Here is a 144,179-nt window from a genome sequence, read left to right on the forward strand (position 1 = left end):
TATTAATTGCATTCCTTTCTCTAGATTAGTTCTGCATACCATCTCCATGTATGATATCATGATATGTCATTTGATTTTCTCTAAGCATGCATGCGCGCGTCTATCTCGTGATTTTCTTTTCGAACTGATGATGGGTCTCTGTGCTCGTTGTCTCAAGATTTCGTTTGGCAAGCAGCTTTGGCTGTTTGGCAGACATGCTGCTATGCGAGACTATGATCACCTCTTCTCCTGGTATCGCTATTGGGCTCTCGAGGAGTTGGATCGTGCTTATACCATTCAACTGTATGAGCACTCTTTAGTGGATATCTTTCCTTATTTCCGATCTTCTATGACAGTTGAAAGATGATGCATGCCTTGGTGTTCCCCTTCTACCCCGAGATAGCCAACGGCCTCAAGTTTATAAGCTGAATCTTTTGAGCAATGTTTATAAAGTAAGCTATTTTGCAAGAATGGGAGTCCTTATTAGTTACACAAAATCCAACTTCACAAACCCAAAAATTCAGTCTAGTGTGTACAATGGACCTTTTACGAGGTGTACAATGGACCTTTTACGTGGCCCTCTTATTTCAACTCTTCAGCATTGCTTTTTGTAGCTATCTAGGGGCAGAGTCCTCCAATCTACGTGACCTGATTTACGTGGCCCTCTTATTTCAACTCTTCAGCATTGCTTTTTGTCCTCCAATCTACGTGACCTGATTGCTACAATGCAATAGAGAGGGTGATGCAAGTGTGTTATCTTTACAGTCATCTCATGCTCCCTGACCAAATGCTAATTCAATTGTGCTTGGTACAGCTTCTTCTATAGTATTCTCAATGCTGTATGTAGTCTGCTTCACTTGGGCATCAGCCTACCTTATATTACGCTGAAATTGAATGAATAGAGGTATATTGTCCTGCCTTAGTCCAACATGAGCAGTTGAATAGATTTTCCTTTAAAACAAGGATACATTTCAAATGTAAGCACTAATATGACTCGATCGTTGAAGTGTATCATCAAGTCAGAAACTATTTTATGGAAACCTGAAAACAGGTGCTTTTCTCTCAGGGTGGACTTGCAATTTGTTCATATAGAAATGATATGACATACTCCTGCGAAAGCGACAGCGAGATCCCCAGGACGATGGTGAGAGCATAACCAAAGATAACACACTCACACCCAAGCCCCGCCTCCAACTCCAACCAGAGAGAGAGAGAGAGAGAGGTCAGAATAACTGGACAGGTAGGAACATTGGCTCCCATAGCCAAGTATTTTATGAACAATATACAAAATCAATGACACGCCAGAGAGGATGACAACAGTGAGTACTACAAATTGTATTACTTGTACATAGTTATTATTCTCAGGCTTACAAAAAATAGAGGACTTTTTACAGTCTCCTTTGATCCCTTTTATGACTCAACTGCTTGCACTCAGCAAGCCGCCACAAATTCAATGGCTCCTTACAGATGCAAAAATGTTCAGGGACTGAATAGGTGGCTTTCTATATTATACAGCCAGTGTTACAGATCTTTAAAAGCTCCAAGTAACATATTCAACTCAAATCTCTTCTACTGTACAGAATCCTCCGTCGCCGCCTCAGCCTTCGCTTTGACCTGTCACACAAGAAAAACTATAGAAGAGTAAGTTGCAACTCCAATTCTTGCATCCGCTTTTCAGATGAAGATTGATATGTTCAAGGGAATAAAACCTCCTTAGACAGCACCAACAAGAAGAACCAAGCAATATGGGAAGTTTATTACAAAGGCAAGGTCTAGATCTTCGGTGAATTACACACGAGTGCATATGCACAAATGCCTCAAAAGCAACCTCCCCACCCCCTTTCCCCCCACACACACACCCACCCCGCAAAAATGTGCCCCGGGGGGGGGGGGGGGGGGGGGGGAGGAACCCCCACACACACGTACGCACACACGCATGTAGACACCCAACCCATACAGTCACATTCCCACACTTGAGTGCTCATACTGATAAAAACATGCATGTCAGCAAGAATGAAAGTTAATATAGCTCATGCAACCATGACATTGTCAACCTTTGGATCCGGGAAAAGAAGAACATGGCTGATAGCCATTACAATCGCACACTCTACACAAGCTAAACAAATAACAAATTCACCTAAAAATGTTTCTCCCTGACAAGCTCTCTCTTTCTCTCTCTCTGTCTCTCTCCCCCCCCCCCCTTCCCCCCCCCCCCGCACGTCAAGGGGCTGGCAGGCAGCATGGGGGCTGAGAGCAGCCCTGCTGTATGTGCAAGGGGGAGGGGTCCTGGAGAACTATCCCGCGCTGGTGCGGTTCAGGCAGCAGGCCATGCTGTGGCGTGGTTGAGGCAGTGAAGCTCACGGGGGGGCCTCCATGGCCAGGCACAGGTGGTGCAGTTCCCGATGCAGCAGCAGCTCCCGGCACAGGTGGTGCAGCTCGCAATGCAGCAGCAGCAGATCCCGATGCAGCAGCAGCAGTAGGGAGGGAGGGAGGGGGCTTGGGGCCTCTTGAAAGAGACTATGATATCATCCCCATGTAGTATACCGGGAATCTACGCATTAAATGCTCCTTTGTCTCCACCTCCCCCAATGTGCATAGTCTGTATATCCTCTGCTTTCTTGGTATGCTTGCTACACTCCTTGCCTCAATGGGACAATACCTGCAATTTTCCAATGACAATTGTTATTGCATGTAGGTCACCTCGATCCTCCAAGTATCTAGGCTGGACAATGACTCCATCTCTGATACCCTCAGAGAGTGATCTTGATAGAGCTGGAGCTTTTGGGGGGGGGGGGGGGGAGAACTCCTTGTTCCCTCCCAAATCCATGTCGAATGAAGCTGGACGAGATCTACCCATATGATACCATTGATCTCATCTTGTGGTATCTCGGGAGAGGGAGCATCTAGATTGTATTAAAAAGGTAGAAGTCAGGTTATCCTGATACCCTGGCTAAAGACCCTTTGTGATACATGTACATACCAAGCCATATGGACGACTCTATCCCCTAGTCTCATAGATGACTCCAATCTCGGTAGTCTCCAACTAGGCATAGCTCATACTCGGTGCAAATACATCAATACCTGAAAGATGGCCTCTGTCTGAAGTGGCATCATAGAAAACTCAGCTTGTACTATCGAATGAGGGACTGCTTACTCTGAATCATCATGGATCCCATAATCACCTGTAGCCTTTCAAATCTCCTCCACTCAGTTGCCGAGAGATCACTGCCCCAGAAAGGTGCTGCATACATGGCTGTCGGTCTCAGCAGGCAGGTATCAAATAGCCACCCCTTTGTTGTTAGATCTTGAAAATGTGCATGAAAGCACTTACAACTGCCTCTCTAGTTATGCTAGAGCTCCTTGGACCCTTGTGAATTGTGTCCTGGTTGTATGAAGCATCATAAATATTGGCGTGGTAAAAACTGCCCCCACAGATTTGGACTTTAGTTCAAATGTTTGCAATCTCCAAACGTTTGATTGTAACTATGCTAGCATATTGCAAGGGTCTTGTTGTATCTTGTACCAGCCCATGATGGCCTGTACTTGTATCAACTTTTACATGTATTTTTTTGTCTTAGCCAACAATCATCCCTTTTAATTTTAGCCAACCTGCAGAGTTGGTCCCCTAGACATAAATAGGTTCCGTACGTACATAGATTCTATCACTCAGATGGTCAGATGACCGATATCCCCACTGATGGGAGGCTTCCTCCCCTTCCTATGGTTATGTTTTGGTTTGGTTTTTTGGTTCTTACATGGACAGTCCTATGTGTATTCTCCCGTAGAGACAGTGCGGACATTCTCGTCCCACACATCACTATTGGGTGTGGAAACTAGATGGACAGTCCTATGTGTATTCTCCCGTAGAGATAGTGGACATTTTCGTCCCAAACATCACCTTTGGGTGTGGAATCTAAATGCTTGCTTTGGTGGCCCCATCCCTTAGCGCCCTCTCTCTCTCTCTCTCTCTCTCTCTTATTATTTATTTATTTATTTATTTTTGTATAATAGGCCCATGAGCCAGTCCTCTCCATTGACGCCCATCTGCTCCCTCCGTCCACCCCCACCCACACCCGTCAGCCCCTATCCTACTCCCCCTAGCCCCACGCGTGCAATGCCCCTCAAGCCCGCGGGCTACTGTTGCGCTTCTAGGCTCCTAGCCCCGCGTGGGCGGTTTTTGCTGTCGCGCGGCCCTCAAGCCCGTGGGCTTCCCCCTAGCCCCCCCATGGGCTGTTCTGCTGATACCAGGCCGTCGGGACTGCGCCAACTACGGCGCCTGGCCCACGAAGGATCTGCACAGGCCACAAATGACCAACACAGGGCCACACGGGCCTGCACCTCACCTCCCTAGACCGGGTGGGCTGTGACACCATCCCGGTGCTACTCCAAGCTCACCACCGAACCAAGAGGTGGCCATCAGCCCCCTTTGCACCCCGACTCCAGCCAGCCAGCTCCAGACCTGCAAAACAATCAATAAAAGACAAGTACCGAATCAAGGAAGTGCAGAAGGTAAGACCCCGACAGCAAATCCACACAATGCAACACTTTTAAAAAAACAGAAGGACAGGGAAGAATCACCAACATGCTTGAAGATCACCCAGGGCAGTAAACATGTGAGGAATCTCTTTATTTCTGCGCTTTTACAGTTCTTCAAACATACAGGGACAAATAGTGATTTTGCACAATGCCTACACGAGCATGTGTAGAGGACATTTGGGGAAAGGAAGCACTTGAAAATGCCATGACAGCTTACGCAGCAGGGACAACTCCAAATACTACATCTAGTGTCCTCACCAGCCTCCAAAAGATATGTCTTGCACTAATTGACAAAATCAACAACTTAGAGTCTACAAATGTAGCCCTCTTTTTGCGGAGAAGACACATGTAGACAAGACACTAGCTGATGTAAAAAAACATGGAGGGAAAATGCAAGAGTGGAGAAAAGAAAATACCCAAAAAAAAGAATGGGAAAAGGAAAAGGCTGAATTAATATCTGAAAAAAACAAGCTCCAAGACAGAGTAAATGCATTGGAGTTTGAAGTACAGCAAATGAGAGATATGAAAATGACCCCGGAAGGCACCTGCAAAGAAATGGAAGAGCTAAAAACAGAGAATGTGTCTCTCAAGAAGGAGATTGCAGCCACGCAAGAAACAATGCAAGGCACACAAGCTGAACTGAAGCAACAAATCAGCAAAGGGGAAGCCAAGATGTTGGAATGGAAGGATGTGGTCAAAAACGGCACAACAGCCCCAAAGAAAGAATTATCTCAGAGGCACTTGAGGAAAAAAAGAGAAGGGCCAGCAAGGTATTAAATGTCCTGGTGAGGGGTTTACCATTGGGCAACACACCGATGGCAGATGCCCAGGTACTCTTCACAAAAATGGGGATCAATCTCACATGCAAGACAGCCTGGAGGGTAGGCAAACCTGAAGCACCTACAAAGCCACTAGTGTTGAGGTTCAGGACAGCCATGGACAGGAAGACTTTCATGAGCACAAGAGCGACTCTGAAAGGGACCAGAATCTATCCAGATGATGACCTCACCCTCCTACAACAAGTTACAAGAGCATCAAAGGGAAGGCATGGTACGAGTAATGGCAGCAAGAGAAGCAGGGAAAAGGGCAAGAGAAACAGGGATGGTAGAGTGATCATCCAAGAGAGAGGACATAAGGAAGAGAAGGAAGAGGGAGATTAATATGACGGTGTCGAGCCCATGGGATGAGTACACACTGGAGTGACAATAGCTGTAGGGAATTGTAATGGCACATTATGGTCCGATCCAGGAGGCTTCCTGGAAACATACAGTGATAGGGACATTATCTTTTACACTAGGATGCATGAGAACCCAGAAAGAGGGCTGCCCACGGTGACATGATATACATGGGAGTCAGCTCATAGGAGGGAGTTGAGGAGAGAGAGTGGAGTGCGAGGCTCTAGGGGTTAGCTGTCCTCTTCAAATCACACCTGAGGCCACTCATATCTATAGTACAACGAGAGTAGCATGCACGACACATGTGGATACGCTTTCAGCTCTCGGATGCCCAACCTATCTTTATGGCAATATGCTACTTTCCTCCAAATACGTCTTCCTATGCATGAGAAGGCCGCAAAGGGACACATCCCATATGAGACGATCCATGATGACATCACAGAGTTCTCTAGACAAGGAGACACCTTCCTGATAGGAGGCTTCAATGCACGGACAAGAGACAAGCAAGTGGTTCTGCTTGACCTCACAGATGACAGAGATCCCCACATAGTCCTAGAGCTAGATGCAACTGAACTAGGGGTACCGAGACACTTTGTAGATGCCCCAAAGGTGACAGGTAATGGGCAACATCTACTTGATGTGGGGGTAGTCCATGACTTGATCATCTATAATGGTCTTTAGAGATGGCCATTGTCTAGAGGACTAACCTGTTTGAGCTAGGGATACTGAGACACTTTGCAGATGCCCCATAGGTGACAGGTAATGGGCGACATCTACTTGATGTGGGGGCAGTCCATGACTTGATCATCTATAATGGTCTTCAGAGATGGCCATTGTCTGGAGGACTAACCTGTTTCCCACATGGCGGTGGGCAAGTACCATGGACTACCTACTAGGCCCCTAGCCTTTGTCTCACGAACACACGATTTCATTGTACCCCCGCCCCCACTCAGAGCTGACAACTAATACCTGGCCTTCCATGTCTCTGCTACTATGCCACCCACAGGGAGAGCCCTCATCACACTTGCACGTGTCTAGATCCACTTTGACCATGCCCTCAACCCAGTGTACGTGAGTCACTTAGCTAGAGCACTCCCAGCCCTACTTGACGATGACATAGACCTCGCACGTGCCTCGGACGCCCTTGTCTCAGTGGTACATCACGCTACCACCAGATCCTTTCCAACAACCAGATCCACGCGAGTCCGAGATGGGGAGATGCCTCAAATCCTTTGGTTGGATACGGAGTCCAAAGAGGCGAGAGCCTATCTCATACGGGAGCAAACCTTAGCACATCAGATATGCCCAGGCCCACCACTTGTCACTTGTTTACCACACACAATGTGCGGGCTGCACTTCGTCGAAAAGCACAGGATCATGGGGGTCTACGAACTGAGCACTTTGTGCATGGGCAAGAGGTCTTAGCTCAAGTCCTAGCACACATGTTCAACCAGATGGCTTCCACCCGCTTGGAGCACCACCACTATTGTACCGATACACAAAGCTGGTGACCCTATGGAGACTGGGAATTACCGCACCCTCATGATGGCTCATACTCTGGCCAAGATCTAAGGATCGCTTCTAGAGAGGGAGCTCCGTAGTCATACAGAGGCTCGGGTGCAACAAGAACTACAACAGGCAGGATTCCGGAGGCAACATTCTACCTTAGATCACATATTCACTCTGAGAGCTATCATTGAGGAGGCGAGATCCAGACACCAGAAGTCTACACATGCTTTGTAAACTTTTGCAAGGTGACACGGTCCCGCGTTCCCCATGATCACGAGACTACAGGGGATGCATATCCCAGAGACGCTAATTTGGGGTGTGGTGAGCTAATATGAGCCAGTCAGAGGTAGAGTACGTACCCCAGGCGGTCTATCGGACTAGGTCGAGAGCACGATTGGAATGAAGCACGGCTGTCCACTCTCACCGACCCTCTTCAAACTCTACATTGATAAGAAAACATCTTTCATAGTTCGCCTAGGAGGCGAGGGCTCCCTACTAGGTGACCTCATGATACAGATATTGCTTTACGCTGATGACATGGTCCTCATGTGCTGATGACATGGTCCTCATGTCATCCTCAGCAGAAGGGCTGCAGAGACATCTGGAGTTCTTAGAGGTGTTTTGCAGAGAGAGAGACTTGAAAATCAACCTTGGGAAGACCAAGCTTATGATCTTCAAACCTCACATGCAGTGACTCATCGACTCAATTTCACCTATCGTGATGAGCCAGTGGAGATAGTGCAGTCCTACACATATTTGGGAGTAATCTTCACAGGACCCTTTTTCACGAAGACCCATGCAACCCACCCACGACCCACACGAGGACATGGTGCTTTCGCCCAACTACAGAGACAGTGCTTCCACGCCACAGTTACGTTGAAACGTGTTTCAGAGCCCAGCCAGGCCTGAAATGCCGTTTCAGAAAAGCCCCGTTTCCTGAAACGCGTTTCAGGACCCTGAAACGGCTGGCTGAAACGTTTCAGCCAGTCTGAAACGCGTTTCAGAGCCCTGAAACGCGACGTTTCAGACAAGACAGGCTGCTAGGTCTCCAAAATCACGCGAAATCCGCCGCCAGCCCCGTTTTTTGTCTTTTTGCTTTCGATTTTGGCCTCCTTCCACTCCTTCAGCCTCATAGTACATGCTCTCTCCATCCTCAAGGTTTTCCAGCCCTCCTTCAGCCCCATTCACTCCTTTCCTCTCCTTTCCCTTCTGCAGCCTGCTTCAGCCCTCCATTATCATCTACTCCCCTCCAGCCCTCCTTCAGCCCCCTCTTTCAGCCTTCTGTTCCCTCCTCTTTCAGGCCCCACTTTCAAGTTTCAGCCCTCTCTTTCAACCCTTGGCTCTCTTTGCAGTTTCAGCCCCCCTTTCAAGCAACAAGCTTCCATGGCTTCAAGACACCCTACCCCTGAGTCTCATTCCGAGGTAGAATTCACCCAATCAGATTTTTGGTGGAGTCAAGTCGATCTCCTGGGTGCCTACGACTCCAAGAAAGGAGGCACTCGCAAGTTCATGTGCAGGCTTTGTGGATTGAAAAGAGGTGGGATTCCTAATAGGGTGAAGGCCCATCTTCTTGGCATCAAGGGAGAGGGGATTACAATATGCAATGAAATATCCGAGTAAGAGAAAGCAAGGTTGGCACGAGAGGTCGAGGCATTTCCTTCCACGAAGAATGGTAGGACTATTGCATCCACCGGTGGAGGAACTACTTCAGGTGCTCATATGGCTACTGCAAAAAGGAGTCCTCTTCCCTCTATTGCTGCTACTACAATTTCATCTTCTGGGAGTGCACATGTTCTTGGAGCTACAGGTTCTACTCCTACTGCATCTCCTTCACCTCTCCCACCTACACGAAGGCAAAGCACCCTTTATACTGCATGGCATACACAAAGGAAGGCACAGGTAGATATACCTAGATGAATCCAGGAACATTCCCAAACTCATCCTCTAAAAACACAACATAGTGCAGTTTCAATCTCATGAGAGTCACTCACAAGGTTGAAAACCATAAACTCCATCATGCATAGCAGGGACTAGCTACTATGACATCCCCACTGACGTCATCAGCGCCCAACAGTGTGTGTAGACCATAGTATAAAAATATGCTCTCACACATACAAATCCACACACCCACACATACTTGAGCATCCATTTATACAAAGTCTTCGTACTGAGTTTCTGTCGGCACTCCGGAGGTGAAGGGCAGACTCAGCCATGATGAAGGCTAGCACTAAAGGAGAAGGCTAATCAAAAGGTAGTCCAAAATCTCTTCATTCAAGCTACAACTGCTTGTGAAGTCTAAACATTTTCATTTTAGTCTCTCCTCAACGAGCATCTAAATCTAAATCTAGCTGATAGGGCAACACACCATTTAAGATAGAAAGAATTATCACAATACCAGCAGGCCGCAACTTGGACGAAAACTTCACAAGGTGAAATTTGCATGTCCGCTAATACGGCAGAAGCATATACCTAGATGAATCCAGGAACATTCCCAAACTCATCCTCTAAAAACACAACATAGTGCAGTTTCAATCTCATGAGAGTCACTCACAAGGTTGAAAACCATAAACTCCATCATGCATAGCAGGGACTAGCTACTATGACATCCCCACTGACGTCATCAGCGCCCAACAGTGGGTGTAGACCATAGTATAAAAATACGCTCTCACACATACAAATCCACACACCCACACATACTTGAGCATCCATTTATACAAAGTCTTCGTACTGAGTTTCTGTCGGCACTCCGGAGGTGAAGGGCAGACTCAGCCATGATGAAGGCTAGCACTAAAGGAGAAGGCTAATCAAAAGGTAGTCCAAAATCTCTTCATTCAAGCTACAACTGCTTGTGAAGTCTAAACATTTTCATTTTAGTCTCTCCTCAACGAGCATCTAAATCTAAATCTAGCTGATAGGGCAACGCACCATTTAAGATAGAAAGAATTATCACAATACCAGCAGGCCGCAACTTGGACGAAAACTTCACAAGGAGAAGGCTAATCAAAAGGCACAGGTAGATGCAGCCTTGGCCCGTTTCTTTTACTCGAATGGGATTAGTTTCAATGTGGCACGGTCTAATTATTTCAAGGAGATGATGACTGAAATTACAGCCTTTGGGCCCACATACACCCCTCCCACTTTTGATGCATTGAGGGGAAAGCTTCTAGAGGATGAGGTGAAGGCAGTTAATGAGGCCATTCAGCCTGTTAAGGAGAAATGGCATAAGTATGGGGTCACTTTGGAAGCAGATGGCTGGAGTGATGTACGTAGTCGATCACTAGAGGGTATTTTGGCATATTGCACTACTAAAGCTGCATCTATTGGAGGCTATCATTATTTTATCACTTTTATTGATGACTACAGCAGAAGAAGAATGACATCATGATTGGAAAATTGTAGCAAGGCAATTATGCATCCTCTAGTAGACAAGGTGATGACAAAAATGGCCAGTGTAGTTGCAGATATTGATATCTGGCATAAACGCATTGGTCATGTTAATGTACGACTTCTTAAATTAATGCAAGCCCAAAATATTGTTGTAGGATTCCCTAAGTTCAAGGTTGCAGAAATGCATAAGGTATGTGAAGCCTGTCAATTTGGAAAACACTCCATAGAGTGCAGAGTACAACAAAAAACAGCAAATGTTTTGATGCAGATGTGGGCAGATGCAGTGGAGTATGTGGGCCCGTCTAATGTTGTGCAGTTGGTTTCAAATGGTGAAAATACCAATAGGGTTGCAGGTGCATTATTGAAACAAAGGTACCCCCATATTCAATGGAGTTCTTGTGTTGCCCATTGTTTGAATAATTTGTTGAAAGACATTGGCAAATTACCTTGGGTAAAAATTGTAATTGATAATGAAAGAGAGATAGTTGGGTTCATTACACGCCATCATTTTTCTCTCTCTTTGTATCGCACCTATGCAAGGAAGGAGCTTTTGAAGTATGCAGAGACAAGGTTTGCATACAATTATATGATGCTTCACAGACTCATTGAAATGAGACCTGCTCTTAAGCAGGTTGTGGCAAGCCCACAGTGGGATGCATGGCCCACTTCAAAGCATGCTCTTGGGATATTGGTGTACGATTTGTGCATAGGCAGCGATGAATTTTGGGCTGATGCATTACACTTGTATGACTTGTGTAAGCCGATTGTCTTGTTTTGATGGAGACATGTCTTTTATTGGCAAGGTATATGAGGGGATGGATCGTATGATAGAAAATATCAGAGTGTTAGAGAAAGATCCCCACAGGTTGAAAGAGCTGGAGGACTTGGCTGTGACTAGGTGGAATCAGTACTACTCTCCCATTCATGCGGCTCCATTTGTGTTGGACCCAGAGTTTCAACACAAGGCAACTACACAACAAAGTGATGCAGAGGTGGTCCATGGTTGGAACCTCACTCTTCAGAAGATGGTGCAAATGCCAGAGGCTCGCCGGACAGTGAAGGACCAGCTCACCAATTACTGCAATAAGGAGGGCATATTTGGATGGCCAAATGCCCAGCATGACAGGTAATCCTAACTCATTTAAATTCTTAAATTTTACTATTTAATGATTCATAATTTTCAGATTTCATGAGCTTTGCCATATATCTGAATTTTATGATCTTTCAAATTTCAGATTTCGAGTTGGGTCTGTTACATGGTGGGAGGATTATGGAGCTGATTCCCCACAGCTGCAATCGCTTGCCATTTGGATTCTCAGCCAGGGTTGTAGCTCCTCCTCTTGTGAGCGCATGTGGAGCAGCTTTGCCCACATCCATACAAAGAAGAGGAACCGTCTCAAAGCACACAAGGCGAACGATCTTGTCTTTGTTAATGCAAACTTGCGTTTGCTTAACAGGGTGAGACAGGAGTACACTCATGACAAGTTCATTGGTTTTCATAAGCCTGATGACACCCTCACTGATGATGATGAGGAGGGGGAGGACGATGACGACGACGATGAGGAGATGGCAGTGGAGGAGGAGGAGTAGGAGGACTCTTGAGCAGCTGAGCTATCTAGATTCTAGAAGGATCATATCATCAGTGATGTAGCGGTTGGCCTTAAGGCTTAGAGCCTAGGCTTTTGGGAATCTGAATTTTGTACTTTTGACTCTTGAGTCTTGAGTCTTGACTCTTGACAATGAGACATAATACATATATGAATCATATATTATATTGCCTTTGGCATTTTGTAACTTGTCAATCTTCAGCTTTTCTCATTGATTTCAGATTTGTCATTTATATTATATTTGTAATATGTATTGCTCACTGCTAAGTTAACTTCTAAGCTCCAAGTTCTAAGTTAAAATTTGTAACTTGTTCTAACTTCTAAGTGGCATTGTGCCATGTGGTAAGTATTATGCACTATATTTTAAGTTACAGGTAGGCTGTAGGCTGTAGCATTCTAAATGTGTGTGTTCTCATCTCAAAACTCCCTTTTCTAAACCTCCCTTGCTGACGTGGCATTTCCCCGTTTCAGCCCTCCCAGAAATCCCGAAACGTTCTGTTCCCCGTTTCCGTTTCCCCTAACTATGTTCCAGGCACACTTTCAAGACCCACCAACAAAGAGCTGGCTCTTCGACACACTAATGCAAACGACGGCCATGTATGCAGCACCCTTCTAGGGGTGTGACTAACTGACGATCAAATGGAGGAAATTTGAGCGCCTACAGGTGACCATGGGGTCTAGGATGATTCGGAGTAAGCCCTCAGTTCCACATGAGACTGTACCAGACAAAGTTTACCATGACTCCCCTACAGATTGATCCCATCTTTCAGACAGTGACTTTTCATCCACAAAGTTTGGGACTTGCCTCGATGGAGACTACCGAGACTGGCCTTGGAGCCATCCAGGCGACCAACAAAGAGTGGAGCAGACACATGGTATGCATGGATATCCACATGGTTTACCAAGCACGGTATTCAGATGGACAAGCTCCCCCCTTCTCAGCACAGCATGGTTGGACCCCCTGAATCGATCCCACGAGATGAGATCAATCGTATCATACCCTTAGATCTCCTTCAGCTCCATATGTCTCGAGCTTGGGGGGGACCAGGAGCTCCCCACCAAGTCCCAGTTCTACCGCGACCACTTCCTGAGAGTATCGGAGGAGGGAGTTGTCATCAAACCGCAGTATCTCGAGGACAGGGGAGGCTCACATGCAATGAAGATTGCCATTGGCCAGATGCGCGTTTCATCTCATCAGTGGAGGATCGAGACAAGGGGGAGCATCAAGCATACCCAAGGAGCAATGGATATGCATGCTTTGCACAGTAGGAGTGACTGAGCAGAGGAACAATTCCTATGTGCCTGCCCAGCGTATTACGAGATCAGGGGACGATACCATTGCCTCCACCAGGAGGGGAGCGGCTTCGATCCACTCTAGCGATTGATCCACTTCCAAGACCAGGTCTGCATTGGCCTATATCTACTTGAGATGCGCGACACAAGGAGACCCTACCACAATAGATTAGAGAGCAGCAGGAGTGTTGGAACTATCGAAGTCCTAGTGTGTGTGGTCCTAGAGTCCTAGGAGTGTCCTACAGTTGTGTGAGTGTGAAGAGTCTTGAGGCCACTTGTGCCACCTCATGTGGTAGGTGTGATTCCTCCCCTAGATTATAGGATCTAGATTCTCTTGTGTGTGACCTCATCTATGAGGTGTCAGTGTGGGAAGATAAGGCTTGCCCAGCCTATAAATGAGGCCATGTATTTGCTATGATTACACAATCTATCAACATCAATTCGTGCCTCAGCTCTTGTCTCTAACATGTGATTGTGTGTCTCTCACCCTCTCCCCATTTTCAACAGTTGGTAACAGAGGAGGTCTTCCCTGGCTGAGCCTTGCCTCATCACGCACAATTCCTAGCCTTCCATCTTCCTTCCCTATACCCTCATGCCGTTCGCCCTGTTTTGCTCTGTGTTCTTCTTGAAGACTGCGCACTACTCTGTGAAGATCACGCAGCTATTCTTCTAGTTTTGCCCATCATGCTACACAATTTTCCTGCCATGTCTCTACGATAACATTGCCGTATGTCTCTGCCACGCCCTGCATGAGCTTCTAATCCTGATGTCACCATTGTTGCCGGCACCTACAGAGGCGAACTACTTCAGACATCGACTGCTAGAGAGGTAGTCGACAACAATGAATGCATGGCCTATTGCGTAAAGCCTTGTCCACCGCTCGTCAAGCTGTAAGAGAAAGGTGCATAGATCCGGAGACGTGTCTTGGATAAGCGACAAAAAGTCACACGGCGAGCATGAAGCTGGCCGTGGCCATCGACTCGCACGTCGCCATCTCCACGTTGCTGTCTAGCAGGCCGTTCCAGTTCTGCCCGCAGTCTCTATCCCAAGATTCCTGATGGCCACTTCAGTTCTGCCCATTGCTGCAGCCGCCTCTCAGCTCTCCTCCTTCCGCCCCTGATCTGCGCAATCTTTTGCAGCAGCATTCTGCCCCAATGCCCTGACTGCTCGAGCTGAAGTCAGGCCGTTTTACTGCTGCTGTTGTTCGTGATCAAATGTCTGCTCCACCTTCATGCCCACGATTTGCTCTCACAGTTCGTGGGTTCACTCTTGCGGTCTAGATCTTGCTACAACCGGTACTATTCTGCAACAAATTGGGGCTTTTCTGTTTGTACTATCTATCGTTCGCAAACATACATTGATTTTACTCTGCTTTAGTGTAGTATGATATGGTATTTGGGGCTTTTTTTGCAAAATTTGAGTAAACATTGTAAGGGATTTAGACACTTGCTGTAATAACAGCTAAGACCTTCCCACCAATGGATAGCATAAAAAACTCCTCGTTCATCGAGAAATTCTCAGGGAGCAATTTTCCAACTTGGCAGACGAAACTCCGGCTTCTTCTTATGCGAGAAGGCATATGGAATATCACCAATGGCAAGGAGCCAAAACCCCAAAGTGATGATGCTAGAATCAGTTGGTGGGAGAACCAAAATGATAAAGCAATGGCTATCATTGGCCTAGCTTTAGCTGACAACCTTATCCACCATGTGGATTTTGATAAGACTGCAAATGACGTTTGGGAAAAATTAGAGAATTTGTTTGGAAATAAGATCAATTTCCAAAGTCTTTCTCAAACAAAAACTCTTCAAGCTCGAGATGAAGGAAACTGAAACCCTCAATGAACACTTGAGCAATCTTGGGTCAATTCTCCAACAATTATCTGCCATCCGAGCCATTGTTGAAGATGATGATCAAGTTGCTGTACTTCTCTCAAGTAATGAAGACATTTCCAAGTACAATGAGATCCTTACTGTCCTAAGAGTCAGCCGCAATATGAGCTTTAAGGATATGGTAGCTCATCTCATTGATGAGGACCGTAGGCTTACGGAGAAAGCAGAATCTTCCTTTGAATCTAGCAAAGCATTCTTTCTCAAGAATAAGCCCAAGAAGAAAGGAAAACCTCTTAAATGTAATTACTGTCAGAAGCTTGGCCATCCAGAGGATCGTTGCTTCAAGAAGATGGCAAAGGTACAAGCCAAAGAACATGCCAATCTGGTTGCGGAGCAGAGCGAGGACGAAGACGATGAAGCTACACCTTCTGGACCTGAGAAACAAGCCTGCACTGTTGCTCTTTCTGGTCTACCCCTCCATGAGGTGATAGATGAAGAGTGGGCTTTCTAGAGTCATGTGTGTTAGGTACTCTGCCTTGGGTAGTCCCCCCTAAAATGATGTAATAATTTGTCATTTTGTGTGCCTTGTCCTATAAAAGGCTCCACTTATTTCCATGTACCCAGTTAGGAGACAAAGGGGTTGTTATGTCTTTTATCAGGCCTGGCCGAGTTCCAAGATGTTGGTGTACTCCCTAGACCTATGAGTTGGTCATGCATCCATGCTTAGATTTGAGTCTCTAATCACGTTGACACCTAAGCCATGAGAGTGCTTGGTTCAACCTCTGAATTATGCTCAGCTATTAGCCTCTGAGATTGCCTGGGATGCACAGTCTGGATGATGTCATTAGTTTCTCACCCTAGCTCCAAAGGGGGGTTTGTTGGAACTATCGGAGTCCTAGTGTGTGTGGTCCTAGAGTCCTAGGAGTGTCCTGCAGTGTGTGAGTGTGAAGAGTCTTGAGGCCACTTGTGCCACCTCATGTGGTAGGTGTGATTCCTCCCCTAGATTATAGGATCTAGATTCTCTTGTGTGTGACCTCATCTATGAGGTGTCAGTGTGGGAAGATAAGGCTTGCCCAGCCTATAAATGAGGCCATGTACTTGCTATGATTACACAATCTATCAACATCAGTTCGTGCCTCAGCTCTTGTTTCTAACCTGTGATTGAGTGTCTCTCACCCTCTCCCCATTTTCAACAAGGAGGTGATCAAACCGCAGGACAGATAGGCTCATAGAGCGCAGCGACGCGTCACAGCTATGCATTTGAGTCAGCTCCAGGACAAATCGGAATGAAGGTGGAGGAGATAGCTGACTTGCAGGCAGCCTGGATTACTAAGAGAGGGACGCGGAGACCACCTGCAGCATAGAGAGTGACACGAGCACACTCTTTTGAGGTCCGTCCTATCACAGCTTTCCTCAACGGAGACCGCCCAAGGCGAGAGGTCACTCTGAACATAGCCCAACGGGTTCAGAGATGGAGGAGACCACATCCCCTCCCCTCCGCCACACCACAGCATGATACAGCCCGGCAAACGCAGATCCGAGACATTTTCGCCACTCGCAGATGACCCACTGGGGCTTTGGCTTCTGAGCCCGAGTCTTAGCTCTCAGACAATTGCTAGTCTCTGGGTTATATCTTGTTTAGATTTTGCTCGAGCTATTGAGCTCTGCAAAGTTATTAGTTTATCAGTCTTAGCACTCAGCAAGGCCTTAGCGCGCCCTTTGCTCCAGCCCATTGGGGCCTGTATGAGATCATCCTTTTTGGTGTACTTTGTACCTTGTCCCACCCATAGGCCCGCGAAGTCTTCAGTGTTCATTAATACATCTCTCTCTCTCTCTCTCTCTCTCTCTCTCTCTCTCTCTCTCTCGACGTTATTGTTTCTAGGCACATTTCCAAGAACCCCGACAAAGAAATGGCTATTTTACACTGGTGAGACCGACAACCATGTACACAGCACCTTTCCAAGGGAGTGACATATCAGCTACTAAGAGGGAGCATTTCGAGAGGCTATAGTTGATTATGGGACCAAGAATGATTCGGAGTAAGCCCTCAGTCCCCCGCCATTCATACATGCAGAGTTCACCATGACTCCAATTCAAATTGATGCCATCTTCCAGACGGTCACTTATCTTTACAGGGTCTGGGCCTTACCTAGAGGGATAGTTGAGAGTGGGTTCACATGCCCTGGTACACATCCATATCCAGATGGTTTGACAGCCAGGGTGTTCAGATGGACCATCTCCACCTCCCTTTTAGTACAGCTTGGATGCCCTTGACTCCTTGGTCCCACAGGATGAGATGAAACGTATTATTCGGTTGGATCTACTCTAGCTCCATACGTCACAGACTCTTTTTTCTTTTCTTTCCTTTTCTTTTTTTTTTTGTGGGTTGGGGGGGGGGACCAAGAGTTCCCCACCAAGATCATGTTCTACCCCACAACTACTTCTTGAGCGTATCGACAGATAAAATGATTATCAAACCCTAGTAGCCGGAGGGCAAGCGAGTCTCACATGCCTTGAGGAATGCCATTGAAAAGAAGCGGGTCTTGTTCCATCAACTGAGGATAGAGGGAGGGAGAGCCACAGGTACGCCTACAGAGCAGCGGATCTGCACAATATGCACGTTGGGGGAGGTAGCGAAAGAGCAGCATTTCCGAGGATGATACCACTCTCTCTTTCAAGAGGGGCATGGTCACGATAGGTATGTGTTGGCCTCTATCTGATGGAGATGGGATTGCGTCAGATCAGACAGCAGGAGGGGACAATACCACACTAGACAGAGATGGATCAAGGTCAGCAACACATCACAAATTTCTACACATTTGAGACTGCCCCTGGACATAGCAGAGTAGAGGAGGAGGAGATAGACGATATGAGGAAAACATGGGCTGAGATGGACCAAGGCATGTACGATGGAGGTTCAACTATCACAGCTCTACTCAAAGGGTATCGCTCGAGCAAAGGCATCACTCTCAACGTGGCCCCCCATATACAAATATCGCAGAGACCACGTCCCCCCGGAAGACCAGATACGAGATATTTTGGCAGCTCATAGGAGAGCCACCTTGGCACCAGGTTTATGGGTTTTGAAGATTGAGTACTAGTTTTTGAGTTTTGAGTTTTGAGCTTAGTTTAGGTTAGTACTCAGCAAAGAGCCTTAGCCAGCCCTCTACTTCAGCCCATAATGGCTTGTATGAGTTACTCTGTGATTGTACTTTGTCTTGAAGGCCGAAGATGGTAATACATCTCCCCCCCCCCCCCCCCCCTCTCTCTCTCTCTTTCTCTCTCTCTCTCTCTCTCTCTCTCCGCGCGGCAACTTGTAGAGTGTAAGGAAAGGGCTTACGAACACTTACCACAAGCAGAACCAGTACATACTTCAGCAGCAGCAGTTTAGAAGGAGAGCTTTAACAATGAGATGAATGCATGCAACCTTGTATACGATGGCACTTGTAATAAGTTTTGAAAGGTTCATAGTTAGCATCCCAGCATTCGCTTTACGAGATGTTCCAGAACCTTGTGGCCATGTCTATAATTAATCCAGTTCATTTAAGATGGATTTTCCGATTACAATTCTTGAAATGACAACTGGCTCCCCAAATCGCTCGATAATTGCAAAATCCCACGCATTTGGAGATAAGGATTTTCCAACAGCTTCTCATTATTGCTCTGCATAACACATCCAATTATCAGGAATCACGATGTGAAAGTTACATGCCGTACACCAAAGGGAGATACCAAAGCAAAGTGAGCATTAAACAGGATCGATTCCAAACCTGCTGAGCTCTGAAAACTAGATTGTGAAGCACGCGCTGATATCTCTCAGGTTCTTCAGTCATCATTCTCTGTTCATGCATTTACAAGTTACGGACACAACTTACGGACAGAAATATGACAAGGTAACAGGTTAGAAGGACCCCTAGGCTGATCCCCTAGGCTGATCCGCGTAGACACAACTTTGAAAACTTGAAAGGAAGCATAGACCCCTGCGACTGAACGAGCCAAAAGGGAAAAGGAAGGGGTAGAGAGGAAGCGCAGTCATAGGTAGCCTGTAAGGATGTGCAGTGTCACAAACCTTCAAAAGAAAGGAAGCAGCGTAGTAAGCAACCCGAGCATCTAAATCATCCAGCAGGGACCTGACATAAAGAAGCATTCTCAGAAGTCACCATATTTCCAGTTTAAAAGGTAAACCATACGACTTGCAATCAGCAATCAGCAATCATCCATGTTGACAGTAGAAACTCCCATAATTACCTAATATGATATTATTCATGCTACATAATAAACAAGCATTCGACAGCCAACACAAACATTTGCTATGGGAGGGCAATAAGTTTGCTTTCATAAGCACAGATACACCAATAGCTTTCATATCCATGAATCTGTCCAGGGCCTTAAAAGTTGGAAAAAGGAAGAACTTTGGGATGCCTAATGCTCTTTTGAGCCACAAGCATACTGCAAATGCATGCAGTTACTGAATCAAGAGTTGTTGAAAGCCACAACCACAGCATCATATCAGAAGACCATCCTCATCATTGAAATCCTTAATATGAACAAGGCACACGAAAGCTTCATTTTTATCTATAGCAATTACACACCTGAAAAACTCTTCTCCACCGACTTCCTCAAATGCTGTCTTCTGGACTGAGCATTTCCCAATGAGGAGAATCAAAAGAGCTGCTCTTACATCAGAAGTACCACCAGGTGTACGGCCCCTGCCTCGGCTACCAACTGCCACACCTAATGCCATATCCTCGGCAGCTGCTCCAGCTAGCTGCAACAAAGGCCAATACAAGAGATCTGTAGGCATACTGCCAACCAGAACCTTAGGGGCTGCAGCTTGTCCTTTCAATAGCATTGCTGCCACAGAGCTTGATTTGGTAATCTGGTTCCAAGCACTACCTGGTGTAAAGGTTCTAATTCTTGTTTCATTCTCAGACTGCCTGTTGTCCCTCCTTTCAGAGTCCAAAAAAGAAGAAAATAGCCTTCCATTTGAGTCGAAATTACTTCCTAATCTATTGAATACCATTGTGTCCCTCAGATAAGGAGTTGAAGAAATTGACGTCCTTGCTGATGAAGGAAGCGTAACACAGAGATGAGAGAACATTACATTACACATCTGCAACACCATGCATTGAGTCATCAGTAAAACAAATGTTTTCGTTCTGAGGTCGCTTCATCAAATACAACACAACAACTTTGCTTGAGTGCCATAAGGAGCTAAGTTTTATCCATGATAGCAAGATAAACTCTATACATCGCTGATTAAGCTTTACTTCATTGAGCATCTTAGGAAAATAGAAATGAATGCTCAACTTCAATACACAACACAAACGATGTACATACAGGAATAAATCTCAGCCAAGCTTCACAGATTCAAACCATCTGAAAATGATATCTTCGAAAAAAATGGGGAACAAAAAATGGACATTCCCCCTGGCTCCAAAAAAGGGGACAAGGGGTGCCGGGAAGACAATGGTTGTTGGAGAGCCAGGGCTGCTCAGGGCTACATGAGAAATAGATTATTAGCACAAAGCATACCAATAGAAGCACAAAACTCCTGGACAGATTTCCTCTCGCAAAAGATCACAAGTAGACTTTGGGGCTGCACATTTATTTCGTGATGCCTAGGAGTTTCTATATGTCACGTTTGCAGCACAGTATAGCTTTAGCAAAGGTTCCATTGTTTTTGAGAAGTAAACCTTCAAACCTGCCATGGTGGTGCAGACAGATGACAAAAAAGGGTACAGAATAGAGTCATATGACGAGAAGAAAAGAACCTTGTTACAGTGTCCAAGGTCTTTCCTAATCCTTCTTGGTTTTTGTCGGATGTTTGGGGGGGTAGAATATATTTTTTGTGTTTCCCTGACTGAAGAGGAAAATAAAATAACAAAGCAGAGGGATTAGACAAGATATTATTATATGAATCGGGCCAACATTCTTCAAAGGAATTGAGAATCTTCAAATGGACGTATGCTTCGCTACAAATGTGCAACGTATTCAGACAATTTTAGCCATGAAAGGACGAGGATGATAAGTAGCTTGATGACTACAGTCTTTGGTATCGTTTGAAGTGTATCACAGTTGCACTCTCTCCCACCACCTATAAACAATAAGCTTGAATGTCATATTACACAAACGGGTCCAATCAGTGGAATAAGCTCTGTATATATGCTGTGGTCTCACTTACACAGGACATGGATTACCCTGAAAATAAGCTAAATAAACTTAAACAATTCCACAGCAGATTGAGCTGGTGATACATGAGGATTGGAGCTAAGTAATGAGATTAAGTTGGAGGTACAGAAGGTTACAACAAAGTAATGACTAAAGGAACTAACGCCAAAGAGTCTTTTGATGGAAAAAGTAACAACTACAGGAACTAACACCAAAGCACTGACTACAGGACAAAATTTTCCCTATTTGCAAATAGATACTTCGGCCCAGAATCTCTGGATGACAGCAGATCAAAATCTTTCATGGACTAAAGGGATTTGGCATAACCAATACACTTTCTACGACACCAAATGAGAAAAAATGTACATACCGATACATTCGAAAAAGGCTTGTGTTATTTGTTAACTTGGCTCCAGCCACTTGTTCTCTATCACAGCCAGTGTTCAGGACAGGTGTGACAGAAACTCGCAGAATGGAGAGTCAGTCCCAAAAAGTCCCTGTTGAAAGTAAGAAAATGTCTATCCAATTTTGTGGGAAAGGCAGGTATGCTTCCTACAGTTAGTAAAGCCAAGGAGATCTGCCAATTTACTCACGATATGAGTCTCTACACATATCTCGTCATTAACCACACAGTCCTACTCAAATTGATTATATTGATAAGCAATTGACCTGCATGTGGCCTGTGTACCATTAAACTGAGTATCTTCTTTCATATAGCCTAGGTACCCCAAAGAATTGCATACTACCCTCTTTCACAGATTATCTCCCAATGGCCTACAGATAATTTTTGAAGAGAGACATCCATAACTTAAGACGGATGCGACATTAAGCCATCAGCTATGTACTTAGCCACAAAAATTCAGAAAAAGAGAAGTCTTTGCTGAAGATATCCTGAACATCATAATAAAATTTCATCCACATTGTACATTAATGAGCTACATTCTGTGATCAAACTGCGTATTGGTGAATGAATGTCAACTGGCAAGAGGTGATGGACATTACCAATAATGGCAAGAAGTGAAATTTCAGACGAAGACAGGGTAAGAGCAGCTGATAGAATGAAGAGGGGAAAAGCACACGACGGTGCACTTGCAGAGACATGCAACCACGCATCAGTCAAAGGCACTCTATGTAAAAATGTGCATGGATGTGTACTGTCAGAAAGGTTACCTCCAGAATGTCTATGCGATCTTTATCATTAGCAGAAACAATTTGCCAAAATGCCCCATTCATTAAAGCAATAATTATATTTTCCCACTTTTCTGCTCCTGTATTCCTGTCTCCATCATGTCTTCGATCCCTTTCATACAAAGTATAACGTGCTGAATCACTGTCTATCGCTGTCTGCTGGCATTTCACTAGCAGCCGTTCCAGCACAAATATGAATCCCCTCCGGACAAAGGAATGCTTTGACTTCAATATCCCACATAGCAGCTGAACAGCTGAGCAGATGCTTGATGAGCTCGTGTCCTTGCTTTTTTCGGAGTCACTGCTTTCCCCACTTCTGAATAAACCAAACTGATATTGCAATGATTTAGCATCAGAGCTGTTGCTTTTTCTCATGCCACCCTGCATCACCTCTGCAGACAATAAGTCTGCCAACCACGAATAGCCCTGTATTCGGTACAATATTCTAGGAGAATGCAGAAGTGCATGCAAGGTCGCCCAAGCTTGTGAGACACTGTTTACATCCACAAACCTCGCCTGACGAGGAGAGCTACTCTGTACAGTAGCCATAGCTTCGTTGGCCATTGTCAAAGATATCAGATCTGTAAACTCTTCATCCGGATGTATAGAGGCAGCTACCAAAGCATCAATCATACCCGTCATCTCTTCCAGTAACTACACACAGAAAGACAAAATCCTTTGAGATCATTCACGACAAATATCCAAGAAAGAAACAGCAACATATGATGACATTTAGAACAAAAAAGTAGCATCACAAGTTTTGTAAGCGTACACCACCTGTGATCAAGGTAGTTACAAAAGAGAGAGAAAAGGGTGAAACAGAAAAGGGAAGGTTTTTGTGCCTACAAAGTACATTCAGGTACACGAAAGTCCCAAGTAGGTGTCACCTTTCCCATATAGAGACAAGAGGAACGGATCTAAGACAGGTACAGAGAGTAGGCACAAAAAATTACTTTGAGATTCCCAATCGCGGGCTGGACTAGGGCAACCACTACAAGCAGAAAGCAAACCATACTAGCAAGCATCTTCCCACATGTTAAAACAGTTCGTATAATGTCATTGTGTCTGTCAGTGATCCACAAAGTTTTAAACAGTTTGTATGATGTCATTGTGTCTGCCAATAGGCCATGAAAAGTTTATCAGGAATAAATCGAGATTTAAAGAAGTCATAACTTGAAATCATAGTATGTGTCATTGTGTAAACGCATCCTCACATACACACATACATTGATAGAGCGAAAACATACATTATGCATATCTGTACCATGACTATATGTATGTTTGTTTCCTCTGTGTATGTACCTCATACATATTAAATATACATATGTGTACATATAAGCACGTACATGCACATGTATGCATCCGTAGGTCCATATACACATAGCCATACACTTATTTGCAAATACACGCAAGCATGCATACAAAGAACAAACACAAAGTAAGCACATGCATTATATATCTGCATGCATAGAGGCCTCTATGTGTGTGTGTGTGCGCGCGCGCGTGCGCACCTACAGGATGGGTTCGGACCCATTTCTAGCCTCTTGTCTTACCCAAATCAGCCGTACAACACAAAGACCATCTGCTCAAGGCACATAGACGAGATCAAAATGCTCAGTCAAATTCCACCCAGAGTGTGATCATTAGCTATATAGCAGGGACTAGCAAACCCTAGGGGGGCAATGTAGCCGAGGCTCAAAGTGAGAGACACGACAGACTCGTCAACAGGTTGATGTACAGATTAGACTCAAGGATCTTCCGACGACACTAGCACTTGTTTGACACAAGGCCACAGATAGGAGACCACAACGGACCACACAATAATCATTGCCAACGCTCTAACACGGGTTTTATGCCACTGCAGCCTCATACATCATTGGGATCTTTGTGGACTAGTTCCCTCCGCCAACACCCGGAGGACCACCAAACTGATGCCACCCCACACCTTCCATCCTCTTTTTCGTACTAGTGTTTCTATGTTTATGTTGCACTTGTCTTGGATGTAGATGCCTGTTAGAGGCTCCGCCCATTCAGCTCATTGTATCTTGTTTTTTCAATCTCATAGATGTTAGAAACATGGTGAGAGTGAGAGAGAGATAGGCTAGGGAGTGAAGAAGTGATACTCAAATGAAGAGACGATAGAAAGGCTTTCATTCATTCATCAAGTATGACATGACAAGTGCATATGGGATAATACCATAGTGACACGTGGCACTCACTCATGAACAGGTACTAGATCTCCTAGTACTACACACCAACACATCACATCTCACACACACTCTTTTGGCTATGATATCTCCAACACCCCCCTTTAGAGCACAGAGTGTGAGACCCAACACGCAAGGAGGAGACCGGTCCCCCCTCCACCGCAATACTGCAAAGAGCAAGTCCGACTATCCAACACCTCCTGTGTGATAGTGACTTCTCAGTCAACTTCCGACTGGCAAGGGTAAACCATCACTCCCCATTACTCTCAATTGGGTGGTCAATACCATCATACCAAAGTAAAAAACAATACATTCATTTTTGGGCGACAACCCAAGGCTGAGTACCTCTTATTGACTCCAAATACATTGAATTTAGTGGGACAACTCAAGGCTAAGAACCTTTACTGACCACAACACAAAAACACATAGAACTAAGCATCATCTACCACCTCAAAGAGGGATATCTTGCTGTTCAAGTCCAGTAGATATGGCACAAATATTCTCGAGCTTGTCCATGGTCTCTCCTTGGCTGAAGTAGTGAGGTCAAGTTGATGAAGCAGTTTGTTAGCCAACCTCACACAAATAAGTGCCACTGCTTTGTCATTCTGTTCATGCCTAGCTGAGAGTGGTGCTGATGTGTCTTCACCACGAGAACGAGGCTCCATAGTATCAAACTGAGGTAATAAAACCAGCAAGCTGAAATGGATAACCAGCAAATGAAGAGGCTGGTCTAGGGCTCTGAAATGGATCAGCACCTTGAGAAATGCTGGAATAAACGTGTCCAGCAGTTAATGGAAACCTCGGAGACACCAAAATGCAAACCCTAATGGAAAAGCTGCAAGAATACGCCTCGAAATGCAGAACTGAATGAACCCGAATCAAAGAGTAGCAAGTAGATGCCTTAATGGGCTGCCACGTGGCATGCCCATGCAAAACGTTTTTGGAAAGGATTACCTTGGAAAGACCTCGGTTGGCTGACGCGCGACAGGGGCACAGGGTCACGGGCTGGCTGGGGTCAACAAAACGTACGGCAAAGCATGCAATAGCTGACGGGCTTGGCGAAGGGATCTCACGGGGGTTTCTCGAAGCCTACAACGATGGATACCAGCAATCGTACGGCTATACAGGGGTGTTCATGATGGTTGACGAACGGCTGTATGGAGCATTGGAGTCCTTGGTGGTATGGCCTAGTACAGTTGCTGGTACGGAAAGCACATTTGGGTGGTACGGATTACCAGAACGAGCAGCTAGCACCTGTACAGGACTGTTTGGAACAGTCCGTACAAGCGTACGGGACTGTACGTAGCAGTTCATATAGGTGCACAGATGCAAGTATTGCAGGCTAATACAACAGCTGGTACGATCAGATCACTCCCTTTGATCCACGTTGGCGTAGCTTTGTACGGCTGAATACAATTACCGTCAGCTGCTATGTACGGATGACGTACACTTGTGGAAGGGACAAGGAGTTGTACGTAGACCGGTGACCAGATAGGTGTATGGGATGCTTGTAGTTGCCTTAGGCTGTGTGCATGGGCAAGTGAGTCAAGTTGGTACACATTGTTACCTATGTGGCAGCGTGGATGGAAAGCTTCCCGAGTGTATGCTTTAGCTCCTGAATGAGCTTGGTTAAGCTCCTAGCTGGTAAAGGGTTCACCCATCCCTTCTCGTGAATTGCCCGTGAGAATTGGGCCGTGTTTTTTAAGAGACTTGCTTGGCAGGACGATTACAATGAATGCTTTCAGAGGTCGTTTATGCTTCTGAGCACCGTGGGCAGTTCAATTATGCTTACACCCGTTGTTTGGGTATTCCAGTGAGTCAGGGGCACTTGTGATTTGTCTGGGGAGCGTGTGGCCTTGTGTGGGAAACACTGTCGGGTTAAATGCATGTGTTTGCACTGACAATGGATGCCTATGGTCACATGGGTGTGAGAGCAGAGCCCCGCAGGGCTAATGTGTAAAGGTATTGATGCCTACCGAGAAAGGGAAGGGTGCTAAATGCAAGCGGCCTCAAATTCATTGTGTATCCTCTTTGCTGGCTTTGGCTAGTAATATGTTCCGTGTGTGAATATGTTTTTGGTTTCTCCAGGAGATGGGTCACATGCAAGAAAGGGTTACTAGGCAGACGGCACATCTTTCGTACAGCCTCATTGCTGAGTAGGCAAGGGTCGGGAATCCATGCTTGGAATGGGAAGTGTCCCTGAAACCCGAAGAGGGATAGTACAAGTGTGACTACCATAGGGTTTGGTGTATTGTGATGCTAGATCTCTTTGGGAAACAAGTTATTGTATCAGGATATGTGCGACCCATAGAGTGAGAGACTATTGGTCAGGGCAGTCCTGGACAGTGAAGAAAGCTTGTGTATACTTTCTTTCCATGCTTTGAGCAAAGGGATGGCTAATTGGGCACTAGTGACAGCTGTGGGGAACTGAGTGGCTGAGTGGGCTGCTAGTAACAGTTCCAGGCTGATTGCAGTCAATCTGAAATAGAGATGGATTCTTATTGCCAGGTTTAGTGAGAACGGTGAGCAGTCAGGGCTATGCAGGGATGTGGATGCCCATTGGGATGAGGAATGCCCCAATTGTAAGAAAGAGTGTATCCTTTATGTAGCCTGGATTTCAGGGCCTCTCACTTAATTAAAGAAATACCGAAAGGGGCGCCAAGGTTTGGGGCCAATCTGTGTCTTTGTCTTGGTGCGGGAGCACTCTAGCTGCCAATCTGCTGGTAATACTTTTGCTGAATTGTTGATGTAACAGTGTTGACTGGTTACTTGTTAGTTTTACTGCCCTTTGATTTATTTAAGGCCGGTTTCATGGTTCCGTAGCCGGGACATCACCAACTTTCAAGGGGGTGAGTCCGTGGTTGCTTTGGTGAGGAGACATCACAGTCTTCTTTAAGGAGGTGAGGCTGTGGTTGTCTCTGGTTCAAGCAAGACATCACCGTCTTCTTGAAGGAGGTGAGGCTGTGGTTGTCTCTGGTTCAAGCATTGCTTGCTGTATTTTGAATTGCAGCAAGGAGAATTCAGCAAGTATGTCACACAATGATGAGGATTGGGATTGGGATAGCGGACAGGAGTCCTCCCAAGATGGGCAATCTTTGTTTGAGGGAGTTTCTCTTGATGATGATCAGAATGCCGATAGGCAGCCTTATGGACCTATGCCATTGAATGGACAGCCCCCTCTCACCAACTCTCTTTGGTCTCTTTATCGATGAATTGAAAGATTGGATGAGAAAGCACAGCAAAGAAGGAGTCTCAATTGCAGGGTATGCCCTATTACTACTCATTTATGCAAATGATGTAATCTTCTTCACAAAAAGCAAAAGGGACAGGCAAAAACACCTGGAGACACTAAGAAATTTATGCAAATACTCAAGTATGCAGGTCAACATAGCCAAGACAAGATCTCTCTCACTGTGGTGTGGAGGTTGTAGTCTCCTTGACCTCACTATGGATTAGTAAGGAGAGAAGACGTGACACTGTTGTGCAAGGGATGCAAAGACCACACGCGACATTGTGGATTAGTAGGGAGAGAAGACGCAACACTGTTGTGCAAGGGATGCAAAGACCACACGCAACACCGAGAGTGACCAGAGCACACCCTATCAAGGTCCGGTCTATCTCAGCTCCCCTTAGAGAAGGCCGCTAGAGACGAGGTGTCACTCTTGACATAGCCCATCAGATACAGCCCTCATGTCAACTATCTCCTCTTCCCCAGCTCCACTATGTCCTGAACCTGACTCACATGCATAGACTCTATGCAAAAACCAGAAAATGTACTTTTATGGCAGAAGAGGTCGAATACTTGGGCACATTGTGAGCACAAATGGCATTTGAGTGGAACCCGCAAAGGTGAAATGTGTGACTCGTGAGAATGGCCACAGCCACAAAATGCCACCCAGCTGTACGGTTTTTTTTGGTCTTGCCTCCTCCTACAGATGATTTATGTGGAAATTTGCCAAAAGGGTAGATCCTCTTCCGGACCTCTTAAAGGAGGATGTCTTTTTGTGGTGAAAAGAAGTGCAACTCAGTTTTGAAGACCTGACATTTGCACGCACTCATGCCCCTGTGGTAGTATGCCCTGATTTCGAGGCAAATGCTAGTGGCAAAGGCTTGGGAGCTGGGGTTCTGAGGCAAGAGCTTGGAGTAATAGCTTTTGAAAGCAAAAAAATTAATGCCAAATAGCTCACCTACCATGTTCATAGGCAAGAAGATCAGAGAGGCGACATGCATTTTTCTCAACACCAGCTACCTATACTGTGAGTTGGAACGAAGCAAATTTTGTTCTGTAACCACAACCACCCATTATGGCAAGATGATAATTGGCATGAGCTCCTGCAATTCTGAAACGATGGCTGCTTCTTTAAATTCTGCATGTACTCTTCTTGAATGCCATGTATCCAATCCTGGTAAATGGTAGAAACTGCAGACAATGTGCAAGTCCACATTCTGGACAAGGCATCTACAACCACATTTTCTTTCCCCTTGTTGTACTCAATGTAAAAATCATAGGACTGCACTAAAGCCAACCATCCTTTTTGATTGGCTGGCAATTTGGGCTATGTGAGGAAACATTGAGTGTTCTTTGATCAGTTTTGACTTTGATTTTGCTCTCATACAATAGTGATGCCACTTTTGGAAGGCATGTAGGATGCCCAACGTTCCCTGGTCCAGTGCCATAGGAGTTCGTAGAGGAGGAGGCAGTGGAGGCTTTGAAGAGGGTGATAGCCTAAGTATGATGACGACGGCAACACATTTAGGGAGGGAGATTTTGGGTATTCTAAGTTCTTCATGATCCAATAGTTACTCTTAGATGAAGGTGGTGATGAGGATGAGGAAGAAAATGGCTTGATCATGATCACGATCTAGAGACCAGTACATGGTGAGGATTGAGCATCATGATTCATGGGTCATGGCACATGCATGTATTCCTACAATCTATTTAGGAGGAGATCATATATTATATGTAATGTGCATGCAGCATGATGCAATTTAAACTTTATTATTATGACTAGTATTGTCTTATAAGTCATGGAGTAAACTGTACATGTACATGTCATTGGATTCATGAACCTATGATACTTTTTAAGTTGATTTCCCCTCCCCGTGAAAACAAAATATAATGCCTCTTACACCTCTAAAATTTAAGGGTCTTTAGAGTCTCGCACTGTACGTACCTCACACCTAATGCCTCTTATGCCTCTTTCCACTATGGGCTTATGGCTTACAAGCTCCATGTTAAGCATATTCGGGATTGATGAGCACTTTAAAGCAAAGGATTTATATCTACCCTAGGTGGTTAAGGCCATAAAGATGTGAATCGAATACAAAAATCGATGTGCTAGACTAAGAATTTGCAATACCCCCTCTTGTAGAAACACTCAAAGAAATGGTTCATGAGCTCTAACCTTCTAGTAAAAGGTGACAAAATATGAAGAGGGGAGAGGAGAAGAGAAGTGATGAGAAGAGAGGGCACAGCTAGAGAGCATGTTGGAGATATCATAGCCAAAGAGTGTGTTGGTGTGAAGTGTTGGTGTGTACTACTAGGTAATCTAGTACTAGTCTATGTGTGTGAGTCTTGTGTGAGTGCCACGTGTCATCATGAGTCTTATCCCATATGCACTAGGTGCTAGTGTGTGCCACAGCCTGCCGCCGCCTCCTTCACAGCTGCTGCCTTCCTTCGAGCCATTTCGGAGCACTAGGCAGTCTATTCCTTGCAAGTCGGCACAGTTTTCAAGGCCTGACAGCACGTGTGAAGGTTTTCGTCACCAAAAATCAGCCTTTCTGAGTTGCTGCAGCAAAGCCGACCACTTGTGCACATCGTTTGCAGAAGTTCGAGGTCATTGAAGGCACTTTCAAGCCATTCCGAGGCTGCTGCTGCATAGCCGCCTCTATTCAGGTCTGTTAGGAGCAGCACGTGGTGGAAATTTGAGCCATTTCAGAGCATCTTCATCCCCGTTTTAGGGTTTCCAAACTACTGTAGCAGAGAGCAGCCCATCCACGCGCGCTGGTTGCAGATTTTCAAGCTGTTTGGAGGCGTAATTCTTAGCCAATGCTTGACCCGATTGATTATCACAGTACACTGTAGTTGGCTTTGATTCATCAAAGTAGTCTGTTTCTAACAAAAGTCTTTTGAGCCATATAACCTCACATGTACCTGTAGTGAGTGCTCTATATATTGCTTTTTCTACTAGCTAATATCCTCTGGATTTGTCTCTGATCGTGCATTCATCTCCATCAAAGATAACTCAATAGTTCTATTCCGTCATTCGACCAACTGATAAGAGGTTCTTGCTGAGTTTCAGAACATAGAGTACATCTTTCACCAATACTTTCGTACCTAGTGGAAGGTCGCATAATTCCCAAGTGTTATTCTCATATAAAGCTTCCAATTCTTCATTTCCGTCATTTGACCAATTGATAAGAGATTCTTGCTAAGTTTCGGAACATAGAGTACATCTTTCACCAATCCTTTCGTACCAATGAAATTGTTCATAGGGACAATACATTTTCCTTGAACTGGATTCGATGTGTTAGCTGCTGTGTAGATAACATTCTTCTATTCTTCTAATGATTTCATCTCTGTGAACCATTCCTGATGCTTTGCTCATATGAGATGATGCACCGCTGTCGGTGTACCAAGGATCCTGATCTGGTTGATCGACTTAATAATTGAATTCTCCTTTTGAATTGCAATCTATGTCAAGACACACTGTTTCAATCTTTTGCATATCCTCCATGTACCAAGGATCTAATCTGGTTGATCGACTTGATAACTGAATTTCTCTTTTGAATTGCAATCTATATCAAGATACATTGTTTCAATCTTCTACAGAACCAAGTTCTCAGATTCATTATTGCTGATTGACCGCCTTGGTCATACTGCTTCTTGCGGCAATCTCTTTCATAGTGTCCAAACTTATGACAGTAGTTGCACTGAATGTTTGACACGGTGGATGCATTTCCTCGTCCTTGGAATCTTCCTCGATTAGAATGATTTTCTCTTTGCTGATGCTGATGCTGATGTTGCTAAGGATGATATTGATGCTGATTCTAACTTTGATGCTGACTTTGTTGATGATGACCACTTCGCTGGAATGATCTGTCTCTGTCTCTGTCTCTGTCTCTGCCTCTGCCTCTGCTTCTATCTAAAGCTGTGAATGCTTGATCATTGGAATGACCTTTGCATGCGTGAATGGCTTGCGTCCTAAGTTCTTCACCAACTAAAACTGACTAGATTTCCTCCAATGCTGAAATATGGCATTGGATGGCAATAATCTAAACTAGATTCTCATATCCTTCTCCTAGTCCATTCAGGATGACATGAACCATTTCTTCCGAATTCATAGTCTCTCCTGCTGCGAGTTGATTGTTGTAATCTTTGATCCTCAATACGTAAGCATGATCGGTTTCACTGCTGTTATGGAAACTCTAGTTTATCTGGTTTCTTAGTGTGAGAATCCTGGAAGTGTTCTTAGACTCATAGAGAGCTGTGAACATATCCCATGCTTCTTTTAATGTCTTGACTGTGTTCAGCTGTCCTAGCATGACATCTTGCACATTTTGCTTGATCAGACGATATGCATACTTGTCTTTCTTATCCCATTCTGCATGTGCTTGTGCAATGGCAAGATCTGCTCAAGTGCGAGTACTGTTGGAGTAGCTGTAGATCCTGCTGCTGGTGCTATGACAACAGGTGGAGTAGACCTACTGCTGGTTGGATCGTCCAATGGTCTCGGTGTAGATCCATCGACATACTCCCATTTGTCTTGAAGTACAAGAATGGTCTCCATTCAATATTTCCATGTGCCGTAATTGGAGTTGTCTAGCTTAGCAAATGCCTCCAAATTGAGGTTACTAGTCGTAGACATGATAAAAGAAATGTACTCAAAGTGTCTGTGAAATCATTGTTTGAATCAACTGCAAAACACTGACTGTATCAAGTGAAATATGAACTGTCGGTGAAAATAGATTTGCAATATATAATCAAATCTGTTACAAGGCTTGTGGCAAATGATGCCGGGAATAGCCAAGAGGCCTTACAAGGCTTGAAATAATGTGCACAATGCCGAAAAATAGCCAAATAGGCTTTACAATGATGGGCATGTGTGTGAAAAATCAAATCATGTGCCATCTGCCCACTGAACAATTGGTCAATGTCTCCGAAGTCTAGTCACTGAACTGTGGAACGTCCGGTTTCAGGTAATGTGATGATGTGAAACCACATGTGAGCATTGGGACTGATTCCGAGTAGAACTATTTACTAAATTGTCACCTAAACTAATAGAAAGAACAGAAATATACAGGGGTAGGGTTAGAAACACTCTCACAAGAGAGGGCATGGACTTGCAGCTCCATGGGCTGGCTAGCCATTGCTAGGGAAAATCCTTCTTGGGATTGGATCAATCACCAAAGAGAGCAAACGCCAATTTGTATTATGATCAAAAGGTACTTGAAAGTACAGCTAAAGCCCCTTTCATATTATGGGAAAGTGGGCCGGTAACAATAGATGCTTATGGGATAACTCCCAAGAGCCGTCACGTGGCATTACCTGATTTAAAGTAGCATTTACAAAAGAAAGTAGTAGTTTTCCTCTAAAATAGAGCTAACTACTAAGCTGGAAGTAACTATTGTTACAATCCCCTCCTGCTTACAGAAATTTTTCCCTAAAAATGAATACAAATGGTGCAACTGAAAATGAAAAGAAGGGTAGGAATATTCCAGCCTGGTACGAGCAAGTAGGCATAAACTCAATTCATGAGATGTGGATGCTCCTACAAAATGTTTATTTCTGAGTACCTTGTCTCTATAGCCCAAGATCTTTTCTGGAATATACTCAATTTGGCCTGATTCATCCATGGGAGGTAAATCTGCTGCAAGTGGAATGGATGGGCCCACATACCTCTTGAGTAGAGAAACATGAAATACATTATGAATCTTGGCTCTGGCTGGCAAGCTGAGTTTATAGGCTAAGTCTCCGACCTTCTTAAGGATCTGAAATGGGCCGTAGAACCTGTGAGCTAACTTAGTGTTAGTGTTGCCCCTTAAAGAAGCATATCTATGAGGGTGCAGCCTGAGATAAACCCAATCTCCCTCCTCAAATTCCACATGCCTCCTCTTCTTATCTGCATTTTCCTTCATCCTAGCTTGTGCTTTGAGAAGGTTATCCTTGGCCAGCTGTAGGGTGGCTTGCATTCTATCCACTTCATCCTTTGCATGCTCATTTAACAAAATCTGATCTTTGATGGTGGAGGATAACTGAACTTGGCACCCATGTATCGGTAACTGTGGTTACCTTGGTACCGGCCATGGTATCATCATATATGCGTGCATATGTCATGGCCTCCTGCAACGTTGTGCACTTGTTGTTCTTTATCTGCAACTTGTAGGAGTCTGGCAAACCATCCACGAAGAAACCTAACAAGGTCACTGGATCCATTTTAGTGGCCCTGGTTTGCAGATCCCTAAATCTTTGAAGATAAACTTCAAAGGTCAAGTTTAATTTTGGCATATCGAGGGCCTTGAGCTTGCCAACGATATCGTAATCATCCTCCTTCTTCAAGAACTCCTTCCTGAAGATCCCCTCAAAATCTGTCCAAGTATCAGGCTTAGGCTGGAGTTCTTTCCACCATAGCAAGGCTTTACCTGACATAAACCCTGTTGCAAGCTGGATCTTTTTCTCATCTGGATAGGGGTGGAATTGGAAGTGTACCTGCCACTTGTGCAACCAAGTGTCAACTACCTCCTTTGTTCTTGACTTTTGGTCACCCGGGAAAGGATCTGGAGTTATATTCGGGCCTAGCACTGAAGCCATAGCATCCACATGCGTGAGTGCTTGTACAGTGCTAGCCAGAAGAGTGAGAGTTGCTTGTATCCCCTGGAGTTGCTGTGTCAACCCCGATTGATTAGCATTGACCTGCTCGAATTTGCCATCAAGAGCAGTCATAAATTCACTGAAGGCCTTTTTGGTTATCAGGTCGTCATAGAGACCCTGATCCTCCTCTCCCACAGGAGTGTAATCCAAGTCTTGCTCTCCCATGGTGAACTCGGGATTTGGAGCATCAGACATGGCTGAAATTCGATTGAATACGAACTGAGAGAAATAACTGGCTGAAACGAAGTACAGAAGAGAATGGAGCAGAAGAAAACCGTCCCGAAAGATGCTGACGGAAGGAGATGCTGGAACCTGGCGAATCGAAAGCCCACGAATCCCGAGACCTCTCCGAACCCGCAACCAAATGCACGCGCTGCTGAAGTGGCTGTACGGTCTGCTGACGCAGGCCGTACGGTCTGCTGACGTGGCTGTACGACTGCTGACGCAGGCCATACAGTGCTGACGGAGGCCGTACAGTGCTGACGTGGCTGTACGGCGTCCGTACAGTCTGCAGGTACAGGTGCTCAGACAGGGTTCGCAGCAGCAGATGCAGGGCTGACGCAGGTATTCCGTACAGTCCGTACGGTGCTGATGCAGAGCCTTCGATGGCTGTCGCAGGCTGACGCTGGCAGGGTACGGATGCTACAGACTGCTCGATGCAGGGCAGCGCTGGCGCAGGCAGGGTCGGATGAGGCAGGCTGGCACTGAAATCGAGGTGCTGCCTCGAAGCTGTAGGCTGGCTTGTGGGTAGGCTGGTACCCTGCCCCCCACCTATATAGGGTGCAGGGCAGCCTTATTTGGAAGCTGTGCTTCCAAAAAAGGCCAAGCCCCCCTAGCTTTGGAGGGGTGCTTTTTCGAAAAAAGCACCCCCTGCGCAGGCTGCACGCAGCCTTCTGCGCAGGCTCACAAGCCTCTCTTTGCCCCCAGCCTATTCCGTACCATCCCAGGCGCCTCTTCCACGCCTCCCTTGCTGCTCTTTTCCGCCCCTCTCTCCTGCTTTTCTGCTCTCTCTCCCCTTCCTCTAGCCTTCTCTCACAGGCCTTCAGAGATCTCGATTTTTCTCTCTCCTTTTCTTCTTCCTTTTCCCAGATATCTCTCCACCCCTTCTATCCCAGGTATCCAGCAAAAAACGCAGCAACGGATTTCGAAATTTAGGGCATCAAAAGTTCTCGCATCAGAAGTTCCTACCTCAGGAGTTGGCTCTGATACCAACTGACACGTCCCAGCACTCCTGAAACCCCTGATCTGCAAAACAACCACACACAACATCAGATCTGAGCAGGCTGGTCACCACCCAACCATGACATCTACGGGATGTGATCCCCAATCAGAAGATGTCCCCTCCGAGCCACGAGCTGAGCTACTGGCACGAACTCCCAATCAGATCCAAACCAGCCTGGTGTCCCATACCACCAGGTGGCGCTGTGAGGCCCTGGATCTGACACTGGGCCTTGGGCTATGCTAAGATGCAAGCGCGCATCCGCGACTCAATCCAGGATCAGACCTAGCACCTGGGAACGAGACTTGCTCCCAACTGCACACTGAGAACTGAACCCCCTGGGCCTCTTTTATAGACTCGGGCCCCGGCGCCAAAAATAGTGAAGACCTATAAATAGTTCGTACCCTTGCCACTCAACCCGAGAATCAAGCTTGCCTAGCTCTAAGCCTCCCCAGGCTAACCTGAGCTAGTTCTGTGTACCTAGTACACGTCAAATACCAATCCGTGCACATGACAATGACCCTGTTTTAGAACAGCCCCTATGTCCCTGCCACTAGCATCAGCCTCAATAAAGAAAGGCTTTGAATAATCTGGGCATATCAAGATAGGTGCTGAAGTGAGAGCTTCCTTGAGATCATTGAAAGCTGCTTGGGCAGATGGACTCCATGAGAAGGCTCCCTTCTTGAGCAAATCTGTTAAAACTGCAGCTCTCTTGGCATAGTGCCTAATAAATCTTCTGTAGAAAGAAGTCTGACCAAGAAAACCCCTTAACTGAGTGAGATTTGAGGGTGTTAGCCATTGCTTAATCACCTGCACTTTTGCTAGATCCACTAAGATACCCTCATGTGAGATGATGTGACCCAAGTACTCCAGCCTTTGCACCATGAAAGAGCACTTAGAAGGTTTGGCATCTAGCTGGTGCAGCTTGAGAGCCTTAGCAACATGCTGCAAATGCTCTTCCTTACTCTTGTTGTATATGAATATATCATCAAAGAACACAAGATAATGATGGAAGCAAGGAGCGGAGATGGAGAAAGGTGAGAGAGCAAAAGAGAGAACACAAGTTTGTGGGAAGCAAAAATCTTCGATGTGACTTCCCTTATTGCCTTTTATACAAAGAATAGATAAGGTGATGACGTGGCATTATAAGTACCACTTATACAAGGGATAGCACATTATGCCTTTATCCCCAACAATCTCCCACTTAAAGGCAATGTGCACAAAAAGAGGAAGAAGTGTACATAGAAAACATATACACAAAATACAAGAGAATCTCAATCATGAGAAACTCAGCCAACACCCATCTGTACTCTGCAATGTGCAAAGCGTTGCGGGTTAAGACTCAAAAGAGGAAGAAGTGTACATAGAAAACATATACACAAAATACAAGAGAATCTCAATCATGAGAAACTCAGCCAACACCCATCTGTACTCTGCAATGTGCAAAGCGTTGCGGGTTAAGACTCTTGGTTAAAAGATCTGCAGGATTGTCATCAATGTGCACTTTGACAAGCTGAATACGCTTATCCTCAAGCACCTCTGATAAAATAATATTTCACCTCGATGTGTTTCGTTTTGGCATGAAACACAGGATTACGTGCTAGCTGAATAGCACTCTGACTATCACAATGCGAAATAGGAGCCTCTCCTGATAAACCAATATCTCCCACTAGACGAGATAACCATATGGCTTCTTTGCACGCCTCTATGGCTGCAACATATTCTGCCTCTGCAGTAGATAAAGCAATGCATTTCTGCAACCGAGAGATCCATGAAATAGCACCACCACCTAAGGTGAAAACATATCCTGTAGTAGACTTTCTTTGGTCTACACATCCTGCAAAATCTGAGTCTGTGAACCCATGAAGAACCAAGTCTTTCTTCCCAAAGCAAATGCACACATGCATTGTGCCCTTAAGATATCTCATGATACCTTTCACGGCTTCCCAATGCTTCTTGCCAAGTGTTGCCATGTATCTACTGACAACTCCCACTGCAAAGGCAATATCTGGACGTGTAGCCACCATTGCATACATGAGACTACCAACCGCGGATGCATAAGGAATCTTGGCCATTTCAACCCTCTCATCATCTGACTGTGGGCTGTCTTTCTGACTGAAATTCACATATGGAGGCAATGGAGTACCAAGAATATTTCCTCCCTCCATATTGAAACGCTGCAAAACCTTGCCAATGTATGCATTCTGAGACAAATAGAGCAATTTCTGATTTCTGTCCCGTATGATGCGCATCCCTAAAATGTGATTTGCATCACCAAGATCCTTCATATCAAATGTCTTATGCAGTCCCATCTTCAATGCATCGATCTCATACCGAGATTTGCCTGCAGTAAGCATGTCATCAACATAAATGATGAGCAAAATAAGGCTACCATCCTTTGCTTTCTTGGTATAGAGACAGTGATCAACATCACTTCTCCTAAACCCTTGAGATTGCATGAAAGTATGGAATTTGAAGTACCACTCCCTTAGAGCCTGCTTCAACCCATATAAGCTCTTTTTCAGCTTGCATACCAACTTTTCTTTGCCTTCACTGACAAACCCTTCTGGCTGTACCATATAAATCTCCTCATGAAGATCACCATGGAGAAATGCATTCTTGACATCCATCTGACACAAGTCCATATCCTCATGTGCAACCAATGCCAAAACAGCCCTCAATGTTGTCATTTTCACCACAGGTGAAAAAATTTCATCAAAGTCAATGCCCTTCTGTTGCTTGAACCCCTTGGCAACCAATCTTGCCTTGTATTTGTTCTCAACATTAGGAGTGACCTTGATCTTATAAACCCATTTGCATGGTAAGGCATTCTTTCTAGTTGGTAGTTTCACCAAATCCCATGTTTTATTTTTGACAAGAGAATCCATTAGAGAATGCATGGTCTTCTCCCACTTTCTCTTATCATACCTTCTCATTGCTTCCTGATAGCATGAAGGCTCACCACAATCTGTCAACATGACAAAATCAGCCACATAGTTCTGTCCTGGAACAAACCTATCAGGAGGTTTAGAGACTCTGGTGGATCTTCTTACCCAATCATCTTGATTGGCTGGCTGTTCAGCCTGCATATCTGCCATATTATGTGGCTGTACCACCTCCTCTGGCTGTCCTACATCACCCAGATGTGGCTCTATCTGTGGCATATCAAAGGCAATTTGATTGGGCTGATTCTGAGCCTCTATTCCCTGCGCATTAGGGACATTTGCAGCAGCACCTTGCTGCATATTATTGGGCATATTTTGCTGTCTATTCACAATGATTTCTTCAAAGACAACCTTCCTATTTTCTGATTTTTGAGTGGGCTGCCTGTGCATGCTTTCCTCATGAAAAATCACATCATTGCTGCGTATAATCTTCCTTCCAACGGGATCCCACAATCTATACCCCATTTCACCATTGTCACCATATCCATTAAAGATGCATCTATTTGACTTTGGTTGGAGTTTGTTGCACTGCTCTTTTCGTACGTGCACATACGCATCACAGCCAAACACTCTCAAGTGTTTATATGAGGGTGGCTTGCCATACCGCTGTTCCTCAGGTACTTTACCATCCAACCGATTATTCGGTGACTTGTTGATGACATGAATGGCTGTTTGAACAGCCTCTGCCCAAAAACCATGGGGTAAGGCAGCATGAGACAACATACTACGGACTCTATCTTGAATAATCCGATTTGTTCGCTCTGCAACTCCATTCTGTGGAGGATTATGAGGGCTTGTGAGTTCCCTCTTTATCCCTTTCATGTCACAAAATTCCTGAAATATTTTGGAGACATATTCTCCTCCATTATCAGAGCGTAAGCATTTCAACTTCTTGCCTGTCTGATTTTCAACCAAGGCAACAAACTTTTGAAATGCACCAAAAACTTCATCCTTCCTCTTGATGAAATAGACCCACACTTTCCTTGTGGCATCATCTATAAATGTAACAAAGTATTCATGACCACCCATAGACAACTGAGGCATTTGACATACATCACTATGTACCAAATCTAAGGGTGTCAATCTTTGTTGCAATGTCACTTTATGTGGTGACTGTGAATGCTTACCAAAAATGCAATGCTCACAATGCTTAAATTCCAAAAATTTCAGAGACGGTAAATAACCCAATTGAGATAGTACTTGCATTCCTTTAACACTCATGTGTCCTAACCGGCCATGCCACAATGAAACCTTTGGCACCTCAGTTACGGCAACCACATGATTCTTTACATCAAAAACATGCAAAGTATACAAAGTATCACACTTATACCCCTTTGCAATGACTCTGGCTCCCTTGGTTATCTTCCACCTACTATTACCAAACACAGTGTAGTAGCCTTGATCATCCAATTTACCAGTACTAACCAAGTTCTTTTTCAGCTTTGGCACATGCCTAACATCATGAAGTATAAAATGTGTGCCATCAGAAAATGCAAGTTTTACATCTCCAATCCCTGCAATAGAGCATGCATAATTGTTTCCAAGATGCACAACACCCTGTAAACCACCATTATATGAGCAAAACCACTCCCTGTGTGGTGTCACATGAAAGGAAGCACCTGAATCAATGATCCAAGTGGTCATGTCACCGTCTTCTTCTGTGACCAAAGCATGTGCATCAAGTGATGAAACAAACAAAATGTCATCCTCACTCTCATGAGTGACTGCATTTACCTCTTCAATCTTCACACCACTATTACAACTCTCTACTTGTTGCTTGCCTTTATCATATTTGGTATCCTGACTGTTGTTGTTGCTCTTTTTCTGCTCCCTTTTCAGCTTAAAGCAATCTTTCTTCATGTGCCCCTTTTTGCCACAGTGAAAGCATTCAATATCCTTCTTAGGACGTGACTTACTGCGGGATCTGTTCCTTTGGCTGTCATTGCCTCTATTCTGAGGTCTTCCTCTTGTGTTAAGGGTAGTGGAAGACTTACTTGAAGAATTGTTCTTCTTGTTCATATCCTCCATGAGAAGCTGTCAAACTTTGACTACCACAAATGTGCACAATCCAAGCATAAAGGAAATCAGTACCACTTTTGCAACAATGTCAATGCATCCAAGTGCTCCAAGCACTACTTCACAAATGCATAACCTCTGGCATCAAGCTCAAGCAATATTCTTGGAATATTTCGAATTCTTTGAGATTCCCTCTTCCAATGTGTCCCAAACTGAAAATTTCTTGCTTCAATGTGCAAGAGCAAGCCTTCCAATGCATAAAATTGCAAAAGCCCCAAATTTCTGTGCCTTATCCACTGCCACGTGTCACTTTCTGACAGGCTGAACCCTAAAAGTGATGATAACTCAGCACCACAAATGCGAAATTCAACCAAACTTGGCAGACAGTGTCCCTTCAAGTAGGCGACCACTTTTATGATGTCAAATCAGCAGTAGAATGTGCGAAATCCACAGATCTGCAACTTGCCCTGTGGCTGGAAACTGAAAATCAGCAAGAACTTCGCAACGGGCAGTCAAAATCCAACCAAACTTGGCAAGATTCCTCTACAGGTGTACGCGACCAGATTTAGTGCAAAAACTGGAGGAAAAACCCCAAATGACAGACGAAATTCAGCTCCTGTGTGGCTGAAAACTGTCGCCCAGCATAAACAGCACCAGATCTGACCAAATGTGATCCAAATGTAGTCGCCCTACTGTAGGAGGTGTAGCAATACCAAAAGCTCCAACCGGAAAGTGTCCTTGTCCACTTTCTCGCTGTATTTCGCTTGCTACAGCCCAAAAAACCAGTCAAAAATGCTGAAAAACAGCAAGTACACTCACCCAAAAGATGTCTCCAGCTAGGAGCACGAGAATAGAAGTGATTCCCGCGATGAAACTCCACGAAACAGCTGGAGAATGGCTGGACTGCGTGGGCAGCAAGAACAAGTGACTTCTTGCGATGGAAAGGTCAACAGTGCGAGGGGAGGCTAGGGAACGAGGAGAAGCTGGTGGGTAGGGAGGCTCTGATACCAATTGATGGGAGCAAGGAGCGGAAGCAAGAGGGAGATGGAGAAAGGTGAGAGAGCAAAAGAGAGAACACAAGTTTGTGGGAAGCAAAAATCTTCGATGTGACTTCCCTTATTGCCTTTTATACAAAGAATAGATAAGGTGATGAAGTGGCATTATAAGTACCACACTTATACAAGGGATAGCACAGTATGCCTTTATCCCCAACAAATAAGGACCCAAGATTTGGTTCATCAAGTACTAAAAGGTAGCCAGGGCATTAGTGAGCCCAAAGGGCATCACTTTGAACTCATAATGTCCTCTTTCAGTTCTAAAGGCAGTTTTACTCTCATCTCCCCCCTTGATCCTTATCTGGTGGTACCGTGACCTGAGGTCTATCTTTGAGAAGCATTTGGCTCCCTTAAGCTCATCCAATAGGTCATCCACTCTAGGGATAGGAAACCTGTTTTTAATTGTCATTTTGTTAACTCCCTATAGTCAATGCACATTCAGAAAGTCTCATCTTTCTTCTTAACCAATAGAACAGGAGAAGCAAATGGGGATTAACTATGGGTAATAAAGCCCTTATCCATGAATTCTTGAATTTGTTTAACCGCTTCATCTTTTTTTGCCCTTGACAGCCTATAGGGAGCTTTCTTGACAGGTTTAGCCCCCTCCTCCAAATAAATGGCATGATCCACTTCCCTTTTGAAGTCCTTGCTTGAGTGCTTTCAGCTTCAAGCTTAAGTGCAAATAGACTCACTTCTTTCTTCAAGAGTCTTCTAAGCTGTTTAGCAGTGACCAACTGTTAATTTATGAGGATGAATTCCAAATAAACAAACTTCCTTATCCTCATTTGAAAAGTCATGGTCATCCCTTTGAGATCCATGGTGAACATACCTAGTGTTCCAAGCCAATCACAGCCAAGAACGATGTCTATAGGACCACGATTTAATGCAAATAAATCCACAATACAAGAGTATTCTGAAGAGAGCTTAATATCCACATCTTTGCAAATCCTTTGGTTGGTAGTGTAGGCTCCATCAGCCACTTCCACCTTCAAGCTGTGAGGTAATTCACCACTTGGGAGCTTAAGTGATAGAATAGACCTGGAATTTAAGAAGCTATGGGTACTTCCTGTGTCCACAAGTACACAGACATCTCTACTCTTAACTTGCCCTTTGACTCTAAAAGTAGTAGGTCCACTTATCCCACTTAGAGCATTGCTGGAAATGACATACAATTCTGACCGAGTATCTCATGCCACTTCTTCATCACTAACAATTCCATTGCCTTCAGCTTCTCTGCTGGGTTCACAGCAAGCAAGAGAATCCGCGAGATGATGATAGGACTTGTGCCCCTTTCTTGCTGTGGTTGCATTTGAAACTGACTGAGCAGCAAATGGAAGTAAATTCCATGTCCTAGAGCTCAGCATGACTCTCAACTCACCATGATTGAGACCCCCATGATTGAAGACGAAGTTCTCATCCTCTATCTCATCATCCCTTGGAGCTTCTTGACCACAATCATGGTACTCTTCAGGCTCCTCACACTCCTCCTCAGATTCTGAGGTTTACTTGAGGCTGACTTTGCCTTGCATGATTTGTTGTGATCAACACTCCACTTTTCTCCACACGTAAAGCATAGTCCTTTCTTTCTCCTCTCATCCATTAGTGATTGGGGAAACGGTTCTTGAACCTCACTCCTGCCCTTGTCAAGGTCTAGATATCTTCCATCAGCTTTGGACTCTTTGGCAAATCCCTCTCACAAACAGGGAAAGCTTCCAAAACTGTTTTATATAGTGCCTAACTGATCCATTTTGAACCAAATCATACCATTGACACAAGTATTGATCTATAACTAAAGGAGAAAGAAAGGTGACAACCATTTCCTGTTTGTACTCCTCCCATGTGGCCATAGGTAGTCTAAGTCCCCCTTCCACTTCTTGTAGGTAGTGCCTCCACCATGTGTGGGCATAGTCCTCTATATGTAGGACTGCAACTTGGAGTTTGGCAGCATCAGTTATAGGGCTCAACTTGAAGTAATCTTCCAACTTGCTTAGCCACTCATAAAGCTCATTTGGTGAGGTGGACTATCCCTTAAATTTCTGCAGCACTATTTTGTCCTTGTAGTCCTTGCCCATACTAGAACCTTGTTCCATTTCTTTTTTAATATCAACCTAAGTAGTCTTCACAAACTGAGTGAAAGACATAGCCTCTTTAACATCTGAATCTAACTGATTATAAGACATCAACTGTTGTGTCAAAATTTCACCTCTCTTAATTGACACTTGGTACACTTTGGATGAACTGGTTCACCTTCTGGAATCGGCACCACATGAGCTGGACTTGTTTCTGTAGCACCTGACAGAATTGCATTCAGAATTGCATTCCATAGGGGCACATGATAGGAAGGTTGTTGTGGATAAGATCTTCTAGCCTCTGCCATAAATCCGCCTTTTCCTGAGTTCAAACCACCCTGATTTGGTTCCATAACCTGCTTGGGCACATCCTCCCTTAGGATTTCCTTCCCTCTAGGTTCAGCTCTATTCCTCACCTGATTCACATCACTCCTCATATTTCTTAGCTGAGAGAAAGCATAGTCAAACTTAGTCTTGGATTCTCTTTCCACATCATCAAATTTCAGCTCCAACATTACATTGAGCTGCCCAACTTGACTAGATAGCTTTTGCTCCTGATCCATAAGATGCTGCATCATTTTATTTTGCTTGAGAGGTGATTGGGAGGTAGACCTTCTTGCCAATGCCTCATCTGCTGGCTCTTTCTCACTAATATGAACTTCATCCCCAAGTTAAGGGCTCCAACATGCTCTTCTGGCTAGCTCATTAACTGAGCTTCATCATACTCCATCTCAGATCTTAGATCTTGAGATATTTTCCCCTTTCTGGAATTAGATGTGAATTTCATTGGTGCCATAAGATTTCTTTGGCTAGGCAAGATAGAATAGAGTAGATTGTCCTACGAAATCAGAAAGCCCCAAAATTTTCAAAATATCTGATGGGAGAATACAACTACGCCACCTGTGAGCTGAATTTCGAGCAGATTTCAAGGTAAATGATCTTCAATGGACTCCAAACCTAGTTCATATGCTCCAGAGGCTGAGGCCACTCCTTAGAAGCAGAGGTATCATTATTTGCAGCAGGGAAACCCTAATTCGAAGCAAAAATGTAGGTACAGCCAGTCGAAAACGCTAATGTCTACCAAACCTTAGGAGCAACCTATAGAGCCTATCGCGACCAGTTTGGTGTAAGAAGTACCAAAATCGGAGCAGTAATCAGCTAGATCGCTATTTAGGTCGAATTCGCATTCGCCAGTCAGATTTTTGAGCAATTTCTAGGTCATACCTGCACCATTTCGTGTTTCTTGCACATAGGAATGATCAAGGGAGCAAGATCTATCCAATGATGCAAAAAGCCCCAAGTTCTGAGCACTCTGGAAATTAGGATCTCTGACAGTCCCACATGTGGCAGCAGCTGACTGGGGCACCTGATCGCAATAAATTTTGCACAGAGATAGGGATAAGCCTCAAGATGCCATGCTCCGATTTTCAGCAAGTTTGGACATGATTTACCCACAATTTCCCATTAAAAGGTCTCTGATACCAAATGTAACAAGGGCAACTACTAGACTACTGAACTGTCACCTAAACTAATAGAAAGAACAGAAATATAGAGGGGTAGGGTTAGAAACACTCTCACAAGAGAGGGCATGGACTTGCAGCTCCATGGGTTGGCTAGCCATTGCTAGGGAAAATCCTTCTTGGGATTGGATCAATCACCAAAGAGAGTAAACTCCAATTTGTATTATGATCAAAAGGTACTTGGAAGTACAGCTGAAGCCCCTTTTATATTATGAGAAAGTGGGCCAGCAACAATAAATGCTTATGGGATAACTCCCAAGAGCTGCCACGTGGCATTACTTGATTTAAAGTAGCATTTACAAAAGAAAGTAGTAGTTTCCTACTATAATAGAGCTAACTACTAAGCAGGAGGAACTATTGTTACATTCGGCATGGCTTCGATTGGTTGCTTTGGAGATCTATTGTACTTTGAACTAGATCTAGACCAACCGTTGGGCGATGAAAAAGCAGCAAATACTTCATTTTCTTTGTTCATTTTAGGTGCTAGGATAGATGCGTCAATGTAGAGGCTGATGTGCGTGCAAGAAGTGGATTTGTCGCCGAGGCTCAAAAGTGTGTAATACTTGCGCCGAAATGTAAGTGTGATGTAACGAGCCCGTAGAGCACAAAAAATCGCGCTTGGCAAGGGGTCACAATGCTAAGCAGACACAAGACGACGTGGTAGCTGAGGTGTCAATGATGACGTTGAGGTGGACAGGAGATAATGACGTGAATGCCACGTGTCAACTGAGGTGGCTGATAAGACTGACGTGGCACGTGAATAAGGTCTTGGCATGTGGCATATCCTTAACCAAGCCAGCTAACCAATGGTTAACTTTATCTAACCTTACTTAGATGCTATCTGCCACATGTCATGCAACATGACCACAAGGCTGACCAAACTTGTAGTAGCCTAACTGAACCAAGGCTGACCAAATCTTTGTTTGGTAACCCTTTGGAGATAATCTGCCACGTGTCAGAATTTCAATATGTGTTTGTGGCACCTCTGTAGGAGTGCCTGGTCGAGAGCCCATGGCCATCTGTGGAAGGAGCTTGTTTGTAGAATCGTGTGCAGCTCGCGTGAAGCTCGCGTGAAGGCTGGTTGGATGGCGGTTGAAGCTTGTCAGCTCTAGAAGCTGGAAGGAGCTATGGCGCAGGAAGGCCGAGAGCCCAGATGCTAGGTGGTTGATGCTAGAGCCGGCTAGGACGCTCTGAGGCGGCCGAGAAGACGGGCTGGAGTTGGAGCTCTATGTGTCATCCGCCGTTTGGCAGGTGCTCATTTGGTAGTGCAAAACCGTGGAGGCTGGAACGGAGTTGGCTGTAGGCAGTCATGCAGCTCATTGGAGTTGAGGCCGCTATCGGAGTTGGTCGTCACTATGTGGAATCTTGATCGTGGAGGCTTGTGGATGATTAGAGACAGCCTGTGTGCTGCAGAGTCGTATAAAGATGGAGTAGTTATAGGAGCCACAGGTCATAGGAGCTGCTCGATGGATGCAAACTGTGAAAGGCGTAGAAGGTAGTAGCTCTACACGTAGAAGGCTTGGTCACGGGCTGCCAAGGTCGTTTGGTGTCCTGAGTGCAGCTGTGGGAAGCCTGACTGCTGAAACCGGCCTTCGATAAAGGGCAGTGATCGTCTTCTACTCATTCATAAACTTCATAAATGACCACAATGCAAGCTTCACTCACTTCAATCACTTAGCACAATTAGAAATAAACTTCAACAACAACAAAGGTGAGGCTAGAATGCCCCTGCTCAATGAAAACAGTACACAGTGCACCCACTGGCCCCAAATGCCTTGGCACCCTTATGGTATTTATTTAATGCTTCTGAATGAAAATGCTTTACAACAGGGGTTCAACCATGTACCGTTCCTCTGTGCAAATCCTCTACTTGTCTTTAGGCATCTAATCCAAGTGCACCACTAGAATTCCCACTGGCTAGGCATACTCAAGCATCCATACCTCTGACAAACTGAGCTCAAAGCAGCCTCAAGGCTATCACATGCATCCACACTGTCCCTAGGCCTTCCACAGGATCACCCTTACCTCTGGGTGCTTGCTAGAACCTGTAGGAGTTCTGAAAGGACTGCAAACAACACACATGCACTGCAAAAAGCTGCAAAGCAAGAAAGAATAAGGAAAAACAGAACCTGAAGCCAGCTCCCGCTGTCTGTGGCAGAGAGGCGACCTTCCTCGCACCTATCCTCTGTCCACGCTCCCCGCAGGATGCAGGCGTCTTCTAGTAATCAGGAGAAGAGAGAAATGAAGGTAGAGAGTGGAGGGTGAATAAGAAAGAGTTGTAGAGGAAAGATGGTCCACAGATCTGCCCCGAAATGACTGCCTCGGGATCTATGCATGAATCCTCCTAAGAGCACATGCCAAAAGCACCAGGGAAAGTTCCTCCTACGGCCTGCACTGGTCCAAAACAGCTCCAGAAGCCACCACGCAACCAAAAACACGTGCACAAAGGCCCAGCACAGCAAAAGACAACCTCGGGCACCTACTGGAGGCATATGTACATGTCCATACGGATTCCATACGAACGTCCGTACAGTCCGTACGAAAATTTTTAAAAAGTTTGAAAATGACTTTTTGCACCTCCTAGAAGTGCATACTAGCCTTGGAATAGCCAAAACAAGCTTATAACGGCTAAAAACAAGCTTGAAACAGCTCAAACAGCTCAAAAATTGCACAAGAAAAACTGAAAACGTCCGGCACCTCTGGGAGAGTAAGGGGAGAGAGATGGAAGGTGGGGGAAGGGCATGCATACACATGCATGACAAATGGCACCTCCTCCTTGCCATTTGCCCCTTTATTAAAGTCCTAACTCCCATACCAAGGACAACATTAGTTGTCCTTGGGCCCAACTTTTAGACCTCTCTTTTAAAGCCTTTGCCTTGCCCCTAGGACCTAGTAGTGCACCTAGACTTTGCCCCTAGGAACTTCTAGAAGTGTGCACTTCCTCTAGCCAGTCCCTCACGGCCAAACCATTACAACGCTTAACCATGATTAACCCGGGTTGAGCGTAGGTTGATTTGCGAAGATACTTTACATCACTTTTCACATCCTTGTGACAGCGGCACTGAAGCTCGTTAGGCAGTTTTTGATCGATGGGCAGCTAGAGTTGTTATGCCGTATGTGCTGCTATGAAGATGCCCATCAGCTCCGTAGTTGTGAATGCTTGAAGTGCTTGCTGTAGAAGTCAGCTAAGCTTGTCGTAGGGGGTCCCTAAGCTCTCTCTAAATGAACAGAGAGATATGTCTCTTTCAATTTTTCAGAATCAACCTTTCTTTCTCTCCCTATCTCTTTCTCATATGAATCCCTCAAAAAACTCATTGAGTCTCTCGCAAAAGATCACTCTCTCGCGGAAGAATAAACGAAAACTCTAAGAGAATACCTCTCATGGACAGAAAAATCTCTCACATAAACGAAACTTTCTTTCATCAATGGAATGAAAGGATGGAAACACTAGATCGCTCGATCTCTCGATCACTCAATCTCTCTCACAAGGATCTCAATGCCTCAATAAAAGGCAAAGGAGCTCTGATACCATGACAAAATATGAAGAGGGGAGAGGAGAAGAGTGGAGATGAGAAGAGAGGGCACAGATGACTAACTGTACACTAGATTTAGTTGAAAATGTAGAATATATACAAATCCTTTTAGGGTTAGGGTTAGGGTTAGGGTTAGGGCATCTAACCCTTTCCTTTATAGCACTCTATTGGGTTAGTGCTATGCACATATGATCACATGATGTTGAGCATGATTTCTCAACAAAAGGGGAGGCCACTTGCTAGTGAAAACAAACAACACCACAATGCTCAGAATTGCAACACATAAACCAAATTTCAATATGGCAGGGAGATGAACATAAGTTCACATACCATGGAATTGAGGCGGCCACTATCGACATCTCGAGACATTGCGGCAGTGATGGATTTACATAAGCCTTCTCCAACATTGCTTAGGCCATGCCTCAAAGCAAACCCCAAGGCCTCTGCTGCATCCGCAAGCGTAAGTGCAGTAACAACAGGTTGAATCTCATCTAACCCAGGACTAGGTTTTCCAGAAAGTGTAAGCTTAGCATTCAATTCATGCAGAACATAATCCACCACAATAGAGAAAAGGTTGCGTCTTTCTTCTTCTGACTTTGACCTCGCATACTGCAGAAATCACAAATATTCAAAACAGTTGCAAGAAATTGTCAAAAATTCCCAGACTATACATAGAAATCACATAATTAGAACTCAAACCATAGACATATAAAAGCATATCGCATTGCTTTAAAGACAGCATCTATAGGCTTTAGCCAAGATTTATGTTTCAATAACAGCATACGCAAAAGGCAAATAGAAAAAGACCCAGATACGTTATGAACGATTAGAGCACCGAGGCTTTAAGCCAGGAGATAATGTACCTCAAGGCAAATAAATTCGATGCCCCCAAGAAGCTCCAGATTTTCAAGATGAAATGTGGCTTTCCTCCCAACACCACCATCTGTAGGCACGGATATCTGATACATCAGATTTGACATCATACAGACCAATGTGCCATGAAGTTCATCTGCCCATGCATTTTCCCAGCTAACATGTAAGAGAACCTTGAGAACCTGTTATAACAATAGTAGTTCATGTTATATACCATTTCACTGCAAAGATAGCATACTTTCTAAAGAAAAATATACAACAAAGTTGAATAAGGCAGCGTTCAATTATATTCATTCATTGTCCATTTATACGACGCTCAGTATCCCACTAGCTTCATATACATGCAACTGTTCAACACCGACCCCTTGTGCCCCAGACACTGCTGCCAGTCAGTAAGGCATTCAGGTCCAATAAAGTCTATCAAGGTTGCTGCTCACCCTTATGTCAATACCATGAAGGCGTTGTCTTTGGACTCTCCCTTGATCACAAACAAAGTAAAGAAGGCAACTCAAAGCAGCTACCCAAACTCCCTCTTCTACTTCTCCCATCTGCATACACGAACACAAAAACTCAGACATAAATTTATCACCTCTTGCCAAATTTCTTTCTTCTCCATATTTGAACAATGACAGCAAGTAATATGAGTGTGCAGAGTATATTTAAGAAATCCAGTAACCACACTAAATCTATGGGCATTCAAAACGATACACTGAATTGTAGCCCTGTGAGACGTTACCATGGTCACACACACAATAGACAAAAGCAAATACACAAAAGGTAATGCTCTCTCTGTGAAACTTAACTTTAAAACCAAAGCTAGAAAGGACGTAATAAGATGAAATTCCCAGATTTACTATTGATATCTTTTCTATATGTTCTTGCCCATTTCCCTAAGACATTAAAGTCTACAAGTAATTTTCACTGAGTATGTACTATTTATCATACTTTATTAGACTGCTTTTCTGATAAACTATTGAAGTAAAAGCATTAAGCTGCTTAGAGGACTTAGAACGCCATCCCTTGTATGTAAGTGAATAGTTGATGACCCATATTGCCACAGTAAAACCTTCGCACTGGTATGAGGAATTATTGAAAATAATTAGTAAATCCTCCTATATCTCACCACAGTAAAAAGAGTGATCAAAATCAAAAAGTGAATACCACAGACAATGTAAAAGTGAACATGGTAATGGATATCCTAATCTAAGGATGGCTAGCTATTTATCCACAAGCTTGTAGTTGCACTGTTAGAACACTGGTCCCACTGAGGTCTAAGGCTTGCACTTGGGAAAGCAGAAATTTGTTATACATTAAGGCAGGGATCTTTCAAATCCCTTGTGCCCCAGCAAGAATAATGTTGCCCATCTTGCTCAAAGACTTGGCAGATGGAGCTGAGTTTGCAACAGAACACGAGTAGCTTCCTGCTCCCAAAAAAAATGAAGATCCCTTGGTCAAGCTTTTAAGCAAGTTTCCAAGCTCCTGGATGGTGCCTCCAAACTTTCCGTATAGCATGATCAAGCAATGTCAAACATACAACTACAGATTGGCATGTATTTATGGATGCTTTAACAAGAGTGCCAACAGAGTATTCAACAACACTGTAATGAGAAAGCACACTGCAATTGCATGCTTATGGTAAGAGAACGCATATTAAAGCAATTGTGCTAGTTTTAGAACCACCAAGATTTTTGCTAGTGATGTTCAATGATGAAGAACGTAGTATTCAAAATGAATTTGCTCATAGTATAGTCCAAAAGCACAAAACAAACAGGAAAAAGCTGTCTTTCTAGAAAACAATTGAATGAATTCCTCTCCAGTTGGTGCTCCAAATGCAATACAACCCCTGCAGGGGCTAGGCATGTGAAGGTCTCCAAGGGCATGTGAAGTGCAATTACGGAAAGGAGTGAGTAATAAGGGCTGGAAAAGATTCAAGTCGGTTTAGTGAGGGCGACCGCGGAGTCACCGAATGAATTGCCTGCCGCATGTTGGGGTCAAGATGAAATCAAATCACAACACAACTCCATGCAAACATACACAAAATATTCAAGCAAACAAAGAAGAAAATCCCAGGAAGCTTTGAAAAAGATGGAAAATCCACAAGAGAGTCCTTACATATGCGTGAAATGCTTGACTTAACAAGTATGCTGCTAAATAATAATTCCAAACTCTGCTCGCAGCATGACCTATCTATACATTATGGTTAGAACCATGCTCAAGGATGCTTTATGAAGAATCCAGAAGAGCATTCAAACAAGGTGAATAGCATCCACTGGGCCTGCCCGAAATAGAAAGAAGAGAAAAATAGGGAGGAGCATATCATGTGGGCTCTATAGCACACATAATTTGCTATATAGCATAGCTAGGGTGCCATGACTATGTATACTAAAGCATGCTTATCAAGAGGAGAATATATTCAAGCGCCAATGCATAAGCAAAACGCTCCTATGAGGATATCATATAATCGGCCAGTGTAGGAATGGTAGAGCCGTTCACACATGTTGCTCACAATTAGTATAAGGAGTTGCTCTCCAGATGATGTTAAAATAAGAAACCATCCTTACTGGTAAAGCTGAAATTGAATCACAATACCACTCCCTGCAAACAGACACACTCAAATTTCCCAGCATATAAGAAAATCCCAGAGAAATATTTTACAAGGTGGAAGTTTACAAGAGGCCTTCAAGATGAGCAAAATAGATAAGTAACATCATAGTACTTAAATTAGGTTGACTATTTTTAAGTTTGTGGCCCTATGTGATGGCATTTTGTAGAGGGTTTAATGCATGGAAAAGTAGCTGGTTTCATTGGCGAGAGCCTTTCTAAAGGAATTTATGGCTTACCGGAAAAAAAGAATGGGGACGATGGAATTTGGGGAGTAGTTGAAGTGGGAGTTCAAGAAAACTAGACTCACAATTAAACAACTTCTTTGATAACCACCAGCCTTGACTTAAAATTTCAATGTATTGCAATCTCTTCCTATCAGCAAGGCCAAAATCATGAAGAACAGAGGGAACGAAGATCAGTGAAGGGAATCCCCACATCTGTAGGTAGTGAGGATCACGCCTGTTACCTTCTAAGCCGGATGTCTTACACACAATCACATTTTTTAAGAAACGAGAGAAATGCTATTCCAGTAAAGTCTTCAGAAGCCTATTAGCACACAAAAAAAGCTTTCACTTCCACATTGATCACAAAGATGGATACTTATTGGCATACAGGACCTGAACTAAGAATAGCAGCATCTCAAAAACTATCTGCAGCAGCCACAATTCAAATCCATGAACTGCATGAGGAGTCCCACTCTCAATCTTGTTTGCAGAGCCTTTTAATGTGCCTCTCTCCTCCTTTGATCTCATTAGCTCAAATCTCTCCTCAGCTCTGAAGGCTTCTTCCAAATTGAGGCCCGTTTTTGATGATGAGAAAGGTGTTACACTTCCTAAATGTGCAGAAGTATCACTCGGATCTTCCTCCATTACTGTTTGTTCTTCCATTTGCATCGGTTCCAATAGGTGTGCATGGATTCCGAGATTCAAAAGCAAATCAAAAGAGCGAATCCGAACCGCTACAATAGGAGAGCTTAGCATACCCTGCAATTGGAGAATAAGGCCCAAGAACCTCCATCTGTCAGGCCTGTAATCATAGTTCTGCTTATTCAAATTCTATCCCAGAGCCAGCAATAGCAAAGCAGTTTACCTCTAACATGGAAACAGTAAGTGGAGTAGCAGTACGGCAGTCTGCTATGTACCTACAGTACCCAAGGAAAGGTATTCATGGTCAGTTCGAAAGTGCATCATATATGGGATACTTGGATTATACTTGCATCAAAATTTCCATATCGATTATACGCTTCCTCATACATGATACATAAATTAGAATTGGGTTTAACATTAATCCATAAAAAAGTTATGCAAGATAGAGAGCCCCAAGGGTAGGGCATCCAAACTTATATCTCTGTATAAGAGGAGGGCATTGAAATTCACATGTCAATTATAAGCTTAATGAGGACACTTCCAGCGACATCTGCAGTCTCCATAGAAAATCTCCCAGACTGAACTCCTGGTAATGATGGAACAATTCCAGAGCTATTGCTTCCTATTGTAGCTCCTTCAACACAAAAGGCAGTTATAACCTCCTCCATTTCGGCATCATTCAACCGGAGAGGCTGCTGTTCACTATCAACACACACACGTAACCTTTTAGAGATCAATTTTGGACTGGACATATATACTGGTCATAAGGGTTTTAAGTCATCGTATTTGATCATTCAACCAAAAAGGCCACAACACATATTGCACACAAACTGTGCTATTTAGCAAAGCAACTACATCTGTTACCACCTCAGGCTCACGAAAAGAGATACAGCTAGGCAGTGCACATTTTATTTGCCCAGAAATAAATTACCTTGTAAACTTCAAATAGAAATGAATAGATTCCTGTATTGCCTTGGTCCGATGGACAACTTCTAGACACATATCATTCGAGGCTCTAGTATAACAACACGATTATTCCTACTTTCTAACTTGCAGGAAAAGCAGTACCCAATAAAGGCAATCTTAAGAGCCTACCGCCGTTATAACTCTTATGTAAAGGACAGTACTGTACATGTTTCAGTAGATTCACAAGGCAATCGTTTCTAGTCAGGTGATCTGTCAACACTCTTTTAAAAAGTATACCTTTGTAAGACTAGAATATATCCAATCATACAAATTTAGATTTTTTGAAAATCTACACTCTTTTAAAAAGTAACCAAAATAAGAAATTCAATTGGCAGAAGCCCAGTGAATTGTCTTTTCCAGTAAGGCCAGTCTCACAAGGCTATCTTGTGCAAAATACAGTGCAGCTAGTCAGGCATAAATTGTTTCTCAAAGCAATTGTACCTGGTGTTAAGGCGAGCCCAAATTGAGAATGGGAGACACTGCATTATAAGCTCATACCTATAATGCTTGTATTGGAAAAGAGGGCACGGACGTCTTCTCCAAGTGGTTCGAGGAACCTCAAAATCCCTGCACCCAGCAATATAAAGTATGAATGTCAACCGAGTGTAATCTATACATAGTTGTTTTCACACTCCCATTTTCATTATTTTGGAATTGGCTAATTGGTACCAGCAATGACTCATCACAAGACACACCAGAAAAATGAGCCATCACAAGACATCCAAGAAAAAACACAGTGATGCACACATAAGCTATAAAACCATTCTGTTAAAGACTACTTGACTTAAATCACAAGCTCAGGACTCTTGGCTACCTTCTGTTGAAGAAAATGCATATCCATAATATTCGATTTATTACCAGATCAATTGATCAATAAAATCAGAGTTCTCAAGAGCAACAGTCTTAACCTCTTCAATGTTGCAATGGAGGAAAAGTCATGGTTAATAGCACATGATGCAGATTCATCGTCAGAAGCTTATCCAAGAGCAAAAACAGTATAATCTAAGGCACTTTCACTATGTCAAAGATCACCAGCTCTCATGAACTAGTTAATATGAAACCAAGGCATGGCAGGATTAAGAAAGGCATAGTTGACCCAAAGATGCAAAGCAGACCCTCTTGGGCTCCCTGATTCTCTAAACATTTTGAGAAACGAGGAATGAGATGCAAGATTTCCTCAATTGCGGGATATTCTTAGATTTGCACGTTATTTTGTCACATTTGCTTTATTTCAGCAAAATTTGGGGCTTTTGGTCATTTGCCTCAAATTTGACAGTTTTGACTTTTCAAAAATTGGGCGTTTTGTCAATTTTGTTGAAATTTGCAGTGCAATTGACTTGGTATAGCCATTTTGGGAATTTGGTAGACATTGCATGCATTAACATTGGCTTGGAATTGCAGCACATTGAGTTACATTTGCAACTTGCAGCACAATTTGGGGCTTTTTTCAATTTACCCCTTTTTTGGCATATTAGCCCTCCCAGAATTTGGAGCTTTTGCCAGATTTGTTGTCCATTGCAATGACATTTGCTTTATTCAGCTAAATGTGAATGTATTATGCATTTTCCCTCTATTTGGGCTTGTTGTCCTGTCAGATTTGAGGCACACAGCTTCCATCTAGCATACTTATAGTTCAATTGATCATTGGATACATTTGCAAACATTTGCCCCGTGTTTTGGGCTGATATTTTTGCAGGACAGTTATCTTTGGCAGGGGGGGTCCTTTGACCAAACAGATATTATTTTGCAGGTCATATTTTTGGGGAGAGCACGTGCATTTAGCTCATTGTTTGAGCAGTCAATTTTTGGTTGGTCACTCCTTGACATTTGCTGTCATTTTTGGACAGCCAGCTCATTTTGCTGTGAAAGCCTTGAGGCTACTCTTGAGCATGCATTTTTCCTTCAGGGATTTATTTTTGCAATGGGAAACAACAATTGGATGGGTATGTTCTGAGCTGAGGACAAGCTCGACGGCCCCACCTATCCCATGTGGTCATACATCGTGAAACACTTGCTGGTGGCCAAAAAATTTTGGGGTATTATTTCAGGATCGGATCTTCGACCTTCCTCTGTGGCATCCAGTTCTGCTACTGCTACAGCTGATGCAGCTGTTACAGCCACTTCTGGATCTACTGCTACAGCTGGTGCAGCTGTTACAGCCACCTCTGAATCTACTATTACTCCAGTCACACCTCCCACACCCAAACAGACCAGATGGGATGGTCACATGGTTAATTAGAGCAAGGCAATCTCGCGAATGCGTCTTCACATGCCTCCTCACCTGAATGGCAGCATGAACTAGAAGGTTACATGGACATATGTTCATTTCCATGAATGCCCATATTTCTCCTACGGGCGAATAGCTCATAAAAGTTAGGATTAAACGTGAAAATGGACACACTAAGTGAACGTGAGCAAAAATCTGTCAACAATGTCTCAAACTTGAAAGCTAAATGATAACTATAGTTTTTTCCATACATGAAAGCTAAATGATAACCATAGTTTTTTCCATACGGGTATGGAGGTGTGGAATAAGTATGGAAAAAAGCCCCTAGTTGAACCATATGCAGCCCTAAAAATTTTCATACTTTGAGAACATGAGGTATAGGAAATTTTATTAACAAGTTCAAGTTTCAAGTTTCAACTACTTAAGCATTCCAAAATACATATCTACGAACATGCCCAAACTCATTCGCTAAAAACATAACACAGTGTGCAGTTTCAATTTCATGACAGTCACTTATAAGGTTGACAACCATAAACTCCATCACACATACAAGAACTAGCTACTATGACATCCCCCTTGACGTCATCAGTGCCCAACGGATACGCTCTCACACATACAAATCCACACACACACACATACTTGAGCATCCATTTATACATAGGTCTGTGTACTAAGTGTGTGTGTGTGTGTGTGTGTGTGTAGTCTAATTATATGCACATATATAAATGCACACACAACTTAACCATATTTTTGGGGGGTTTCATCATAGGCAATCGTCGTCGACTCACCGCTCACCAGCCGTTAGCAGCACGAGTGCATCCCCTATGCCTCCTTCCTTGATATTAGGTTGGTGATGTTTATTTATTTCTTTGTTCTTTTAAATCAATAACATTACATGTATATAGAAGTTCCGGATCCAACTTGCTCAAACTATATGCTTTTCTTTATAAAACTTGAGATCTTGCCAATTGGCGCTTGCTCGGAATGTTGCAAACGAAACAAGAAGAATATGATTATTCCTCCCCATATCCATCTTGCAATGAGAAATGATGAGGACTTGAGCAACATACTCGGCAATGATGTCATTGCAAATGGGGATTATTACTAAAATTTTCATGCAACTAGTGTTACCTAAGTAGTTTATAAAGGCCAAGAGGGAAGCGTTCCTTAGACTGAGTGTTCACGTTTTTAGACAACATCTGCATGGTTTTAAATGTAGGCACTCCCGTATAATCATCATCGATGGATCACGAGCCTCAACACACCATTATCTCCTATTGCCTCCTTCAGTACATCAGGTTGGTCAATTTTTTTTCTTTTTCTTTTTGGGTTATAAGGTTTTCTTCAGCAAAAACACACACACAAACAAACACAAAATGCATGTGTGCCTCTCTCTCTGCCTCTCTCTCTCTCTCTCTCTCTCTCTCTTCCTTCTACATTGGCGCTTGCTCGGAATGCTGCACACACAAGAAGAAGAATACGATTATTCCTCGCCATATCCATCTTGCAATGAGAAATGATGAGGACGTAAGCAACATACTCGGCAATGATGTCATTGTAAATGGGGATATCACTAAAAATTTCATGCAACTACTATTACCTAAGTAATTTAGGAAGGCCAAGAGGGACGCATTGGTTTCAAAGAATAAAATTTTCATTGGACTAAGTGTTTACGTTTTTAGACAACACATCATCTACATGGTTTTAAATGTAGGTACTCCCATATAATTATCATTAGTGGATCACGAGCCTCAACGAACCATTATCTCCTATTGCCTCCTTCATTGGTCAATTTTTTTCCTTTTTCTAAGGTTTTCTTAAACAAAAACACCCACACAATGTAAGGTTTTCTTAAACAAAAACACCCACACAATGCAAAATCAGAACCAGCTCACATGATCTCGAGGTGGAGAGGGGAAGATGGGCAAGACCCACAGTACCAAGAGAGGAAAGAGTATAAAATCTGCCCCGCAGGAGAAGTAGAAAATGAGCAGCATGTACTCCTAACATGTCGAGCATATGCGCAAATCAGAGAATGTTATAGGGGCAATAGAAGCAACCTGAAATCCCTACTGGAGTGGCCAGCCAAAGAGCTAGGCAACTACATAAAGGAAATTTTAGAATATCGCAACAAAGTACTTGGTCTAGCACACAGGCTAGCACAACAAGTAGTCACTACATAGCACATTTATGTTTTTGTTTATGCTATTTTCTTTCAATGGATGTAAACAGTCACTACTTGTTGATAGTGGTCACTATCCCATAGATCCTGAAGGGTCTCACGAGGACATTAATATAATCATATCATATCCTCTCTCTCTCTCTCTCTCTCTCTCCCTCCTTTCTACATGTGGTTCATAGAGGTACCTGAAACCAACCACTCTCTATAGCGTACAACTACTTTTCGAGTCCCAAACAATTGCCTTTCATGTTTGCAACAACCAAAATGTTAATTGAGTTAGAGTTTTGATGGCTAAATACATGTGCTCAAGAATTTGATGTTATCTAACATCATAGGGGACCAATGCAGCAAACAAAACAAACACCATAAGCTTGATGCAATAAATTTTTACCCAGTATTGGATTTGGATACCCAAAACAGTGAGAAAAAAATTTAAAAGACAAACCAGGGATGATGTGATTGAGATTTTTGGCGTTTTGAAGCAGTGATCGCTCGAAGATGAGATCTTGCAGGTGTACTATCTGTGACAGTTGCCACAGTTGATGGCTGCAAAAGTTGATCATCCATACTCTCAACGTTAGACTTTCTCTCACCAGTCTTTCCATGTTGTCTCTGTGTCTTGAAGTCACTGCCTTTCAAGAAAAGTGCACCTGCTCCCATATCTGAAAACTCATACAAGCGTTTGACCTGTGGCCTTGCAATGCCCCCGCTGCCTTCCACATCAATATAAAGGAATCAATGTTGCATTCAAAATTATCAATACCAGGCATGTACAAATGAATGAAAAACAACCAATGCATCAGAAATTAATAGACCACAAAAGACTAGCTTTGGAAACAAACGGGTTAAAACCTGATTTCAATGTCCATTTCAAACATTTAAATTTTTCGATTTATAAGGCATCTTGCACACCTATCAGTCATGACTGGTGAAGGCGTCCAGCATTGCTGTCTTTTCCCATTCATCCAGCGCCACTTCAAGACATTAGCAGCAATGAAATGGTTGTCTTCCTCGTTCTCTTCCAAACCTAGAATGTTCAGGACCCCTGACTTTGCGGTCCCTTTATCCTCAGAAGTTCCTCGCTTTGGCATGGCCCCAGGCCCATATGGGGCGTTGAAAGATCTTCGTTTTGAGTGTGGATGTGAAAAATCTGCAACCCTTGCAGATCGCAAAAGCTCACTTGGCAGATGTCGAGCCACAAGAGCACGCACATATGTCAACGACTTTACAAGAGCTCCAGAAGCAAATGTAGCCTTCGCTAATCCAGGAGAAGATGAACTGAGATGTGTGCTTCTCACTTGGCTAGAATTTACAGAATCATTCGCTACTTGTACAAATGGAGAAGCCATCGATGATTTTGTAAAAGAATTGCATTCAGCAATGAGACTGGCACAGAATGTATCAATTTGTTGTAACATTGATTGTTTTGGAACATATCTGCCTCCACATATTCCAAATTAGATAAATCGTATACATAGAACGGACTCTAGAAAGGGCAAGTCAACAATTTTAAGCCATTCACTTAATCCCTCAGTTACAGAATCCTGAGAACCTCATGAAAAGAGAAATGATTGAATGTAAAGTAAAGAAAAACGATAAAGCTTACTTGACGAGATATCTCTTGAGAAGTGTCACACACTTAGCAACGACTGGAGGGCTGCCAAAAAGGAAAAACAAAGGCCACAGATCAAAATGATGCTCTCGTAAGCTACAGCATTGCTACTAGCTATAAGACAATATTTGAGGCTCAGATGAATGAAACGCCCTTGGCAAAACTGTTGCTCCATGAAACTCAACATAAAAACTCGACATGCACATACTCGCATACAAATGTGCTGCACAAGCACCCCCGCCCCAAACACAAGGGGCGGGGAGACAGACAGCACAAATATCCTGTGAAACCAATAAGATACAAGTTTTGAAGAGACTGCATGGATCACCTCCTGCTGTAATTTTAGTACAAGAAAAGGAACATGGACAAAGAAAAGCTTCTATGAATGTCCTTAAAGACCCAACAGGAGATATGGCAACCAGACAAATACAACCCATCAATTATAGTCCTAGAAATAAATGTCTGCTCTATATCAAAAGTGATCCACAAGTCATGCCACAACACAACAAAAAAGAAATAATACTGTGAGACTGGCTTTCCCTTGCTCTAAAATGTCCCAGGACCACCTACGCTTCAGAATTTTCTTTAAATAATTGCCAACACACACTTTGTGTAAAAGAACCTTTCATTAAGACGAATGTACATTCATAGCTGTCTCAAAGTAAAACAGCTACTACTTATTACATAGAGGAAGGTGAAAAAAAAGATATTCATAGCTGCTCCAAGGAAGAGCACAATAAATAGGGATACTTTTCAATTTGCTTCAGGTTATGCCTCCCATATATCTCGTCTATGCTGAAATGTGGCATCATTTGACTCACTATCAACAATTCCCCTGCCACTACTGACAATACCACTTGTCGCTCTCATATGCTGCGAAGAGAACAACATGCCAACGCACACACCAACACACACACACACAGTTACTAAATCTCCAACTGTAGTCCCTGTTAAATACAGGATCCAAAGTCAGAAGTAGTACTTCCCCCCCCAAAAAAATGCAACACCAAAGTGCAAACTTTCCAACACAACCTCTAAAGTCTTTAAAAATGGTATGCTCCACTATGAACAAATGGGAAACACATACACTGAATACTAAAACTATTATCTAAAACTCTGTATATAGATATCCCTTTGGAGTCATAACCACATGCAAGGAAAAAGCTGTCTTATTAGGAGAACTGCATCTTTCATTGGATTAGAAGCTCAAACTCCGATAGCTTTGTTGTGAGTCATGCCCTTGCTGCTCAATTTAGGTCTTGTTTGAAGACCTAACATTTAGGTCATGTCCACACCCTCTTGAGTGTGATGACTTCATATGGATTGAATGGCCCTCTATACCTCACGGATAATGTGGTTCTGATAGGAAGGACTGTCCTTTTCATTGTTGGAAGCCTTTCACACTCTAAAAATAAACCACCTTCATACTGCATGAGCTCCACTTATGGCTGTTTCCACAAACAGTCATGATTGTCCTCTTAAGATAATACTCTAAGAGTATCCGTGTTTGTTTAGCTGATCATCATTATGTAACCCTACACCCCACTCTCCAACCACATGCAATGGTCCATCAGCAAGCCAAAATCAAGAACCTGCTTGTGTTCAACCTTTGCAGAAAAACAGCCTACCAAGCCATCCCCCCTCTTCTGTCCTGCAACCCTTATGTATCTTTAAACAGAACAAACAGTCTATGCACTTGCAAACACAATACTTTGGATGCATGTTCCATATCTCAAAAGTTGATAACATTGTTTATACTCAAAGGTGCCAAAGGATCTCCATCACTCTCCATCTTTCTCTGCAATTAACCCACTTTGGGTTGGCAAATACATTGGCTCCCGAGTACTTGAAATTACACATTACCTACCACATTTTGCTATATTTGTCTTAACAAACATCAGATTCATCTTCTCCATGTTGACCTTCAATCCTTTAAATACAACTGCAAAAAACCTCAAAGGAGTTGGTAGATATAGAGCAGACGAATTCTACATCGCACTCGGATGAACCGTCGTCTCCTGGTGCAGCCAGAAGCAACCCAGAAAAAACCCACTATTTTTGTCCTCTCTCTCCAAGCCATTAGTATAAAGCCGTTATTGCAGTAGTATGGGAGTGCACTTCATTATGCATCCTCCTTGATGAACATGCCTCAACACATAAACAAATACACCCGTTATGTGTCATAATTAAGCTTCTATTGCCATTCAAGAATCATGTATTACACGGATAGACCAAGCACATCAAGGTACTTCATAAGGAAATTGACCGACTTAGTGAGTCCTTGTGTTCAAACTGTGTAAACATCTTAGGAAAATGATGAAAAAATGTTCCTTGTTTTAGTCAAAGGGGTTTAGAAAGTTATTAAACATCGGCAACACTTTCGTTGCATTGTAACTCCTAGAGTGGATCACACAAGTAGTCATTAGAGTTCCATTAGGTTTCACCTAATTGCACTATTTATATAAAAGAGAAAACGAAAGAGAAGAAAAAAGGGGTAACAAAAAAATTTTGAAAAACAAAAGGAAGACGTACTTAGCAAGCAAAGCAACACTTGTGTCGTCATCAGTGCCCAAGCATAAGCAGCTATACTGAGTTTCTAAAGACCCATGGAGTCTCTTGGGAAAACCCAATGCTTACTAAAATACGTCAAATAAATAAAAGAGAAAGAATACAAGAAATAAAGAAGAAAGGAAGAAGGTGAATAAGCAAAAAAAAACAAGCAAATCAAAAAACAAAATCTTCCAAAAAACAGGAATAAAAACTCCCCCCCCCCTCTCTCTCTCTCTCTCTCTCTCTCTCTCTCTCTCTCTCTCTCATGTAGGAATGAAAGAAAGAATTATGAATTATTTAAAACATAAAAAACTAAAGGAACCCCTTACTCTTATGTTCCCACTTCCTCAACGATACAAAATTACATTCCTAACTTAGAAAGCACATGCATACACAATCAAACTCTCTTTTGAAACTAAAAGAAAAACGGGCTATTCAGCTCCCTGCTTTTTTTTTTCAGCTTATGTTCAATCATTCTAGACATGCCAAAGGCCAATACACCATAGATAAAAGACTTCATATCTAAGATTGTGCGTACTTTTTTCATTATTTTTCTTGGATTATATTAGTAAAGTGATCAAAATTACTACACAGAGTTATAAAAGCCTCCTTGGTTGTACAATCGCAGGAAAATCTATGCAATTGGGAAGAAATGACTCCATATTTTGCCAAATCAAAAATGTTTGAGTCAATGTGAGGCATTTTATAATGTGTAAATCACTAGATTCAGGTTGTTCACGTTTATCAAATTAAGAAAGTCTAATATCTAAGAAAACACAAGAATCCCCTCTTGAAGTGCACTTCAATTCACAAGAGCCACGAGGATAGATTCCTTCTCCAAAAGCACAAGCGTCTTTGTGCATAAAGTCTTGAAAGTCAGGAACATCTGGTACAAATAAATCATCTATAAAATGCCTAACTTGGCTAAGCTTATGTAAAATGATAGGGCAGGTATGGATAGGAATAAGACGTTGCATAAACTCAAATTCATAAGCGAAAAGATAAAAGTTTGCTAAAAAGACAACACAATTAGTGCCCATAGGGATTCCTATAATTTGTTGAAACAAAGAATCACCTATTGTCATGTAAAGATTATCTAAAAGAAAACCTATCCAAGAGCAAACATCTTCAACACTTACTACCTTTGTGTATCTTTTCTTTTCAGAAACGATGTCATAATCTTTATTATTTAGCCACAAAAAGTCAAAACATAAAGCTGTTTTCTCAACCTTTTAGCACTTAGCATCTATCTTTGTCAAATCTCAGCTTAAAAACTTCAGCCATTAGCTTTTAGAAGTCTCAGCCCATAATTGGACTCATTCGGTACTGTGTTTCTTACAATGTATGCCTTCCTTTCAGCAACACACATCCTCGCCTCGCATGGGCTCATTGTTTCCTTCACCATGGTTATCCTCTATGATCGTACCTTCGTCAACAGGTTTGGCAAGGAAGGAAAGACAGATGAAGCTCGGAACTGCTGTAGAAAATTCCTGCTTTATAGAGTAATCAACGCTTGCTTGGTTATCCTCCATGATCATAACTTGATTATCAAGTAATCAAGTTTTGCTTGCTAAAATAAAAGAGACTTCATGCATTATAGATGTCAGATTCCCACCTCGTTTCCGGTATCATACAAAAAAGATTGCCAATGGCATTACTATTATTGAAAGCAATTATTGATTGTATTTATGTTCGATGCGCTGTTATGAATGCCATCACTAGAGTGTGATCATGCAAGTCTCCATTTTATGGGTAAACGTACTGAACAGAAAACAAAAGAGAGAATATAAAAGTACGTCAAACACACTCAAGGATTCAGATTGGGCCAGTAGCACAGATGATAAGAAGCTCACAACAAGTTAAACATTCGTGAGCAACCCTTTGCTAACACTGCAAGAAAGGGAAAAATGCTCTAGTAACTCCCTGGTCGTAGTCCTCTAGAACATTTCAATGTCAAAATCTTTTCCTAGCTTTTCATCCAATGGCTCTTGCTCCACCAGGTCCGCTTCCGCTTCCGCTTCCGCTTCCGCACACCATCCTAGTATACAGGTCTGTAGCACCTCCTGGCACCTCGAGCAGTCCAAACACCACGATCTTTCAGTTGGCCCCCTCATAATGAATGAATAACCTGGAGTATTCCAGGCACCATGCTCTGAGGGGTCTATTTCAACCCATCCTTCCTTTGGCAAGGTCCACAACGAAAGAACCATTTTGAGAAATGAATTCCCAAGAATATCTCTAGATAACCTGGACCACGAACTCTCATTAAGTTGTCAAGCAAGTACTCTTCTGGCTGCAGTACACCTTTGTATATCACCTTCCAGCGAGATTAGAAGAAGCACCCACACTTCCCCTTCTGCCTTCGAAGAAGGCCCATTCCTTCCAATCTTGCATTACCTGAGACGCATGCTATAAAGGCTCCACTTAAGAACATCAAGTACATACCAAATCATCGTATTGCCTGTGTGCTTGCTCTAAAAGCAAACCATGCACCTCATCAAGGCACATACCAATAACCCGTGCAATCCTGTACTGCCCCCTTCTGAATTACAGCATCTATCTGAACATGAAACCCTAGGGCACTTCATGGAATCCACCCTCGTGTGAGTATCAACAACCATGCACTTGGATGATTCCAAGCACTCATGCTGTCCTTCACCTTCACAAAGGTTTCTAACTCCCCATTGGCCCACATCTCAATGTCAGGCATCATCACTGTGGTTTCTAGGTCGGCATATCTGACCTCAGTAACACATAGAGATGTCACCAAGAACAATTCTTCGATTACCACATTAGCTTTGGCTTTTGTGTTACCCTCTAAATTTGAGTTGGACTCCTTGTTTTTTCTAATCTGCCTTCTTCTTCCTGCAATCCTTCGCAAAAATGGTTTGGCGTGTCACAATAGAAGCACTTCTTCTTCTGCTTCTTCTTGGAAGTGTCCTTGTCATTAGAGTCATCCTTCTTGGACTTGCCACTGTTAGGCTTTCCCTTTCCTTGCCAACAACGCCTTGTCATCTTTGTCATTGTTATGGAGCTTCTCCCTAGCTTCTTCCTAGAGCAATAATGGACCCAACTCCTCAAAATTCAAGGGTTTGGTCCTCTGTCCTGCTGCCGCAGTCATAACGAAGCTTTTGAAACTGCAAGGTAGCCTCCTCGGTACCATCAAGGCCAACTGGCACGAGTCCACCTTCTGACCAACTAATGCTAGTTGATCCCTCACCACCTTGGCCTTCATCAAGTGGTCATGTACAGAATCTCCCCCATCCATATCCAAGTTGTAGAGCTGATGGTGAAGAAACAAGATCTGGAATGTGCTATTTGTCTCGCACAGATCCTTCAAAATGGCCCACGCCTCTATTGATGTGTCAGCCATCTGGATGTGAGGAAGCACAGAGTCCACCGTAGTCCCTATGATGAATTACATGGCGTGGGCATCTCTATCTTTCCCAAGCTTTGAGTTCCTCTCCGTCTACTGGTATGAGTATCTCCCCCTTGTTGCCGACCATATCCTTTGGCTTCGCCTCAGCTCCCGTTGTCAATTTCCACAGCTTTCAAGCCACTATATGACTCCAGATCTTCACATTACAGATAGGGTAATTCAAGAGGAGATTCTTGTGTTTTCTTAGATCTTAGAATTTCTCAATCTACCATAGGATTAGAGGTTGATATATACAATAAACCTGAACAACTTGAATGTCATGTGCATGGTGTACCTAGGGTTGGATAGCAGGTGAACGTGGGTTACGGGATAGCATAGGGCTGGTTAGCTATTTTTAGCCGAGATTGCTATATATGGAGATTGATTCATATATAGTGCTCGCTTTATATGGAGGGAGCTATTCATAGCATTGTGCTACCTATAGCGGGTTTCCTTCTATATAGAGGGAGGGCCAGTGCTATTGTGTAGTTCAGTTGAGCGCTCCTCAACTGATGGATGGGACTTGGACCCAGGCCGGGACTCTGGCCATCTATATGGCGGATCATAGGTGGTGTATCGAAGGTCCTTTGGACGGGCTCAGGTGGTATGGGACGCCTGGGTTAGATACAGGCCTATGGATGAGTCGAGCTGTAGCCCACGTGCTCGGGGGTGGTCGGGAGGATCAAGGCACTTGCGCTATGATTCTGGTTGGATTGAGGACGAGGTTCTAGGTTAGTGATAGGGTCAGATCCTGCGGGGTCGTGTCATTTGGTATCAGAGCCGTCCTATCACGATTGAATTCAACGCGAGATATGCAGAAAAGATGTCTTCCAGGTACGCTTTTTGAGATTGCTCTTGCAAATCTGAATTTCCGCTCATGTATGGGCTGAATCCTTGGCTGATGCTGTGCGCTCATGATTGGGAGAGCTGTGGAAGAAATAGAAGTCCATAGGTTGTGTGCTCTCTCTCGGTTGCTACATGTTTGGAAATCGTGATTCCCTGAGAAGGGTAGGCGATGAGAAGACTTGATGCTTTCAACAAGAGATATGAGGATGGATCGTTTCTGACCTATAACTTCCCACGCTTGGGTTGTTGATGTGATTGGCTGTGTGGGGACGCGTGAGAGTGGGCTGGTTAGGGAAAGAATTCGCTCTAGGTTCTCAAGGATGAGATTCCTACCCTAGAGACCTAGATTTGCTGCAGTTGAGAAGTAGGAGGAAAGAGAGGGCGTTCATAAGCCTAGAAAGCGGCTTGTCTAGGAGATTCGGGCATCAGAGACAGGGGCGATATGATTGGGGCAGGCGCTTGGCTTTGGGAAGGAGCGTATAGCCGGATTTTAGCGCGTTTTGGCTATTTTTGACTGGCTGGAGAAAGGCGGAACAGGATCTATTAAAAGCGAGACTGTTTTTTGGTTAAAAAGCAGGTTGCTTTTTTGTTTTTCTCTAGCAAGGAAAGCACTTGCTCTAAATCAAGCATCCACCCTAAATTCGCCTAGCTTTTGGTGGCCCTTCCTGACTATTTATATACCCGGGATTTCTCTCTCTCTCTCTCACTTCAGCACTTTAGTGCATAAAGGCAAATTCCCCACCCTCTTTCTGTTTGAGATCAGCCTATCAGATTCTGCCATCTTTCTTGTTGTCCTCTACCCGCCTTCTTCCTTGATTCCACGCAGCACCAGATTCTCTTTTGCTAGTGTGAAGAGCACGTGTTGGACGCAGCTGTTTTTTCTTCTAGTCCCTCTCCTGTGCAAGATATTTTCCAGCCATGGAAGGACATCAAAGTAATGAGACACCTACGTTGGATTACTGTTTTATTGAGATGGAGGACGAGGCTACATCGGAGGTTATTCCTCATAGACCTCATGACTGCTACAAGAGATGGATTCCTTGATGGATGAACTCTGGGCAGCTCTTCACTACTATAAAACCCCTCAGTACCAAAAATATATTGAAGAAGGCTCATGCTGTTCTAAATGTAGACAGCTTGTTTTTAGAGTCTTTATACCGCTTCCGTGCTATTGAGAAGCGATGAAGAGGTTGAAATCCTCAATTTTGACCGACAACTAATTATTTTTTGCTCGACTGGATCTTTTGAACCACGTTTATTTTAAGATGTTCCCCAGTTTTGTATAAATTATAGACTGTCTTGTTATTAAATTGACCAGGTTTTGGTTAATTTGAGTTTGATTTCTAGCTTGTGGCATCTATAATTTCATGGGTTTTTTTTTCAAATTATATAACGTGTACTTTTGTTCCATATATCTTGATGTTTTTTAGGTGTATGGTACATTCAGGATGCTTGAGATTTTGTTACATCTTGAACTGGACTTAACTAAGACAATTGGATTTCCCTTTCTCGAATCTTGTTGCGTAGATTCCTGTTTGGTTTCTATTTGAAGTTTTGATCTCGATGTGACTGTAAATTATGACGTTTCTTCGAGTTACCATTGGACATATGAAGGTTCTTATTGATTAGACCATGATGCGTCTTGTTGGATACCTTCTTTGAATTGTCCAAAGGCGGGGTCATTCTGATTCTCACTCTTTTAGCCCAAGGTCATGGATAGTCACGATTCAAGAGTTGTTAGGGATGCTACCTACTGGGTTTTCTTCTTTGACCTATTGGTTGGGGTATTGTAACACAAGGGGGTGATATAATCACATTAAGAAAAGGATTGAGAACGGATTTGCCACCCTGACTCAATCTGGGATCATCTAAGTTGAAGAGGGATTGGCTACCTGATTTACTCATATTGTCCACTGAGTTTTTTATTTGCAGTATACTTTGGTGGTATGGGACACTAAGGTATGTTACACTTAAGATTCTCTGATGTGGTGGTATAATCCAGCGTGAAATAATGCCCAAGGACCTCTGGGGTGAAGTACAAGTAGGCTGAATTGAATTGGGGACAACCTGATTAGTTTTTTTTTACGAGGGCTGACTAAGATTCTTTACCCTGAGAGAAGCTATGTATTTTTTGAGTTCAACCCTGGAGCTCCATAGTCTAGACTCAATCTCAGGGAGGGTTACCGCATATCTTCTGATGATGGTATGTCAGTGCCTTGTTTGGAACCTAGATAAGAGATCCTAAGAACTGGATGATCCTGTGATCAGAGCGGTTTATTGTGCACAAGTTTATACAGGATATTCGGTAGTGGATCTTATTTTAAGAGATTTCGGAATGGATCGTTTTCGAGTGCTATCTATAGTCGGTTTCCTTCTATATAGAGGGAGGGCCAGTGCTATTGTGTAGTTCAGTTGAGCGCTCCTCAACTGATGGATGGGGCTTGGACCCACGCCGGGACTCTGGCCATCTACATGGCGGATCATAGGTGGTGTATCGAAGGTCCTCTGGACGGGCTCAAGTGGTATGGGACGCCTGGGTTAGATACGGGCCTATGGATGAGTCGAGCTGTAGCCCACATGCTCGGGGGTGGTCGGGAGGATCGAGGCACCTGCGCTATGATTCTGGTTGGATTGAGGACGAGATTCTAGGTTACTAATAGGGTCAGATCCTGCGGGGTCGTGTCACTGAATATAGTGGTTTACACATTATAAAAATGCCTCACATTGACTTAAACATTTCTGATTTGGCAAAATATGGAGTCATTTCTTCCCAATTCCATAGATTTTCCCGCCTTTGTACAACAAAGGAGTCTTTTATCACTCAATGTAGTAATTTAATCACTTTACTATTACACAAGAGGTATAATCCAAGAAAAATAATGAAAAAAGTACGCACAATCTTAGATATGAAGTATTTTATCTATGGTGTATCGGCCTTAGGTATGTTTAGAATGATTGAACATAAGCTGAAAACAAAAAGCGAGGAGCTGAATAGCCCATTTTTCTTTTAGTTTCAAAAGAGAGTTTGTTTGAGTATGCTTGTGCTTTCTAAGTTAGAAATATATTTTTGACTCTTTATAGGAAACAATACATAAGTGTAAAGGACCATTTAGCTTTTTACGTTTTAAATAAGAGTGAGTATGAGAGTGAGAGTGAGAGAGAGAGAGAGCGATATTCCAGTTTTTGGAAGATTTTGTTTTTTGTTTCTTGACTTGCTTGTTTATTTTTGCTTAGTCACCTGCTTCCTTTCTTCTTTATTTCTTGTTTTCTTTCTCTTCTGTTTATTTGACGTATTTTAGTAAGCACTGGGTTAGCCCAAGAGACTCCGCGGGTCTTTAGAAACTCAGTATAGCTGCTTATGCTTGGGCACTGATGACGACATAAGTGTTGCTTTGCTTGCTAAGTATGTCTTCCTTTTGTTTTCTTAGAAGTTTTTGTTTACCTCTTTTTTCTTCTCTTTCATATTCTCTTTTATTTTCTCTTTTATTTTCTGTGTAGATTTTTTATCTTTAGAACAACAAAAAAATCAAAATTTGTATGATTGGACTTATTCTAGTCTTACAAAGGTATATATAATTTGTCCCATCCAGTTACCCAGACTCTCCAAAGTTAGGGATGGTGAAAGAAAGAAATATGGGGGCGGAGGAAGGGAGAGAAGGGGTTAAAGAGGCTTCTGAAATCAACATCTCTGCTGCTAAACCACACATCAAAGTCGAGCAAACTCGACCTTCGGTAGACCAGAACTCTGTATGCACCTGTATGAACCTGAGTCACCCTCCTTCTCACAAGGGCACTATGCTCCAATCGTGGAAGTCAATTCCCAAGAGCTTATGAATCAAGGTCGTCCTTCAGCAAGGTCCCTGCCTTCAAGCTCCCATACTTGTGAGCCTCCTACTTGGGAGCCATCATGCTGTCCATGTGGCAGCCCCTTCTTTTCACTCTTTTCTATGGGGAAATGCCCTAGGTCTCACTCCCCCATGCTCTCCTCATATGGGGGCGTACAGATGGGAGATGACCTTTCCAACAGGACACTCTTCAATTCTACATATTATTATTCCTTAATGTACAACATCATTCTCATATCCCTCTGAGAGGAGAACAGGGAAGTATTGAACTTATTTCATGCACCACCATAATAAGCGTATATCATGGTGCTCCCATCCTGCAGCAATTTTGGAGAATCCTAGGCAGCCATTCATATAATTAAAAATGTTCAGAATTCTTACTTGGGCAAGATGTAATAAGAAAGGGTGACACAATCACGCAGATTAAGATATCCGGAGGAGAACAAGGAAGCATTGCTCTTATTCTATGCACCACCATAATAAGCATACATCATGGTGCTCCAATCCTGCAGCACTTTGGTGAATCCTAGGCAGCCAAGAGCAGCACTATAAAACATGAGTTTGGCAATTATCCAATTCAGAGTACTATAATTCCTTTCCATAGCATTCCAAGGGAACACCCTTCAGATTTAAACATTTCTCTCCACACTGATCATTCTGTTTTGGACCAAATAAATAACCTCTTGATCCTTCAGTGTCTGATGGATGAACCACTCGACCTTAAGTATCTTGGAAGATTCTATAATATTCTTGTGAAAATCATCCACATCTTTCGTGAACATACATGCAAGGTTAAAAAGGTAGCAGGTTCAATTCCATAATGCTGTAAACAGATATGAAACAGAAAAGAACGAACATGCCAATGCAACTAACAAAATATATCCCTATCAGCTCTCTAGTTTTGTGGCTTTGACAAACCTCAGCATCACGAAGCACAAAGGGGCACAAAGGGGCTTCTTCACTCGCATAAGATACTTCGATATATGTTGGATGTATCTTCGAAAGAACAGGCTAAGTTCTAACCTAGTTTGTAAAGATACCAAAATGAGACTAGCAATACTTTTAGAAGGAACAAAACATATACATCAAAATTATCCAAAACCAACAAAAGGAGAAAACAACAACTAAAGAAAAGTGAAGGAGCTGTGTTAAACAAAGCAAAGCTTATAATCGCAGCGTCTGCCAAAACAGGCTGCTGTTCTGTATTTCCAGATATCTAGAACGAGGTAGAAAAGGCAATAAGTCCACGAGTAAGCTTTACCTGCGGTCTCTTTCTGCATTTGCATGCTCCAAAAGTATAGTATAGGCTAGATCAACTGTTGAAGCATCTGACAGAAAGTCCTGCAAACCATCCACACAGACTGCTTAGTTACCTCACTCCATTTCCAAAGCCACAAAAATCAAAATTTGTTCAAGTTACATGGACTGGAAATTTGTTCAAGTTACATGAACTCGACCGCAGCCCTTCAAAAGCAGTTATACACACAATATTCTTTAAAAAGCTGTACCATAACACTACTCTCTCCTCTAGCACATAACTCCAAAGCACTCCACATGTATGACGGACATCCAACTTGGGTCATTGGCAGTTGCAACGCTTTCCCTCAACCACGTGTGCTTTACAAACAGCCCTCAACACAAAAAGGACTCCCTTCCTCGAGCCATAACCAAGCATAATAACACCTCAAGAAAATACATCCCTAGGCAGTCCTATTGTCCCCTAAAGCGGCTCATGGGTAGGGGCGATTGATGAGTTGCCGATAGTACCTGTCATTGATTGTAGGCTTTTTTGGATCTCTAGTAAGTTTCAAACTCTTTTCCATGGGAGTGGCTACAATCTTGCAATCTGCCGTATGAAACTTCTTCAGGAGACTATCCACATATTTTTGTTGGCTCATGAAGGTGCTATATGAGTCTGTCCAAAACTCAATACCAAGACAATAGGGCATAAGTCCAAGATCTTTCATGTCGACAAACTTTGCAAATAAGTGTTGTTTAAGCTTGCTGATGAAGCTATCATTACTTCCTATTACAATCATATCATCTACATACAAAAGTGCACTAGTGATGTCTTCCCCTTGAACTTTGTAGTAGAGAGTATGATCTACATTGGACTTCAAGTATCCTGGATTAGCACAACTGGCCGGGCGGAGGAAAGAGCTCAGATACCTGTGGGTTTGTCTGTCAAAGTAGTACTCAAGCGTTAGAATTGATATCAGAGAGGAGGTTAGTGCTGAAAAATTTGTGCTTGAGCGACTGATAAATTTATGCCGGCGAGTGGAGGGTGAGTAGAGAGTCTTGTCTATGGAGAAGGGTTTCATTTCTAAGTTGACGATTCCGCGATGACCTGCCATGGAGAGCGATGACGTGGTGGAAAAGGCAGTCGGGGAAATTCTCTGCGAAGGGTTGCAAGGTAGCGATAGGTTGAGCGACATTAATATTGGGCTGAAGAATGGTGAGCATAGCAGAGCATCATATAGATTCACCATTCATTAAGATGCTATTTGTTTGGGTAATTTTGTATAAAAGGCTGATGATGAGACAATGGGTGTCTAAACAAGTAAAAAATAATGTTCAATTAGAACGTTGACAGGGGGGAAAAGGCTAGTGGCAATTCTGAAATGTAGCACGTTGGCATTGGAGTCGTGCCTTTGAGCGGCTGAGGTCTGTTAGGAACATGGCATGAGAGTGAAGAAGTGATACTCAAATGAAGACATAATGAAGGCTTTCATTCATTCATCAAGTAGCTCATGATAAGTGAAGTACAAGCCTTATCTAGGCTAAGCGCGCACACACATGTACAAGTGTATATGGGATAACCCCCACAAGGACACGTGGCACTCACACATGAACTAGTACTAGAACTCCTAGTGCTACACACCAACACATCACATCACCACACTCTTTGGCTCCAATACCCCCCTTCAGAGGAAAGAGTGTGAGACCCACATGCAAAGAGTAGACCGATACCCCCTCCACCGCAATACTGCAAAGAGAAAGTCTAACTATCCAACATCTCCAGTGTGATAGTGACTTCTCTGTCAGCTTGCAAACGGCAAGGGTCAAAAACCAACAAGTATATGCCCTGAAATGTAGAACTGAGTGCTGCAGTAGGTCTGGACTGCTCAGAACAGCTCAAAATTGCAGTAGCAGCTCCAAAACTGGTCGAAAATGCCTCCAAAAGTGACGAAAATGTGCAGCCAATGTGTAAGCAGAAAGCTCTGCTGAAAACCCTAAAAACGTTAATAAAACAGCTCCGAATCAGCTCATATGCAGGCGCCACTTGAAGAAGATGCCAACCAGCAGCACGTGTGCACACGCCTCTTGAAAAACGAGCAGAAATGGTCACAAAAATATGCAAAACAGAGGCGAAATGAGGGCAGCAAGGATGGCGGCTGTGCAGAAACCCTAATCGGGTAGGAGCGGCTGAAAGGAGGCAGATATGAGCAGAGGGAAAGCTTCAGCTGAGACAGAAATGAGGCGGCTGCATAGGGTTTAGGGTTAGGGCAGAGATGACATGGCAAAGCACAATTAGGGTTAAGGGTTCGGGCAGAGATGACATGATAGGGCAGCTATGGCAGATTGACCTGCTATGACACCATGTTAGAAACATGGTGTGAGAGAGAGAGAGAGAGAGAGAGAGGCTAGGGAGTGAAGAAGTGATACTCAAATGAAGACGTAATGAAGTCTTTCATTCATTCATCAAGTATATCATGATAAGTGAAGTACAAGCCTTATATAGGCTAAGCGCACACACACACACACATGTACCAAGTGTATATGGGATAACTCCCAGAGTAACACGTGGCACTCACACATGACTCACACACATGAACTAGTACTAAAACTCCTAGTACTACACACCAACACATCACATCACCACACTCTTTGGCTATGATATCTCCAACAAGGTCTCTATTGAGATTGCTTGTGTTGTGAAGTGTGAATCTTGTACAAGGATTGTTTGGCTGGTGTGTCGAGCAAACAAGGGATTTTGTGACCCCTTGTACAGGCAATAGGAGACTCCTTAAGTCCACACTCCAATGGCTATTAACGTTGTGCAAGCAGTAAATCAAGCATCTTGGCAGGTGAAACAATATATAGGCAGTTAACCATGACATCTATTTGGGCATATTGCACAAGTGCATCTAGTTTGCACGGACGGGTGTGAGTGGGGGAGCAGCTTGCCCTCCTCTATTGTGGATCGCTTATAGTAGCAGCCTTACAACAACTCTGAATAACTGCAGCAAATGGTCGCTCATATCTCCTGGTGGTTCTTTGAGTTTGCAGTTGGCCGAGAGGCCAAGGCGACTGAAGCTGCAAAGGAAATTTGGACCAAGGGGCTTTCCATTTCTTTAAAATTCAGTTTTGAACAGAAATGTGAATTTCCTTTGATTCTTAGTTACAGTTTTACGCTTTTGCAGTTATTTTGGATTGCAGCATTTCCCTAGTATAGGGAGTTTTAGTTGCTGTGAGTTGGGTCATTTTCAGTTTTGACATTTGCAGTAATTTCCAAAACAAGTCAACTCTGGTTTTAGTTGGGTATTTTTTTTGAACCCAATACAAGACAAAGTAAAACTCAAGCAGATAAGGAAAGGGATAGCCATTTGGAGACGGTGGTAGAGGATGGCACCTCTCATCCAAAGAGGGGATGGCTTTTTGTAACTCTTCTTGCCCTTTATTTGCATGCAAGTGTTGTGCCATCAACTGCTGCAAGGCATCCTCCAAATTCCTGATCTGGCATTCAATGAACTGGGTTCACGTCCCATAAGGTGCGATACCTGCCGTATGAAGTCTAGTGTCCATACAATGGAAAGGGAAAAGATCAAGCCGCCTAAGATCGCAAATTATAGGCCTCAAAAATGTGCGGGTAGAATGGTGGACAAAAATTCGAACATTATCAAGGCATGGCTTCAGAAATGAGATGAGACGTATGCCATTTGTGAAGTGCATAACAAGATAATGTGATCCAAGAGGCCACACATGTTTATTGAAGCTGGGTTTTTTAATTGGAGTTTAGAAAATATTTCTACCACCAAATGAGGCTTCAAGACCAACTAGACTTTGCCTATAATGATAGAAAGACTCATCCACAGGATTACAATAGAAAGCAGACCAGCTACTCCAACTACATAGGAGTTTCACAAAAGGTACCTACTAGATAATCCAGACACAGAGGATTTTGGAATTGACTAAATTGAACATCCGCCAAGCTATGCATAGAGCTAAGACATATGCGGATCAGAAAAGATCTTTCAACGAATTTGAAGAACAACAGAGTTTTAATCAAGATTCCTTCAAGATTCCTTCACACTCTAAATCCCTCACTATAGGACAATGCGTATTCTAAAACCCCCTCTCACTGACCAACAGCAGGCCCACACCCATATGTCAATGCATGTGCACCATCTGATACATGTACCCACATCTCCAAGTCCTGATCCATAACATCCACGAGCAATCAGATCCAATCTAGAACACTGGTAAATTCCCCAATCCATGCTTCATACTCCCAAGACACTATCCATCCAATTGTTCTGCCTCCTCAAAAAATAGGAACCGATCATGAAAACCTACACCATCAGTGTCCTTAGGTCTCTTTATAGCAATCAGTTGGCCATACTTCTGTTATCAAGCTTCCAAGGTACCGAGGGTTGGTGATGACTCTCACCGCTAGAGAACAGACAAGGCCAATCTCGTTCAAGTAACTAGGTCCGTTGTTGCTTCAATAAGAGCCCAGATGAAGCTATATGACAGAAGTGGCGATGGCGAAACAAAGGCTCTCATAGCCAAGCAAGATTGGCAAAGGTAAGCCGCTCAGAGAGAAGGATGCCAAGGATGACGGAGGGAAGTCTTCTGATGGTGAAAACAAGAAAAAGAGGAAGAACCAGAAGAAGTGCTTCTATTGCGACATGCCCAGACATTTTGCTCAAGATTGCAAAAAGACAAAGGCTGACCAAGCAAAGGAGGAGTACCAAATTGACATGGCATCTTCCAATGTGGTAACCGAGAACTCTTCGTAGTGACAATGCCATGTTCAATTGAGACAGAATATGGAGATCATTGGGGGTGATGGTGTTTATAGCAGACATCAAACAGTGGTACATAGACTTAGACTTTGTGGTGCAGCATGGAGAATGTTGCTCAGTCATGGGATCTAAGGACCAGTCTAGTACCACCTGCAAAATGGAGGAGCACACCTAGAGATGGAGCTTGATGAGCAAGAGATCACGAGAGGGGGCATGATTAGGCTTACATAAGGCGCGGAAGATCATGGTACTTTTTTGAGGTACCTAGCTTGCTTGCTTCGATGGCAAGCATCACCGGACTAAAATTCTATTAAATTGCTTTGGGATGAATGGTTGCAGAGATGCTCTCAGTTGGTTGGAGAGTGGAAGGTGAAAGCCTATTTATCTAGATGAATCCAGGAACTTGCCCAAACTCATCCTCTAAAAACACGACATAGTACAGTTTCAATCTCATGATAGTCACTCATAAGGTTGAAAACCATAAACTCCATCACGCATAGCAAGGACTAGCTACTATGACATCCCCACTGACGTCACCAACACCCAACAGTGGGTGTAGACCATAGTATAAACATTTGCTCTCACACATACAAATCCACACTCCCACACATACTTGAGCATCCATTGATACAAAGTCTTCGTACTGAGTTTCTATCTACACTCCAGAGGTGAAGGGCACTGGTTGCCAGCAGAAACGAAAATGCCAGAAACGCTAGAAATAGAGTTTCCGGCACGGGCCGAAACGGGGAAGCGTGAAACGGCAATATAGTACAATTTGTGTAAAAAATAATTTTTTGTACATAATTCAATTATGAATATATTGCTTAAAGTGACAAATTATGCTACTTAGCATCTGGTTAGTGCTATTAAGTCATGACTTATGCACCATGCATGATGCTTCAAGAATCAAGTTTCAACATCTATGAGTATCCTCAAGGAGGACTCCTCAAGGAGGTCGAAGGGAGTTGAGGAGTAGTAGGAGGAGAAAGAAAAAAGAAAGAAGAGGGTAGAGGCGAGTAGAAGGTAGTGGAGAGGGTAGAAGAGAGTGGAGGGTGGAGGAGAGGTAGGAGAGTGGAGGGTAGAGGAGAGTAGCAGAGTAGGAGAGTCGAGAGTAGGATAGCGGAGGGTAGAGGACAGTGGAGGGTAGAGCAAGCTGCAGCAGGTAGGTAGGCGGGTAGAGGGTAGAGGCAACACGCAGGAGCGGTGAAAAGAGGCAATAGGCGCAAAACAGTGCAAAAAACCCACAGCTAGGGTCTCCCCAAAAAACAAGGAAACGAAAAACGCTGTTTCAGCTGTTATCGTTTCCCTGCCGTTTCTGTTTCTGTTTCTAACGGCCGAAACGCCGTGCAACTATGAAGGGTAGACTCAGCCATTACGAAGGCTAGCACTAAAGGACAACGCTAATCAAAGCCGTTATGGTGGAACGAGGGATCTTGTAGATCAAGGGGAAAGATGATAGTAGCCGTGCAAGACCAGTGGGTGACAAACACACTCCAGAGATGGCCGGAGCGATTCCTATGCAGTGGGGATCAATGTGGAGCAGAAGTAATGCACTGACTCTCCTCTCTATCTTCATGTTGAACAATTGATTTTAAAGCATGGTGATTCTCCCAGTGTTCTTGATTTCATAGAAATCCTAATGATCTTCCATGCTTCTTGTCGAGCATCTGCATTCCTCAAGTTCCACTCCTTCACCCTAGTTGGATCGATTGGCATAGCCACCAGTGGTACCAGAACAGGTTTCCGCTCCATCCCTTCCATCACCTCCTAGATTTCCCTGGCCACTAGATGACTACGAATCTTTCTTTTCCATAAAGGATAGTTGGTTCCGTCCATCTTCCCAGACTCACCTGCAATAAGTTAATTGGATCTCATGGCAGGGTGGTGTTGTCACAGTTTTGGCTATATTTTGTACTTGGACATCACCTCTATTTATGAGATTTGTTGGGCTGAATATCTGTGTGTATTCTGTCCATAAATGAAGTGCTTCCTCTCTATACATACGTGCACAAAGTGAGTGAGGCATTCAAAGCTTTTTTGTGGTGAGATCTCAAGAATTTAATTGCACTAGTAAAGGTTGGCTCTAGCAAGCAATCCTTTTCCCTAACATGGTATGAGAGCCAAGCTCTGGTTTCTTGGAGTCTGGAGATCAACAAGAAGGATGGGTACTTCTAGGATGGAGACCTTGCTCAGGAGGAAGAAGCGTCCACATTCAGGTGTGTTGTGGTTGGCTTGTAGTGAGTGCAATATCAAAAGGACTCCAGGTCATCTACACTCAGCAACATACACTGAGGTAAGCCAACAAGAGCAGGCTCTGTTTGCTGATGTAACTGTTGTAGATCTCTACTAGATCACGGCACACAATCCGGCTCTTCTACAGTGGGTAGATCTGCCCCCTTTGTGTGCTCCTTGACTGCCCCACGGCTCCTGCAGAATGTCCACAGGATTTGCCCACAATGGGCCTTTATATAGGGCTTTGGGTCTTTCAGATCTGACCGACCAGATCTGTAACCCTAACCCTAATCCACCCGACTCTACTTGCTGCTGGCCGACCTGATCTGGCCCTTCCTTTTGCCTATTTCTAAACCCGCGTGCACTGCGCAGTCTGCTGCTACACGCAACTGCCTTGTGCAGTCTGGTGCTTGTCCGGGTCCACTCTGCTGCAGCCATCTTCTATGCAAGTCTGCTGCTCCAGCACCTGTACAGCCGACCAGAGGCTTTCCGATGCTGACCAGTGCTGGTCCTTTGCAGGTCTGTCCTGCCACTGCCTACCTACTCCAAACGCCTGCACCTGTCTGCAGACTTCAGTCTGCTGCAGGCAGCCGCACTGCTGCAGTACCTGCTCTGATACCTTCTGTACCACATGTCCATGCTGTACCTGCTGCAGACCCATTGTATCTTCTGCTGTACCAGTCCATGTACCTTCACAAATTTGGCTAAACAGAAGGTCTATGTGCTGCACATGGCACATCCAGTCTGTGGCAGCCCTTGTGTTTCCCATCTAGTAATATATGTCACCCTCCTCCGTGTCCTCATGTGGGCGGCTCAGGTGGGAAGAGGACCCTAATATTCCAAGATCCTCATCACATTGGGAACCCTACGGTGATCTATTGTACATGCATCAGAGTTTAGTTCCCTACGGTGATCTATTGTACATATTCCAACATCCTCATCACATTGGGAACCCTACGGTGATCTATTGTACATATATTGGAGTTCAGTTCACTGTGTGTTCTCTGAGTATTTGCAGACGTTGAATGTGTGAAGTGCTTGTGTCATGACCTTTCTATCCGGGGCACATCTTTCTCTCTGTTTTTCTACTCAATCTATGGAAACCCTATAGCCCACGGCTTAAAGCACTTTGGAGCTATAAAAAGAATTCCCATACAATAATCAATAGAATTATGTCCAACTATCCTCCATAGCTATATAAAACAAATAGATGATGCTTAGAAAGCAACAAATACCTTCAAATGGCAGACATCTTACAGATCTGCAAGAGAACTCGGATGCACAGCCAAAATAGTGTATATATCAAGGTAGATACCGAGTACAAAAGCTGCCGATAAACTGTAACCAACACCTTCAGCAAACAATCACTGAGGTAAGGTACACAAAAAATAGCTCCGTTGTTGCACCCTCTTAGGGTTCAATAGCTGCTCAAGAAAGAGCACTCCTGCAAAAGTTCTGCTCTAATGTTCTCTACAGACAAAGCTCCCTCCGATGCACCACCTTATGCTCTCCTACAGTGTGTAGGTCTGCACCTAGGTGTGCTGTAAATGTCTCGGACAGCCTTTGTGTAAACCAGTATTCATGCCCTTGGTGAATTCTAGCTCATCAAGCTCCATCTATGTATGATCTCCTCCATCTCTATAGTGACACTGGACTGGTCTTCAGATCCCAAGATTGTGCAACACCTTCCATCCTCCACCAAAAAACTCTGTACTCCACTCTTCAATGCCTCTCATGAACACAGTCACACCAGCATCTGCAAACTCTATCTCAACAGGACATGGAGTCGTCATTAAGAAAAGTTGCACTCTTACCACATTGGCAGATGCCGTGTCAGACTAGTCGTCTTTTGCCTTCTTCTTCTTGTAGTATATAGCAAAGTGTCTGGGCTGCGGGCATGTCCCAATAAAAGCACTTTTCTTCTTCTTGCTTTCCCCATCAGAAGAGTCCCCATCATCTTTTGAATTCTTGGCACCCTTCCTTTTCTGTGGCTTTCCTTTACCATTCTATTTTGGCCATGAAAGGTTTTTTTATCACCACCTTCACTTCCATGATCCATCATACAGCTTCATTTGATGCCATTCTTGAAGGAAGGGCCCAATTTCTCTAACATTATCGGCCTTGCCCATTCTCTAGCGGTGAGACTTGTCACCAACCATCAGTAGCTGCTTGGAAGCTTGCTGACCAGAAGCATACGGTGTAGGTAACCTAAAGTGTTTCGATCATTTTCTGCACTCACTACAAGCCAAGCAACACACCTGAATGTGGAAGCTCCTTCTTTCTCAGCGAGGACACCACCCTTCAGTTTGGAGAAGGTGACTCGGTCCCAAATCTCCTTGGCTCCGACTCTCGAGCTTGACTCGAAAACCACAGCTATCCTTTCTTGATAACCAGGTTCTAATACCATGTCAGCATCCATATTTCACTGCTAGGTCTGGCATTCAGTTGCTGTCTTATTTTCTGACAGAGGGGCACACACAGCAGCACATGCTTATATGGATTCTGGTAGACATGGATACCCTTTAAAAGACCACAACGGTGATCCCAGGTGACAGTCAGAGTTGCAGTGCAATTGCCAAGAACCAGGTGTTCCATGCTCGACAAAGCAGATAGAGGGTCTATACAACTTTCATCAGGGAGCCTATTCAAATCGAGCAGGTTGAGCTTTATATTTTCCTACTGCACAGGTCAGAAACACTGTTCCCAAATAGAATTTGCCCACAGCCAGATCATTGAGAGGGCATGATAGAACAAGTGTAGCAATGCCCACTTGGGAGTGCCCATAAGAGAGCTGCATCAGGTTTTCCAGCCCTTGGCTGAGATTTGGTAACAGTACAAGCCAGCATTGGGTGGAGCATAAAAGAGGTCCTTTTGTGCTGTACTTTCTGCTGCTCCTACGATAGATTCAAGTTTGTCTGCTTCATGCACTCGTGAGGTGTATCTGCAAAAAGCTTGAAGGTCCTTTGGCACTCTCAGACATGTTCATCTTCATGCTCTTATTCCCAAGAAACAATGCTGGGAGCAATAGTAACAGTTCAGTTACTGAAACCGGCCTTCAGTTTCCTAAAGGGCAGTAGACCATAACTTGCGTTGCATATTCATTATTCACAGCCACATTGTATCATTTCCAACCGCTTTAAACAATACCACTTAGAAACAACTTGAGAAATAACTGGATGGAGGCTAGAGTGCCCCTGCTCAATGGAACCAAGTACAAGACAACACACTGGCCCCAAACACTTGGCGCCCCTTCCGGTATTTATTTATTTCTTTAGGAATGAAATTGGTACATACAACAAGGGTTCAACCTTGCACTGTTCCTCTCTGCAAATCCTCTACTTGTCTTATCTAATCCCAGTGCACCACTAGAATTCCCACTGGCAAGGCATATTCAGGCATTCACTTCTGATTTGACACAACTTAGGGGCATTCAGGCATCCAAACTACTGGCAAACTGAGCTCAAGGCAGCCTCAAGGCTATCACATGCATCCACACTGTCCTTCGGCCTTCCACAGGATCACCCTTGCCTTTGGGTGCTTCTTAGAACCTGTTGGAGTCCTGAAAGGACTGCACACAACACGCATGCACTGCAAAAAGCTGCAAAGCAAGAAAGAACAAGAAAAAACCGAACCTGGAACCAACTCCTGCTGACTGTGGCAGAGGGGCGAGCTCCTTCCTCGCACCTATCCTCTATCCAAGCTCCCCGTAGGGTGGAGGTGTCTTCCAGCAATCAGGAGAAGAGAGAAATGAAGGTAGAGAGCGGAGGGTGAACAAGAAAGAGCTGTAGAGGGAAGATGGTTCACAGATCTGCCCCAAAATGATTGCCTAGGGATCTGTGCCTGAGTTCTCCTAAGAGAAGGTGCCAAAAGCAACAGGGAAAGTTCCTCCTGCAGCCTGCACTGGTCCAAAACAGCTCCAGAACAGCTCCAGAAGCCACCACGCAGCCAAAAACATGTGCACAAAGGTCAAACACAGCAAAAGATAACCCCAAGCACCTGCTGGAGGCAAATGAACACGCCTGTACGGATTCCGTACGGACGTCCATACAGTCCGTACGAAAATTTTCTAAAAGTCCAAAAATGAGTTCTGGCACTTCCTAGAAGTGCGTCCTAGCCTTGGTATAGTCAAAACAGTGTTGAAACGGCTGAAAACAGGCTTGAAACAGGTCAAACAGCTCAAAAACTGCACAAGAACAACTGAAAACGTCCTACACCTCTGGGAGAATGAGGAGAGAGAGATGGAAGGTCCTGCTTGACAAATGACACCTCCTCCTTGCCATTTGCCCCTTCATTAGAGTCCTAACCCCCATACCAAGGACAACGTTGGTTGTCCTTTGGCCCAACTTTTAGACCCCTCTTTTAAAGCCTTTGCCTTGCCCCTAGGACCTAGTGGTGCACCTAGACTTTGCCCTTAGGAACTTCTAGGAAGTGTGCACTTCCTCTAGCCAGTCCCTCACGGCCAAACCATTACCACACTTAACCATGGTTAACCTTGGGTTAAGCGTAGGTTGAGTTACGAAGATACTTTGCATCACTTTTCACCTCCTCGTTTCACGTCCTCGTGACATACCCTCCTCTTGAAACAGCAAACTATCAAGTTTGCTGCTATAAACATAAACCACGAGCAATGATGATATGGTCTAAGAAAGCGTGCGTGTCCATCCATATATCAATGCATCATCCATGTGGAGTGACTAGTACACTCATCATAGAAGTCCCGTAGCAGATGTATTGTCAGCAAACAATACCTCGGGTGAAACATATAGTGTCACCAAGCGACTTCTAGATACCGTGAGCCTGTCTGTTGACAAGGGGGTGGAGGAACTACCCCCCTCTTGAGCATCAAGCAATGCTCCAGACCTATGCTCTGCTGAGCCTGAAGGAGCTACAACCGAAGGCAGCTCATAGCACAACAACTGAGTGGACTACACCACTTTGAGTGAAATCTACTAGTTCACTCGCCTCCAATAACTTGAACCACACACACATGGTAAGAATGGATCCTAGGAACATAGATCCCGGTACTCGATATCCTTTCAGACTTGCATCACCGCAAGCTGAATCGGTTCAGCCAATCTATGCTAGACTTGGACCCTTGCCTCATGGTTCAAATCAAAAACCAACTAGCATGTACTAAATGGATTTACTCCTTGAGCCATGCCGGGCAACAAGAGCATCCAAAACAGGCATGTGATACATGGATGTGCTGCTCTAGCCATGCCAGGCAACAAGAGCAATCCAACAGTAACAAGGACTACTTATTCTGCAATTTACGATTCAGCCTAGAAGAGGAGACTCTCCATCTTTTGACTGATACAAAAATCAACAAAACTAGCAGGGAAGAACCATCCTGCAAATTAATGCAAAGCTAGCAGGGAATAAACATCCTGCAAATAACAAAGCAGCCTAGAAAGAGGAAACTCTCCAAGTTCTGGCTGTTACAATTATTAATACCAATAGTACTGCTTTTTACCAAAGGAAAACAAATCTCCTAGCGCGCGTGGCTGTCCTTTTTCGCTTCTTGTACTCCCATAGGTTGTTTCCGTTTACGATTGGGGCAATCTTTGGCCTGATGGCCCTCTTCTTTGCAAAGGAAACACTTTCCAGCTTCAAATAGGGCTTGCCGTGTTAGAATTATAGACATAATTCAGCAGTGACCAATGTAATATAATAAGCTAGTTAGGTGCATTTTTCCCTCATTATGAGGTTTTTCCCCCTAACCGCAGTTAGTTCACTAACTATGGTTAGTGACTACTAAGGTTTTGTCACTAGAACAAAACCTTATCTTTTTCCTTTAGTGTGTAGTACTCACTATTCTATTGCAACTACGTCTTCAGCTTCCAAGCCTCCTTCTCTCTCACTCTCTCTTGCTCTCTCTCACTCATTCTATTTGCTTCATTTGGTATCAGAGCAGGTCCAAGAGCCTCGGGCTCCCTGCTCCCTTCATCGTACCTTTTTTTTGCTCCACGTTACAAGCCTGCTCCAACTCGTCCGTACAGTCCGTACAACTGTACGAAATTCGCCGTACTGCCTCCGTACAACTCGACGTACCACGTCCGTACACTTCCGTGAAGACTACCGTACAAGTCCCGTGCAGCGCCGTACATCGTCCGTACATCTCTTCGTGCAGCACCGTACAAAGTACATACAATCTCCGTACATCACCGTACAGACTGCCGTACTTGTATCGCTCCTCTCCGTACAAAGTTGCCGTACAGCACCGTACAGCGCCGTACAAGTCGCCGTACCTGCGCTGCAACAGCCGTACAGTACTATTCCGTACCTGCGCTGACGTTTTTGTACTTGCCGTACAGTCTGGACGTACTGCACCGTACAATCCGTACTATACCGTACAATCTGTACCTTTTCTAGATTGGTGTGCGTACAATCTGTACCTTTTCTAGATTGGTGTGCATTTCTGCACTTTCAGATCTGAATGTGCAGATTTACAAAGGTTGTCTTCAGCCACAGGTGTTCTTTGACAGGCTCATCTTGCAGAAAACCATAGTTTGGTGCAGTTGTTTTGGAGTACATTTGGGGCATTTTGTATTTTGCAGACATTGCAATCATTGTGCAGGTTTGGAGCTACATCTGGAGCAAAATTGCAGATCTAGTCTGAAATTTGGGGCTTTTGTTTAAAAATTGCAGATTTGGGGCTTTCAGTAATTTTGCCCCTTTCTGGCTGCAATTTCTAGCCACAAATTGGGGCTTTTGTGTTGAGAGAGCATTTTTTGGAGTATTCAGTACATACTGCCTCTCTTGGAGTGTTTGAAACACTTTTGGCAGATTTTGGAGAGTTTTTGATGCTTGGACAGATTTCTGACAGCTTAAGTACAGAAATCTAAGTTGCATATACAGCCCGTGCTTGGCTATGTTCTTTGGAAGTTGTGCATTCCATTCCCAGTAAGGGAATTCAGATCTGTATCTGCTTCAATCTTTTTCTCAAGAATGGCCCATCAAAATCAGAATGAGTTTCCATTTGGTGGTCTTTCACAAGAAGACAAGTTGGATGGTACCAACTACTCCCTCTGAAGTTTTATGGTACGTAATATTCTGATTTCTCGGAATCTATGGGATTATGTCAATGGGGATGAGATCCGACCAGCAGATATTGCACCTGCTACCCCTCCTCAGCAAGGAGGTGGAAGAGGTCGTGCACAGGGTGCAGCTGCAGGACAAGTTGTTGGTGCAGCTACAGTCAATACTCCAGAGCAGAAGAGATGGGATTCACGGGATGCCTTAGCTTTGTCATGCATCTCTCTTTCAGTAAAAAGATCTAGGTCGTGTAAGACCTCCAGGGCAACGTGGGATATATTGGAAAGCATGTATGCAGCACGGAATGATGCCAGGGTATCTTTCTTAAAAAGAGAGTTGAGCAATACACATATGGAGGAGGGTGACTCCATGTCAGTCCACCTCACAAAGCTACAGGATCTCAGAGAGCAATTGTTAAACATAGATGAAATTATTCCTGATTCAGAGATGATTACAACCACTCTGAATTCTCTTCCTGAGTCTTATCTCAGCTTTCACACTTCGCTGAACTTATCAATGAGGGGGGGTGCAAATCCCCTCACTTTTCATGAGTTGATAGGACTTCTGCTTCAGGAAGAGCAGACCAGGAAAAATTTGGCTTCACGTGCAGGTGAACAAGCCATGCTCTCAAAATTTAAATCAAAAACAAAGGGACAGGCAAAGACAGCAGCAAATCAGCCCTCCAGTGGGTCAGGACAGCCTTCACAAAAGGCTAAAAGTGATGCAAGTAAACCCAAAAAGAAGGGTTTTTGTCACTACTGCAAAAAGCCAAGTCATCACATAGCAGAATGCAAGAAAAGGATTGCAAAAGAAAAGAAAAACAGCTCAGGTATGGCTGTTTCAGATTCAGCCCCTCATGCATCTGACAGTGGGGATGCTGCAGCCAACTTTGTTGGACAGGATTATGCCTTTTTATCTTGTATTTCAGACTCTAGGTTGGCTGTTCCAGATGCTCGGGATAGTACAGCCTCTTGCAGTGATGATACATATGCATTTTTGACTTGCAGCTTTGACTCTTCTACAGATGCATCTGCTTTCAGTGTTAATGAAACACTGAACACATGGTATTTTGACAGCGGTGCATCCAAGCATATCACTTCTAGGAAGTGTCTTTTAACTTCCTTGCATCCACCTCCTGTTGGTAAGAAAGTCACTTGTGCCAACAACTCCTCATATTCAGTGCGTGGCACAGGAGAGGTTGAGCTCACTGCAATTGATGGCTCAATTTTCAGACTTTCAGATGTCTTATATGTGCCTGGCATAACCAAAAATCTTCTTTCAGTGTCCACTCTTAACAGAGGGGGATTTCAGGTCATCTTTGAGAATGACAAATGTGCTGTCCGAGACAGGGAAGCTAACTATGCCTTAAGGTTATCTGGTACTTTGCTGCGTGGGCTTTTTCAGCTTGATGTTTTTGAGAAAAGAGCAGCCCATGCTCTGGCAGTTTCTACCCCTACAACTGCCATGCAAAATGCAGAATTATGGCATGCCAGATATGGCCACATGCATTACAACAACTTAATGACACTTCAGAAATTTTCAATGGTTGATGCATTGCCACCTCTTGAGATACCTCCTCCACATGCCTGTGAAGGGTGCATTTTAGGTAAAATGCATAGATTCCCCTTCAAGAAGGATGGTTCAGTTAAAGCTGTTCGCAAATTGCAGCTTATACACAGTGATGTCTGTGGTCCCATGAGGACTCCGTCATTGGGTGGTCATCTCTACTTTGTCACATTTATTGATGACTACTCCAATTTTACTTGGGTTTATGGGCTGAAAAAGAAATCTGAAGTGTTCACGGTGTTTAAACACTTTTCAGCCATGGTTGAAAATGAAACTGGACTCAAAATACAGACATTACGCACGGATAGAGGTGGGGAATACCTATATGCAGAATTTGATGCTTTTCTCAAGCAAAAGGGTATTGTGCATCAGCTCACAGTCAGGCTGACCCCTCAGCAAAATGGCAAAGCTGAGAGGAAAAATAGAACCCTCATGGAGATGGACAGATGTATGCTGAAAAGCAAACACATGCCTCATAAATTCTGGCTAGAGGGTTTGATGTGTGCCAATTACATTTTGAACAGGGCTCCCACTAAGGCTTTAAAAACAAAAACTCCTTTTGAGGTCTGGAATGACAGGAAGCCTTCAGTGGATCACTTCCGAGTCTTTGGATGCCTTGCCTATGCACATGTGCCAGTTGAATTTAGGCACAAATTGTCAGATAAAGCCATCAAATGCATATTTGTTGGATACAGTGCAGAAAGCAAGGGGTACCGTCTCTACAATCCTGCTACACGCAAAATCATTGCAAGTAGAGACGTGATATTTTCTGAAAATTCAGCTCACACTCAGGCTGAATTTCAAATGCCTTCGTCTTCAGAGGATGTCTTTGAAGGGTTGCTACCCATTGCTTTGGGTTCCCCTGCTGATTTTTCTGATCCAAATCAGAATTTACAGCAACCTCCAAATGCTTCAGTTCCGCCACAGGATGTCTTGCCCCCTCCACAGGCAGTGGAACAGGTGGTGCAGCAAGAAATTGCAGACATACATGCAGCAAAAACAGTCCCAAACTGGCTGTTACAGACTCTCAGGGAGAGTAAACTTGATGCTCCGTTACCTGGCAGGACTCGCAGTGCAGCAAGGCACATGGAAGGTGCTAATTCAGTGGAATCAGCATATGCAGGTACTCTCCTTGATGAGGAGGAGCCTGCCACATTTGAAGAGGCAAAAGGTAATGTGCATTGGATGAATGCCATGCACGATGAGTTGCAAAAGCTGATTTGCAGACCAACTTCGACATGTCAGATTTGGGACTGCTTCACTTTTATTTGGGGATCCAGTTCTCTCATGAGAGACGTGGCACTGTTATGTCTCAGTCCAAGTATGTTCAGAAACTCTTGGACAGATTTAACATGCAAGAGTGTAAGCCCATATCCACTCCTATGGAACCAGGGCTGAAACTCACAATGCATGATGCAGGAGAATTAGTTGATGCCACACTTTACAGTCAGGCTGTTGGATGCCTCATATATCTCTGCAACACTAGACCTGGTATTCAGTTTGCAGTATCTCAGGTGAGCAGGTACATGCACAGCCCAAAAACTATGCATTGGCAGGCAGTTAAGCGCATCTTCCGTTATTTGCAGGGCACAAAGTCTTTTGGCTTACTATTTCCCAGGGGGGGTGACTTGCAGATGTATGCCTACAGTGATTCAGATTGGGCTGGTGATTATGACACTAGGCAGTCCACTAGTGGCAATTGTTTCTTTCTAGGTAAATCTTGTATTTCATGGCTGAGCAAGAAACAATCTACAGTGGCTACCTCATCATGTGAAGCTGAGTACAGGGCAGCTTTCACAGCAACAGTTGAATGTGTTTGGCTGCGACGTCTATTTGCTGATCTTCATCTCTCTTTGGAGGGTCCCTCTCCAATTCTCACTGATAGTCAGAGTGCCATTGCAGTGGCAAAGAATCCAGTGTTTCATGCTCGCACGAAACACATTGAGGTTCACTATCACTACGTCAAGAGAGAAGTTGCATGCAGGAGAGATCAGTATGATCTTTGTGTCCACACATGACAACGTTGCAGATATTTTCACCAAAGCACTACCACGTGAAAAGTTTGAGGCATTTCGCAGTGCCCTGAACTTATATCCGTTTGGTGATTGATTAGCCTTGTACATGACATTGGCACTGCAGGGGGGTGTTAGAATTATAGACATAATTCAGCGGTGACCAATGTAATATAATAAGCTAGTTAGGGGCATTTTTCCCTCATTAAGAGGTTTTTCCTCCTAACTGCAGTTAGTTCACTAACTATGGTTAGTGACTACTAAGGTTTTGTCACTAGGACAAAACCTTATCTTTTTCCTTTAGTGTGTAGTACTCACTATTCTATTGCAACTATGTCTTCAGCTTCCAAGCCTCCTTCTCTCTCACTCTCTCTTGCTCTCTCTCACTCATTCTATTTGCTTCATGCCGTTCCTCAGGAGACAATCTCTCTCTGGTACTAGGCTTACTATTAGGTCGCTGGTCCACATCAAACTTGACTTTGGTTGTCTTGGCAAATTTCTTTTTCGTGGAAGAGTCATCCCGCTGCTTACCTTTGAATCCTGGAGTCATCCCTTGCATGAGAGCATAGGCTGTAGTAGCATTCTCAATCAACCGAGAGATGTTGGAGACCTTTGTCTTGGTGCAATAATCATGAAGCTCCCACAACAATACTTTTCCACCTGCTCAGACAATGATACGGTCCTATACGAGCTGACTGGCAATAAGGCCTCCCAGAACTTTTTGTTATACTCTTCAAGATTCTTATAGTTTGCGGCATCCAGCTTATGCCATGCTGTCATTATATCCACTTCAAAAGTGGTGGTAAGCCAAGCAGATGAGAAAACTTGCTTGAACTCAATCCAAGTGTTAGGGGCTTTACCCTGCAAAAGCAAATTGGTCCACCACTGGAGTGTGTTACCCTTCAAGAAGGTGGTTGCCTTTCGTACCTTGGAAGCCTCTGTGAAATGACCACCGGAATAGGCAGCATCAAACTGTTGCACAAATGTCAGAGCCTTCAATCTATCCTGTATCCCATTGAAGGTTTCAAACTTCACAGCTGGTGGAGGCATCGTGGATCCCATATTCTGTACCATATCGCATGTGCCCATGGTGGGGTTGACCATTCCAGATCCCATTCCTTGCATCTGTGGCACACTCCAAGTGTTGCTTATCATCCCTAGCATCCCTGTCTGCATACCGGGCTGCATCCCTATGTTTGCATACATCATATTGGCATTTGCAGGGGGCATTCCACCCTCCATATGCTGCTGCAAATTCTGCATTCCTGGCTGGAAACTACCCAAGTATGTACCAGGCATACCAAGCCCTTCGGTGGGCTGTCCCACCATTGACTGAAAAACCGATCCTCCGCCAAAATATCCTGGATGCTTCATGGGCTGAGGAAGGACTTGCTGTCCTTGATTAACTGAATGAAAAGTATTGACATTACCCACTACAGGGGTGACTGTGGGCATCTCTGGTGGCTGTCTATTGAAAGATACGCGCCTCTCAGTCTTCTTATGCTTTGTCTGCTTCTTCTAAGCTGTCTTTTTGCTTCCAGGGGGAGCATTACCACCAGAATAAGCTTGCATAATCTCCAAAAAAGTCTGTTGCAGCTGTGACAGGGCTCCCACTGCACTTTGCATTTGTAACTGAAAAAGGGCATTGGGATCAAGCTCCTCTGTCTCATCCACCTCATCTTGCGAATCCTCAGTGGCATGCTCAAGAGAAACATGCTGTCCCTCATCATTTTGCTCTTCTTCACCCTCACTGGTATTGTGCTCCTCATCAAAGCTATATGTTTCCTACTCGGAGTTAGTCAGTGATCTCTCGCGGTGCGACATGATTCTTGATGGTATGGCTGTAACAAAAAATGCAATGGCGCTTTCTTCACCCAACACTCCCACGGCTCACCTCTGTAGGAAGATGGTGATATCCCGGCGATGGAACCACTGAAACCGGCCTTCAGTTTCCTAAAGGGCAGTAGACCATAACTTGCATTGCATATTCATTATTCACAACCACCTTGTATCATTTCCAACCGCTTAACTTTAAACAATACCACTTAGAAACAACTTGAGAAATAATTGGATGGAGGCTAGAGTGCCCCTGCTCAATGGAACCAAGTACAAGACACCACACTGGCCCCAAACACTTGGCGCCCCTTCCGATATTTATTTATTTCTTTAGGAATGAAATTGGTACATACAACAAGGGTTCAACCTTGCACTGTTCCTCTCTGCAAATCCTCTACTTGTCTTATCTAATCCCAGTGCACCACTAGAATTCCCACTGGCAAGGCATATTCAAGCATTCACTTCTAATCTGACACAACTTAGAGGCATTCAGGCATCCAAACTACAGGCAAACTAAGCTCAAGGCAGCCTCAAGGCTATCACATGCATCCACACTGTCCTTAGGCCTTCCACAGGATCACCCTTGCCTTTGGGTGCTTCTTAGAACCTGTTGGAGTCCTGAAAGGACTGCACACAACACGCATGCACTGCAAAAAGCTACAAAGCAAGAAAGAACAAGGAAAAACCGAACCTGGAACCAACTCCTGCTGACTGTGGCAGAGGGGCGAGCTCCTTCCTCGCACCTATCCTCTATCCAAGCTCCCCGTAGGGTGCAGGTGTCTTCCAGCAATCAGGAGAAGAGAGAAATGAAGGTAGAGAGCGGAGGGTGAACAAGAAAGAGCTGTAGAGGGAAGATGATTCACAGATCTGCCCCAAAATGATTGCCTGGGGATCTGTGCCTGAGTTCTCCTAAGAGAAGGTGCCAAAAGCAACAAGCAAAGTTCCTCCTACAGCCTGCACTGGTCCAAAACAGCTCCAGAACTGCTCCAGAAGCCACCACGCAGCCAAAAACATGTGCACAAAGGTCCAGCACAGCAAAAGACAACCCCAAGCACGCAGCTGAACACGCCTATACGGATTCCGTACATCCAAAAATGAGTTTTGGCACTTCCTAGAAGTGTGTACTAGCCTTGGAATAGTCAAAACAGTGTTAAAACGGCTGAAAACATGCTTGAAACAGCTCAAACAGCTCAAAAACTGCACAAGAACAACTGAAAACGTCCTACACCTCTGGGAGAATGAGGAGAGAGAGAGATGGAAGGTGGGGGAAGGGCATGCATACACATGCTTGACAAATGGCACCTCCTTGCCATTTGCCCCTTCATTAAAGTCCTTACCCCCATACCAAGGACAACGTTGGTTGTCCTTGGGCCCAACTTTTAGACCCCTCTTTTAAAGCCTTTGCCTTGCCCCTAGGACCTAGTGGTGCACCTAGACTTTGCCCTTAGGAACTTCTAGGAAGTGTTCACTTCCTCTAGCCAATCCCTCACGGCCAAATCATTACCACACTTAACCATGGTTAACCTTGGGTTAAGCGTAGGTTGAGTTACGAAGATACTTTACATCACTTTTCACATCCTCGTTTCACGTCCTCGTGACAGTTACCCAGTCCCTCGGCTAAGATCTGGTGGCAGCATCTTGTAATTCGAGCAAGAATTTGGTGGAGCATAATAGAGATTCTTTTCTGCTGTACTTTCTGCTGATCTACGACAGATTCAAGTTGTCTGCTTCAGCACTCCTCTGGTGTGTTTCGGACAGAGTTTGACGATCAAAACTGTGATGCAGCTAGGGCAAGGTTATGCTGTAACTTCTCTGACATTACCGAGGGACAATGGTTGATCACTGTGAAGGAACCCGCCCCTAAACCATGGCTGATGCAGTCCATAGCCCAGAACTAGATCCCCATGATAGGACTTTTCAGGCACAACACAGACAGCAGAGTGGATACACCTCAACGGGCTGCACTAGTTACTAGGAGTCATTCAAATGTGGCCATGAAAGAGCCAATATGAGCAGAGCTCCATCCTAGTACTCATTTCCTTGGCACCAAACCATAACAGGCACACCCTTGGAAAGACATACTACAGGATTTTGATAGATGCTATTTGACCATCCATAGTACAGATAACTTTCTCCTACCAGTTCCTGATCCTAATGATAAGTAGCTCAGGAGGTCCAAGGGACAGATCTTGTAGTCGTCCTTTAGTTTCCTTTCTTAGGATGCGTTCCACACTTCAGGGATGTATCAACCTATATTTCAGTTTCAGTTTGACGACTTCGAGGGGCTTTTCCTTGATTTATACTTCATCTCTTCAATCTTCTCAGCCCCTGTAGATAACACTCGGACGAAGAGGACCAAAAGCCCCATGTCAATCATAAAAAGGAACTGGTCAATGCAACCGGTGAGGACAAAAAGCAGCAAGGGATGCCAAAGAAACTATTCTCAGGTGGTTCAAAACCAGGCGGGCTACACAAGAGGCCTGTAGGCTGTAAGGGCCATGAAAAACTCTCCGTCATTCGGTAGTTTTACAACGCATCTGTCAGTTCCAGGAATCCAGAGAAGATGCAGCTAGAGTATCGCCAGTTGAAGTCTTTGAAACGGAACCCCTAAGTAACATATTATTAAAAGAGGAGATGCATTGTGTACTACTGACTTAAATATTAAGCTAGTATGGCACATATAGTCTTTGCCCTACCAAGGAGGACTAAACGAGGAAAACACATAAGCTACAGATCAATTGTACTTAGGTGAGTGCATCCAAAACCATGGCAATGCTCTGCCAGGGTCGATCGGGAATGGATAAAGGCTGCAGCAGTCCAACCCACTTCTATCTATCATATTTCACCTTTTGGAAGATGATGCATGTCCTGACGTATGTCTCGGCATCTCGCCTCAATGTCGTCCAAATTTAGCATGGCCCTATATTGTGCCTGTCTTGCTAGGAAAAATCAGTGATGTTTTCTACAAGTAAAGAGCCAATAACGAATGGCCATTTTAGGTTTCGCAAAACGTCATCTTCCCAGAGGTTTTAGCGTCTCTGGCCGGACCATGATCCTTCTACGGAAGGAAATACAATGGTCAAGTTCACGATACGTCGCTTAAATCATCAAATTGCATCTTCGAGAATCACAGGAATAAGAACTCTTGGAACTGTCGCAGAGAAACGAGCGCTGTTGAACTTTAAACTGTTGCGTAGTTACATAATCAAGCAGAGGGACACTTACCTGAAGAGTTCGAACTGCTTCTGAGCTTGCATGGTGAGTTGCTGATAAGCATGACGCTACTGCACGCCTGAGTGGTTCGGGAGGTTTCCGCGGAGGTGGCCTAATCCTTTGTGAAGGGGTGAGTTGAAACCGTGATGGCCCCAATAAAGACTGGCGTTCCGCTGATACAGCAGGGATAATTTGCATTGAAGGAGAACCTGCCTGGGCTGTATCCTCACTCTGAGTCGATTCCCTGCTCCATCTCGGATCTTTCTCAAACCGTAACATACTGTTAGCATGATTTGTTTAGAGAGTTCGAGCTCAATGATCTATGAACCTACGAAGAAACTTTCGGATATCTCCTCTTCATCCTGTTCCTCGCCTCGCTACCGAATTCTAAGCTGCCAGCTCCGCGGTCCGCTCGCTCTAGAAACGGGGTCAAGACGGGGGGAAGCCCGAGATCCGAGATCAGCCATCGCAGCGGGGGAAAGAGGCGATCAAAAAGAGAAGAAAGCGACGAACGGGGTGGGGATGGGAGGCGAATCTGGCGAGCAATGGTGCAACGACCACGGACAACTGTAAAGCAGTTCGGCAGTGGGGCTGGATCCGCGTTGGAAAGAAGACCAAAAAGCTCTTCTTCTTCTTCTTCTTCTGTTCTCTGAATTGTTCCGTCCGTCTCGAACGACAATCGTTCGTCCTCGCCCTGCTTCGTCGTGCTCGGAGCACAAGCGCACGACGGAACTAACAATGACGCTTGTGGTGTGCCGTGTGCTTCGTTTCCGGAGGCCAAAACTGTGTCTTCTTCGTCTCTGCGCTTGGTCGTTCTCGTCCTGCTGGTGAGACCGCTTCGAAGAGAAACTCTGCCGACACTCTGTTCCTCGGACGCTCTCCTCCTCTTCTTCCTCGATTCCTCCTCCTCCTCAGACCTTCTCCTCTTCTTCCTCGATTCCTCCTCCTCCTCCTCCTCCTTCGCGGACCTTCTCCTCTTCTGCCTCGTTTCCTCCTCCTATTCCTCCTCCTCCTCCTCCTTCTTCTTCTTCTTCTTCTTCTTCTTCTTCTGCTGCTGCTGCTGCTGCTGCTGTTGCTGCTGCAGCACCACCAGAAATTGCTCTTCTTCTTCTTCTGCTACCAGAACTTCTCCTCCTCCCTCGTCCTTCTTCTTCTCGGACCTTCTCGTTTCCTCCTGCTGAATCGTGCTGATGTTTCTTCTGGTGCCGCTTGTGGTGAATTGCAGCAGAAACTTGCAGAGCCAATGACAGGACGCCGCTCCCCTAAAGTCACTTCACAGCAGATCCCCTCATTAAAGGCACTTCGCACCACCACATGCCCCTTTCATGTCAACTTATTTACCCTTGCAAGACATGAGATTCCTAATCCTATTTTGCTTATTATTGCAATTCATTCAGGACCTTTTGACTCCCCCAATCGTCAACTCTGCAAAATGGCAAATTCTTATCCCTGGACCCTTACTTAGAGTCTTGCGCACCATCGGCACCGCCCACTGTTCATGGACCGGCAAGATTGCACAGCCCAGATGCATTCAATGTACCCTGGGTAGCCGTGGGTGGAAACACCCTTAGGCTAAGAGCCCGGCCACATGCCACCTACCAAAGCTTCCAAAGCTCCATGAATTGCTACTCCACCTCCATTTTCGAATCCCAAGAACAACTGCGCTCCTAGCCACACAGATCAACGGGTCTGGGCTACAGGGCAGGGCAAGCACACTGGTCTAGGCACAAAGGTGGCAATGGAGGCTTTTGGAGGTTTAGAGGTCCAACAACGGGGCTATTTGGGCTTCGCCAAACCCTCCGTTCTCGCACTTTTCGGACTTCGATGCAAATCATCAATGCCTACTCATTGTTGCTGCCCCGTTGTTCAAGAGATTTTCAGTAGGATGCGCTCAAAAGCATGTGGCCTTTATGTTCTCCGTCGAACCCTCCCAATTGTCCGAAATCGAGTTGCATGTGGCTGCGCTCTAATCATTTAATCTGCGCTAGGTTTTTCCATAACTTTTTTTTTTTGCTTGGAAAATAAGAGATAAATTAAAAGGAAAAGATAAATACAAGAGAGAAATAGTCTAGCAATAAGCTATACAGAACTTAGGCTAACCTTTTAATTCGGGCCTCGCATATCAAGATAATTAATATGGATTTCCCATATTACTTCTCTTTCCAAAACTTAGGCTAACCTTTTACTTCGGGCCTCTGCATACCAAGATAATTAATATGGATTTCGATTTTCCAATGTCAGAGGGGCACATACTACTTTACACTGGGTTCACAGAAAACCTGTAAACTATATCCAACAACTTGCAACATTTTCATTTTTCCCTGTTTTTTTTTTAAATCTCAATTTAGAAAATTCTACAAAATTTTAGACAATCTTGTTATACTCTAGCTCAAAAATCCACATCAAATTTTCAAAATCCCAAGTTTTTTTATTTGTTGAAAAATGTTTTCTATGAACATTACATTCCTCTAGGAGCAATCCATGGCTTGGATTGGTTGGGGTTCGCAGCCTAGGGTTCATCATGAAAGTGTAGAGTCGGTTTCGCAATGCGGCTACAGTGCTCTGCATTAACGACAGAGCGGTAGGCAAGTTTAAGCTGAGGAGGTCTATAAGACAAGGGTGTCTACTTGCTCCGCTCTTGTTCACAGTCTGAATAATCTTGTTGATGCACGTGCTAAAGATGGTCTCAAAGGGTAAAATCAAAGGGGCCGCCCTCCTGTATGGTAAACAATTCAACTCGCAACTTTTTGTGGACAACACTTTTTCCTTCTCCCATGAAAAGCCAAAAAGTGTAAGGCATCTCCTCGAGGTGGTGGGCAAGTTTTGCAAGGCATCGGGGTCAGTTTGTAGCTGGGGTAAGTCTTTTATGCTAAGGTCCAAGCCAGAAGCCCTTCCAGAATGGTTGAGGGAGTTGATGGTCGGATTTGTCTTCATGACATTTATTAATTATATCTCTCATTTCATTTTCATATACTTCCTTATGCACAAACATGAAGTTTTTAACCAAACAAATGAAAGGCTTCCTCAAAAATCAAATGTGCTAGACAATCTAACAATAGAAGTGAATATCAAAATCATCCCTTTAATCAATTCTATCAAGACACACACATTCACAAAGAGTTTACTATCTTGAATACCATTGCACAAAATGGCATTTCTAAATGCAAAAGTTGAGTCATATTTGAAATGACTCATTGTATGTTGCATCACAAAGGGCCCAACTCTACTATGGTGTACTTGATCGATACCCCCACAACCCCCATTGGACTTGCCACTCCCTATGTACTCTAGCATGGTAAAAAACCCAATGTCATGCATCTATGAGTCTTCAGCTACTGCATGTTTGTCCATGTGCCCATGGCAAACTTGATCCATGTGGTGTCGGTAGATTGTCCCTTGGATACACCTCCAATGAGACGTGGTTATAAAGTCTTCAACTCCTGAGACCCAACACATGCAATTTTCTCACAATATTTTGTTATTGGAAAACAATCAATCCTCCTACCATGTCCATGACATAGTGCTCCTAGTTGTTGATGATCTCCTTGATGACTATTCCACCATCCACATGGCATCTCTGTGTTTGGTCTCCCCAACTGCTCCTAGATGCCAAGTGAGTCTCTCTCCCTTTGGCCTCCCCACAAGCTCCCCATTCTTGCAGACCCTCCCCTTAGTCCCCAATCAAAGTCCTTGAAGTCAGCACCACCTAGCTGCCCATTGTCCCCTCCTCACACAATCCCCCTCTCCATAAATGACTTGGTGAAGATCCAATCCTCTCTGACACCACCGATGATTTCTATGCACCCATCATGTGAATGCGTGAGAAAGCAATGAGGCACACAATGCAAAGCTTTATTCCAAGAGTGGTTACATATATAGGCAACTACCTCCATGTAGGTAGATCCCACATCCACGATCATCTCCATGATTATCTCAATCAGTCACCTTCTATGATCACTCACTCATCACACCAACCTGACACACCTAACTGATGAGTCACTAGAACCTTCTAGCACACCTACACTCACACACTCCTTGCATAGGACTCCAAGCCCATAGGCATACACACACACACATCAATTTGCCCCTTCATTCCCTCCCACAAATTGATGACCTCATCCCTCAGCAGTAGTACATGTGATGCTCCATGGCTTGCCCACCATCATGTGGCAACACACATGGCCCCAACCTATGACTCACTCTTAGGATTCTTGGTTTACAACTGGGAGATAAACAATGACTATGTATGTAAAGCCCAATGAGTCCAACAAGGAAAAATCTCAAAAGACTAACAATCATTTAGGGATGGACTATCCATGGCAGACAACCATTATTGACCTCACACACACACATAACTTAGAAAACATATGGATCCTCACCCTTGTCAAAATTGACTTGGATATTGTAAGGAGTGGGAGCTTTGACATTCTCTGGTTCTTCTTCTTCTTTAGTTTTTGCTTCCTCAACAAGATTGGCTGAACATCTCGTCTTGGCATAGCATTCCTTTTCAAAGTGTCTAGGTTTTTTGCCACAAAAGTTACATTTCATTTTGCTCTTTCCCTTGAAGTTGCTTTTGGCCAAATATGCCCCTTCTTTGTAATCACTTCTTTGTTTAATTTTTCTCTCCTCTTCCCCTTGTCAGAATTGACTCTTTCCCTTGTCAGAATTGACTTGGATATTGTAAGGAGTGAGAGCTTTGACATTCTCTGGTTCGTCTTCTTGCTTCCTCAACAAGATTGGCTGAACATCTCTTCTTGGCATAGCATTCCTTTTCAAAGTGTCCAGGTTTTTTGCCACAAAAGTTACATTTCATTTTGCTCTTTCCCTTGAAGTTGCTTTTGGCCAAATATGCCCCTTCTTTGTTTAATTTTTCTCTCCTCTTCCAAGAGTGATGCTTCAATTTCTACCAGATTTGTCTCTGGAATACTGGTGAGTGTGGTTACAATAGTGCCATATTCTTTAGTGAGACTTCTAAGTAAGATGGCAATTACAATATCTTCATCAAGATTAAACTTGATGCTAGATAACTGTGTTAAAATGCTCTTCATTGAACTTAGGTGTGAAGAGATGGACTCCCCTCTATCCAATTTTAAGTCAAAGAACTTGATAAGCAAGCTAAACTTAGAGCATCTTCCCTGTGCTCCAAAAACATGCTCAAGATGAGTCCATGTAGCATGAGCAGTCTCACATCCATTAATGTGATGAATAAAGGAATCACTCAAACCAAGAGCAATTATTGCAATTGCTTTTTCATCTTTTGGAAGCCATGAAGCTTCTCCTTCTCTAGTTGTAGGTTTAATTTCTTTTCCATTTGCTACCTTCCATATTCCCTTTTTCATGAGAATAAACTTCAGTCTTGTTTGCCAAGTGTGGAACCCCCCTCCTTCAAACTTATCTATTTTCAATTTGGAAGCCATTTTGGGAAGGTCATCAAATTAATGGCAATGTCTAATCCCTTTACAAAAGCTCAATCTTTCTGAACAAAGAAATCACCTTCACCATATAGATGCAAATTGCAAGATAATAATTCAGAAAATCCTAATTGTTTGGCATATTCATAACTAGTTGGCTTCTCCCACAACCTCTTAATTGGGGTCTTCTTCACCTTGTACTTTGTCTTTGTAGTCTTCTTGACATTTGAAGAGCTTTGAGAACTTGAAGTTGGCATGTTGTCAAGAGAATGACATCAATTGAACTTGGAAGAACATTCTCTGAACTGAAAGGGCACACTTTGAACTGAAACTTGGAAGAACAATCTCCAAACTGAACTTTTACTCCTCAAGCATTTAGTGTAGCATCAAAAAACTCCAAAAAATACACTAGAAATGCTTACAGAGAACATGGAAACTTTGGAGGTTTGATACCTCACTTCAAGCATCACCAAGCTAGGGGCTTTTACTGTGCAATCATAAATCTATATGTAAGGAATACTCAGAACAAACCATAGCTGAAATAGCACATTATATCCCCCGGGGTAGCAGTATCTTCATCACTCTGTCTTCTTAGAAGTTGACTGGTTTTTTTGCTGAGTACTCCCTCATCTCTGGACCAAATCACTCCAAATTTCTATAGAGGGTAGCTCTAGTTATAGAGAAAGATTGGCTCAAAGGGATTGCAAGGTAAGTGATTGAGGTGAGCAGCATTGCAAAAATGGCGCAAAACAGACAGAGAGGCGGTGTGTAGACATGGCAAGATGAACAACTTCAATCCCACTGGTCAGATAGGTCTTTAGCAGTTTGAGTTTTCATGAATTCATGAACGCTTCTTTTCAAGAAGCGTTTTTTGTTCCCCGCAATAAAAATGAGCATTGATTATAAAATTAGCAATGGCTTATACTATTAAAAGCATCCATGCTTTCAATACTAAGCAAAAGACTAATAAGGGCCATCAAAGTTTGCAATAAATTGTCTTTTAGAGTCATGATTGCAATGCAAACGTTTGCTCATCACTTTGCTTATAGGAACACAAAAATTAAAACAATAGAAAGAAAAGGAACCAAAGCACGATCACGAAAAACTTGGGAAAGAGCATCCTTTTTTCACTTTTTATCTTTTTTGTTATAGCAAAATGTAAGGTTCATTTTATAGTTTTTGAAAGATATATACATAACATGATAAGTGAGCTCTACACCATCACCATGAATAGCTACAGAGAACCAAACAAGAATTGATGAGTTGAAACGTTTATGACATTAGACAAAGACATTGTGCATCACCACACAGTAACATTAACATAGATAAACCTATGTAGTGAAACAGATCTTATAGTCATTGCATGAACACATTCTTGCAAAAAGAAATCTATTTGGATTAATGGTTAGCCTTTCTATACCTATGAAATAGCCATTCTTCTCAAGAATATGCTGTCCAAATATGAATCTCTAGTTGTTGTTGCCTTGAAGAATTTGCCATCACTAACAATTCAATGGTGTATTTCAGCCCTCTTGGAAGAAGAAACCAAAGTGAGGGACAGTGTATCTACATCAACATCTACCTCAACCTCCACTGCTTCGTCCTTAGCTATATTGGCCAAGACTCAGGTTTGCTATACCTCTTGCAAGACGAAGGCCATATTGAGTCAAAGTGCTTTAAAAAGGATCCACAAAAGAAGAAGTGTGGTAATCGTGGGAAGATGCGACATCTCTCTCATGAATGTATGAGTTTGGTCAACTAGGCAAAGCAACAAAGACCCAATCGCACCAATGCTCACTTGCTTTTTGAAACAAGCAAAAGGAAACTTATTATGTTAAATTGATTTATACTTGCAAAAATATTCCTCTTCAACGTTCATATTAAAATAAGAAAAAGCTGAATTATCATATTGAAAACACACTTATGCTCACAATTTTGTTAAATAAAAGTGCATAATTGAATAACAATGCAATAAGGCAAGAAGTGGGACAAAAGAAAAACACTTAAATAAATAAGAAAAACAACGTTATCTCTCTTGTTCCTTACCTTTATCTTTTTGTAATATAGCCTTTGCCGAATGTCTTAGTAAGAGACTTGTCTAAACAAAGACACAATTGTTGTCTTTAGCAGTTTGATTTTTCCTGAAGTTCATGAAACATTTTTTGTTGCGCTCAATACAAATGAGCATTGAATATCAAATTAGCAATGGCTTATACTATTACACACATTTGACTAAAGCATCCGTGCTTTTAGTACTAAACAAAAGACTAATAAGGTCCATCAAAGTTTGCAGCAAATTGTCTTTTAGAGGCATGATTGCAATGCAAATGCTTGCTCATCACTTTGCTTGCAGGAACACAAACATTAAAACAACAGAAAGAAAGGAGCCAAAACACAATTACGAAACACTTGGAAAAGAGCATCCTTTTTTCACTTTTTATCTTTTTTGTTACATAAAAATTTAAGGTTTATGTTTATAGTTTATGAAAGATATATACATAATGCGATAAGTGAGCTCTACACCATCACCATCAATAGCTACAGAGAACTAAACAAGAAGTGATGAGTTGAAATGTTTATGACATTAGACAAAGACATTGTGCATCACCACACAATAACATTAACATAGACAAACCTATGTAGTGAAACACATCTTATAGTCATTGCATGAACACTTTCTTGCAAAAAGAATTAAAGAAATCTATTTGGATTAATGGTTAGCCTTTGTATACCTATGCAAAGCTAAAAAAATTCTTACCTTGAAAGTTTTAGCTTTATTGGTAAGGCTACCATATTAGAAAGTAGGTTAGTGTTTAATTTTTTGGTCATTAAGGGTTGCCTTTCTTTAATACTACCTCAATTACTATTCCTTTTGTTAAAGCACAAACAATAGTGGTTTTGGTTCAAGAGATCACCAAAAAAGGTGCAAGTTAAATTAATATTACGAGTTTGCATGACTTGCCTTTCGACAGACTGTTACCATGATCACTACGTGCATGTGTGTGTTTTGTGTGCATGTAAACACATTTGCATGTGTGTTGTGTACACTTATGGATATGTGTATCTACATGGTAGTCCAAGAGCTTGTGGTAGTTCATGAGTCCATAAAAGTCCAAAAGTCCAATGGTGGTAATCCAAGAGGTAAGGGTCGAAGCGTGGCACTTTGCATAACCCAAGAGCCCATGGTAATCTAAGAGTCCAAGGGTGGTAGTCCAATAGTTTAGAGTACGCAAAACTCCAAGAGTAGAAGGGTCGTAATCTAAGAGTTGAGTCTCGCACCGACTAGCCTAGGCTAGTTGAAAATCGACAACTAGCGAATCAAAATGGGGCCTACCTCTTGGGTCCTTAGGTCGGTGCGGGCAGGACTAGTAAGGATAGTCCGAGACTCCAAGGGTGGCAAGTGGCAGCATTTCGTAAGCTCTTCTCCTCCAAGCTGCCAACGTGTCAAAAACATGCTCTTGTATGTTTTAAATAAATAAATAAATAAATAGCAAAAAAAGAGAGGAAAAAGTTGAAGAGAGAGCAACTTATGATAATGGAGAGGAGATGGAGATGGTGATTCAACAACGGCCACCTCCCAGCAGCTTTAGAAACAATGATCGCCAGAACAATTCTCCGATGGCAGTCTCCCTCTATAGCCTCCCTTCGATGCTTTGTAAGTGCCTTCACCGCATTGTCCCCTTGTCTTTCTCACATTCTTGTTTCTTTTTTGAACTCGTCGTTTCTCTTTTCCCCTGAAGATTTCTGCTGCTTGACCGCCGTGCAGACTTTTGGTTACCCTAATCTTTTGTGTGCAACCTCCCAGGCAAGCACACTTGTTATTGCTGAACACGAAGGAGGGTCGCTGAAGAAGGCTTCTCTGAATGCTGTAGTAGCTGCTGGCCTTTTGGGAGAAGGGAACACTGTGTCTCTCCTTGTAGCAGGATTCGGACCGACTCTGGAAGCAGTTGCAAAACAGGCTGCCACAGCTCATCCAGCGATTACTCAAGTAAAATTGTTCATGCATGACAGTGGAGTGGTCTCTTCTTTTTAAAAGCAAAGATGCCCTATTGGCCATCTGATGAATAATCACGCTCCTATCGAGCATTTAGTGGACTTTTCTATTCTAACTTGCTCCAAGCGTGTGCCTTTATGCTTTGAAGATGAGTACTTTTAAGTCTTTGGTTTATACTTTCTATTTTGATAAGAAATTGTTCCAGGTACTGCTTGCAGAGTCGGACAAATTAAAGCATCCTTTGGCAGAACCTTGGGCCGACCTTATACACCTGGCTCAGCAAAATGGAAGTTTTTCGCATGTAATTGCAGCTTCAACGTCATTTGGAAAGAACGTGCTTCCCAGAGCTGCAGCCTTGCTTAATGTCTCTCCAATATCAGACGTCATAAAAATTATGGATGAAAGAACCTTTGTTAGGTATATTTAGTCATCCATTTTCCATTTGGGCCGATCTTGCAATGAAATGGTGTGCCATTTGTTCTCTCTTCTGCCTTAGGTCAGTGTGCTCAGGTCTCCCTTCTCCCTGTCCCTTAAACTTTAGGAGATCTCTCTTTGTGGTCTTTCCTCGTCTTCTAGTGGTGAACTGGTGGAAGATGATCTGCTCTGGTATCAAAACTATCTCATTGTCTTTGGCTCATTAGTTTATTTGACATCGCCAAACCGAATATTTGTGTGTGTGTAAATAAAGACAAATATTTACATTCTTTGTTTTGTTTTTTTGTGCAAAAACAATCCTCAAGTCTGAAGATGAGTGAGGGGATTCATTAACTTCTCAATGTTGTAAAAATTCTCTGAAGGCTTTTGTAAGGAATACACGTACCACAGGTAGCAAGGAGCCAGGGCATTGTGCACTCCTTAATTTCAGACACTGCTGCGCCTCTGTCTCAACGTTATCAACTAGTGATTGCATGGTAGTCGCAGCTTTTGTTCTTTCAATCATACACCCAGGGGTTTCAATCATGGACCCAGGACTGGAGCAGTAGACCCTGAGTACCGACATGTCAATCTTCAGATGAGAGGCCAGATGATGGACACACATAATATAAATGTGTGTGTGTAAATAAATATGATTATTTGTATGTATGTAAGTTCTTCCTTCGTACCATTTTTTGCTTTCAAAAACAATCTCCAAGAAGAGTGAGGGGATTCAATAATTTCTCAATGCTGTAAAAGTTTGGTGAAGGTCTTTGTAAGGAATACACTCGTTACAACTTACAAGTGAGGGGCCAGGGCATTCTTTAATTAGACAATGCTAGCACCTCTTTCTCAAGGTCATCAACTAGTAATTGCATGGTAGTCGCAGCTTTCGTTCTTCTTGCCATGAAGATCCTGAAGCTAAAACATTACAATTTTGGTTGCTTTTATTTAGGCCAATCTATGCAGGAAATGCACTGTGTACTGTACGGTATAAGGGACGTGATCCTTGCTTGCTAACAGTGCGTCCAACATCTTTTGCAATTGAGACTGAGATTGGGAACACTGCAGGGCGACCTCCAGCTTCTATTTCATCGCTAGATGTGTCAAGTTTAAATTCAGGTTTGCAAGCTGATTTTTCTGATATATATATATATATATATGAGAGATGGGATCATGCAATTTCATGTATGAATTCTCTAGGCTAAAGTACAAGGTGGATTGTGATGAAAACTAACATCCTTTTGCTTCAATGTATGTTTAGAGGTTGCTCAAAGCTCCACCTGGTTGGGTCAAATATCTCAACAGACAGAGAGGCCAGATCTAGGTAGTGCCAGGGTAGTTATATCAGGAGGCAGAGCTCTGAAAAGTGCCGAAAATTTCAAAATGTTGGAAAAGCTTGCAGACAAACTGGGAGGTGCAGGTATATCGTGGCTGCTGCTTAACTTCAAACCTCTAGATCACAATGATTTTTTTACTTGTGGAAAATATTTGATTTAAAGCTTTGCTTACATTTTCTCAATGATCATGAATGCAGTGGGTGCAACGAGGGCTGCTGTAGATGCAGGATATGTTCCCAATGATATGCAGGTATGCATGTTTGATCTCTATAGATTCTGTAACTAGAAAACATATTCAGTTTTCAAACATGCCTCTTGCAGGTTGGTCAAACCGGTAAAATTGTCGCACCAGAACTTTACATAGCTATTGGTGTATCTGGTGCAATCCAGCATCTGGCTGGTATGAAGGATTCCAAGGTCATCGTTGCTATTAACAAAGATACTGATGCTCCTATTTTTCAGGTATAACCGTTAGGCTAATGTTTAATCAAAGACCATGTAGCTATTAACAAAGATAGTGATGCCCCTATTTTTCAGATATAACCTTTAGGCTAATTTTTTGCAGAAATCCTCAATTCTTACTTCAATTGTTCATGTGTATGAGGGACAAATCCTGCATGTGAAAGGAAAAGGAAAAGTAAATGTCTACTTTCGTAAATGAATCAGTGTCTGTGATTGTCCTTGAGTGCAATTTCCTGACTTGTCAACATTGTGTATACTAGTTTTGTGAATTTGATCGTATGTTCTGAAGATACAGCTGTCCATACACATGGTAGATCACATGGAGTATCGAAAATCTAACGATTGGTTTCTGCAATTTGCAGGTTGCTGACTATGGGTTGGCAGGCGATTTATTTCAATTAGTTCCAGAGTTAATAGAAAAGCTTCCTGACAAAGTATGACGATTTTCCTTCCCCACATCTCAGGCACATGTGGTAGAAAACTTTCGCCATTGGTTTGCATAGGCAAAAGTGTAAAAAGCTCAAAAACAACGCTTCTGAGCAAACATTAGATTTTTTAGTACTGATCTATCATGTCTCTGTAAATGTTGTAATATTAACCCTTTACAAATTCTGTGAATATAAACCTTTTGCGAAATGTGTATATGTACGCAAGTGTACTTGGAAGTGGTGCAACTTGTTTGCAGGATTTGGTAGTGATACTCTCTTTAATGCTTAATGCTTAAGGTAATTATTATTTTAGTGACATCCTTGCTGCTGATACCTGGCTGTCTCAAGTCTTGTTGCAGTCAACATTGCCAATCAGGCTAAGCCCTTGGTTACGTCTCTCAGTATAATGAGATGTAAGTAATATAATGCACAACAGAAACTGGAACCTAATGTCTTCGTGCTTTGACTGCTACTCATGAGCTTTTGTTATTGAATTTAACCATTTTTTCAAGTAGGATTTCATTGCGTAGCCTGGCACGGGATTGAGTGAGCAAATTCAATTCCTGGAAGTCTTTCAATGACACAAAGGCTCTTGAGTATGCACTCGTGAAGGTGATATTTGATCCAGGTAGGTAGCAAATTCATCTTAGTAGATTGATTCAAAGGATCAAATACAAGTCATCCAGACTTAAGGGAGGCAATGCTAAGGCTATATGTGAAACAAGGATGCAGAAGTCAAAACCCACAAAGGACTCCCTTGTGGCAGTCATACTTTCCTCAATTTGCTCACTCAATATATTTGCCTCTTTCTTTGTTTTGCCATTACCAACCTCACCAACATGCGTCAAACACCTGCCATGGTGGGTAGATGGAAAGCGTGAGGGAGGAGTGAATCTTCACCATCTTGCTTTGTTCAAGCTTGCACTTATCATCCTGCACGAGAATGTTCCCTCATACATTGAAAAATGGGAAATTCCCATTAATTAGTTGTGGAGAAGAGAAGAGGGGTGACAAGGAAGAGGGAAAGGGCATGATTAAAACTAAGTGGTCCCCCCATACATTGAAAAATGGGAAATTCCCATTAATTAGTTGTGGAGAAGAGAAGAGGGGTGAAAAGGAAGAGGGAAAGGGCATGATTAAACTAAGCGATAAAGGGGGGAGGGAGGAGTTTCAATTAAGAGGGACCAATTAAGAAGGGGACATTAAAGAAGAAGGCAAGTATGGACCATTTGAGGGGGCTTTAAAGAACTCACGAACTAAAGGGGAAGGGGGAGGAGGGACCATTTATAATATTTTAGTTAGCACTAGGTAGTAGGTATGCTCTTACACTATATAACTTAGTGGTAGGGCTCACAGGTGGGAAAGACCACTTAAGACCACTTTGTGGGTTCAAATCCTACCCTCTTGAATAATGTCCACTCCTCTTAGACAGCTTAAATTCGTAAATTAACCGAAATAAATAAATTAATCCATGGACAAACATAAGTTAATTAGCCTCCATAAGTTAATTAACTGGTCTTCCTTACATTTGATCTATTCAAAATGATGTGACTACAACTCACTTTCCATGTATTGGGGGAGATGGGGGATTAGAGTGTGTAGGGATTCGTGCAATGCGACCAAAGAAGGGACAATTAGCTTGTGCATGTGCTGGGGAAGGTAGGTATGAGATGGAAGAGTAGATTGTGCAAGGATTGTTTCGAAGTGAGAGGGGAAGAAAGCATTTTGAGAGTGAAAGAGGTGGTAGGGGTTGGTGTGCATGCACTCTCTTGTCCAAGGTTTCCATTGGCTAGTTCCAAATGGGTAGAGGAGTGTATGAAGCACTTATGCTATGACATGAGGAGGTCTTGGGATAAATGTCTTAGACTTGCCATGCATTGCACACCTTTCTCATGAAAAGTTTATAAGTTCCAAATGAGATTTCTCTATGAATGTAAAAAATCTATGGATAAATAAATATTCACTTTCTCTAATTATATGGACTATGAATAATGTCCTTCTAAGCGTCCATCAAATTATTCACTCAAGCATTGAAAAATTTACCCTCCACAAGGAGAAATACAAGTATAATCTTCTTGCAAGCCAGGGGAAATGCTATCACAGCTTTTAATATGATTAATAAAATTTTGTATAAAACATGCAACTACCATGGCATGCATGAACGATATAGTCATGTTATGTGATTCTTGACAAAAAGTTTGGTTATGTTTGTCCAATGAGAGAGTTTTGTGTGGGAGTTTAATGCATGTGGGTTAAGTCATCTAGGTACAAGTAGTGGTGAATGATAGCTCACATATCTATTAAAGTACATGAAAGGTTGTGTGAAGAGGTCAAGCAGAGAAGTGTTGTTGAGAGCTATAGATAACAAAAGCAAAGAACATGTTGACAAGGTCAAATTTATTCTATACCATTGATCCAACTCTCAAACAAACTGAAGCAATGAACGCCTTGAAGAAGTGGAATGATGACACCGATTCCTTGAGACTCAAACTAGTAAAAATCAATCATGCTAGTCACTTCAAAGCCCACAGAGGAGTCTTGAGGAGCAGCCAACTGAAGAACGATCGTGTAGATGAATGCAAAGAGGAACCCATCAAGCTCAAACTTCAATTCAAGGAAGAATGGGAGAACATATTCAACTTGTGTAGTAGAAGAGTTGGAAGCCCCACCTTCCCCTCCAGTTTGAAACAAGTTGAATAAATTCAACAGGCCTGCCCATGGAAATGTGAAATGTGATTTGAATAGTGCACGAAACAAAAAAAAATCTTGCAAAAAAATATGTGGAAAAGAATCCCCCACGATGCACCAAAATTCCTTTCAAAGGTGGGGCATAAGGAGGAGGAGAAGAGAGAGAGAAGGTGCTTTGTTACCCCATTCATTGATGCCCCAAAGATGGTTTTCCAAGGTGGATACATGAAAAAATGATTTTTCTCTTTCAAACTCAAACAATTACTAAGCCGTACCCCTTTGGGGGTAGGCTAAAAAGACTCTTGCCACTTTTTCCATTGTAAGAGCAAGCTCCCCCTTGGGGACACAATAGGCCAACCTTGCTCGGTGACATGGAGATCTTATTCTCTCTTACACTCCCTATTATCCCTTAGTTTGGCCATCAATGACGATCGATAAATTGATCCAAGCCAAAGATTAGCACGAGAGCAGGTGATCTTGCTTAGACAAAATATGAGGCAGGCATGTACATTTGTTAAGGATGAGATCTTGCTTAGACAAAATATATGAGGCTCTATATGATTAAAACTAAGCTTTCAACCAAGCACCAAGGGTCTAAAGATATAAAGACCAAGCAAAAGAAGAATTATTTAGAGCCTATGCATTAGAGGCACATGTGAAGTATTACAATAAATGTATCAATGTTATTAAAGATCACACTTACCAGGTTATGTTCCATCACCTATACTTAAGAAGTAACAATCAATTGAAGGAATCGTCAAATCAATCAATTCCAACATAATTGAACTTAACATACAATAATCTAACATAATACCAATAACACTAGTGACATTAGTATTAACAAGGAATGGACCACATTATTTGTGGGGTTAAAGTGCCCTGTGCCTAACCCTGGCTTTGTATACTCAAACTATATACATATGGATATATTGAAGATTAGGGTGTTCAAGAACCCACCAAAACGTGTATCTCTTGAGCTTCTTCTCCCTCTTAGCTTCTGTTGTGACCTCTTAGCTGGTATCAGAGCCCAGCGTGTGCTTGGAGCTTGAAGCATGCGTAGCTTTGTGGAGGAGAAACTTGCATTGGAGAGTAAGAAGTTGCTATTTAGAGTAGTGTGACTATTGCATCTTATTGCATTCGAAAGTGCAACTTTGGAAAGGAGACTTTGAGCCATTTGAGCTTTTGAGCGGCTCTTTTTTGTGTGGCCATTGCATGGTCTTGGAGGCTCGAGATGTAGTGTCATCACAAGCAATAGTAGCCATTGTGATTATTGGATCGGTTGTTTTCTTTTGAGATGCATTTGGTAGTTTAAGGTACCATCCAAGGCAAGCATGGAGTCAAGGAGGAGCATGGAGCATATGGGCTTTGGGCTCGGACTAGCTTGGATCATAGCAGCTCATCTTGTGAGTTGGATCATACTAGCTTGGATCATAGCAGCTCATCTCATGAGCAATCATGAAGGCTTTGAGGCAAACAAAGTCTTATCTAGTAGCAAAACCGCACAAGGGAAGTTAAGTTCAATTAGTGAGGTAGTGACCAACGAGCATCACAAGGTCCACTGTGAGCTCATGGTTCAACCAAAGGAGCTCCAAAGCGTCCACCTAGTGATACTATGCTCATGTGTTGGATTCAATCACACAACCTACCATTCTCGATTCTGTCAGTACCATTGGAACTGCGATGGGCTAAAACTTACACCTGCAAAGCTTCGTGCAATGCCGTGGAGAATTTGGAGAGATCCAAATCTCTGTGTCGTCTTTTCGTAGTCTCTCTGCTCAAATTTTTCTCTAAGGTTCAAGACCTTCTACAAAATTGCCATGTGGTAGGATAAGTGCAATCCCCTTAAGTTTATTTTCCTAAGGTCTTATTTGAGAGTAAACTCCAAGGGTTTACTCCCCGTTTCTCACTCGTCGGTTGGGATTTTGGAGTTGTGGTAGAAGAGAGATATTTGTAGATTTCCTTGTTGAGTCCGATTATGCAATGATGCCCATGTTTTGAGGATCCTAGGTTCTATTTTCACTAGCGATCATTATAGTGGGGCTGTGATCTCTGGGTGCACTTGGTATTTGGTGTGGTTTCTCTCTTACAGGCACTAGCATTTGGGATTTTGTTTCATTTTCATCATGGCATCCTCTTCCATCTTTGAAAGGAGTTTTTTAGCATTAAAAATTCTAATGGGACAAACTTTCCTTTGTGGAAAGAATAGATAAGGAATGTGCTTATTCAAAAGAAGCACTTAGCAGATTAAACCCTTGGCAGGGATTGAAGCTAAGCCTACATATATGTCTGAGGATGATTGGAATGAGTTGGATGCATTAGCAAAGTTTACTGTTAGACTCCACCTTATAGAGTCACTTCATTTCACAGTAGTAAATGAGTAGACTACGAAAGATTTGTGGAAGAATTATTTGCCACTTATGAGAAGGAAACTGTCTCTAATAAAGTTTACCTCATGAAGAGGTGGTTTGAGCTGTAGATGAAGGAAGGGGTATCCATTGCTTCTCACTTGAATGAATTCAATATTATTTTCAGCTAGCTTTAGGCTCAGAAGATGAATTTTCATGTGGAGACTAAGGCAATATTCCTCTTGTGTTCATTGCCATCCTCATGGGATATCTTCCGTATAGCTATCGATAACTTTGTACATGGTGGAGTACTGAATTTCGACGATTTTGTGGGTAGCTTGTTGGTTGAGGAGATTAGAGAGAAGTCCGTGGATGGCAACAAGCAGGATGCAGCCTTAAATGTGCAAAGGGGTAGATCACAGTTCAAGGGAAAGTCCCAAGAAAGAGGGAAGTCTCGTAGCAAATCCAGGGCACATAATGTTGAGTGTTACCATTGTGGCAAGAAGGGCCACATGAAAAAGGATTGCTACAAGCTGAAAAGAGAGCAAAAGTATAAGAAAGAGAATGCAAATTGGGGTGCAAATAAGAAGGAAGAGAGTCTAAGGGAGGACAAAGGAAAAGTGAAGATCGAGGAGATCAATGCCGTCACCGATAATAGTGACAATGATATTCTCTTGATGTCTAGTCTACTTGTAGAGTTTCTTACCACTTTAGATGATGCATATTCCCAAGACTGGATTTTGGATTCTAGTGTTTCATTCCATGTTAATCATCATAGGGAATGGTTCTCCACTTATGACAGTGGAAAGACAAGTTGTGTGCATCTTGGAAATATCTATGCATTGACATAGTGAGAGCAGGTGACATAAAGTTTTCTTTTGCAAATAGGTCTGCATTTGTTTTGAAAAATGTGAGACATGTCTCTAAGCTGACCAAGAGTCTCATTTTAGCAGGTTAGCTAGATGATGCTAATTTTCATATCACCTTTGGCTTTCAGAGTTGGAAAATTCGGAAGGGCTCTATGGTTTTGGGAAGGGGTGCCAAGTGTGAGACATTGTACCCTTACATGTATCGGGGTGTTTGATCATGTTGTTGCAATAATTGAGCAGCCAAGTACTTCTTCATGGCATTGCCAATCGGGGAACATGAGCCAGAATGGAATGAAACTCTTATGCTGTTTGGGTTATGTACTGCATTTGAGTTTTTGTGACTTTGAATTTTGTGAGCATTGCCTCTATGGGAACCAGAGTAAATCATCCCATAAAAAAAGGGGAAAGAAAGAGCTTGAAAATCTTTTCTTGGTGCATTCCGACATATGTGGTCCCATGCGTACATGGTCATTAGGCAAGGTTGAATACTATGTGACATTCATTGATGATGCAACTAGGAAAGTGTGGGCTTATATGCTACAACTCGGAAGAGTGATGTATTCCAGGTATTTTAGAAATGGCTGGCTTTGGTTGAAAATCAATAAGGTAGAATGCTTAAATGCCTACGGACTAACAATGGTGGATAGTATCTCCCTCATGACTTTCAGCATTTTTGTGATACACGTGGGATCAAGAGGGAGCTCACATCTCCTCATACTCTAGAGAAAAATTTAGTTACAGAAAAGATGAACCGCACCATTTAGAAAGATTGCAATGTCTGCTTTCCAATGCAAGTCTTTTTGGTGGTTTTTGGGCTTAGGCAATGAAGACTGTAGTGCATGTGATCAATAGATCACCTTGTAAGAGTTTGGATGGTGGTATTCCAAAAGAGGCATGGAGTGGCCAGAATCCCTATTACTCTCATTTGCATATATTTGGGTGTGAGGCATATGCACATGTGCCAAAAGAGCTTCGAAAGCAGCTAGATCCTAAGTCTAGGAAATGGATCTTTCTGGGTTATGGTAAAAGTGGAGAGACGGTCTATTGTCTCTAGGATCCAGAAGCAAAGAAGATCATATGAAGCCATGATGTGGTCTTCAATGAGAAGAAGATGCATAAGACACCCATGAGGGATGTGGAAATGAGGAGAATCACTTTCCAAGATGTGAATCCACCTACACAGGTACACAATCAAGGGCAAATGATGGATCATGTATTGGTGGAAATGATGAGCCAAATGTGGCTGATATCCAGGTGGGACAGCAAGCTAAAATGCCCTTGAAAAGATCAGCAAGAGTGTCTAGATTGCCTGAGACATTTGTTCCAAGGGTAGACTATGTGATGCTTATTGATTGCGGGGAGCCTTCTTGCTACATCGAGAGGCTATGATCTATGAGGATCAGTGCAAGTGAGAGTATGGTATGCACTCAAAGATGAGTTCAGTCATGAAGAATAAGACTTAGGACTTGGTTTCTTTGCCACATGGAAAGAAAGCATTGCCATGTAGATGGGTCTACAAGATGAAGGTTATAAGTGATGATGTGCCTAAATATAAGGCTTGCATTCTACCCAGGTTACCATATTTGTACACATAATGTACTATAGGAAGATGAGCGAACTGATCAAAGTATGCATTTTTTTCATTTTAGAGATAGAATTCATGATACATTATTTGTGCAACATTGTTCATGTTACACTTTCAATGGTTGAAGGAACAAGGTGTGTTAATTAAACAACATTGGGTGTGGTTAGATGGTGCTACCCCATAGTTCAAGGCTTGCAGGCCATTTTATTTTGTGGCAAGATATGCTATTTTGACTGGGTTAGAAATGAGCCATTTTTTCTCAGCATGAAGACATGACTAAGGGTTCAAACAAGAAAAGGTTGTGGACTTTGATGAGATCTTCTCTCTGGTCGTGAAGATGACCACACATAGATGCCTACTTGGACTTGTGGCAGCAGAGGATATGGAGCTTATGTAGATGGATGGCAAGACAACTTTCTTGCATGGGGATCTACATGAGGAAATTTACCTGGTACAACCAGAAGGTTTGAAGAGAAGGGCCAAGAACATTTGGTTTGCAAGCTGAAAAAGAGTCTCTATGGCCTTAAACAAGTGCCTAGAGAATGGTATCAGAAGTTTGGTGCTTTCATTCGGTCCCAGGGTTTCAAAAGAGGAGAAGTGAGATTGGTCACTGCCTCTAGACTAAAAGGGCTAAGGGTAATAGCCTAATACTCTTGGCACTTTATGTGGATGATATGCTATTAGCTAGTAACAACACTTATGAGCTGGATGCATTGAAGGCCAAGTTGCATGAAGCCTTTGACATGAAGGATTTGGGACCTGTAGATCATAGTCTTGGTATGCGCATCACATGTGACCGGAGTAGGAAACTCCTTTGGCTTTTATAGAAGGAGTATGTTACAAAAGTATTGGAGCATTTGAATATGGAGGGGGGGAAGGCAGTAAGTACTCCATTGCCTCCATATTTGAAACTAAGTCATGTAGATAGTCCCAAATTAGATGAGGAGAGGGCTATGATGGCCAACGTTCCTTATGCATTAGCGTTGGAGTCTTATGTATGCTATGATAGCTACTAGACTGGACATTGCATTTGTAGTGGGAGTTGTTAGCCTGTATATGGCTAATCTATGAAAGAGGCATTGGGAGGCAATTAAATGCATCACCATGTACATGAAGGGTACCAAGGAGATTTGCATCTGCTTTGGCAAAGGAGAGATGTGTGTACGTGGGTACAAAGATTTAGACTATCCAGGGCATGTGGATACCGGGAGATCCACTTCTAGTTATGTGTTCACCTTTGTAGGTGGTGCAGTGTCATGGATGTCTCGCACACAGAAGTGCGTTGCTTTATCTACCATAGAGGTCAAGTATGTTGTAGCCATAGAGGGTTGCAAGGAGGCTATATGGCTTAATCAGCTAGTGGGAGATTTGGGGATTCATACAGGTGTAACGACATTGCATAGTGATTCCATTAGTGCTATTCAATGGAATCCGGTCTTTCAGGCAAAGGCCAAACACATTGAGGCCAGGTACTATTTCATCAGGGAGGTACTTGAAGACAAGCACATAGAGCTTGTCAAGGTTCATACAAATGATAACCCTACAGATATGCTGACGAAGAGTCTATCTAGTCATCAGTTTGAGCATTGTCATGTATTGATGGGCATTGGATAGTATGTACACCGGTTGTTATCCCTTAAAGGCACATTGTCCTTTAAGTGGGAGGTTGCGGAATAACCCGAGTTATGTATACTCAAACTATTTAGATATGGATATACTGAAGATTAGGGTATTGATGCACCCACCAAAGCGTGTGTCTATGAGCTTCCTCTCCCTCTTAGCTTCCATTGTGCCCTCTTAGTATTGACCAAATAATATCATGAAACATAGGATCTAATAGGCATCCCTAACTGAACCACAAAAATTTATCCTCTAGAATGGTTATTACATCTGGTATAATTTCATGAAGTACTTTGCCATAGTCTCCAAGACTATAACACCCTAAGCAAGTAATTCAAGGAATATGATTAGTGTAGCATCCCTCATGATTAGGTTGCAATTGACCTTGGTTGTGTGTTTGATTATGGGAACTAATGAGGTCTGGAAAAGCTCAAAAGGACCATCCATGCATCCATCAAGCATTATGTCTTACATTATTCTTTGAACTTTAGCAAATATTTGACATATGTATTTCCTTTTTGTGTTGTCATTTGTTAATGATCCACAACATATCCAAGTTCAAGTTCATGGGCCTCCTCAACATAAACAAGATATGCATGTAAAGGTCTCTTGAATGGTTTCAACAACCCAATATGTAATCCATTATGGAATTTCAAATGATATAGTAATTCAAGTCTATAAGCAAGATCATTGAATCTTTTAAATAATATTGAATGGTCCATACAATCTTGGAGCCATCTTTATAAGCAAGCCATTTAGCCTTCTTTTCTCAATTCATAAATTATCATAATCACCTTGTTTAAATGCCTCATGTTTCTTTCTTTTGTTAGCTTGCTCTGTATATTTCCTTTGGGCAAGAGTGATTCCTTAACTTCTTTAAGGCTATTCCACATTTCTTAATAAATTTGTTGGCTTCCTCAACTCTTAGTGTTAATCTAGTAATAGTAGGTTAAGTTAAAACGTTCCCATAGATTATCTCAAAGGGTGCGCTTCCAATTTCCAAATGAGGTGTATTATTATAGGAAAATTGTAAGAGGAGAATATATTTGTGCCAAGTCTTTGGTCAATTTGCCACATAAGCTTTGGCTGCCTCAACTCTTTGTGTCAATCTAGTAATACTTGGTTTAGGCAAAATCTTCCCATAGATCATCTCAAAGGGCACTCTTCCAATTGCCAAATGAGGTGTATTATTATAGGCAAACTATAAGAGGAGAATATAATTGTCCCAAGTCTTTGGTCAATTTTCCACAGAAGCTTTAACATATCTAGGATAGTATTATCTGTTATACTAGCTTGTCCATTAGGATATGGATGAAAAGATGAGGAAAGGTCTAGCCTAGTTAAAAATTCTCAAATAATGATATCTAAATGTTGATATAAACTTAAAAGATGTATCAAACACTAGTATATTTTGCAAGCCATGATGCACCAAAATCTTATATGTGCAACTTTATGGTTTGATAGTGTCTTTTTACAAGCAATAGAGTATGCATGGTCGATTAGCAATAGATAACTTGACATTAGTAATCCAAGAGCCTTTCCCAACTTTAGATTTTTGATAAGTGATTCATTTCATGTACAAGGTACGAGTCGCTCCCCTATACACCCATGTAAGGTTGTTAATACATTTTTTCCATTACTTGCTATCTAAGGGTCAATGATTTATAATCTCTTTTCATATATAAGGTAAGCACATCTATACAAATATTTTGATATAGGATTCCAATTTTTTATTATCTAATTTAATCCATATATTATCAAATTCTAGATCTTATTTTTGAGAGTTTCTCATACTCTCAAACACTTGAATCTCTATTGCAATTGTATGATTAATATTTGGCTTGCTTGAGGCACTAAGAACTACGTTTTCTTTTAGCATTGGATGATTGACCAAAAACTCTATATAAATGATTCCGATCTAATATGTCTATTAGATATCAATTAAAGTCAACAAATATTGAATGCTTTATGGATCTGTTTTGATGAGAAATCTAGCTCTAATTAGTAATGTTCCAACATTCTTAGAGCATGTACAACGATAGTAACTCCTAACAATATGAGCTATGGTTGCATGTTATTGGCTTCAATTTTTGAATGTCATATGCTATGGGATTTTCATTTTGCATAAGGTTTGCTCCATTTCATAACCACTAGCATTGGTTGGAGCAACAAAAAAATGGCCTAAAAAGGACTAATAGCTATAAAACAGGAGTCTTTATGAGGACTTCTTTCAAATCTTAATAAATTTGAAGTACTTAACAAACTTCCTATAAATGCTACATAACCCTAAAATTGATCTCAACTTGTGTATATCTTAGGGTTCAATCATGTGACTCTACACTCTATTTTTCCTAGATCTACTAGGATTCCATCAGCTGAAGTATTCAATGTGGTCTTCACAGAAGCTAATCTTTTTAGGATCAAGTATAGTTACCATTTGAACAAGGTTGTCTAGTCGGATAGGTCTTCTAGAAAGTAATTAAAATTTTTAGAAATAACATTTTAGCGAGTAAGTTTAATAATGTTGTAGCTATGGTCATATTAACCAAAATCAATAAATTTCTCTCTCTTTCTAATTGCTCTCTTGGCATAAGTATGATTCAATAAAGAACTAATCGCTGTTTTCATCTGGCTTTTCAAGCATAATTGTTTTTCATCTTTACAGTCCACATTTAATGAGATTAATAATCCATCTGGATGCCATATTTGGATATCCATATGCACAAAGGTTTTGGATGGCTCACAGGTCCAACTTGCACAGACATTGGCTAATATATAAATAAACATGGTACACACCTTGATAGCCATTTGGGGGAAGATGCAAGGATCTTCAAGGGAAGCCTCCATTAGGGAGAATGTATTCTTGAGGGAGTGGAGCGGCTCCCTATTTTTCTTGGAATCCCCCACAGGGTTGAGTTGGCACTTTTAGCCTTGAGCTTGGTTATTTATTAGCTCTTTTACATGAGCTTGACTTCTCCCTATCAAACTATGGTTTCCTCATGCCTCACATGATGTACTCCCCCCTTGAGCTTTCTCTTGGATTTTCATTCATAACTGATACAGGTATTTTCTTTGAAAAAAATAAAAACTGTGAGGAGTATACTAATGTTTCTAGGGCATACCCAAGATAATGCCAATTCCTTGCAGGGGTACTACTAGGAAATCTCATCTATCTTTATAGGGTTCAATTGAAATATCTTAATTATTGAACTCTCTATTATGGTTGTACTTAGCCTTTACTTTGTAAGTGAAGGAATTCATTCACTTTCTACAGTGAAATCATGTGTACTACTATCATCACACAAAACAAATTCTTTTTCATTAATAATATATCTCAATTTCAAAGCGTATGCAATTGTACTTACTTCTTCCGTTAAAAATATTATTTCTTGTATGACCCTCTTACTTGGCTATGTCATCATCAATCACATTAATAATTGTGTATGAAGTGCATCCATGTGTTACTAGAGCATAGGTGATAGTGGATGATCTCCCATAATTATGTGTGTGTGTGCCCCAGGGAGTGCGTGCATGTGTGGACATGTGTGGGTGTATGTGTGTGTGTGTGCACATGCGCACACAGTTGTGCATGTGTGTGTGCATGCGTGTGTGTGTGTGTGTGTGTGTGTGTGTGTGAGAGAGAGAGAGAGAGAGAGAGAGAGAGAGAGAGAGAGAGAGAGAGAGAGATTTTTCTAAGCCATGTATAGATTTATATATATATGTTTTGGTTGGCAGTTGACAAAAAAGTGGCCTTTTGTTGTGAATGCAGCATATCTTTTATGCTCACAGTCCTTGGTTCATTCGAGAATAGGGTTCTTTCAATGTTTGAAGCACCCAACATATGGATAAGTCACATTACATAGCACATGGTGTACACTTCATAAGTATGCTACTTGGGGGTGGAGTCAATCGAAATAAGCTCTTTGTAACAAAAATCATTGCAATGTAAAATTGACTTGAAGTGGGACAAAGATCAAATTACAAATGTGTGATAATATATTTCTTCCTATTGGTGCAAAATATCAGAACTAAAGTACATGGCTATGGTTTACATTCACGATACGATTCCCCCCCTTGGTAGCTTCCATGCTTTTCACAAATTTTCTCATTCTATCTACCATGATAGTAGTTCTGCAGAGGTATCAACAATCCCCTATGTTTCAAGTACAACAATGCTGGCACCCATACTTGTAGCCACTAAGATTCTCCTTGTAAGCTTATTTTCAAAAGATGTACGGACTACATCCCACCTCACTAAAATACATTTTTCTAGATTAATATTCAAATGTGTAAAGGACATCAATTTTTATAGAGCCCTACACTTTGTTAACTCCTCTTTACCGCATGAGGTGAGAGTATTTAATGCATGAATATATCCCAGGTAGTGTGACTAAGGGACGAATCCATTCTGATTCTTTATACTTGATTGGAGGCTTGCAATGCAAATTGATCAATTTCAATTGCAGCCTAACAATTTCCATAAACACATCATTAATGTTAATTAATAATCATTAATCTCAAAACTTGAAAAATAAGTAAAACATATATTAAATTAAACTTACTATGTCTTGTGCATCATTCTCATCAAATTATTTTTTGGAACTATTGATGGAGCTTTTGATCTCATCAAAATGCTATTGGAAGTCCTCTAGATGAAGATGCTTCTTTAAAATAATTTTCATCACGTTCTCTAGCATGCCTTTCCACCTCTAAATTCACTCATACCTCTTCTAGCTCTTCCTCTAGCACCAAGGCTTTCTCTAGGTTGAACATCTCTTGCCAAGTAGCAATAATTTGCACCTTCATAGAGTTTTCCAATGTAAATTTTGTGCACCAAGGATGTCCCTCTTCCAAGAAGCAAAATTTGATATTGCACTCCCAATTGGATATGGAAAACAATGCCTCACATCTCGAAAACCATGATATACAAAATGCATATAAGAAATAAACCTCAGGGGGGTCACTATGTATAAACCCTCTATATCATGTGCGTTCAAGGCCTATTTATAACATCCCTTAATTGTAAATTTTTTCTTAAATAAATGTACCCTTTTTCTATTTAAATCTGTAATTTTTTCCCAAAACTAGCTTAAAAATTCCCTTCTATAAATTATTTTTTGTAAAATTTAAGAATAAAAAATAACCTTTTGTTGAACTCATGTGTGATAGGGTAACATAAGATGAGTGACTGACTCGAAAATAAACACTCACTATTTTGAATGAATACTTCCTATGCTCAATAACAACCTATGGAATAGATTGTAGTAACACCTCTTTGATCATGGCATCTTGTCGTTCCAATGTTCCTTGCAATTCTATGAATGGTTGGATTCTCTATGTGCTCAATCATTAGTCCTCTACATGCTCCTACTCTAATTCCCCACCTGATAATGATCTTGGATATGGACAAAAAGAATGAAGCAAAGGCACCTTGATTAAACAAGATAAATCAAGCCATGAGGATATGGCTTCATTGACAATTGGGGAATAATGTTGAATCCCAAAGGGGTGATGTTCAACAATAGACTGAAGGACAGAGGGAAGGATTGGATGAATTAAAGGATCAGGGGATGAAGTGATCAATCACAATCAAAGGATGAACCGGTGTGAAGGAAGATTGATGGCTGAAGGCAAAAGCCATCGCAAGTAAGGGCAAGAAAAGGCAAGGCCGAAGGCATGGTGTTCAGAGTGTCTTTAGACAAGTGAAAAACACAAACACATCTCTACTCTTGACAACAAGGTGCCAGTAGTCAGAGTATAGTCGGACAGTAGACAGACTATAAAAGACTATCACGAGATGTAAAAAGGACAGAGAGGAAATCTTGCAAAAGGTAGCATGCTTCTTATATATTATGTTTTGACAAAGAATACATCAACTCAACAACTCAAACTCTCAATAGGAGCTGATACAAGTTTTTATAGCCATCTGAGGTCAATATTGTAAGGCAACAATAAATTTCAAAATGTAATAGTCCCAGTCAAAAACATTGTGTGGTGGATCAGGCCACTAAGGAGTGCTGTTAGGGATAGTTACAATTGTCCCTACAATTAAAAAATGATCCTCACTACCTTGTTCTAATAACTCCATCTTACCAAAGGTATATTTAACCTATCCCATGGTTAGTGTTCATGTGGGTGGAGGCTATGCCTTTAACACCTAGCACTTCCCGTGAAGAGGCTTTTTCTCAAAAAGTTGGGGACACAAACCCTTCTTCACTGAAAATACTCCTTCAAGTGCACTTGGAAGGTATGTGAAGCATTGAGATCAATCAGTGTTGCTCGAGTGATAACTGGATCTACAGTCTCGGTTTCTTTTTTCTGTTCTCGAGTCTGTGGGCTGTTCATTGGTCCTGTTTGGGCTGGCACACATGGAGTGGCTTGGAGTAGCTCTGACTTCTATGCTAGCATCTTCCTCTTGCTGATCTACTATAAGCTTAGGAATCTAGGTCATGAATTCTGCAAGGTCATTGAAATTTGTAGAAGTTCCTGCTTTCTCTGTGTCAAAGATTGTGAGATGATCCTCTAATGGCATTTGCTTTTTCTGGGCATCCTTTAATTTTGCCCTTAAATTCTCCAGCTTGTAGGCCATGGCCTCGTATGCATATGCAACCGATGTGAAAGCATCATTGTATGGTCATTTTGCTATAGTGAACATTTTGCCCTTTAAGTTATTCCACATCTCTTGGGATGTTCCGACCAGCTGATTTTTCAAATCAAAAAATTCATATTTACTAAGGAATACACTGTCTACCTCCTCAGCCATTTCCTTGAGTTGCTGTTCGACATGTTGAAGTGCATGAAGCTATTGCTATAACAAAATATTTTTGATTTGAAGGTCATTTTGATTTGCTCCCATATGGTCGAGTTGAACAAAGAATTCATCTTTCATCTCTTGGAGCCATGCTATCACAATTGACATGCAATCTTGTTGTACCTTGACCTGTGCTGTAAGCTTTGCAATATGCTTACTGTGTTGCTTTATGGACCTTGCATATTCATCTTGAAGTTCTGTAATTCTAGCCTGTGCACTGGCAAGTTGTTGCTACAAGTCAGAATGCTTGATCATGAATTCCTGTGTTGCCTCCTTTTCTTTTTGGAGCTGTTCGACTTGTTGCTATAGTGTAGCTTGTTCTCTCTGTTGATGGTCAACATAATGTTGGAGTATGAGCAAGGCATTACCAACTTGCATGCTTGACACCTCTGTGTGTGGTGTGAATGCCGGTTTGTCCTTCATAGGAGTTTCTAGCAAGTCAAGCTTGCAGATTGGAGACAAATTCTCAAATTGGGACTTGGGCGGTGAGTTGAGGAACAAATCAGCCACGTCATCCTTGGGCTTGAGACATGTTTCCTTCGGCATGTGTGCTTTAGCGCGTTGATTGAGCTTGACTTTTTTGGCAGATTTCTGTGGTGTTTGCTGAGGGGGCATCTGTGGGGGTTAAAGGTCACTGTGCCCTTAACCCAATTATGTACAATACTCAAACACATATATAAATGAATGAAAAAGAAGATTAGGGTGGTTCTGTACCCACCAAAACTTGTGGCTCTCTATCTCTCTCTCTCCTTCTTCCGTTCTTGCTTCCGTTGAGAACACTCTCAACTGGTATCAGAGCCCGGGTGATTTAGCTGAGTGTGCGTGAATGCTTGGAAGCTCAGCAGCTCTGTGGGAGGAAGGAGAAGCTCTGTGGGAAGTTTTGTGGGGGACTTTACTTGCATTCAAGTGTGCAGAGACCTTAGAGAAACCTTTGGAAAAGTCACTTTGGCTTTGCGAAGTGGTTTTGAGAGCCTGTTAAGTGGTTTCAAAGAAAAAGTCGTTTTTTGAGCTTTTCCCTGTTCTGTTCGATGACAGAGACTCTGCATTGACTTGTAGAGGCAACTATTGCTTGCTTTTGGTGTCCACTTCACTTCAGGAGCTTGGAAAGTTGGAACTCAAGTTTGGAGCAACCATTTGCAAATCTGTCAGTTCCGGTGGACTCAGGAGGTCCTAAAACTTCTATGTTGCTCATCATTCGCACTCCAGTGGAGTTTACAAACAGCTCTGTTTCCAAAAACGTTTTTCAGTCCGTGTGTTGGACCTAGTGATTGAGACCACGGTTTCCAAAACCGTCTGTCCCATTGCGTTCTGGATGCCCAAAAACCCCTACCTATCAGTTCTATATGGATGCATAGTATATGCACATGAGTCAGATGCATCTTTTGATGCTTTGAGCTTTGAGTTTTTGGTGATATTTCACTCTATTGTGGCATACACATTTGGGTGCACCTGGTATTTGGTGTGATTCTCTCTTGCAGGCACTAGCATTTGGGATTTTGTTTGATTTCCATCATGGCATCCTCTTCCATGTCTAAAAAGGAGTTTTTCAGCATTAAAAAGTTTGATGGGACAAACTTTTCTTTGTGGAAAGAACAAATAAGGGATGTGTTTATTCAAAAGAAGCAGATTAAACCCTTGGCAGGGATTGAAGCTAAGCCTGCAAATATGTCTGAGGATGATTGGAATGAGCTAGATGCATTAGCAAAGTCTACTATTAGACTTCATCTTGCAGAGTCAGTTTATTTCACAGTAGTAAATGAGCAGACTACGGAAGATTTGTGGAAGAAACTGTGTGCCACTTATGAGAAGGGAACTGCCTCTAATAAAGTTTACCTCATGAAGAGGTTGTTTGAGCTGCAGATGAAGGAAGGGGTCTCCATTGCTTCTCACTTGAATGAATTCAATATTATTTTCAGCCAGCTTCAGGCTCAGAAAATGAATTTTGATGCGGAGACTAAGGTAATATTTCTCTTATGTTCATTGCCATCCTCATGGGATACCTTCCGTACAGCTGTCAGTAACTCTGCACCTAGTGGAGTACTGAAATTTGATGATGTTGTGGGTAGCTTGTTGGCCGAGGAGATTAGACAGAAGTCTATGGATGGCAACAAGCAGGATGCAGCCTTAAATGTGCAAAGGGGCAGATCACAGTTCAAGGGGAAGTCCCAAGAAAGAGGAAAGTCTCGTAGCAAATCCAGGGCACGGAACATGGCCAAGATTATGATGAGACTTATGCTCCTGTAGCAAAGATGGATTCCATACGGTTCTTGATATCACTAGCGACACTCAGTAAATGGAATGTGTATCAGCTCGATGTCAAGAATGCATTTCTCAATGGTTATCTAGACGAGGAAGTCTACATGCAACAACCAGCCGGTTATGTTGAACCAGGAAAGGAGAACAAGGTTTGCCATCTCAAGAAAAGTCTCTATGGCTTAAAACAAGCACCTAGAAGTTGGTACAGCAGAATTGACAAGTATTTTACTGATTTGGGATACATGAAGTCCAATGCAGATCATACTCTCTACTACAAAGTTCAAGGGGAAGATATTACTATTGCACTTTTGTACGTAGATGATCTGATTGTGACAGGAAGCAAGGATAGCTTCATCAGAAAACTAAAACAAGACTTATCTACAGAGTTCGACATGAAAGATCTTGGACTTATGCACTATTGTCTTGGAATTGAGTTCTGGAGAGATTCAGATAGCACATTCATGAGTCAGAGCCATATGAAAAAGGATTGCTACAAGCTAAAAAGAGAGCAAAAGGATAAGAAAAAGAATGCAAATCGGGGTGCAAATCAAAAGGAAGAGAGTCCAAGGGAGGACAAAGGAAAAGTGAAGATCGAGGATATCAATGCAGTCACACATGATAGTGACAATGATGTTCTGTTCATGTCTAGTTTATCTGCAAAGTTGCTTACCACTTCAGATGATGCATATTCCCAGGATTGGATTTTGGATTTTGGTGCTTCATTCCATGTTACTCCCCATAGGGAATGGTTCTCCACTTATGATAGTGGAAAGACAGGTTGTGTGCATCTTGGAAATGACTAGGCATGTGACATAGTGGGAGCAGGTGACATAAAGTTTTCTTTTGCAAATGGGTCTGCATTTGTTTTAAAACATGTGAGACATGTGCCTAAGCTGACCAAGAGTCTTATTTCAGTGGGTCAGCTAGATGATGCTGGTTTTCACACCACTTTTGGCTTTCAGAGTTGGAAAATTCAGAAGGGCTCTATGCTTTTGGCCAGGGGTGCCAAGTGTGGGACTTTGTATCCCTTACATGTATCAGGGGTATTTGATCATGTTGTTGCAATAACCGAGCAGCCAAGCACTTCTTTGTGGCATTGCAGGTTGGGGCACATGAGCCAGAATGGAATGAAACTCTTATGCCATTTGGGTTATGTACCGCATTTGAGTTTCTCTGATTTTGAATTTTGTGAGCATTGTCTCTATGGGAAGCAGACTAAATCGGCCCATAAAAGAAGGGGAAAGAAAGAGTTTGAAATGCTTGATTTGGTGCATTCAGACGTATGTGGTCCCATGCCTACATGGTCATTAGGCGGGGCTGAATACTATGTGATATTCATTGATGATGCAACTAGGAAAGTGTGGGCTTTGTTGGAATACTGAAAGGAAAGAGTAGAGTGGACACAAAATCAGAATACTTGCTTATAGAATGAAGAAGAAAGAGGTCCTTAAGTAGGCACCTCATACAAGGTCACTGACATCACTGATGACCTCAAAGCTCCACAATCATCTCCTCAATCTGCTCCTAGATTCACTCAATCATCCTATGTGGCTTTTCCACCACCTAACTGTGCTTGTGGGCACCTAACTGTGCCTCTAGCACTCACACATAGAAACATAAGGTGTGCCTGAGGCATACACCTTGAGATATCCCAACAAACCCCCCCTCAAGGAAATGCCTCAGGCTATGTCATGGATACATCTAGTCTCATAGTTTCTCATGCCATCTCATGGTGGTCAAGGATTAATCTATGGCTAGGTTCTCATGCTAGCAAGGGTTCCCTTGGGTGTAAGGTAAACAGAAAGGGATACAAACATACCTTCCAATGGTTATCTCCCCTACATGTACATGCACACAATGTCTGTAGGAGGTACCATGGAACAAAACATACACATGGCCTTCATCATAAGGTGACCAGAGGTGTTTACAAAACACAATAGTTAATTTGCATTCATTTTGGAGGACTATCCAGGCTGAGTACCTTGACATAAAAAGAGAGATCTGGAGCATACATAGAGATGATTTAAAATGCATAATCTTCATGGGATGCCTCATCTTGTGGAGGCAAATTCACTGTAAGTAGATTTGCATTTTCTGTCTTTGCTTTGTCTCTGCAAAACTTCTCACTATGGTTGTTTTTGCCACAGTGCTTGCATGGATTAACTTTGAAGCAGTCCTTTGAAAGGTGATTTGTCTTTCCACAGTGATTGCAAGGAGAATACTTGCCCTTCTGGAATTTCATAACATAAGCAGTGTCATTGCCTTTCCTTAATTCCATATGTCTTTCTTCTTCTTGGAGAGCTGAGATAATGCCTTCAAGGTTTGGATTGGGAAGATTCTTCAAAGTGCTCACAATGTGATCAAAACTTTCAGGCATACTCTTAAGTAGCACTGCCATAGCATCATCAGGGGTGATAGGAGAGTTTATAGAAGCTAACTGAGTCATAAGACTCCGCATATAGTTGACATGAGCAGCTAAAGTAGTATCACTTGCCATCTTTAATTCAAAGAAAGAGATTTTAAGTGATAGTTTAGATATGTGAGAGCTTGCACCAAAAATCAAGTCTAGCTTCTGCCATGCTTCCGATGGAGACTCCAAGTCAGATATATGATGTATGTAATCATCACCCAAAGCTAAAGCAATTATACCATATGCTTTTTCTTCTCTTGCTGGATCCCTTGCCGGTCGTGTCGGAGTTGAAGATTCTCCAGCATTTGAGGCCGTAGAAGAAGCGGTAGGAGTAGGTTTGATAAGTCCCCATAAGTTCTCCCGCATCAATGCAAATTTTACCTTCATTTGCCATGTATGGAAGCCCTTTCCATTGAACTTCTCAAGATTATATAAGGTAGCCATGAGAGGGTCTAACCCAGATATTGGGCAGTGTCTATCTCTCTTACAAGGCAAAAAGAACTGAAATACTTCCAAAGTATAGGCACTTGATGTAGCAAATAGTAGTGACTAGTTTTCAAACAATGATGCTACTTTTGCATGCTTCATAGGAGTGGATGAAATAAACACTTTCCAATCACAACCAGGTCTAGCAAGTCAAAACAAAACTGAAGCAACACTTATAGTGAAGTTATTGAAAACTTCAAAAGACCAGAAATGCTAGAGTAGCATTTTATGTAGCATCATTTTCAAAAGTATGTCAAAACTGTCAAAACTAGAGAGCTGAACTTGGAGGGCTCATATCACACTCTTCAAAGCAAAAGAAAGGGGGCTTTCTGAGGCAAAAGAAAGCTGGTATACCACAGTAGATCCTCTAGGAAGAAGAGGCGAAAATATGCGTCAGGTCGCCTTCACCTTCTTGAACAAAGTCGACTGGTTTTTCTCTGTTTTCTCCTTCAATATGCAGCCATTGCTGCTCAGATTTCAGCACAAGGTAGCTCTAGGTATGGAGAAGCTTGCCCTGGAAGGAATTAGACAAAGACGAAGCAGGCGCAGAGAAATCACAGGAAGAAGAGTCGACGATTTTCGTGCAATGGCGACCAGCAGCGCGTATTATTCTTCAATTGCTTGCAGCCGTAAACTCGCCCCAACAAGAGGGATCTCCAGCAGAAAGGGCGTGGGAAATGGGTGAGAATTGGAGGAGAACAAGCTCAAGCAAATTTTTGGAAGAAGAGGGAGAGATGGTGAAGAAGAAGAAGAGGAAGAAGATGATGATGTGGCAAAAATGGGCTCAAGGGGGATCAAATGGCTCTGATACCATGTTGGAATACTGAAAGGAAAGAGTAGAGTGGACACAAAATCAGAATACTTGCTTATAGAATGAAGAAGAAAGAGGTCCTTAAGTAGGCACCTCATACAAGGTCACTGACATCACTGATGACCTCAAAGCTCCACAATCATCTCCTCAATCTGCTCCTAGATTCACTCAATCATCCTATGTGGCTTTTCCACCACCTAACTGTGCTTGTGGGCACCTAACTGTGCCTCTAGCACTCACACATAGAAACATAAGGTGTGCCTGAGGCATACACCTTGAGATATCCCAACAGGCTTATGCTATAGCTCAGAAGAGTGATGTGTTCTAGGTATTTCAGAAATGGCTGGCCTTGGTTGAGAATCAGTCAGGTAGAATGCTTAAATGCCTACGGACTGACAATGGTGGAGAGTATCTCTCTCATGACTTTCAGCATATCTGTGATACACGTGGGATTAAGAGGGAGCTCACATCCCCTCGTACTCCAGAGCAAAATCCAGTTGCAGAAAAGATGAACCGTACCATTCAAGAAAGGTTGCAATGCATGCTTTCCAATGCAAGTCTTTCTGGTGGTTTTTGGGTTGGGGCAATGAAGACTGCAGTGCATGTGATCAATAGATCACCTAGTAAGAGTTTGGATGGTGGTATTCCTGAAGAGGCATGGAGTGGCAAGAAGCCCTCTTACTCTCATTTGCGTATATTTGGGTGTGAGGCATATGCACATGTGCCAAAAGAGCTTCGAAAGAAGCTAGATCCTAAGTCTAGGAAATGCATCTTTCTGGGTTATGGTGAAAGTGGAGAGATGGGCTATCGTCTCTGGGATCTAGAAGCAAAGAAGATCATACGCAGCCATGATGTGGTCTTCAATGAGAAGAAGATGCATAAGGCACCCATGAGGGATGTGGAAATGAGGAGAATCACTTTCCAGAATGTGAATCCACCTGCATATGTTGATAGACAGCAAGATGTCCATGCACCAAATGTGCAAGAAATGGTACCACCAAGTACTCCCACAGGTATACAATCAAGGGTAGATGATGGATCATCTATTGGTGGAAATAATGAGCCAAATGTGGCTGATATGCAAATGGGACAGCAAGCTGAAATGCCTTTGAGAAGATCATCTAGAGTGTCTAGACCACCTGATAGGTTTGTTCGAGGGGTAGACTATGTGATGCTTACTGATTACGGGGAGCCTTCTTGCTACAGTGAGGCTATGATGCAATCAGAGATGAGTTCACTTATGAAGAATAAGACTTGGGACTTGGTTTCTTTGCCACATGGAAAGAAAGCATTGCCATGTAAATGGGTCTACAAAATGAAGGTCATCGGTGATGATGTGCCTAGGTACAAGGTCCGTTTGGTTGCTAAAGGGTTCAAGCAAGAGAAGGGTGTGGACTTTGATGAGATATTCTCTCCGGTTGTGAAGATGACCACACTTAGATGCATGCTTGGACTAGTGGCATCAGAGGATATGGAGCTTATGCAGATGGATGTCAAGACAGCTTTCTTGCAAGGGGATTTGCATGAGGAAATTTACATGGTGCAGCCAGAAGGCTTTGAAGAAAAGGGCAAAGAGCATTTAGTTTGCAAGCTGAAGAAGAGTCTCTATGGTCTTAAGCAAGCACCTAGAGAATGGTATCAGAAGTTTGATGCTTTCATTCGGTCCCAGGGTTTTAGAAGGAGTGAAATTGATCACTGCCTCTACACTAAAAGGGCTAAGGATAATAGCCTGATAATCCTGGCACTATATGTGGATGATATGCTATTGGCTAGCAAGAATACTTATGAGCTAGATGCATTAAAGGCCAAGTTGCATGAGGCCTTTGATATGAAGGATTTGGGATTTCTAGGTCATATTCTTGGTATGCACATCACGCGTGATCAGAGTAGGAAACTCCTTTGGCTTTCACAAAAAGAGTATGTTACAAAAGTATTGTAGCGTTTCAATATGGAGGGGGGGAAGGCAGTGAGTACTCCATTGCCTCCATATGTGAAACTGAGTCATACAGATAGTCCCAAATTAGATGAGGAAAGGGCCATGATGGCCAAGGTTCCTTATGCATCAGCGGTTGGGAGTCTTATGTATGCTATGATAGCTACTAGACCAGACATTGCATTTGCAGTGGGAGTTGTTAGCCGGTATATGGCTAATCCAGGAAAGAGGCATTGGGAGGCAGTTAAGTGCATCATGAGGTACATGAAAGGTACCAAGGAGATGTGCATCTGCTTTGGTAAAGGAGACATGCGTGTACTTGGGGGTACACAGATTCAGACTATGCAAGGCATGTGGATAGTAGGAGATCCACTTCTGGTTATGTGTTCACCTTTGCAGGTGGTGCAGTGTCGTGGATGTCTCGTGCATAGAAGTGCGTTGCTTTGTCTACCACAGAGGCTGAGTATGTTGCAGCCACAGAGGGTTGCAAGGAGGCTATATGGCTTGATCAGCTAGTGGGAGATTTGGGGATTCATATAAGTGTACCGACATTGCATAGTGATTCCATGAGTGCTATTCAGCTAGCACTATTCAACTAGCACGGAATCCGGTCTTTCATGCAAAGACCAAACACATTGAGGTCAGGTGCCATTTCATCAAGGAGGTACTTGAGGACAAGCACATAGAGCTTGTCAAGGTTCATACAGATGATAACCCTGTAGATATGCTGACGAAGAGTCTACCTAGTCACAGCGATTTGAGTATTGTCGTGTATTGATGGGCATTGGATAGTATGCTCACTGGTTGTTCTTCCTTAAAGGCACATTGTCCTTTAAGTGGGAGGTTGTGGGGGTTAAAGGTCACTGTGCCCTTACCCCAGTTATGTACAATACTCAAACACATATATAAATGAATGAAAAAGAAGATTAGGGTGGTTCTGCACCCACCAAAACTTGTGGCTCTCTGTCTCTCTCTCTCCTTCTTCTGTTCTTGCTTCCGTTGAGAACACTCTCAGCATCTCTTCCTTTGCCAATGGCATGTCCCAAAGTGTTTTTGCCAAGGACTTATCGTATACTACCTGTAAAGCCTCATCCTCTGAATACTAAGCTGCTTGCAAATCTTGCACTGTGGCAGTCTTTAATTTGTCTGATTCTTTGCTGTCTTGCTCTATTCTATCATGCATGTGCTTTTTTCTATCTTCTCTATACTGTATTATGACATTTGGCACTTCTTCCTTGTTTTGTGCTGCAAATTCAAACAAAGTTGTGATGAACGGTGCAATCATTGAATGTGCATTTGATGTAGTCAAATCTTTCTTTGCTATCTCTCCCATGAGACGTGTATGCTATAGGTGAGCCCAGTTGATTCGTGTGCCTTTTTCTGCTACACGTAGTACTACATATGAATCTCGGCTCATTGTGTTAGGCTTTACCAATAGCTACATTCTCTAATTGTTGGCGGCGGCCTGTATCTTGTACATTACTCACAAAGAAATAATTCTTTTGTGTTTCAAGCGGTCTAAATTCTTTTTGCATCTCACTATTGACATCTTTCTTGCAGGCAACTTCCTCCCTAATCAAAGGTAATTGAAAAACCTCGAAGATAATCTCTAGTGTCACCATGAGATTGTTGCTGAACATACCTCCCAATTTTTGGAACGCTTCATATTGTGCGAGAGGATCTTGTGGGGCCTTTCAGGATGTCCATGGCAAACTTGCCTACTGAAGTAGTCCTATCTTCTTTAACCATTTCTAGTTTTTGCTGAGGTCTAGAGAAACTTTGAAGCTTGCAAAACTGGCCATCACAATTTGCTTCTTTACTAGTGGATGGGGGGGTTCATCATCGGACTTGGTCTCCTCATTCTCTATGATGAGAATTGCCTTCTCCCCATCTAGGCTTGTTCGGGGGCTCTTTCTTGCTGGAGTCAGGGACTTTTTGCTTCTACCCATCTCATCATCTAGCAAAGCAGCTTGACAAAGGAGCTTGAGCAACAAATCCTGTGTTTCGAAAGGCAAGGGAGTTGTAAGGCACAAACTACATTTGGGAGCCATTTGAAGGGAAGCTTGAGTGTGGAAGCCATTGTTCACTGGGCTTGGGATTCATTGGGAGTTTTGCATGTGCCGGACTGGTAGTATGAAGTGACAATTGGGTATGTGTATAATCCACCTCCCATCTCTCCTTGTTTATATGAGTGTGCATCATGGGCTCGGGCATGGATCGGCGATGATGCTCCTCCTCGTGGTGAGGGCATCATTTGCGTGAGCTGCCTTGTTAATTTTTGTACCATTCATGCTATGTACATACGGGCGCTGTTGGGTCGGTACGGCTAGAGCAGTGTGTTCTGTGAATTGGCAGATGGAGGGCGGAGTGAGGTTGGATAGGTAGAGCACTACATTGCTTGTGGAGAATTGGACTCAGATTGTAGGGCCGGATAGGGGGCAGACACGATGGTCAGATGGATGTCGAACTGGGGTGAGTGGATCGGATGCGGGACTAAACATGCGAACAAGTTATCGAACTTTGTTCATACTCCAAAAAGGTAGAAAAGACACGTGCGGTGCATGTGCGGTGGTCGGATTGGTGTAGCTTGGTCCCGTCAGAACCGTGGCAAAGTTCTCAGTTGGTTTTGTCACATTGGAACATTGTTGGAGTGTAGCTCGTCACGTCTTGATCTTGTCGTTGTGTTTTTTCACCTACAACATCACTTTTGTTTATTGTAGGATAATTTGAGTATACCTGAACTATATTTGAAGTGGGGCAATGTCTTTGCTGCATTGTTGGCAGAATTGGGTCGGACTATACTCGTAGTCACTGTTCATGTGATTGCTTGCTAGGATGCTTCTTAGAGGTCAACATGAAAATTCACCTTATTAGCCACTAAATAATGTCTAAATTTATGCAATGCATAAATCATACCAAGTGCCTCTCTTTCTGTAACTGCATAGTTTCTTTCATGTTTGCTTAAGATCCTGCTTGCATAATACACAAGTGGGAACCATTTTGGTGTTTTCTATTACATTTTCTATTACGTTAGTACTGCAGCAACTACTGAATCTAAAGCATCCACAAAGACTTCAAAAGGAAGAGACCAATCAGGGGGTTGAAGGATAGGTGCCACTATGAGCATCTTTTTCAAAATGCTGAATGCATTTTCTTGAGGGCTTCCCTAAACGAATGGTTCTGTATCTCTAGTCAGCTTTGTGAGAGGATAACAAATATCTGCAAGGTATCTTAGAAATCTGCAATGTTATTTGATTTGGCCTAGAAATCTTTGAAGTTGTTTGATGTTTTTTGGGGATTTAGCATTCTGAATTGCTGAAACCTTGTTAGGATCAATCTCCATTCCTTGTTGTGATATAATATGTCCTAGTAGAATTCCTCTACTAACAGCAAAAGCACACTTTGCTAGATTTAAACTAAGACCAGCAAATATGCATCTAGCAAAGCATAATGCTAAGTGATTTAAGTGTTCCACCATTTTCCCAAAAACTGAGAAATCATCTAAAAATACCTTCATGAAGGATGTGAGGTCTTGTATATATTTTTGAAAAGTAGGTGGGGCATTCTTCAGTCCAAAAGTCATCGCATTTGATGCAAACACACCCCATTTTGTGACAAAAGCAGTTTTATCTCTATCTTCTGGAGCCATTTTGATTTGGTTGTACCTAGTTAAAAAATCCAAAAAGCTACAAATTTCATGTCTAGCTATAGCATCAAGTAATGAATCACAAAATGGTAATGGGAATGGATCAGTGGTGATAGTGGCTGCATTTAACTTTCTATAGTCTACACAGATTCTCAGTTTCCCATTTTTCTTTAGAACAATGACAATAGGAGATAACCATGTGACATGTGTTAGAGGATATATGAAACCAACTCTTAATAGCTTGTCAATCTCTTCTTTGACTAGCTTGGCATAATTTGGATTCATCCTATATCTGCTTTGTATGATTTGTACTGCATTAGTCTTTAGATTGATTCTATGTTAACAGAATTTATGATTGGTACTGCATCTGTCTTCAGATTGATTCTATCTTTGTACTACATTAGTAAGTCTTTGAGTGCCATTTTAAAAGGTGGAGAGAGATTTGAACTTACCATGTCATTGTTTCCCAAGTTCATTTCCTCCAAGTCATCCTACCTGCTGACCCTGGCACTTTTTTGCATTTGTTCTTCAAACTATATTTTTGCCTCCATGATTGCTTGCTTTGTTGACTTAGAAGTGATGTCCTCTGGTGTATCATGTTTGCTTGCATCAGTGTCTTCTATTGTATTTTTTTATGTGAAAACTTGATCCGACTAGTTTTCGACTTTGTTCTGTTCTGCAGCAGTCGGATCTGTGTCGGAATGTGGTATCTGTTGATTTGAACTTATATATTGATCAATAATTTTAATAACATCAATCTCAAAAATAGGATAAGGGGTTTCTTTTGAGGAAAATCTCTTCTTCATCTTCATCAAAATCTTGAATCATATTGATTCCCTCTACTTGCAGTGGCTATGTTTTTCTTGGAAAACACCTTTTTGAGGATAGGTTGATTTTAACATTCTTTTTCCCTTTCCTGATAGTGATTCTCTCTGAGTCCCCAGTCTTGCTTGACCTTGGCAGCTCTTAACCATGACCTACCCAATAGCATTGAGTAAGCATAATCTTTTTCCTCCATTTTGGAGTCCTACAAATGTGACTGTGAATGTGAGTCCCATGATTGTAATCTCTTGCCCTCTTAGTATTCCAAGAGGTTGAATTCTCCTTTGGTTAGCCATCCTTACCTGGAATGGAGCTGGAACCAATTCATTACAGCAAAATGTTTTGAATAAATCTTCTGAGAGGATATCCTCCATCAACCAATACTTTTGGGATTCTCTGCCTTTTGTAGTCTACATCAATGAGTGGTACTTGGTAGTTGACATCTTCAACTATTTATTAGTAAATATTCAAAATTTCCTCTTCAGCATTACTTGGTTGTTGAGCTTGCGTTGGATGTGACTCTTCTGGATGCAATTTCTTGCAAATTTGATGTTTGAAAGATGGAACTAAGTTTAGGAGTTGATCAAGAGTAATTTGTACCTTGGAGTCCAGGAAAAGGAGTGTGTTGTCCTCATTTTGCATGCTAGTGTCTTGCTACATCTCTTGGGCTTTTATAGTAGTAGCTTTACTGCCTTGAGTTGATTTGGCCTAGATCATAGGCTATGGTTCTATTTGTTCAGTTGTATTCTTTAATTCTAGGAACTCCAATGCTGTTCCAACCAGAAAGTTTATTTTCTGTTGTGGAGTGGCATTTTGACTTGAGTAAGTACTTTGTGGATGTGGGATCTTCTCGGGAAATTGTCCTAATGAATTGCCACTACATTGTAAATTTGTAGCATGATTGTTGCATTGTTGTTGGTGTACAGAAGATGGACTGTTGTCGGTGTAGTCGGGTCTGTTGATACTGCATTATCCCTTTGTTTTTGTTATTCCGTTGTTCTTTTCTAACATCCTATGATGCGTTGTTCTGTAGTACTTATTGCAATGCTTTGTTTCTTGTCTGAGTTTGATTTGGCTAGTTCATTGACCTGGTTGTTTCCCTTGGGTATCTCCTAGCTCGGGTAGTGGCTTTGTATTCTTTGATCTTATAACTGCCAAAGCTTGAATGTTTCTTTGATTGTATTGATTGTTGTGGTTGTACTCCTGATTGATGGGCTCTAGATAGACCATATGTACTCCTGGAGGAGGTTGTTGCTGATGATTTTGATCATTTCTTCCATCATATTGAATAATAGGTATACCTCTCTCTTCCCTAAGCTTGCACTAAAGCTCACATGGTGGGCCTTGCCTATGGCCATCCATACCACAGTAGGTGTAAGCTTGGTCTTGCATTTGCCTTTGCTGTTGGTTCCCCCATAGTTGTTGATTTGGCCTTCTTGGAGCAACATTTTGATGTCTTTGTTGTGGTGGTCTTGCCACGACTATTTGATTAGCAGGTATTGCTGGTGCTTGATTTTGTTGTTGCTAAATGTAAGGTTGTACTTTGCCTCTATAATTGGGGTTGTACCAGCATCTTTCTTTGTCGTGATTGTCCTTTTTGTAGAATTTGCATGGAACTTTTTGTTGTTGTGGGAGTGGCTCTAAGCTTTGTAGCTGGTTAATCATCTTCTCTAACTTGGGGATTTTTTCTGCTGTCTTTTTTGCTATGGATTTTTCTTTCAGCTTTTGCTTTTTGTCTTTCTTCTATTTCTTTGAGTATTCCTCATCATATTCTGATGTGTCATCTTCCTCATCTGTATCTTCCTCTGCTTCACTATTTGTGTCTGTCTCTGAATCTGAATGACGTTTCTTTTTTGTCTTCTTGGATTTTGATGCTGTACCACATCTTCTCTCTACTCTCTGGGCAGATTCCACCATATTGTTAAAATCATTTGCTCCTCCAAGCTGGTGGTCCTTGCCAACTACTGTAGTTCTCAACTCCTTATTTAATCCTTTGTAGAAATAGTCTCCCGGTTGATCCTGAGTAGGTCTTTGATTTGCTATTAGCCTTCTGTTGAGGTTTCTAAACATCTGTGAATAGTCCTCAACCATGAGACCTTTTGGTTTCATTGTTCTCAGCTTTTTCAAAATGTCCTCTGGTGTTTTCTCTTTTCTAAAATGACTTAAGAAAGCAATCTTTAATTCATCATAAGTGTTAAAATGTGCAATACCATACTGCATAAACGAATTCATTACTTTTCAATTGAATATCACAGCAAATTTCTCCTTCTTGGTCTCATTTGGCAATTGTCCAAATCCACTAGCTGTCCACCTTGTCTCAAATTGCCCAACATGGCTGTCAGGATCTTGACCTTTCTTGCCAGTGAACTTTGTAGCTTTGACCAATGGGTTCTACATTTTGTGCTGAGCATGAGCTTGAACTTGAAGTTTAATAGGCTTCTTTTTCATCTTCTTTGGGGGTGGTGGGAGAGGATTGAAATTCAATTGCTTCCTTGCAGTCACAAAGACACTAGTTGCAATATTAGTGGCAAGTGTTCTTTGGAGTAATTCTTGTATTGGAGTGGATAGCATTAATCTTTCTAGCTCAGTTTTTGCTTCATGCACTTCTTGGCTATGTATGGAATTATAAGAGGAACTTGTCCCACTAGGAATATAATCAGGGTCGTGAAAGATATCCTCTGGATCATCTGTTTGGAAAGCAGCCTCTACGCAAGCTCTATTGTGTGTAAAATATGCTATACCAATATGGCGAGGCAACATTTCCTCTCCGAAGCTATCCGACATGAGCTAGTCGTTCTATGAAAAGAAAAGGAGATGGAGGATTATCGTAGCTTATCGAGTGGCAGAAATGAGCTGGCGTGAGGTAAGCTTTGCGTGCTATCCTGACAGTGGAAGTGGAAATGTAATGTTGATGCTATGATCTTCTTTGCCAATTTTGATGTATTGTGCTTGTTTTGGTGCATTGTTGATGTTTCTGGCATACGTCGCTTTTCCAATAAGAGTCCGACTGATAGCTGTCTTTTGATTATTGATGTGGTTGTTGGGGTCTTGCTTTGTGAGTTGCAGTCTGAAGCCTTGAGCCTTGCTGGATTCAAACAATTACTCCTATAGTTGCCCCTGAATGATAACTTTCATATAGTGTAGTCCAAGTTCTCCTTGGTGGAGTAGTGCTTTTAATACGGATATTCACGTATGCTAAAGTAGCGCTTAGAATCATTTGTAATCGTGGGTGTATTCGTTGGCTTTGTACACACATGTGCAATCCTACGACACAATTGTGAGCTTGATGTTTTTTGGAGTTGCTGTTTGGATGTTTATTTGTTGTTTCACGTCATAATTAATAGTGGTTGTTGTTGTGCATTTAGCAAAAATCGGCAATTCGGGGTAGGAACACTGACAAGATCACCAATAGTGTTCAGAGTGTCTTCAGACAAGTGAAAAACACAAACACATCTCCACTCCTGATAACAAGGTGCCAGCAGCAGTTGGAGTATAGTCGGACACAGTAGACAGACTATAAAAGACTATCCATGAAATGTAAAAAGGACAAAGAGGAAATCTTGCAAAAGGTAGTATGCTTCTTGTATATAGAGAATACATCAACTCAACAACTCAAACTCTCAATAGGAGCTGATACAAGTTTTTATAGCCATTCAACTATTGTAAGGCAACAATAAGTTTCAAAATGTAATAGTCCTAGTCAAAAACATTATGTGGTGGATCAAGCCACTGAGGAGTGTTGTTAGGGACAATTACAACTATCCCTACAGTTACAAAATGATCCCTACTACCTTGTTCTAGAGGTGTATTTAAACTATCCCATGGTTAGTGTTCACGTGGGTGGAGGCTATTCCTTCAACACATGGTTTGAGAAAGCCGTCAGAGAAGAAGGGATGATTCTCCACCATTCAGTGCAGATGCTTTAAAACTAAACTTCTGAGGTGAGAAAAGGACAAAGATCAATGAGGCGAGAGAAAAGACGAAGACATATTACGCCATAAGTTCTTTTGTTTCCCTTAACAAAAGCCTTACATGCCTTTTTATGGTCTTTCTTAAACCCATCATTTACAAAAATCATCCCCTACATAAATTTTAAGAAGAGTTACTAACTTCCCTTATAACTACCCCCATGCTATCTCACATGACCACAATCCACCATCCCTATTTCCCATTACATATCCATGCATTAAGGCTCCTACACCCCTCTATTCTTCTAAGGTTCCAAACATTGCATTGATCTTTGTTTGGTTTTTGCTTCTTCGACATCAACAATTACCCAAGCATGTTGCTACATAAATTGCATGACTAGCAGATTTTAATATGTAGAAGGAGGAGAGGTTCATAGTATTCAATATTTGGTATTGGAAGAAAATGCTACATGGGAATTGGTGCCTTTGCCTAAAGACAAGAATGCAATTGGCTGCAAGTGCATCTATAAGGTGAAGCACAATGCAGATGGTTCTGTGAGTAGATACAAGGCAAGATTAGTTGTCAAGGGGTATGCATAGACATATGACATTGATTATGAAGAAACATTCAATCCGGTTGCAAGGATGGCAACCGTAAGAGCAGTCATTACTATGGCTGCATCAAAGGGATGGTCTTTACATCAGATGGATGTAAAGAATGCCTTCTTGCATGGTGATTTGCAAGAAGAGGTCTATATGGAGTAGCCACCAGGTTATGTGCATGTGGTTCACAAAGGTACAAGACTAGGTGTCTAATTTTTGGATGGTTGTGGAGGGCCAAACATCCTTTTATTTTGTAGTGAAATCTCTTGCTAACCTAGCTATGCCTTGATTCCTGGTTAGAAGTTCGAATAAGACTATGTTCGGTCTATGTGGAGATCTTGTTTTCTTTTTTGAACTTGAGGCCCATCTTGCCTCAAAGACAAATTTGTATGTATGACTTGGAGAGTTGCTTGCTCTGTGTCTTGACCTATTGGACTCCTCAAAATGCAGACTTTGTATTGATGATTGGTTAGAATCTTCTTGTTAAGACCTAAAGGTTGCTTCTCTGTTGAAATGTTTAGGCCACCCATTGCATACATGCCTTGGATCAACAAAGAGGGAGATATGATGTCCTCCCTCAACAAGGCCTCAATATGGATGCCAGATTGGGCCATCATGGAATATTTGCAGTTAGTTGAGGATATTGACAATCGATTTTATCATGACCTTATTGGCTTCATTAGCCATAAGGTATTTGATAAAAAAAGATTGCCTTTTATATAAGCTCCAAGACAATTTAGGCATCAGCTTTCGTTAGTCAGTTCTCAAAGTGAACCAAAGGCATAGGTATAAAGACTTTGTAAGTAGGATTAGGGTAAGGAATGCAAAGTTGTATGTGTGTGCACGTGTGAGTCCATATGTGTGTTTATGAGATTTTACCCCCCAAAAAAAGTTGTGTTTACATGTGTGTGTGTGTGAGTGTGTGTGTGTGTGTGTGTGTGTGTGTGTGTGTGTGTGTGTGAGAGAGAGAGAGAGAGAGAGAGAGAGAGAGAGAGAGAGAGAGAGAGAGAGAGCATATTATTGCAAGCCTTTTCGAAAGACGATGCAAACATACAATTCATGCGTAGGTAGCTTCAGAATGAGGGTGACATAAGCTCGTGATGTTTTTTTTCTTTCCATCGTGATGGTTTTTCCCCCTTGAAGAGAAGAAATCTTTATTAAATTGAAAAAAAGATTTACAAAAAGAAAGAAAGGTGTAGCCTTGTCAAGGCTCGAAAGCAATTATCTTGCTCATGTTGGCAAGTGTTCCCAAGGTATCTAGCATTCTGTTACCATTCCTCATTTTGTTCCGTTATCTAGATCTAGCATGCATGCATGCCGCTCTCAGTTGCAACTTGGGTGCTAAGTATCTTCAAGACACTGGGTTTCCCAAATACTAGTGAGTTTTCAATGTCCAACACATAAGAGATGACAATGGGAAATCGATCTCTCACATTCTCCTACACATGGAATAGAGGAGGGAAATGTCAACCTATTCGTTATCCTGCCAGCACATGCCGCTATTGAATAGTTTAAAACAAGGTGATTTTGACTTTGGGGGGAAGCTTTGTTTCCCACACTTGTTTTCCCATCCATCTAGACTAGTCCTACAGTTCCAAATCATGTTCATAGCCTATCCCTAGGACCATCATAGTCCAAAACAAGCATGTCCACATTTTTTGTTTTTGTCTTCCCAAACTATTTACTATTGTTCCATTTTCCAGCATTTGTCCCAGTTGCTAGGGTTAAATGTAGTATTGGTGGGCTAGTGGCTGGCGCATTAACCTACATTTTTTGTTTTTGTCTTCTCAATTTTCCATGATTTGTCTCAAAGCATATAGTGAAATCCATGAGGACAGAGACACCAAATAGGAAACACTCAATCTATTGCAATGCGTATTGACCATGAATAGACCGTTACCTAACCTCACCTCGAAGGGTTTACTTGACTAACCCTATCTGCCATGTGGTAGTCCAAGGAAATCTTAGAGAAATGAAGTTTGCAACAAGGGCGACGCACGGTTATGATTGTGCTTTGGATGCCCCCTCTCAATCTCAATTTCATTGAAGGCAATCAGGGGCTTTGAGATTGCCAAGAGCCCTTGGAATGCTTCCCGTTAGAAAGTTTCTCAACGGTGAGAGACTACGTATTGGTTGGAGCCGAGATCCATCTCAAATGCATCTTCTATCACACTAACTACTACTAGGGACGTTACTGGTATTCGAGACGCTTTCTACTTGATGTGAGTCATTCTAAGAGCAGATTTGCAGGTCTAGATCTTGGACGAATACTGTTGTCCAGCAACCCAAGGTAGCTCACGATGGTAATCTCACCATTTACTACTCGAATTTTGAGGCCAGAGTTGTGTCCTATGAGCTCTCACACGTACGACAAAAATTCACATCCACTTTTCCAACCTTGTGTATCGTCGCTCCAGCCGTTGTGAGCCAAGGTTGCTTAAGGAGCTTGTGAGTCCCATGTGGCGGTGTGGAGGCTACGAGCCATGGGTGAGCCACTTGGAGGCGCTTGGAGCTGTGGCCTTGGATGTGGCATGAGGATGGCCAAGCGTCTGGAGTAGTAGGTAGGCATTGCTGATAGAGGAGTCGACTCAGGGACTATTGGAGTGCCAGAAGAGGCTTAGAGACACGGGTTGGCAGAGCCGGGCTTAGTGCTCGTTGATGGAGAAGCACTTTGGAGCTTTGGTGCTTGGGTTCGACGACATGAAGGCTTGTAGTAGGTGCTTGAGGCTTTGGAGGGTGCAGTACGATGAAGCTCGTGAGGCTTTGGAGGAAGCTCATCGTTGAGGCTATAGAGGAATCTGAAGTGCTATAGATGTTGGGCCACCAAGGGCCTTAGATGGAGACGTAGCTGATGGAGTGACAAGGAGCTTCATGTTGGATGTAGTCAAGTGAAGGTCGTTGACGTAGATGCCTTGGAACACTTGCCTTCTAAGCTCTAAAGGATGGAGATAGAAATCTTGTTCCACAAAACACCTCTCTTACAACAATAGAAGAGATGAAACCTCTTCTCTCAATAAAATCGTTGTAGAGAATAGCTCCTAGACTCTCTGATTTTCTCTCTCAGTGGCTCTCAAAGAAGAAAAACTTTCTCTCTTTTTCACAATGGATTCTCTCTTTCAATGATGAATAAGGGAACACTCACTCTCTCTTGCAAATGGAAATTATTCCAATCAAGAATGAATGAAAATATTCTTTCAATCAAATGGAGGGAAAGCTCTCAATGAAAATGAACTCTCACAGAGAACACCCAAGAGAACTCTCAATGACTCTCACTCTCTCAAGAATCGCAATGCCTCAGCGGAAGGCAAGTGAGCTCTAATACCATGACAAAGAATGTAAGATCATGCTAAATGTAGTGCAACTAGATGAGCATAAGAACTATGGAGGCTCAAAGTATATAGTGAAATCCATGAGGAGAGAGACACCAAATAGGAAACACTCAATCTATTGCAATGTTGTGTACTTGTACTGTGTACTTGTACAATACAAAGATAGGCTTCTTATATAGAGAGAGCCTTTAGAATAGTCAACACATGTAGGATCCTTTGATCCACATCTCTCCTTGTGGATGTCCTTGATCCGCATCTCCATATCATGTAGTCCACATTCCTATACTATACCTTAGCCTTTAATATGTGCTCATGGCACCATATCTCAATAGCATTCATTTGCATAGCTTAACATTCTAGAGGGATAATGCACTCTATTTGAAGGCCCCTTGAAGTACCTACCCACCACTCTTAGGATGATGACATAGGTACAAGCCACTTAACTTGGAGAGCTATGGACAACCATGTACTAACAACACCTACAATATGTTAGTCACATTTGGAGATTTCATAAATGCCATCGGGGATAGAGAAGACGCTGAGAGTGCTCTCAACAGAAGTAGAATGGAAGAGGGAGAGAGAGAGAAACAGAGAGCCACACAAGTTTTAGGTGGGTGCAGAACACCCTAATCTTCTTTTTCATTCAAATATATATGTGTCTGAGTATTGTACATAACCGAGGTAAAGGCACACAGATGATAACCCTGCAAATATGCTGACGAAGAGTCTACCTAGTCAACCGTTTGAGTATTGTCGCATATTGATGGGCATTGGATAGTATGCTCACTGGTTGTTCTCCCTTAAAGGCACGTTGTCCTTTAAGTGGGAGGTTGTGGGGGTTAAAGGTTTAACAAGCTCTATGCGCTTGTCCTCAAGTACCTCCCTGATGAAATGGTTCCTGACCTCAATGTGTTTGGTCCTTGCATGAAACACCGGATTCTGTGCTAGCCGAATAGCACTCATGGAATCACTATGCAATGTCGG

General features: G+C 42.7%; 3 protein-coding genes across 6 annotated transcripts; 2 read left to right on the top strand and 1 right to left on the bottom strand.

The window, feature by feature from the left end:
- Positions 1 to 1,296: 1,296 nt before the first annotated feature.
- LOC147891199 (uncharacterized) lies at positions 1,297 to 95,517 on the bottom strand. 4 transcript variants are annotated; one of them, XM_087389261.1, is made up of 18 exons: positions 95,037 to 95,517; positions 72,363 to 72,442; positions 60,437 to 60,487; positions 59,743 to 60,267; positions 59,276 to 59,539; positions 54,920 to 54,988; positions 53,966 to 54,157; positions 53,679 to 53,730; positions 53,207 to 53,572; positions 50,423 to 50,533; positions 49,976 to 50,167; positions 49,443 to 49,721; positions 22,660 to 23,331; positions 19,911 to 20,431; positions 19,388 to 19,448; positions 19,089 to 19,157; positions 18,746 to 18,981; positions 1,297 to 1,593 (listed from the first exon to the last, which is right to left on the bottom strand). In XM_087389261.1, the coding sequence occupies exons 1-17, from the start codon at positions 95,301 to 95,303 to the stop codon at positions 18,880 to 18,882; spliced, it is 3,873 nt and encodes a 1,290-aa protein (XP_087245387.1). In that variant the 5' UTR covers positions 95,304 to 95,517; the 3' UTR covers positions 1,297 to 1,593; positions 18,746 to 18,879. The 4 variants fall into 4 exon arrangements, with proteins under 4 accessions (XP_087245387.1, XP_087245384.1, XP_087245385.1 ...); XM_087389258.1 differs by having other exon boundaries at positions 18,669 to 18,981; XM_087389259.1 differs by having other exon boundaries at positions 1,297 to 1,610; positions 18,669 to 18,981.
- Positions 10,294 to 12,067, top strand: LOC147891200 (uncharacterized). The gene is made up of 5 exons (XM_087389178.1): positions 10,294 to 10,491; positions 10,855 to 11,217; positions 11,390 to 11,712; positions 11,771 to 11,828; positions 12,044 to 12,067. Exons 1-5 carry the CDS (start codon positions 10,294 to 10,296, stop codon positions 12,065 to 12,067), a joined length of 966 nt encoding a protein of 321 aa, XP_087245304.1.
- An 8,271-nt stretch (positions 95,518 to 103,788) lies between the features above and the next one.
- ETFALPHA (electron transfer flavoprotein alpha) lies at positions 103,789 to 107,255 on the top strand. Its single transcript, XM_087390053.1, has 8 exons — positions 103,789 to 104,090; positions 104,241 to 104,423; positions 104,635 to 104,846; positions 105,799 to 105,965; positions 106,108 to 106,266; positions 106,381 to 106,433; positions 106,505 to 106,645; positions 107,008 to 107,255. Exons 1-8 carry the CDS (start codon positions 104,031 to 104,033, stop codon positions 107,083 to 107,085), a joined length of 1,053 nt encoding a protein of 350 aa, XP_087246179.1. The 5' UTR covers positions 103,789 to 104,030; the 3' UTR covers positions 107,086 to 107,255.
- The last annotated feature ends 36,924 nt before the right edge of the window (positions 107,256 to 144,179 follow it).

This window comes from Dipteris shenzhenensis, chromosome 18, assembly GCF_047967505.1.
Source record: "Dipteris shenzhenensis isolate YYH24624 ecotype China chromosome 18, Dip_SZ_1.0, whole genome shotgun sequence".
NCBI classification, from domain to species: Eukaryota; Viridiplantae; Streptophyta; class Polypodiopsida; order Gleicheniales; family Dipteridaceae; genus Dipteris; species Dipteris shenzhenensis.

Coding starts and splice junctions, on each gene's coding strand:
- LOC147891200 (XM_087389178.1), top strand. CDS start 10,294: ATGACTGAAATTACAGCCTTTGGGCCCACATACACCCCTCCCACTTTT. Junction 10,492..10,854: donor GATCACTAGAGGGTATTTTG/GCATATTGCACT, acceptor GTTTTGATGCAG/ATGTGGGCAGATGCAGTGGA. Junction 11,713..11,770: donor CCAAATGCCCAGCATGACAG/GTAATCCTAACT, acceptor CATAATTTTCAG/ATTTCATGAGCTTTGCCATA.
- LOC147891199 (XM_087389261.1), bottom strand. CDS start 95,303: ATGTTACGGTTTGAGAAAGATCCGAGATGGAGCAGGGAATCGACTCAG. Junction 72,443..95,036: donor AAGCAGTTCGAACTCTTCAG/GTAAGTGTCCCT, acceptor GATGGTTTGCAG/GACTTTCTGTCAGATGCTTC. Junction 50,534..53,206: donor TGCTGCTATTCTTAGTTCAG/GTCCTGTATGCC, acceptor TCGTGTATGCAG/ATGGGAGAAGTAGAAGAGGG.
- ETFALPHA (XM_087390053.1), top strand. CDS start 104,031: ATGATCGCCAGAACAATTCTCCGATGGCAGTCTCCCTCTATAGCCTCC. Junction 104,091..104,240: donor TAGCCTCCCTTCGATGCTTT/GTAAGTGCCTTC, acceptor GCAACCTCCCAG/GCAAGCACACTTGTTATTGC. Junction 105,966..106,107: donor TGTGTCAAGTTTAAATTCAG/GTTTGCAAGCTG, acceptor ATGTATGTTTAG/AGGTTGCTCAAAGCTCCACC.